At 39.6% G+C, this 144,179-nt stretch overlaps 2 protein-coding genes and 1 long non-coding RNA gene across 5 annotated transcripts; all 3 read right to left on the bottom strand.

The window, feature by feature from the left end:
* Positions 1-23,284: 23,284 nt before the first annotated feature.
* RDH14 (retinol dehydrogenase 14) lies at positions 23,285-28,508 on the bottom strand. Its single transcript, XM_021525361.3, has 2 exons — positions 28,153-28,508; positions 23,285-24,929 (listed from the first exon to the last, which is right to left on the bottom strand). The coding sequence occupies exons 1-2, from the start codon at positions 28,498-28,500 to the stop codon at positions 24,312-24,314; spliced, it is 966 nt and encodes a 321-aa protein (XP_021381036.1). The 5' UTR covers positions 28,501-28,508; the 3' UTR covers positions 23,285-24,311.
* A 4,778-nt stretch (positions 28,509-33,286) lies between these two features.
* Positions 33,287-39,661, bottom strand: NT5C1B (5'-nucleotidase, cytosolic IB). Its single transcript, XM_021525360.3, has 6 exons — positions 39,494-39,661; positions 39,222-39,389; positions 36,627-36,756; positions 36,028-36,150; positions 35,170-35,354; positions 33,287-34,151 (listed from the first exon to the last, which is right to left on the bottom strand). Exons 1-6 carry the CDS (start codon positions 39,623-39,625, stop codon positions 33,813-33,815), a joined length of 1,077 nt encoding a protein of 358 aa, XP_021381035.1. The 5' UTR covers positions 39,626-39,661; the 3' UTR covers positions 33,287-33,812.
* An 18,481-nt stretch (positions 39,662-58,142) lies between these two features.
* On the bottom strand, positions 58,143-121,924 carry LOC110467973 (uncharacterized). 3 transcript variants are annotated; one of them, XR_014953569.1, is made up of 3 exons: positions 120,895-121,924; positions 117,382-117,472; positions 58,143-117,287 (listed from the first exon to the last, which is right to left on the bottom strand). It is a non-coding gene; the product is annotated as an uncharacterized LOC110467973 (long non-coding RNA). The 3 variants fall into 3 exon arrangements; XR_014953568.1 differs by having other exon boundaries at positions 58,143-81,651; XR_013339621.2 differs by lacking the exon at positions 120,895-121,924 and adding an exon at positions 119,092-119,416.
* Positions 121,925-144,179: the final 22,255 nt, after the last annotated feature.

Raw genomic sequence — 144,179 nt, 5'->3', positions numbered from 1 at the left:
AACAGAGGATGTGCTGCAGCCCTGCTTAGTCCAAAGATATCTGAACTCTTGTAGTAGCTCTTAACAGGATTCAGTTTAAAGTGAAGGATAATGTGCACAGCACTGCAAACCTGAGCTGTTTCTCTCCACCCAGTGATCAGGAAAGATGTGGCCCAAAGGCTCATACAGAAAAATTTGCAGGAGTGTGAAGCCAGAACAATCCCAGTGATGCCCTGGCCAGCAGATGCCCCTCAGAGCTGGGTGGTTTGAGCTTTCCTTTCGTGTTTTCTGTTCTCTACCTCTGACCACAATCTCACTTGGTTGTCTGGGTTGTACTGAAAGTTAATTTGGTACTGGATAAAAAAAGGAATTTAAATAATGGAATACCAGTACTTCTGTTATATCATCAAAGTATTATGATACTGATCAAAGACAATGACTTGGAACATGCTATGACCCATTACTAGAGTTTTTTAAAGGCCAGTTTATAAACAAAACCATTTTAAAATAATTTTAGAATTTGGCCTGTGTAAATGTTAATACAATTTTGGAGCTAGATCATGAATTTTGTCCTTGCATAAAAGAGTTTGTGGTGCAGTGTATGACTAGGGGTCTTCTGTGGCACATAATGAAAATGACAGTAGTGTCACTGTAGTACAGGGTATTCCTGAAGACAATAGGAATTTTTTTAACAGAGGAAGACAGCCAAGAAAAAGGTGGACATGTGCTCTGTTATGCAGAGGAGTTTCTCACCTCATGGCAGCAATTAAAAAAAAATAGCCCTAAAAATAAAAGCACCCCAACAAAACCCACCCAAAACCTCAAGCCAAACTGGTAGGCACTGGAAGCATTGAGAACTAAAACATGCAGTAGACTGAGGAATAAAATACCATTATCCAAAGCATCCCTTTGTAGCACTTCAGCACCTCTGAGGTGCAGGAGAAGTAAAATAAAGTAAACCAATCATGTTTTTCAATGAGATTTCTGGTATTGTAATTTAGATTGCAATTTAGTTCAGAATTCCAGGGAAAAAGAAATAATTTGTGGAATTACTTGGGTTGTTATGTCATCTGTATGTACTTTTTTTATTATTAGTAAGGAGCAAGATATCAATAGCAATTCTTATAAATATGTGAATCCAGTCAATGCCCAGATAAAAGCTATCAGAGAAAACAATATAGTAATGTTTTTCATCATAATAACAAGAGGACTACAGAGGGATATAAATTTTCCCTTAGTGATACTCCAGCATGGAGATTGTGAGCAGGTTGGTGGCACCTCACAGGAAAGCCAGAGTGCTGCTGTCTGGTGTGCAGCAGGGGCACAGCAGAAGGACAAGGATGAGTCAGAGGGAAGGACATCAGTGTGACATCCATCCACAGCTGCTTTACTTTTCTTCACTGCTGGCCAGAACACTACACAATTTCCATATCTGGGGAGATATAGCCTTGAAATGATTATGTATTTTATAATATAGTGTATAGATCAGGTTGAGGACTAATGATGGAGGAAAAAATGCACCTATAGAAAAGTCTCTTTTGGAAAGTTTTCAGGATCCTCTGCTTACTCTGTTCTAGACACCAATCTCTTAGAAACTCTAGACTGGCAGTTTGCCTCACGTGGATGTGAGGACATTGGGCATCCTTGTGGCAATGAAGATGCCAGAGCCCACTGCTTTATGAGATGTTGCCACAATAAGATTAGTAAGAGATGATAATAAAATTATTGTGACTATAAAACAATCCTTTCTTTACATCATGCCCATATGAAGGCTCCAGCCATGATGTTAGCATCCCTCTGTGGGTGCACAACTTTTATCATCTCAGTGTAAAAATGGAAGACAGGTCAAGCAACAGATATCCTAGCTTGTCCAACATCACAAATGGAGAAAATATTCCTAAAATAAAAACTTAAATCAGCTAGGTTCATACTGAATTACATCTCAGAATTTATAAATGCTTCACTTTTGTGTTAATGAAGTTAAGTCTGTATTAATGTTCTCCAGGTGCCTCAGCTTTGGTCCTCAGCTCCCAGCTCTCAGTTTTGGCAGCACTGAAACACCCAGTGGTGCAATCATCCCTGTGCCCTGAAAGCAGGCACAAGTTAAACACTCTTCCTCTCAGCCCCCTCCCATCCTAGACCCTACAGAATGGACATGACAATTCCCTGTCTTTTATCCCACACCATTGTCTGTCCTGCAAGGGGCCTCTCATCCTTAGCTCGGCTGTGGCTCTGTGTAGGACCTGTGTGGGAGGGTGGATGGAGAGGCAGGAAGGATGGCTACCTCTACTCAGACAGCATACAGGCAAAACCAGCTACACCAGCTGAAAAGTGAGCACAAAGGGGTTGTTCTGGCAGGGCTATTTTTAGCTTCATCTGGATCATATTAAATACTCACTGGTGTCCAAGATGCCCTTTCTCCCATTCAGTGATGCTGTGGGGCCAGATTTGATCCTTCCAAAAGACCTATGAAGAAGAAAGAGCAGTGACAGCCTTGATCCAAAACAATTGCTGTAATGTGTTGTCAGTAGTGACGAATGAGGAGGAAATGTTATTTTTTTCAGCTGTGAAAAAAAGGAATGGTCTAGATTAATTGCTGAGTTGATCCCTGGCTCCTGATCTCCACAGCAGCATTTAGAAATGTGAATCCTAAGAAGGAGGATTGCTTTGGTCCCAGAGGAGCAGGATTTTAGCCACATGCTTCCTTGTTCCATCTTCTATCATCTGTATTGGTCAGTTTTCTACTAAGTAACTTGGATTTGACAAAACATTCTGAGACCATGCTTCAGAGTTGGAACAGAACTGCCTTTTCCAATAGTGCAGGTCACTGATTTTCTGCAAACCCATCTTCTTTCACTGAGCAGGAATACTTCCTGTCTCTCTCTAAAGACTTTTTGCCACCCTACTAGATTATATTAAGAATTCTGTATGATCCTGGTTAGAACTTGGGAGGATGAAAATGGATTTAGCATAAAAAATGACTACTGAGTAAACCAGAGAGAAAACAACTTTTTCTTGTACTGTCAGACATCACTTGTTTCCCCATGACAAGGTAATATGCTACTTACTACCAGTAATGCAGGAGAAAAAAAGGAGCAGAAAGAAAGCACTGAACAGAAGAAATTGTTTAAAAAAATGCTAAGCTAAACCCAAAACCTCTTGCTCACTAGGCATTGGCAGGTCACACAGTTTACAACATTGCTGCTCTGATATCTGATAAAGTGCAAATGGATTGAAGCACAGGAAGGTGTTCCATACTATAAATATTTTCTGAAGCAGGAACTCTAGATGCTGCTAACAGACTGAGACTTCTATAACTCTCCTGCAAGTTTCTAGAAACTTGGATACTCTATAACTTTTTTGTAATACACCATATTTCCATAATGCAAAGTGCTCAAAAATAGTGATTAATGCTATGATTTGTATTTACATAGCAGAGAGTATTAGGAATATGAGTGAGGTTGACAAAGATTGGTAGGTGAACTGCTTTTCCAGTATCTATAAAGCTAGGGTATTTGGCACTTGGTAGGAATGAATATTCCATATTGAGGATTTAGAACTTTCCGTAATTCTTACATATATAAGTTGCAATTTTGACACCTGCCCTGTAAAGTGCAAGTGTGAGGAATGGACTCACAGGCATAATCATCTTCCATATACTTTTTTAAACATTCATATGACTTTTCCAAATAATTACTCTTTGAATTTTATACATTGTTATACCAGGTGGCAAACTGCAGTGGAATAAACTGCACAGTGCCTTGTTATGTAATGGGAAAACACGCAATGCCAGGCGACATATCCAATAAAATCTGCACCTATCACCTCCTCCATATGAGTGGGTTGTTTACTACACTGTGGGTTGGATTTGTGTTTTCTGTCTGCAGGTTTCATGGGCTCTGTCTTCATCGTGCAAACCAATTTGCAGCATTCCCTCATGCCAAGACACTTGTATATGGTTTTATCAGGGGTGACAGTGATTTATTCAAAGAAAAATTTCTGTCACATTTCATGGTGAGTTTGGCAATCATTTCATTTCCAAACTTGCCATATCCTTCAAGAAAGAGGAATTAGGTTTAAGAGGCTCTGCAGCTGTTTGGCATCTGATATTCAGAGCTTATTATTATTAGTGATTTGTAATCTCTAACCAGTCAGATCATTCCTTTCTCTAAACATTTTTTACTTTATTTTTTTTCACAGGGAATGTAAAACTTTCCTTCTTTAAAGTCCAATGAAGGGAGGTGAAGACATTTACTTTTCAAATGTAATAAAATGAACTTTATATTATTATTTCAATGACTGAATAAAAATATTATTTATACCATACCAATGCTTCCATGCCTATTATAGGGTGTTTCATTTGTGATCCAGCTGAGATAGAACAGTTCCCTTTTACTTAATAGTCCTAGAGAATGACCCCAAATTATTCACAACCTTGTACAATGTAAACAGAAGTGCCTCTGAGTAACATATATGTTTATGGTTATATACATTCATTCTACAGAAAAAAGAGATTTGTGTTTGCAAAGATTTTGTGAAGTTCTGTGGCTTGTTTTAAGCAGGAGGTCAAGTACAGTGATCTTGTTGGTGTTACACTCTGTGAACCTATAAAGAGCTACACTATGCACAACAATCCAGACCCATTCCACTGGCTCTGAATGGCTTCCAATGGCTTCCAATGGCAGCAAACCCACTTGAACTGGGAGGGATTTAGCCCAACATCCCCTCTTTCTCTCCATTCACCAGAACGGGCTACTAAATTTTGCTAATTGAATTGTCCTGGGCAGGTTCTGAATAAGCCTCCCCATGGATTTTGTGAGAGCAAATCAATGAGTTTATCCTGGTTTTGCAGAACAAGCCTCATGTGCTGAGCTGTGCCAGGCTTGGCACTGGCTGTGAGCCACAATGGGAAATGTGGTCATGGCTGAAGGTCAACAAAAGTCAGCAAGCTCTGCTTTCTAAGGAAACCTTTGACACGATTGGTCAATGCCATCAGCTGTGTTTCCTGAAATCACATCTCATTCAAACAGTTTTTTTTCCTTAATATAGATCTGAAGTAATGTTTCCCTTGTCTTGTGTTTCCTTGGAACGGGCTTATGCTGGAGCCTTGAGTTGTTGCTGGGGCCATGTACTTGGGCCAGCAGTTTGCTACAGTTTGCATATGGGTGATAATAATTGCTGCAGAAAATAGCTTATTTTGTCCTTTAATACACCCTTCATCTGGAAATCCTTCAAGAACTATAGCATTGTTGCTGAAGTATGAAAAGGCTCTTGAAGAGCATTAATTTAATTATTCTGCAGGTGAATAAATGTGACAGACCCTAGGGTTATGAAGCAGTCTCGAATCCTAGTTGCTTACCATAGCTACTAGAAAATATTATGTAAAAGACACCAGGTTAAACTTTAAAAATATTATTAAAAAGTATTTTCATTCCATTTACATCATTCTTCTGAGTACAGTAAGCTTTCACTGAAGACATTTGTTTTGTTGTTTCAGTATGTCCAAACCAATTATTGTTGTGTTAAAAATCCTCATGGAAATCGATGCTAAAAATGTGATTTTTCTATCTCATTGTTTGGCTTTTTCCCTTCTTTTCCAGGACTCTGTAAAATGCAGAGGTGCTTCCAAGATGACTCTCTCACTCAGAGATACTCATGGTACTCCCAGGTTGCCACCAGTGGGTTTTTGGCCAGTTATCCCAGCCCACAGAACTGGCAGAGTATACTCAGAGCTCTTGGCCAGGAACCCAGAGCCATTCCCAAAGCAGAAAATTAGTCCTTAAAAATACTGGTCTGGCCACTACAGCTGAGGAACAGTTTCAGTGCTATACTTGCAAGATGCAATTCTCATTTCCATCAAAAAGTTTTCTGGCTATTAGATTACGGCAGGAATAGGGTTTGTACCAAGTGTTCAAAGACAGCCTAGAGTGACTATTAGATATGGTCTGGGAATCCAGCAAACCAATTTCTAATACTGGCACATGAGTATTCATAGAAAATAATCTGAGTTTTCTCTTCTTTCAGTTCCTGTGCTTGTTCAAAGTGAGTGATTACATGGATGACATTTATAAAGCACCTTGAGACCTGCAGAGAACTAGCCTAACAGCTGGGTGTTATTATTACTCTGTTCAGTTGATGTTTTATACTATAACCATAGCAATGCTACATCTGAATGACTTCCAAAGGTAAAAATAAACAATGTGGTTATTTAACATAATTTTTCCCATAAAGGGAGATGTGTATTTCTTTTTAGCTCAGGCCTAAAAACTATTAGCAAAATCCAGATTGGAAGTATAAGCAGAAAGGAAAGTACAAGCAAAAAGGTTGTATTTGGACTGAAAAGTGAGATTCACTTATCTCCCATTGGAATCAATTTTAGTATTCTGACTTATAAATATTACTTTATGTAAATGAGTTTCACTGATTGAAAGGATTCCAGAGAAAGGAGGTCCTAACAGTGGTTAATATCTTGATGGGGGGGTAGTCCTTTACGTACATTAATCTCTGTAGACAAAAAGAAACATTGGGGTTTATCTTTTATGCATCATGGGTGACTGTTTAACACTGTGGGGAAGGTTTCTAAAGCCAAAAGAAGTAGTTGGTAGGAAGGCTTGACATTTGACCAAAGACAGCTGCAAAATTTTTTACCTCCTGTATGCTGAAAAACAGTTAGAAATATTTACTTGAGCCTACAAACCAGTGCTTTGGCAGTTTTTTAACATTATTTCAGAGAAAGTAAGTTATAGTTCTATGTTTATTCTATTGTCCTGTATTTCCTTGGTGTCAGTTTTAAATATTCTTAGAATTATGGCACAGAGTAATACCCACTTGTAGATCCATCAGGCTTACCAAAAGCGCAGTGATGTCCCCAGTGATTTCTCTTGCTGTTGTAACTTCATAGGTCCCTTGCCCATCCTATCCTATGAGAATTCATGATGTAACAAGCACAGCTCTGCAAAAACCCTTTGAAAGAAGGATGAGGAACTAAGCCACAGAAACTACTAGCCACTAGCTGCTTCAATTGCTATTCTATATGCTAAAAGTATTTGCCCCAGGAGCTCTTTGAGCTCAGGGGTGCAGCATGGTCACACCCAGGCTGTCCAGAGCACACTGACCATACACACACAGGCAGCACTTCCCTGTGGATCTCCTCTGTCCCTGTGCAGTATCTCTGTGGCCATGAAACTTGATTATTTTATAAAATTTATCAGTTTATGGTGTTAAAAATAATTTCTGTGCTGTGCTGCATCCCACTGGAATAGCATTTTCATGTCATGAGACAGACATTATGTGCTGCATACCTTGGCATATCACAGTGTAGGGGAGTCTCCAAGCACCCTGCCTGGAGAGGGTTACAGGGCTGTGTGGAGATCGAAGCCAGTTACATTTATCTCTTCTAACTACTGGTAGCATTCTGGAAGTGAAATTTCCCCAAGAAAAACACCTGATGGTTTCTAATGGAATTAACTAACCCATTCCAGAAGGAAGCCCAGATATGAACTGCACTGCATCTGTGCAGGGTAGATTGCTATGGGTCCATGATGGATGAAGGGAGTGGGGACATAGTCATTTGAGAGTACAGGCACATCCAGATGAAAAAAGATGTGTACTCATGAGCTGACTGAACTTACAAATGCATTTAACAGTTGGGTTTGGCAGAGAAGTCCATAGAGGCAGAACAAAAATAGTGCCCTAAAGTAGCCAGTGAGACTGTCCCAAAGAGTCTGTGGAAACACAGGAAATACAGCTAAAAGAGAGAATGATGCCAAGCACCTACTCCTTTTTTCCTTCTTCTACATATGTGATTGTTTTTTGCTTATTATCGCTGGTGTCAAGCATCAAACACCAAGAACTGAGTCTCCATAAACAGTTGTTTTGGAAGATGAACTATATGTGGTCAGTTCTGTCTATGAAAAGTTCTCTTGATTTGCCACTACAGCAGCGAGCAAGAATCTGCAGCTGCAAGAAGAGGAGCAGGAAGGGAAAATCCAAATTTTATAGATTTATTTATTTAATGCAAATTCCTTGATTAAGCATTGCAGTCAGCTCTGTCAGATGTGCAAGTCACACTGTGTATGTGAAGGCTGAAGTGCTGATTCTTGCTTGGAGTTATTCTAAAGCCAATTGTCACTTCCATCACTTTAGTACACTAGCTTCTCTCATCTGTCCCACATGGGCAGTGAGGTAAATCTAACAAGATTCATCCAATCCAAGGCAAAACAAATGGATCAGTGGGCTGAGGCCAAGAGCACAGGGTTTAACAAGTTGAGCCCTGAGCCTGGGTCACAAAAACCCCTGCAGTGCTACAGTCTGGGGAAGAGTGGCTGGAAAGCAGCCCAGAGGAGAAGGACCTGGGGGTGCTGGTCAACAGCAGCTGAACAAGAGCCAGAATGTGCCCAGATGGCCAAGAAGGCCAATGGCATCCTGGCTTGTAACAGCAATAGTGTGGCCAGCAGGACCAGTGACCATTGTCCTGCCTGTAAATCTCATCTCCACAATAGACAGAGCCTCCATCTGAATGGACTATTTATTTGGGCATCATAAGGGGTTATCCTTTACAGGTTTTGATACCCAAGGTTGTCCTGGCTAAGACATCTAATTCCAAAAAATATTTAATAGTCATTAAAACAGCACACATGATGGACTACGTTCTCGAGGGTCAGCAGAAATTCAGCTCAGTCTCTTCAGCATTTCCTTCTGAAAGAAAAGGTGTTTTACTGCTTTGGGAGATCACTCTTCCATGCTCAGATTTTGTGAGTGATTGTGTGGAGAAACTGGACAGATAATTTTTGTCTTCTTATTCTTGTAGCCTGGGACATATCTGAACGTAGACTTGCAGCACTGGCATTTGTCCATGCAGCTGAGAATAGCACCCTGACATGCACTCCAGTCACAGGTTATCAGTCCAGGGGGCATCTAACTGTGAAGTTGTGGCAGGCTGGCTTGGCTGGCCACCAGGTGTCCTGTAACTCACTCTATAATTCAAAGAGAATTTAAGGAAATACCACCTTCACGTTGGCTCTAGCAATATCTTTAGTCTTAGCATACAGCATCACACTGAATATGGCAAGACAGAAATGAAAGTGAGCTGGTGCTGGGATATGTAGACCTTGACTGGTTATTCTACAGGGCTGATGCCCAAAAACCTCTTGAGATATAGCCCTGATTACTGTGTTGTTGGATTGCATTAATTTTTTTCACTATGCCCAACATGCAGCCAAATGTGACTATCAGGACAAATCAGTCACCCAGAGACCTTGCCTGGCTCACTTTTTTTTTCTTTACATCAAGAAATCTGAATCAGGCATTTGACTATAAATGTATTTTATATTCCTAGAGTTTCAAGGAAACGTGAGAGTACAACATACACACAGCTAAACTTTCTTTACTCTAATGAATAAGGAAAACAATATTTCCCAATGTAGCCTAGGAAGGTCTCTGCTCAGCCAGTTTAGCAGAATTGTACTTGACGAGTAAAATTGTAAAGCAGCAATCTAAGCAGCAGCTTCTTCCAAACAGTAATGCCACAATTAACAGAAGTGTTTCTCCATTCCCCTACAACATAGCTGCTCGTGAAGCCCACTTATAATAATGACATCTGATGACTTGCAGGCCAAACACAAAACAGTTATTCCATACTTTCACATGAAGTAGAAGATAATTATTTTTGGAAATTTTATTAAAGAGACCCAGAAGCTGCAGTAGTTTATGCTTCTACTGACGCAGATATATCTGAGGTATCAAAAATGGTGGATAAAGGAGCAGCTCAGTTTACATTTTGTTTCACTCTGCTACTGCACCAGAGCTGGAGAGAGCTGAGTCCCACTGTTCCTATAAAGTGATATTATCCTTACAGCTATTTGTGTCAGCCGAGCCATATGGACCATGCATTTTGAAGAATGACCTTGGTTTGGGTTATATTTTCACAAAATTTTAAAAACAACAGGATCATTTCCTTTTGTTTATCTATTCCCTTGTTCAAATAAAAGAAGTTGAAATAATATGAAACATGTCGAATTTTGTTATCAGTTGGACTAACTTACACAGGCATAGAACTATTCTAAGTATTTAGAGCCTTTAATTAGTATGTTTTCAGGAATGGACATTTCTAATCTCCTTGGACTTTCAAGCAGATGTTTCTGAATTAAAATAATTCTGTTTCAAAAGACATCACTGAGCTTATTATAATATTTAAATAATAGAATCCTTTTGATCATGGTATTGTGACATACCTCAGACATCTTCATTGTTTGTGCTATTTCTTCAGAACCCCAATGAAATATGATATTTTGTTGGCACTGAATCAAGTGATTGTGCTAGGCATTGCTCTACGTTATGCAGTGTTTATTAAAATCTACCCTATAAACAATTTAAATCTATTATTATTGCACAAGAGGCCTTGAAATTAATTTGTGCTGACAGAGAAACTACAAACTCTGACCTGCTTCAGCAGCTTGCCTGTGAAAGCAAGAGCAATTTTTCAAATATTATATGTAAAAGATAAGAATCTATATTTTATACTACCTGTTCCAGAAATTACACTTAACTGTGGAAAATATTTAACCAGAATAGCATGTGTGACCAGAAAGAGTCTACCAGGTACATGGCAAAGGGACTGGCCAGTTCACCTTGGTTTTACTTCAGCTCACATCTAATCTATACATACAATATTACAAACTATTACAGATCTGAGATTCATCCTCACTGCTGATATCAATGTTTAAAAGGATTGTTGCCACCACTCTGCTAAAAAGGAAGTGCCAATCCTGAGCTGCCATTTGGATGCCTCCATTTTCCAGAAGAAGCAAATCTATTTTCTGAGGAGAGGAGAGACAAAACTTTTAAAAAGAAAAATGTTTATGTTTATTAGCTACTAGCTCTTGATATGAGTCAAAATTCTTATGTGGTAACAAATACATGTGAGAAAAAGTTTCATCTGAAATAAGCTTCTTTCTGTCCCAGGTAGTCTGCGTCCTAATTCAATAAATACTTATGTTTTGGTCAGCCTCAGAGGAATTTAGACATATGTGTCAGGACCCTGCTGATAAAAGTTGCTATCCCAAATCATTAGGATACTTTTTATTCTGTCTTATTTAGCAGCATTACCAAAGATGCAGAATTCAGATCTTAAGGCTAGAATGGGCAGAATGTGCACATATTAAATTTAGTGAGAGGGAGAATTTCATTGCAATGGTATAGACACCAGCTTGAAAATAGAAAAATATATTCTAGGATATGAAAGCATCAGTAATATCTGTCCTCTGTCACATGCATTTGTGTCTGCCATTGAATTTTATACCAAATGCATAATTAGCCCTTCAAAGCACATGGAACGTTAAATTTTTAATTTCTCCCTGCCTTCTTAAAATGCAAAAGAAAAGTATGAACATATTCTTTTTGCTATTTCTAAAATTTAGAAACACAAGAAAGAGGAAATTTTACTGGAAAATGACTTAGGTATATCTGTCTACCAAGAAGTTAAACAGAAAGCTTCCTTTACTCAAAATGCTTATTGATTCAGTCTTTAATAACAACATATTTTAAGAAGTCTGATAAACATCCTTTACTTTGAAAATCTCCCAGCCACCAGTTATTCTTCCAGACCATTCATTTATCAATTTTTCTAGGCAACAGAAGGCCCACATTTCTTGTCAGTGAACAGGGTAAAAACATAGCTTGAGCAACATTTATAAAAATCCCAAAATCACAGACAAATCTGCAGGCTGGGGTTTTTAGCTGGTTACCATCATAGGCTGATTATCATTATCAATAAACTTGGCAAAATTATCTGAAATTATTTAATTTCTTCCTTGAAATCTCACTGGGTCCTTTGCTAACATCAAACTCAGGATGAATTTGTAGGGAGTAATTAAAAGAAATTTTTAAATTTATGAACAGGGAGCAGATGCATCCTCGAAACATATGTACAAACACATGGCCATGCCCCAGTGCGAATTTCAAGCAAGCAGTATGTTTCATAAGAAACAGCCAGTTTGCTCATTTCTAGAGAACTGGCAGCCACTCTGACTTGCTGAAAGATCCAAAAAACATAATTTAAGAAGTACTGTATTTAAAGTTAATCTAGCTAACAAAAAACAGGGACAAACTTTCCTAGACTAAAATTGTAAATTAGATGCAAATTGATAATAGGAGTGGAACTTTAATGAAGTACAGTATTCCTCACTGCTGAGGAAGTTAAGTTGATGGTTAGTGACATTCATTTACACATGGGTTCATTTGTTGACTTCCTCCAATGCAATGGCACTAGCTACCCTGTTGGCAGTTAGCAATCAGGAAGGAGATTTTTTAAAAAAAACTCATCTAAGAGAATTAGGAACAAACAAAGTGGGGAGAAAAAAAGGAAAATCAATGGGACTGACACTTTTAAATCTGCCCCAGTGAACAGTGGAAAGTTTTGAGCAGAAAGACTGACACTTGAGTAAGTATTTCTGTGATTCACTGCTCTAAAGGATGGTTTCTGGGATGCTCTAAGGGTACCCAATGGCCTGCCTGGTGGGATGCCAGTGGGCACATGGGGTCTGAAAATGAAGCATCCTCAACCCTTTGAAGAACTCTCAGCAACTTGTAGGAGTGGAGGAACAAAGAGAGGAATCCAGCTTTTAGAGTAAAAATTTCCCAGGCTTTTCCAAATTAGCCCAATCAGGACCCGCCCATTACAATTTTCTTCCAGCCATTCTATATAAGCCCTAAATGCATTCAGCAAAGCTGTGAGCAAGTCCTTAGTCTCTCTTGGCAGAGATCAAATCAATGGCACACCACATAAATTAGTCAACAATGCAAATGGGTTTCTCACTATTAGTGGCTTCACTATTGACTGTGCCCTACTTTATGCTGCTTCAATCATCTTCAGCACTGGAGCTCCAATTTCCTCAGCTGCTTGGCTTCCCTACTAGAAAAGAAATATTGAATTTATTAATATCTCTGTGAAATACATTGGATTTTGGACTGTTTTCCATGCTATATTATTTATTGTACATAGGGTGAAAAGGAACCTACTGGAACAGAGTTCACAGCTGAGGAGAATTTAGTTTTTTACAGATGGTAACATCCATGTTTTGTAATTTTTTTATTTGAAGAAAACAAAGGGAAGATTGAGAGAGAGAAAAAAAAAACCAAAAATGTGAAAGAGAAACACTTTTATTAGTGTATTATGAAAACATTTGCCATGCATATTTTGCTTCAAAATTTATTAACTGTAGTCTACCAAGATCAGATAAACTACAGCATAAAAAGGGCACATTTGTTTTCTCTGTACTCAGCAGGATTATTCACATTTGTTGTTTCATCAGATATTATTAATATAATAAATTGCACATGTTACATGTTTGCCAACATTTCTAAATTAGTCTTCAAAGAAACATCTAAATGATCTTCCACTATAAAAGGAGGAAAATACTGAATGTACAGCACATTAAAAATAACAGAGTGGCATAATAAATATCTACATGCACATTCATTTTTCCTAACCCAATCTGCCCAGAGTTCTTTCAATGCCAGGGATCTCTAAATCCAAACTAGACCAATGGTGATATATTTCCTTAGGAAGCCCTTATTTTAAGTAATCTCATCTCTTTGATCAGCTGTGAAAGCTCAAATCTAAAATCAACGGTGGCAGAACAAACTTCAGAAAAGAAAGACTTGCCAGGTGGGCAGGTGCTGAGAAATACTAGACTGTAGTTCTAGTGTTTAACTCCCTTACAGTGTGGTGAAAGAAACACTGTATGTGTCACTGAAGGTGATGATAATAAAGGTAATGAAAGTAATAATGAATCCCCACTGTATGTCTGCAACAGGCTTTGCCCTGGTTCATGCTCTATCAGCTATTACTTCAAATTATTCCTGAACACAGGTGTTTCTGAGGTAACAACAATTTGTACTTTTTCAATACTCACAGAAATGAATATTAAAACTGTTTTCTAAGTGAGAAGAAAGTCAAGACCCCTATTCATGTTTGTCAATAGATATATCTCAAGTGGCTGAGAGTTATGGCATCTGAGATCCCTTCCACTCTCCACAAAGAGTAATTGTCCTGCATAAAGTATGACTGACCAGAGCAGGATTTTGGTCCCAAACTATCACAATCCACAGTACACTCTACAGCCCAAACTGGTGACAGTCTCTAAATATGAGAGTCTCATATTGACAGTTTGAATATGCTGTGCTCAGCACCCCATGCTTCACTGGCACTTGTCTTGGAGACAATGAAAGCAGGTGCAGGGACCTTCCATGGCTTTCACCCAGCCAGGTGCATGCATGAACACACTACTGTTTGAATTTTGAAAACTCAGGATAGAAGGTTCTATTTCATGTACAGTTCTTACTGCAAGAGTCAGAGAAAATGAATTAAAAGTCTGTTTATCATATCCATGCAAATATATTATATTCATGGGTAATTTAACCAAAAAAGCCTTTCAGTAATTTAGACACATAACTCTCACACATAGGAGTTATCTCCATAGGATTAGGAGTCGTGCACAAAAGTGAAGTTGAGCAGGAGTTATTTTATCTAAGAGCTGTCATGAGAAGTTGGACTTGGGCTCTTAATTGTCCAAGTACCCTTGTCAGCTGTGAAGTGGGGAGAGGCAAATCCCACCAAACAAAGAAACTGTTCAAAACCAGGCATCTGAGGAAAGTGGGGTGAATGAAAATCAGGACATCTCTAACTTGACAATATCTCCATCTAGCCGAGGTGGCCAGTTGAGTCTATATATCTGTCTTAAAGCAAAAATGAAAAATGTGTCTCTTTTTAATCCTTTCACTGAAGCTAAAAATATAAGTGATGCCTTGAGAGTAACTGGACCATTTTAGGCTACCACACTGAACAAAAAAATTCCAGGAAATGTTCCTAGAGATGAGCCCTTAAGCATACACACCATAGAATGACTATTTTTCATCCCTGGAATGGTTTTGGCCTCTGACAACATTTTCCCAGATGATTTCCAAACACCAACTCAGTACCAGAAATTGACAGGAAGCAATACCAAAAAGTAGTTTGGATGTCGACATCCTGTTGTGAAAGATAAAAAGCATTCAAGAGTAGTGATGCAAACTGTAATATTCCAGCTGGCCTCAGTGCCAGGGGGCTGCCCAAGGCACATCTAAATTAGTGATAGCTTTAGAGCAACTGAAGGAAAGCACTGAGAAGCACTAGGATTGCCTATAAATGGACACACACTTGAGGATTACATCCAGTTCTTGTTTCCTTGTGTCACAAAAGAGGTGAAATATTGGCTGGGATGTGGAGGAGAGCCACAGATAGTATTGGAAATCTTGGAAAAGGGCCTTGCAATAAGAGAAGAAAAGGGTTCAGTCTGTTGAATTTAATAAAAACATCCATCAGTGATTTCAGTGATTACAGTGTGCAAGTATCAGCACAGGGAGAAAATACTGAGCAGTAACAGCAGCACCCTCATCTCACACAGAACAGCATAATCAGAGGTGATTGCTGGAAGTGAAAGCCAGACAAATTCAGGCAAAACTCAAACCACACATTTTTAAGAGGGTGGGCTGCATTCCCAAAGGAAGCAATAGATTCTCCCAACTACTGATGGCTTTAGATCTTGACTGCACATCGTTCTAGAAGATAAGCCTTAGCCAAACACAGATTGCTGGACTAACTGGGTTAAATTAAATGTCTTGTGTCATTCAGGAAGCCAGACTAAATAATCTAAGGGCCTTTTCTGGCTTTAAAAAAATCTATGGATCTATAAAATGAAATGGCATAACTCTGCATTCTAGTCCAAGAATAACACATTTTGATAAAATAAGGTTTCCATAGTCCAATGCTGTGATAGCAGATACAATTCCAAGAGATCAGACTATCGTTACAAAATTGGAAACGAATAAAGCATGATGACATAGTGATGTTAATAATACCAATTTCCCATGTGTTTACAGGGTCAGTCCATAGAAATTGCAGCAAAGTCAGTGGAATTTTCACACTATAAAATTATTAAGAGAAAATATGGTTTAGTTTTTAGACCAGTCTCTGAATGTCATGGATATAAACTGAAAAAAATCACTTTTTTTATTAACATTTGAAAGAAGAAGGGCATTTTTTGGCTATGCTTATTGCACTCCATTAAGGAGTTACAGGGCACCAGCCCAAGCACTGAAATTCAATCATCAGTGCTGTTCAACGGTTCTGGCAGTTCCTGGCACAATTTTGGCTCTGGCCAACTAATACTTTTTAAAATAACTCCTTGCATCATTCAGGAGTCAGCATGGGCCAAGGACACTCCCAGCAAGCAGTCTGGATGCACCTACACATCTTCTGGGAGAGAACAGGATATGGTAACATGAACATTGCCCAACTATCCCTGTCAACCTGTGATTAAGGAAACAATTTATTCTGGCAATAAATGGCCAGTAATACAGATACAGCCAGTGAGTTCAAAGTGTCAACTGCTTTGCAGGAAAAGATCTGAGCTCTCAATTATTTCCCTATCTTCTACAAAAATATTTACACTATGTGTATTTTAACTTTACATATGAGTTATATTGATTGATTTCTGAGGAAAATCAGCAATTAACAAACTGTTCAACTGCAAATGGAACCACAGAATTAACTATTTGAAGTGACCTATCAATGCCAGATCCAATTAAAAGCCAGAAGTGACTAAAAATAAGGTACACTCAATACTTATATTTTAGAACTTCAGACCAGAGAGCAGAATTTCAATACAAAATAAGAAACCTATTATGCACATAGAGTTAGGCACTGTGGAAAACCCAGTCAGAATACATTGAGAAGACATTACAATATCTAGAGCATAGAAGAGCATCAGAAAACCCATCTCACCTTAGAATTTAAACAAAAGATATAAGGGAATGCTTTTATTCTTTCACAGCTTGGGATTTGCTTCTCAAGGCATAATCCCCGGTTATTTTACTTCCAGATATAGCCATTCAAGGCTCTTTATTTTGTATTACAGCAAGAGGAAGCAGACTAATATTAATATAATAATGAGGTAGCTATATCTGTTGCTGGATAAATGGAAATATCCTGATCTGGAGAAAATTTTGGGTCAGGTTAAGAACTCAGAGAATTCCTTAACAACAAAACTACTGGTTACATCATACAGCTGTCCTGCTAAAAAAAAAAAAAAAAAGGTTTGTTTCCCAGCAGAAATAAAAGTTTCATGAGGCTGAGAAAGGACCTTACAGGATAAAATACAATTACCATCAGGACAAGGACACCATCCTAGGGCTGGATGCTCACCACTCTGGTCCCATCTGAGCTATATGTAAGTGTTGAAATAAATGGGCTAAAGCCCAAGTAGATCTGGAGTGAATAAAACCATGAAAAGAATGAAAAGGAAACATCAAACTCCAGGAAAATGCTTAATATAGGTAAAGGCACAATGAATTTGGCACATCCCTTTCCATAATGCTGTTCTAATTTTAAACAACCTATTGTACTGTGCTGTTGATAGCCTTGTGTGAGCCATGTAGGGTTCAGCCAACTCAGCTGCATGATCAGTACAGAGACAATGCTACCACACACAGGGTTATTTGGATTAGTGAATACCATACGCAAGTAAATCATCTGCCAGATGGCACTGGAAGAAAGCTGCAACTCTCTCACTTTCATTTCCACAGCAGCAAACAATGTTCTGTGTTTAAAATAAACTCTTCCAGATGAGTAAAAGATAAACTTTGCGGTGCTTTTTTCTTGGTCTTCTCTTCGACTTCAGCTTTTTCCTAAAAAAAATTAAAAAAAAAAAAAACAAACCAGAAAAAAACCCCATCTACTCTGATTGAGTTACATTAATGAAAAAATCCCAGTTTAGACCACCGTAGTACAAAGCTGTCCCTCTAGGCAGCATCAAAATTCCATGCTATTTACTGAACAAAAGGCAAAAATGAAATACTATATTTTCATTCATCAACTTCTGTCAACAGAACCCCTAAAAATGAACACCTACCACATTTCCTGTCATTTTATGGGTTTTCCACAGTGAAGAACTGTGCCTCTTTGTTGAAACATGGATGTTTTCATATTTTATACAGTTTTAACCCTTTTAATAAAAATGGCATGTATCTAGAATCAAACAAACAGAACCCCCCAAAAACCCAAATTCAGAAACTACATAACTGTAATCAAAGTTTTTCCAATTATTCCTTTTGAGTATTCAAGTTGCCTCTTTTGTGACTACAGATGAGCTTGCTATCTCTTAGTCTGTTCTACTGGCCCAAGACCAACTTGCTATATAAAATAGGATTTTTTTTTAATTTTCTGCAGACAACAAAATTTTATGGACAAAAAGCCTCCACAAAGCAATCTTATTTTTATTTCCCTATCTGTGGTGGTTCTTTTGAGACACATCTAGGACTCTGCAGATTTTGAGGAGGGCAGACTGAAGGAAAATGAAGCTCTAGTCTCTTTGCAAATATTAAGTACTTTCAAAGTCAGGTGAGGTGTCAACTAGAACTATCAATCATTTTTACTGGACCTGTAGGCTATCAGCCCTGCAGAGTAGCAAATGGGTTGGTTGTACTGAAGCAATTTTCTATTTACTATGCTTTACACATGGGATACAGCTACAGAGCTGCATATAGAGGCCTTCAGGGAAGCCTGAAGCCTAAAACACCTATCCATGTACACTGGAGAAGGCATTTCTGTCTGTAAATAAATATATAAAATGATACCAAAACTACTTGTTGCAGTGCGTGTTGGTTCTGTGCCTCCAGGCGTATCACCTGTCATTTTGCAGATGCTGTTCATGACCCCTTTCTTGAAGCATCTAGAAAGACCCTGGCATTGTTTGTCTCCAAGGCAGATGGCATTTGGAGAGCTCATGGTCATGCTGGGAATCAGGAGGGCCCAGGACACAGACCTCCTGTTGGGGAAAGTTGCAATAGGACTTAGCTAAACTCAAGTAACATCACCCATCATCAGACTGCAGTCCAGGTAACTCTGGCAGCCATTCCAACAACTGCAACAATGAGCTGAAATTTATTTGGGGAAAAAATGCACCTTTCTGTAGAATGTTGCAGGATATTTAATATATGCATAGCACTGCTACTGCCACCACCATCCCACCGTCCTAATTTCACAATTTATGAAATATTTCTTCAAAAATGCCATACATCCACAGGAGCGTATAAGGCCTCATTCATCAAGGTTAAAATAATCATCATCCATCTGGCTGTAAGGGTCCTACTGCCCAAACTTAAAGCCAGGAGATCAAGATCAGCAAAAATATTTAATGTCTGACTCCCAGTGCTTCTAGTGGGATCATGATTCCAGATTGCTTGTTTTGTCCAAGAAGCAGATAGCAAGAAAAGCTGTCACTTTCTCAGGACCCTGATAAAGTGATTGAAGCACCTGATGGCCTCCTGAGTCTTTCATGGCAAATAAGTTATCAATATTTTCCTTACGCAGATTAACTAAGTTTCATCCACATTACCTGAAGAAATCATTCTTAAATGTGGAAAGAAAGAGCTCTAAACCTACTTTGGTAGTCATTGTGCCAGGCTTCCCTCAAAAAGGGTGATTAGGAAAGCATTCCTTTCCCCATGTTAGACAGGACATTTGGAATTAATTAACTTTTCTAATTAATTTCTCTGATCTGAATCCAGTTACAACAGGTGTGAGGCTGCTAGTGGAAGCTAAAGCTGTAAGTAAATAGTCTAGAGGGAGCCTGTCATTTTCTGTTATGAGAAATAGCAGCACCATTCTGGGACAGATCAAAAATAATAATTCAACTGTGGAGGCCTCCTGGATCGTTTTGCAAGTCAATTACTCTCTAAATGATTAGTTTGGAAAAAGTTATGTGAAAAAGGGAACAGGCCTTCCATTTTAAAGTTATTTGTATGACTCTTGCAAGTTGTTTATTTTGTTTATAGCCTTAGGTGAAAAGAAATTAAGTCTGTTTGAAGTGGGAGTTATCCACATTTTTCAGCAAAAGCATAATCATGCCACACATTCACACGGCTCAGGCTTTGGAGCCTGTGAAGCATTCACTTAGTAGCAAGCTTAGGCAAACCAGGCAACTACTGAAAAGAGGAGAGTTTTAATACTTCTGGTTTTATTGCATCATGGAAAAACTGAACGTTTATCTCATTAAGATGGAGAATTTTTACTGGAGAACCCCCTCTGGGTTTATAAGCTTGCCTACTGTGTTGACTGGAGCAACTGAAAGAGCAGAGTTATCCCTTTGCCTGGGGATGGATGTTGGCCTTGGTGGTAAGGTAAGGAAGGTAAATTGGTGGCAGATTCAGAGTGCTTTTTAAAAAGCAAGTAGGTCTCCCTTGGCTTAAACAGATGGGGCATATAAAATGAATACATGCAACTTCAATTTAGTTTGCTTGCAGAAACCTCAGCTATAATACATACATGTGTGCACAGAGAGCTGGCTCATAGCTAGGGCCTGCAATTTAGAATCAAAATAAAGAAGTTTAAAAAAATAAAAAGTAATTTTTTTCAATTTTTCTTTCTTAAATTCTTGGTTGGTCCATGAGGGAAGTTGGTTATTAGACGTACTTTCAAAAGCACCACAGCCAAAGGTGAATAGATTACAGTGAAACAGTTAGAAATAAGATGCCTGAAGTCTTTTTCTTTTGACAATTGCACAGAGATGTTTCCCACGCTCACCTCTGAGTGTTCTCCAGACTGTATACCTGGATGTGGCTCCAAGCAGTTGAGCTCAACACTGAGCCCCAAGCCCCCCTTCTCTGTCTCCAGCCCAATGCCTCATCACATACCAGAGCAGCACAGTGGCAGGTGACATTCCTGTGCTAACAACCCACTGTCCTTGATATACCTCAGCTCCTTGGTACATCACTGACAGCTCTTCCTGTCTCTTTTAAACTGAGAGATTAAATTGCACCTACACATGTGTCTGCACACACACACCACCCCTCAAAATGCCAGTTCTGATCCCAGCCTTTTAGAATGCAGCCAGTGTGCAATGATGTTGCCATACAAAATGTGATGACTGTGGAATGGGGCCACTTGGATACCTTGATGGTGCTGGCCAAAACTTCACTGGGGAAAGTCTGCATTTAGGCAGTTAAGCTCTGCTGTGGCTCTCCACCTCTCAGCACTCTCCCTGGAAAAGCAAAAAGGGCAGGGAATATGTTCTCAGGAGTCACTGTGCCCTAGACATGTCCCAGCCTGTTTTCAAATCCCCTGGGCACAGATATGGAGTGCTGGCTCAACACTGCTCATGGACTAAAAAATCAACATTCAAATTTAACCACTGACCAAAGAAAGTTGAAGGTACATTTTGTGTTTGAAAAAGCTTTTTAACATTTATGTTTATCAGAAACTTCAGTAAGATCTTAAACTCAGCTGTGGCTTTCTTAACTGTATCTACATATCTGCAGGTGATTAGATATTTGTAATTCCATACCTATAATGTACTTGCCAGCTATGTTGTCAGTGTCCTGTCAATGAAAGCTGCACTTCCACAGGCTTTGCCTGATACCCCTGGTCACTGCCTTCCTCTTTCACCCTTCTTTTAAAGACTTTAATTCTTCACAGGAACCAAGTTTAATTTGAGGATAGGAATGACCAAATAGTGGTGACGGTGAAAGAAGGCAATTGGAATGCAAGTTTCAGCTGCATGCTCTCGATACAAATTGCTTATACAACATCAATAAAGAGAGCTTGCCACCTCATTCTGGAGGCACTGCTACACTGGGGGCAAATGAGAAGGTGCTGATCTCTTTGTGTACTACCAGCTCCAAGAAGAGACATTTAGCCCACAGTCCTCAAATCACACACAGACACCTGAGTTTACTGGAGGGGAGGGGAGGGGAGGGGGATGCTTCCTTAGCCAAAATATTTGATTCTTACCTAGACTGAGCATTACTGTTTGCTGAAATAAGGGCTCTTTGGTTTTGCACTTAGCTTTTGTAGATCTGTTGACCTGTGAGGTCTCTAGCTCCTGGATGCTACTAGAATAAAGGCATCCTATACAGAAACATTCATGGTAGCCTCAAGAGAGTAATCAAAGCTTTCTAGTCCACAGCAGTTAAATGACATTCAACCTTGAAAGCAATAAATTTTACATATATCAATATGTTGAAAAAAGCCCACTTTTTCAAAAATCCATCCTTTCAAATTGTTTTCAGGTAATCATCCTCCATTAAGGGTCCATTAAGGATTAGTCTACTCTGGAATGAGGCTGTAATCTAGCTATGATTACAGGAATGTAATCTGTTTCTGACAATGGCTCTTATTTAAAAAATGTTTCGAAATAACAAAAATAAGTACATGGTAGATGTATGAAGTATGGCCTGCTACACACAACTAGGACTTCCTATTCTGCATCTCCTATTTCAGTATGAATCCACCTTTGCTGTCTTGAAAGCAAGTGCACATCCTATGTAGGTCAGTCAGTCTGAAAATTACATATATTTCTGTTCTTCAGGCAGTTTCAGTGCAGTTCCTTACTGCAGTATTTTGAGGATAATCACCCTCTCCATTGCCCACCTTGGCATCCAAGGCTTTCCTTGCAAAAGGTGTACCAACACATTTCAGCACAGGAACAGTGCAGTAGTGTTTCTTTAGAATTGCTACAGTAGTATTGAAACACAAACCAAACTTTGGCTCAGCTTCTCTCTTTAACTCTTTACAGAGAAGTTAATGAAGTCTTTATTCTTCAGCTGCCTGCTAAAGGCACTGCTTGCAGTCATTTACAAGTGTTTAAAATTCACATGAAATGCATCACTGAAGATCAAAGCTGGACTTCTTTAAGTGTGCAGCACAACTCCCTCTGCATCATTTAGAGAACTCTGTTCAACACTCACAGTGTGCTTTGACAACACATTCACCTCTAAACCTTGCCTTACAGTGAGTAGTGCAAAGTTCAACCTGTTACATGATTTTACAAACCTGCTCTGCTTTGTAGCTTGCCTTCTGATTTTCTGGAATGCTGCTTTCTGCCCCACCCATGTCACTCACCCAGTATAGACTCTTGCTGGGAAACAGGAAGGCAAGATCAAATCCACTCCACTGTGCAAAAGCTAAAGTATGCTGAGAGTCCGAGTATACAATCAGAGAAAGAATTTAAAAAATTTAGTAGGTCACCACCTGAAGTGCAGAACTGATGTATTTATAACTAAGGAATTATTGAATATATCATTTATTATTGATTCTCCTTCCTTTGAGTAAGAGAGATCATTCTAAACCATTCTTCCATAATTATACTATATATCCTAATTACTAGAACTTTTTAATAATGTAGACCAAAACAAAAAGGCATACATGTCAATATGAAATCATAAATTGAATGAATTAAAAAAAAAAAATCAATACAGATTCACACAATACTCATGTATTTAATTGAAGCCCATTTTATTTCTACCAACGCCACAGCACAGGCTCCCTAAACCAACACATAGGTTCATCTTCTGCTTTGAAACAAGGCTACTCTACGAAGGCTGCTGGCTTCTGATACATCTCCCACAATAAAAGAATGAATGCTATGTCTTCTTTTTGAAAGATTTTATTAAAGAATATTCAGTCAGCTGTATGAGACATTTATGGAACCTCATTACTGAGTTAAAGTGCCATCAGTCAAGCCAAACACACTGAGAAGCTCATTCTCTTCAGTCTAATTTGCATGAGTTCTTACACAGTTCATGCCATGCAAAGCCCTATCAAGACCATTTTACATTTTGCAACTACCCTTTTAATGAAACCCAAGGTTTCAAGAAACAGCAAGTTCCACACATGTGAAAATAAAAATACAACTTGCACAACCAAGTGTACTTACACACTGAACAGCAGCAACATCACAAAATAGCTGACTTTGTGCTTCACAGCAAAACTGCACATGGCTCAATGATTTTGTTCACTGAACCATGCAGCTGACAAGCCTTTGAAAGGCACTCAGAGGCCTCAACAATTACAGTGCAAGATATCAGGAAAATTCTTAATTCCATTTGTCATTGTGATGGCTCAAAAAACGATTACTAAGACTTATTTTCAAATATTTTTTTTACAGAAGTGTTTCACCATCAGTACCCGGCATTGTCCAGCAAGACATGTATTGACAAATAAGCTTATATATTGCAAAACAAACTTCTGCTTAATTTTTATTTGTAAAATATGAGTTTCTAAGCAGATTTAACTATAAATTCTATTCACACCCACAAATTTTTTTGAAATTTTTCTGAATGCCTCTGTCTCTTGAAGATTGTCTTTCATTTCAAAACCGAGTTCCAAAATAAATCACCCTCTTATTTCATACTTACTTAGCAAAATTCTGTATTCCCACAGAACAGTGAGAATTTCACTGCTGCCAAAATGCACTGCATAGCTATCTGCATTCTTTTTTGCAGACACTCCCTGGCACTTACTTCAGTAAGCCAACCATGACTTCACTGATATCCCACAATTTTCTTGCAACCAAGTCATCCATGGCTTTGGGCAGAAGTTCTTCCTCTTTGCAGTCTCCAAAATACTTTCCTGACACGCCTTCGACGTCAGGAGAAGAGGCCAAATAAATAGATGTCTGGGCTCCTTCCAGAGGCGTTTTGAAGAAAGCCCACGATACCAAGTTGAAGAGAGGTTTGGCCAGCAAAGGAATATTCACATGTCTGCCCAGATTTGTTCTGACAATTCCAGGATGAAGGGAGTTCACGGTGACTCCGGTCCCCTCCAACCGACGGGCCAGCTCCCTGGCAAACAATATGTTAGCCAGTTTACTTCGGCTGTAACAAAAGCTTTTATTGTAGCTTATTTCACTGTTCAAGTCTTCAAAGTTGATTTCTCCATATTTGTAAAGCTTTGAGGACACTACAACGATTCTGCTTGGGGCAGAATTTTTGAGGAGGCCCAGAAGAAGGTTGGTGAGCAAGAAGTGGCCCAAGTGGTTTACACCAAATTGCATCTCAAAACCATCCTCTGTCTTCATATAAGGACACTGAAATATCCCTGCATTATTTATCAGAACATCCAGCCTTGACTCTTCCTTTAAAGAGGAAAGAAAAAAAAATCATTCAGGTTTAGAAGTACCATGTATAACATTATGCTTCAATTTCTCACTGGGCATTGTTAAAAAAGAAATAATTTCATTTCTAGTTTTCTGAATTATAACTTTTTGACAATCTTTTAAAGCATTGCTGGAAAAAAAAAAACACCTTTAAGTTGAACTACTGCCAAACTGTGCACATGACCCCAGTAGGATGCAAATACCTGAGAGTAGGTCTGTATCAACTTCTAATGCAGGCGAAGAACACAACTACTGGCTTCTCCAAGAGGTTTTTCTACAGCAATTCAGTGATAAATTACCTTTGTGATTAATTCTTTCCTCTTTAAAAAGCAACCTGTATTTTGCACTGCAAGAGGACACGCATCAATTTATGGCAAATCTTTGCTACAGCAGAGGGATCTATTGTGCAAAAGACACGCGAGCATGGAACACAAGGTGTTGGCACAAGGAATTCACCTCAGGGATGAAGAGGAACCATTATACTGTAGACCTATCATCTCACTGGGATTATGTGAAAAACTCTGCCAAATAATGTTTTCATGATTTTGAACTTGTCTTACTTTAAAACCAGTACACATCACTCTGCTGCTGGGTGAGAACTGTGGAGCAGTGCTCATAGAACAGTAACACTCATGTTTCATGTAATTCAAGTCCAATAGGTCTACTCAGGAACTAAGGAACAGAGGTTCTATGGTGCTTGGCACTTGAGATTTGATGGATCACTACTCTGGTTCAGGTTAGTAAAAATCAGACTCAAGGGTGTATGTTACACCCTCCAGGATCAGAAGATACAAGTAATTAACAGAGAGACTGCATTGATGATTAAGATATATGCATCATACACTTCATGCTCCAGAATCAACTCAAAAATTAGGAGCTCTCCAATTTATCCCAAACTGTTATTAAAAAAAACCAAACCAAATTAAAGGATGCTGCATAAATAAGCTCCGAATTCAACACTCTTACCCACCTCTAACAAAAGACTTTGAAAGCACAATTTATGCTTGCATGAATCAGAGGCAAAGGTATTCATTCTAAGAGCACTGGGAGTTTCCTTTGCTTTTAATTCTTTAGAGCCAATGAAGGGACTGGAAGACAAGCTGAGACAATCTTGGACCATTTTGATGATAAAAATAGAGAGCCTCATAAATGAATTCTGCATCATTTCTCTTTTACTTCACTGCCATTAGCAGCAAAGATACAAAGAGCAAACCCCAAATCTGCACTTGGCATTCAGTTAAAGGCGCTGGCATCTGATCACTCAAAACTTCAAGTACTTCAATCTCAGACTGATTTCTGTGGAACTTGTGGCTGCTCAGTGTTTCATATAACTGGGTCCCAAAGACATGATCCAAAGAGCACCAAACTCACTTCTCCACCCAAAGTGGCACAAGGGTCAGTCACTATCACTGAATCAGGACAGGAGTGAAGAAGTACTGACTGCAGATCTGCTCACTGAAGTGATCATTCTTTCTTCTTTAGAGAAAAATATCTGATGGGAGGATTTATTTTGAAAGACTTAACACTTCAAGAAGCAAGACCTCCACATGTGCTATTCTGTGAAATTCCTACATGTAATAACCTACAGGTATGTGATCAATGCCAAGAAGGCAGCTACTACGACCGAGGGCAGCAGAGTGCACAAAATATTGCATTGATGGGCAGTGCTATTCCCTGCAGCCCCTAAGCTTTCACTTTCTCCATTTTCCCATGGAACCCTTCAATACTTCAGCCTTTTATTTTTTTTCAGTGAGACTAAGGAGTGAGAGATAGCATCACTTTCAGTCATGCAAAGTAAAGCTCCCACAAATAAGGCTAAGCAGTGGGAGTGCACTTGTCTCTCCATCCTGATGATGTTTATATCGTCTTTATGTCAAACAAAAAACCACAAGAACCTCCAAACAAATCCCTAAATAACAGCTCCAAAAAGGACTCAAAAATAGGGATGGTAAATCACATAACCTTGGGTGGAAAAGTTCATTAAATATCTCTTGAGCTTGCATCCCTTGTCATTCAAGTTATAATGAAGGCATCAGCAGTTCTCTGAAGACAGCACACTCTCTTTTCCTTTATCTATTTCTCACTGAAGAGCCACTCTGATTAATTTGTGCTTATTACACAAATTGTATATCCTTTCATTAATGCAGGTTTTCCCACAGCACTAAAACATGATTAGACTTTATCACCGGATTCACATATATATATATATATATATATATATAGACTACGAAGTGTCCCACTAGAGGACTTAAAACTTGACACTTGACTTTTAGAAAAGCAGTTTTAAAATTAATATAATACAGTCCCTGTTTTCTTCCCCTCTTACAACAGGGTCTGAGTATCTTTTAAATACTTAACAAACCCCTGAGCAGCAGCAGAATTTATTAAGCCTGGCTTCCCATGACTTCATGTCTCATGACTTGAGTAGCTAGATGTGGTGAGATCAAAGTCCCAAAACATGCTTTTGGTGGGAATGAAATATTGCCTCCAACAGTACTTCTCTCTGCTCTACGAATTTAGTGGCATTTTCATCAGGCAAAGCAACTGGATGTCCCCATTCTCCTTAAACTCAAGTTTTCAGGAAATCTGAAAAAAATTTATACATTCAAAAATGCCTATTGACTAGATTCTACTGGTGGTGGGTGAGAGATTTAAATCCTTGTGGGGATAAAACCTAAGAAGGATGTCTGGAGCGTATCAGCAGCGCATCTGTCAACTTTTATTTTTCTGCTGGCAAAGCTGAGCTGTAACACTAATTTAAACCACCAAAAGTTAAGCTAGTTAATTCAGAAAGAAATGAAGAAATTCATTTATCTCACGCAGAAACAACCATTTCCTTCCCAGAAAGGATCTAGAATATTTTAAACCAAACCAGACCAAACTATCACGAAACCGATGCTTCCAGGAGCTAATTCTCGGCCAGTGCTTCCATCCTCTTCCCAAGCCCTGCAGTGACCGCAGCGACCTCCCCAGCCCCCGGAGCGCGCTGCCGGCGGCAGGAGCTGCCCGTGCAGCCCACGGGGACGCGCGGCGGCCGGCGGGGCTCGGGGGCGGCCGGCAGGGCGCAGCGCGCCGTGCCCCCGGGCCGGGCCGCGCCGTGCCCCGGGCCGGGCCGCGCCGTGCCCCCGGGCCGGGCCGCGCCGTGCCCCCGGGCCGGGCCGCGCCGTGCCCCCGGGCCGGGCCGGGCCGGGCCGGGCCGTACCTGCAGCACGCGGTGGCAGAAGGCGCGCACGGAGCGCAGCGAGGCCAGGTCCAGCTCGCGCACCACCAGCTCGCCCGCGCCGTCCGCCCGCTCGCCCACCTCGGCCCGGATCTCGCGGGCCGCCCGCTCGGCCCGCGCCCGGTCGCGGCAGCCCATGATGACGCGGGCCCGCATCCGCAGCAGCTCGGCCGCCGCCGCCCGGCCCAGCCCGCTGTTGGCGCCGGTGATGATGACGGTCTTGCCCCGCATGGAGCCCCCGCGCCCGGGCCGCGCCGCGCCGCGCAGCCAGCGCCAGGCGGCCACCAGCAGCCCCGCGCCCAGCGCCAGCGCCGGCAGCGCCGCGGCCATGCCGGGGCTGCCCGGGCCGCGCGGGGCCTGCTGGGGCTTGTGGTCCCGGAGCGCCTCGAGAGCCCGCGCGCCGCCCGGGCCGCGCGGGGCCTGCTGGGGCTTGTGGTCCCGGAGCGCCTCGGGAGCCCGCGCGCCGCCCGGGCCGCGCGGGGCCTGCTGGGGCTTGTGGTCCCGGAGCGCCTCGGGAGCCCGCGCGCGGCCGGACGGGGCCGCCGCCCCTGAGGGCTCCGCTGCCCGCCCGCGGCGCCGCCCGCGCTGCGGAGCTGGGCAGAGAAGCCTAAATAATAACCCCAAGTACCGGCGCAGGTTGGTGGCTGATTGAACCGCTTTAGTTGTTGGCGCTGAAGCTCTTGGGCGGTCCCTCAGCTCTGCCAACTTTGTATTGAAACCTTAACCCAAAATCTGTTTTCAGCTATCGACTTCATATAATGTTTCTAGACACTTACTAATCCCAGACCTTGATGATCCCAGCCAGGGCATCATGAGCCCATCCAGGGAGGCAGGAGTGGCCCCTGCAGCTCCCCCACTCAAAGTCCTTTTCACCCTAGCCAGGGAAGAGTCAGTAGTAGAAATGTACAGAGAGAGAATTAAAAGGTAAACAAATTTTGATCAAGAGCAAGGTAGGTTTAAAAAGAAAAAAAAAAAAAAACTAAAACAAAAAACCAAACCAAACAAACAAAAAACAACACACACAAAAAAACAAACAAAACAAACAAACAAAAAAACCACAACAGCCCAAACAAACAAACAACAAAAATCCCCCAAAACCACACTACTGGAGTTCATTGTAGATTTAGGAACAAGGTAGAGTCAAAGAGGACAGAACAACACAGATTAAGAGAAGTTTGTAATGAGGAACTAGAGGGCAGCAAGCAGGAGAATACAGGGAGACAAGAAACAAGCTTGACTTGGCTGATAAGGAACATGTTTGTCCTGAGTCAAGGCCTGGCACATTTGGATGATTAAGATGACTAAGATGACTAAGAAACCCAGGAAGAAACCCATGAGCCTTAATCAGGTTTCTTGTGGCTTGTCTGGACATGACAACCATTTGCAATAACAAGCTCCCCTTAACTGTCATATGTTGGTGCTACCTGCAGGCTGTCACACAGCTGCAGTCACTTCTGAGGCTGATCTCAGCCCGTGTTACAACAGCAGAAACAGCAGATTCTTCTGGAAGTACCCTTACAGTGTCTTTTCTGACTGTCTCACACTTCTCAGGCAGTTTAAGGGCTGTATAGGCAGCACCACATCTAAACACTGCAGATTTTTTTACAGATGTCTTCTGTCTTTGTCTTCACCACAGAAGACATGTTCTTCATTCTTGGCCATTCACTCCATTTTGAGCTTTATGGTTACACCAAAGGGTATTTTAGCCAGGCCACACCACTGCATCTGTGTATGAAATATGGACTTTTACATCCTAACATGGTGTAAGAGCCATGTTGGGGTGTTCTTCCATATGTTCTTCTCATAGTAAACACGTACTGGGAGGCGTTGCAGCCACACCCAGTCAAGGAACGTGAGGAAGGAAAAGTAGTTGCCAAAGACATGTCAAAATAGGAGAATTAGGAAACACCCTGCTAGAGGAGCAGAGTAATTCTGTAAGAAACCATCCTGGTGAGAGCTAAAGAATCTGCTGTTCATCACTTGGCTGTGAGTACACTCCAGTCATCTCTGATGCTCCTACTTAGAAGGCTGCAGATGTGTTGTAGAGGGCACTGCCTCGAGAGTGCTGCCTGTGTTTGTTGATGTCAGTCCAGCCTTCAGTGCAAGGAGCACTGTGCTCAGGAACTCGTGGTGATCAGAAGCTGCTCATGTAGGCAGAAATGATGTGTGCATCCAGATGTTGGTCCCAGATACTGAGCATGATAACTGGAAATTATTTCTTCTGACATTGACCTGCTCCACAGATTTCTGTATTCCTCTATTGCACTCAAGGTTGTGTTTAGCAGTACTGCAGGCCAGTGCAGGTTACAGGATTTGGCAGAGGAGCCTGAGAGGGTACCTGAGGATCCTCCTCAGAATGTAGGAGCCCTCTGAATCCCACATCCTTAGAAAAGACCACAGTTCAAAAGGCATGTTGGAAGACATGTGATGATGACTATCTCCAACTTTTTTAATCTGAAATACTTTATATTTTGGCTCCTCCAGATAACATGCTAGCCTGGAAATTAAAAGTGTGTCTTAAAGATGGGAGGAACTGGGAACATTGGTTTATGCTGTCTTGGTAGCTGGTGGGAAATATCTAACACACTCTGAGAATATGTTCTGTAAAGCAAAAATCTGTAGACACCTTCAGAATCCTATTTATAACATTTTTCTCCACAGGGATTGGTAGCAGTTGGAGACATTCCCATTTGTCTTACTGTCTTTCCTGGACTCTTAAGCAGTGCAGGAACCTGGATACTAAGGGAACAAGAACTGGATTCCCCTGACGGAGTTCTGTTTCCACACAATTCATCTGTGTTATTACTAATCCTCCTCCAGATTTTCTCTAAGATGACAGTTTCCTTTTCATGAGTCTGTCTTCCAGTGTTGTAAACAGACTGATAAAAGACAGTTCTTTATATTCCCTTACTGAAAAAAAAAATTCTGTTGTTTTAACTGTGACTGGCTTAGGGTTACGAGGGCATAAACTCATGGTAGCATGATGAGCGTGACAAGCAAGACATTTTTTATTGAGTTTTGTGGTTGTTGTTGTTGTTTGCTTGTTTTGTTTTGTGGATTGGAATGCTATTAAGAGACAATTCTCTTCTATGTCTACAAAAATAGAAAACACTTTCCCTCAGCTCCCGCCCCACTTCACAGAATTTTCTTGAAAAAGATTGTTTCGGTCCACTAGCCAAGCTGTGCCTTGGAGCAGAAGAAAATAATTTTAACAGGCAGAGGCTGCTTGGCAAGCCTGATTCTCCCCAAACATCCAGATTAGTCTGGAAGGTACTTGCATGAACTAGTAGGCTCCACTCCCCCACCATGCTGCCAGCTGGATATGCAGAGAAGCAGCCATCGAGCCCGGGGACTGTTGCCTGACAATTAAAAGACAGTGTATGATCTGAAACATTTAAGAGCATTTTGCTCAACTAATTTAGGAAAAGTGATTGTGGGCCTTAGCATCAGCTCCTGAACTTTAATGTCAATTTGAATTCTGTCACTAAGAATGTAAATTCTACTATGTAGATTTGTGAACACTTTTTACATGTGCTTTAGTGCTGTCAGGAAGCCACTGCAAGAGGGAATCCCCAAGTACTGTGTGCACGATCAAAAAAGACTCGGAAGCTCTGGTGTCCTGGCCAGTAGGTTTCATTCTTGCTGTACGTGGATGGTTCACTGGAAATAAAGGTAAACATAACAGACCACATGACTTGGCTTCCAGTTTATTCACTGATTTGCATGCTTGGCCTGTCAGGTATGAGGCTCACCTCTGCACTCTGATAGGGATTAAGGATTCCATTAACCTTTTAATTATCAAGATGTAGTTGTTCAGTGAGAGTCAAATGCCAGTTTTATTTCCTGCACCCAGTCTCTACAGCTCTAACAATGTATGGATGAAAACCAGCTAATACATGCTCTGCTTCAAAAAGGCAGGACTGGTCTTTCTGAAATTTGCAGCCATGCTTTTGTGGTAAAGGTACACACACAATTTATATTCCAAAGCTAAGGAATATTTCTGAATTCCTTGTGGACTCTGATCTCTCACATAAAAACATCTGCTAATAACATTTTTCATAATCTCCATTTGGTAACTCTATCCCATCCTGGCAGACAATGACCAGGCCTCAGTTAATTCATGTCTTCTTCACCTCCTGGCTGGGCTGGGAAATGTGATACGTTTTGGGCACCAAGCCTTTAGCACATATGAAGCTCCAAGTACACCAGAAATCTGCAGTGCATCCCATCAACATCACATACTGGTGTGAACACTTGGAAACCTTTCCAAGAGTCTCTATTTGTGTTTCATGCAGGATCAAGGCTTTTGCCTTTGCTTCCAAAGAACTTTGTGGCTTGGACCCAGAACATTAAAATGATCGCCTATGTTCCTGGGAAGGAAACCATAATTAATACAGTGGAGATTTCTGCAATAACAGGACTGTTCATCTGGACAGAGGAGACCAAACTTTCAGAGGCTAACGTGAGATTCTGGGCCAAATTCCCCCAGGAACCACAGATTATGACAAGCTTGATTCACCATTTCTACTTCCACTGCAAAGTACATTCTTTTGGTTTTGTCTCTTCTGGTATGACTATATGACAATAAATAATAAACCAGGTTAGTTCTTCCACTAGGGAGAGAAAGAGAACAAACACCACCTGACAGATGTTAGTGGTGTCATTTGGATATCGCTTAGTTACATGGATAACAATGAGATACAGGAATTTAGCATAAAAGAGAAAGAATAGATCTATGGTGTAAAGATGAAGTCATGCAGCAACAGGCACCTGTCCTCTGGAAACTCATCAGAAGTTGCCAAACTAAGTTCACGCAGCTCACAGAATGGTTGTTCAAATCCTAATGGAATCTAGTTAAGAAGAAAGTAGTTCTATCAACAACATTATTTCCAGGTAGATTATGTATTATGAAGGCATGCTCTAAAGCTTCAGCCTTTGTCTCAGCCAAGATACTCACAGCGTGTCAGACTTCTGCCCAGTTCTGTGAAGTATGCTGGGTCAAGGTGACACCTCTAGCTCTCAGATTTGACTGAAAGTGGTCACTTCTGGTTCTAAACATCAGGAACACTCTGCCTAAGAAATTATGCTAAAACCTCTACATAGAAAAATGACAATGTTCTGTAAAGCCAGCTTTATTAAGAAAGCAATATAGGAAAATAATGCAAACATGACCAAATGCATCAATATTTTACTAGAAGCCAAAACCATGTGGTGACAGACCTACTGAACACATATTTAACCAGCAAACCACCAACAGGTAAACAGTTATATGTAAACTGTGCTTTTGGGATTGTCAAGAACCAGCATTGCAGAATGAATTTTCTTATAAATAACCCATCAACAGTTTTTTAGATAAAATATAACTGTTCTGTCTCTCAGAATATGTCTCAAGCTATAAAAACAGTACAAATCTAATATCAAAACCATAGTATTAGATACAGACAGGTAAAAAAATCTAAACTCCTTAAGAATTATATTAAAACAACTCTATTAAAAACACTTCCTTTAAAGGCTGTCCTAGCCAAAAGTTAAATCTTTAGACACAGTGCTCACAATACAAAAATGTAGAGGTTTTCAGATGTAACTATTGGTAATTAGAGGCTGGCTGAGTTAAGAACCTCATCTTTAATGGCACCCTCCACTCATGTAGATTTTTGGTACTTCTGAGCAATACCATAGGGAACATGTGCGGCTATTGTGCCTAATTTCTGTGCTCCTTCAATGTGGAACATCTGGTCATCAAAGAAAATGTGAGGGCGGATTTTCGCCAGGATTGGTCCTTTAGGTGCTCCTGCTAGGAAAAGTGCCTCATCAATCTCCAGACCCCAGCTACGGAGAGTCTTCAGCACTCTGGCTCCAGAGCTCGCTGCGCTTCTGGCTGTGACCAGGTAGGTCCTTATAGGACAATTTAATCGTTCATTTTTTGCATAGAACTTCTTCTGGAGTTTCCCCAGGTCTTCCAGAAAACCCTTCAGAGGACCCTGAGTATGAAATACCAGAAGCATATTTAGTATATGCCCACAGTTCCCCAAATAATTCTTTTGCTTTCTTCCCAACTGCCAGTTACACAGAGAATTCCTTTTCCTAATGCTGTGCTATTCCACAAATTTTATATGTAACATCTCCAAATGGGTCTCCACTCTCACTAGGAATTCACACATTGGCAAAAAGTTAAAACCATAACACTACGTGGCAGGATCAGTGGGAAAATAATTCTCACTAAGGTTTACAAGATCTCTTACAATATTATTTTTTAATTACAGTCTTTAATAAAATGTTCATTGAAAACACAGAAGTCTTTTTGCTATGAACCATGAGCTGTAATTTTTTCCTGCACAAAAAACATCAATTAACATCAATTTAAACACAAAGCCATCAATTAACTCTTTTCAGACTAATGACTATATTATACCCCAGTTATTAGAAGCAAATGACAGTTTTGTTCAAATTGCAATATATTGTACTGTCCAGTACTTTCCTAAACAAAGCTTTTACTCTGAATTTACACTATTTTTAACAATAGCAGAATTGTTATTTCAGTTTAAGCGAATGTTAAAATATTTGTGGTTTTAGACAAATGGCATAGCTCTGCTTGGGAATAAGCAGATATTATCCTGTTTTAATAACCAGAATATCTCAGTGCTTGAAATTAACATTACCTACAGTCTGATTAAAAAAAAAAATCAGGGAAATCAGTACTAACATTTCTTTTTCTAATGATACTATTAAAAGACAACTATCAGTGACTGTCTTATATATGGAGTTCTCTCACAGAAATGAGAGAGGACTGCAATGATGGCCTGGTAAAAGGACTGCAATGGTTGCCCCTTTTATGTGAAACATGCATTTTAAAGATTATCTTTGAAGAAGGAAACAAATAGGGGCATCAGCTTTCACAAAAACCACATCCACACTGGGGAAATGGAGAAATACAGCAGCAATAAAGTCATCAGATCTTTTGGAAACTCCCTTTAAACCAGAAATTAAAGAAATACAAACCTGTGCAAGAGGCTTATTTTCATTCAGTTGTTCATGTTCAAAAAATCTATCTAATCCTTGCTCTTTGAAAATCTGTTCTGATTCATCAGAAAAGATAACAGCATCCCCATCAAAAGCCACCCTCAGCTGTGTATCCGAGTAAACAACGTCTTTGTTGGCAGTGAACATCGTAGCTGATGCAATGCCTGAAAATAGATCAGAGACCCTCAGTTAGTATGTCCTGCAAAGTCAGTCAGGAAACCATCAGCAGTTTGCTTCCAACAACTTACTGGTGGTGACCCTTATATATGGTAAACATGACCAATCACAAAAGCTAATTAGAGCTGGCTGTTCTGTAACACAAATGCATGGAAGCTGTCCCACTGCCAAAACATCCCGGACATTCTTCTATCCACTTTTGTGTAAGACTATATAAATTGCTTCCCAAACTGTGCTGCAAATGAGAGAAAAGCAGGAAATCCCAAGGAGACCACTCAATCAAAGTATTTGTTACTTTTTAACAAAAAGGGGGCACAGAAGTTGCTTTTTAAAGTTGTATCAAAGAGATGATGCGATTCAAACAGAAGCTGAATAGAGGTGGGAGTCTTGTTTCTTTTTGAAGGGGAGAAGACAAAGGTGTAGGGTGTTGAAGTTATTGCTATCAGCAAGGCCGAAGGGTCAGAGAGGGACTGTATTACATGATTTTATTTGGTTGAGTAAAAATAAGTGATGAGCCTGCACCATACAAAGTGGTGACTTCCTGCATTTGATGAAGCAGCACTAATTTCTGTGAAAGACACACAATAAATATACTTTTTGAACAAGCTCAACGAGACAACAAAAGATATCAACAGATAGCAAAAGAAAGTCAATTCAAACCTGCTTTTATAGCTTCCTGCACTTTGTCAGAATCTGCTGAGAGGTACAGGTTCGTGAGGTACGCAGTCAGGTAACCAATGGGGCTCTCTCCTCCCGTCATACAGAAACGTTCAATTGTTAAGCCTAAAGTAAGAGAACAGCACAGGGTGCAGCTCTGCCTTGACACTTCAAAGATGTTAAAGGAACCTGCGAAAAGGTACACTAGCCTAGCCTACAGTAAACTTAAGAAAATACGTTCATTGTAATTTCAACAAGTTACACAACTTCAAACAACTACAGTATTTGATCAGCCCATCCTCACTGAGAATTTAGGGGAAAAAATTCCCTCTGTGACAACAGAGTAACTGTTGTGAAGATGTATGTGTAGGGAGCATAGATACCAAATATGAAAAAGTTTAAGGACTTCTCAGAAGTTATGGTTCACACCTGACAAATCTAGACCACTGGATCAAATTCTAATACTATTTCACTTGTGCTGACACCCAAAAATAAAGATCCAAGAAGCTGCTTTTCCCAAAGTCAAAACAGGAAGAATAAAATTAATTCATATTATTATGTAACAGGTGGCAATTCTACACATCACTAATTCTTTTATTTACCATAGTGATTGATGCTGTTTATGAGTCTCACTCCCACTTGGGCATGGTTATTAGTCATCAGGACAATATCAAACCGTTCTTCATCATCAGGGTACAGCTCGAGAAGCCGGACATTAACATGCTCCAGCGCCTGCAGATTGAAAATGTGGAAGTCAACAGTCAAGTATGCCTTCTTTCTTAGTCACTGGAGTTTTAGTGATAGGATTAGCTTGAAGGAGAGTGTAAAATACCTGATAGTTTAACTTGCTGAACTTCTTTTACTCCTTCTGCTTTGCTGCCCCCAGCAACCATTTGACTGGGTTCATTTGAAAGGAAGTGTTTGGGTTTTTTTTTTTTTTTTTTTTTTTTTTTTGAGCTATGGAATTTACTTTTGCTGATTTACTGACACAGTTCAGGTCATCAGGTGTCAAAGACCATCCTTAAGTAATGAATACAAAATCATATCCTGTCAGCATGATTAGCTTGAGTTTCTAATTGCAGCAATAAATGAGACAACTTTTTATTTGAGAGCTCTTCAAAGATAATTGGCTGGCATGTTATACCCACAGTCTGGCATTCTTATTTCCTTGACCTTTCATCTGCTCATTGCTCTCTGTATCCATCTGTTCTCCTCTTTAGAACTTCATTTTGACCTTTGAATGAAATTCTTTGGGATTGCAGCAACAAAATCAATAATGAATCATCAAATGAATGCAAGTTAGAGTGATTTTTATTAAGATGCTTTAAAAAGTCAGGCTAGTTGTTCAGAACTAAACCACAGATTTCATAATTAAATTCTGGAACTCTCACTTTACAAAGCTATGTTATTATGGAACTGTGCTTAGGAAAAATCTAAGTTGGAGCCTAGTGTAAGGCCTAGAAAAATATCTTAGTATGTGGTCATAACTCACTTCTATTATTAATACTCTACTAGACAGGCAATTTCTTAAATTATTAGAGAATAAGGGTGAGTGGAGGAGGGCATTCCATTTTTCATCAAGTGTCTTTATACTTTGCAGTCTAAAGACACCCTGGTCTGTGATAGTTAGTATCTTAAACATTTCAATAAGGGAATAAACAAAAAATTATATTATTTCTTCTAGCCTTATGATTCCTGTGACTAAGTAATATAAAGAATTTAAACAAAAATGGCATAACAGAGATCAAGTTGCATTTACCTGGGCATAGCTAACAGCTCTGATTTCCAAAATATGAGCAGTTAAAGAGTCAAATTGTGCTTATAATCTAAGTAAATTTGACACTGAAATCTAACATTAAAAACTAACTGTGCTAGCAGGACTGCTACATATAGGAAAAGATGCAGTAAATTCCCAAGTCAGTCGGCCCTCACTGGTGTGCACAGTGAATTATTTTATGGCCACACTTTTATGTTACAAACACCTTTACAGTGCTTGTGCCATTAATGCTGCTAATAGCTATATTTACATGCATGGGTATTGACATAAGTATTTTTTCCACTATGTTAATAAAGTGAGTAATGAAGAAAATGTTTTAAATTCCTGAGACCAAAACTGAATTAATGAAAATCTACTTTTAAAACCTGAAATGTTCTGCAACAACTCTGATGTCAGCAAATATGATTTCTAATTATGGTTTCATTAATTTTCTGAAGTCCTTTTGGTAAAGCTTAGCAAACAGTTCTCAATGGACTGTAATAAAAGTAACTATAAACAATCTTTTTTCAAGATGGTCCTACTAAAACCTGTGCTCTTCAAAATTTTATTTTATTTTATTTATTTTTTTTTTTACTTTTCTGTAATTTCACTTGGTTTCCATGCTACAGGGTGTTTTCCTTGGCTATTTCTCTGGGTTTTTTTTGTGCAATGAAAGCAAAATATTCCATTTCAGCTCTTCTTAAACCCTGACTCAGAAGTAGGGACTCCATTTCTTTTGCTGGTCCTCAAGAACAATTTCCAGGGTGACAACAAAAGCAAGGAAAAAATTAAAGCTGAGAAAAATAAATTAAAATCAACATCCACTATTTGGGTTTTGTTTGGGTTTTTTTTTTTTTTTTTTTTTGGTGGGGAGAGGAACTGAGTTGCTTTATTTGTTTTGTTATGGGATGATTTCGGGGAGGAGGAGGATGTGACAAAAAACATTTGGGGCGTATCGTGTCTGAAACAGTCTTAAAAGGAAAGGTGCTTCATACGCTCCATGTCCAGCGGAAAAAGCAGGCTGCTCCTTACCCACACCTGGGATGTGGCGCTGTGAGCCGGGATACAAACCGGGATGCTGAGGGTACCACTCCGGTCCCGGTGACGCGAGCAGTACGTGCTGTGCCGCCCGCGCTCGGCATTAGCGGCGGCGGGAGGGGAGGGCAGGAGAGGAGGAGAGGGAATGGGAGAGGGGAGAGAAGCGGTGGCCGCAGGGCCAGGGCGCGCAGAGATGCGGGGGACGCTCCCGGGCAGCCCCGCCGCGACGAGCTGGGAGAACAACTCTCAAACACATCTCCCCAAGGCGGGATTTTCCCCGCTGCAGGAGGCTTCGTGCTCCTCCTCTTCCCGAAATTTGGCCCCGCGGCATCCCCCACGCCCCGCCGCGCCCACACGCTCTCCTGCCCCGCCGGCCACCCGCTCCGGGCCGCCTCCTGGCTACCTTGACGAAGTAGAATGCCGGTCCGGGCTTCAAGATGTCGTTCTCGTTTTTCTGCTGGTACTCCACGTACTTCTCCACGCCCTGCTCTTCGTAGATCCGCTGCTCCTCCACCAAGTTGAAGAGTGCTCGGGAGGACACGGCCACCGTGATGGCGTTCTGGGGCTTGGGCTGCGGAGCGAGCGCAGGGTAGCGCCGGCCCGCGGCCCTCAGCGCCGGCCCCACCTCCCCCGGAGCCCCGAACCCCCGGCAACCCCCGGCCCGCCCGCACTCACCGGCCGCGGCCTCTGGGTAACCAGACTGTCGTAGAAAGCCTTGGCCGCCGCCCAGTCCTGCTCGGCCTCCAGCTGCCGGTCCTCCTCTGCCGTCCGGCTGGGCGGCGGCTCCTGCGAGCCCGAGCCGCTCATGGCTCCTGCCGCGGCCGTAACGGGCGGCCGGGGAGCGGCGGCAGCGGCCGCGCCCCTGCCCCGCCCCGGCCAGGCGGGCGAGGCAGCGGCGCTGCCTCTCCCCGGCCCCGTGCGCGCCCGGGGTCGCGGCCCGGAGCGGTCCGGCTGTCCTCCGGAGAGGAGCGGCCCCGGCGGCCCCGGCCCTCACAGCCGAGGCGCCGCCCGCCCGCAGCGGCTCCCTCGGCGCGGGCCGCGCGGAGCCGCAGCCGCGGCGCTCCCCGCCGCCCTCGCGGCACCTGCGGCGGCCGCGCCGCGCGCGGCTCCGCGCTGCCCTCACAGCGCTCGGCAGCGATGCCCGCGGCTGCACTCCGGCTACCTGCAGCGTTACAGATGTGTCATTTAACTGCAATGGCTTAAGCGATTTAATGTTAACTGCGACGAATTCCCAGGAGATCTTATATGTTTTAGCAATCACAATGGGCTCGATGTCTGTGGCCTTGGGTCCTTTGTGCCACGTGGAAAATACCTTCAAGAAAGAGCGATTGGGCAGCGTGGCTGAGAGTGTGTTCACACCCACAAAAACTGTTATGCTGGTACGAGGTTGGGGTGGTCCTAAAATCCAGAGTCCCACACAGAGCTATGGGAAGCATCTAATACTCATACAGCTGTGTGAAATGGTCCTTTCTGCCTCTGCAGATCACCATCTGAACCACAGCAAAGGTTCCCACACTGATAAACTGCAGGAGAGAGTGGAAAGTGAAGAAGGAATCGGATTTTCTCCTAAACCAGTACACAATATGGCCCAGCAGACCCATAGTTATATCTGTGTCATAGCACATGTGATCACGATCCAAAGCCCCTTTAACATATTGAATGAAGACTCTAAGTATTGATTCCAACCCTGACCACTACATAATCTGTATCTGATTGCCAGATCTCTCTGCCTCCATCCAGTCTCCAAAAAGAAACAGGATGGTTTTATTACTTTTGCCCCTCTTTTTTTTTTTTTTAAATGTGGCTTCCCAGTGAAAGGATTATGTGATTATACCATCTGTCCGTCTTTCTCCAGTGATGTTCAACTGCAAACAAATTTTATAGAAGGATAAAGATCTCAAAGAGATTTAAATTGTTAAAATGTTTAATGAGAATCAACAAAATACTGCCTGCCTGATCTGCCACCTCCAAATCTGCCACATTGCCTGATGTCCAGCTAACCAGGGAGGGATCTGGAAATGGGGAAGTGATGGAAATGGGGAGGTTAGAGGAAATGGGAGTTGACCGTAGGAGGGGAGCTGGAAAGAGGAGGTCAAAGGAGAGGTACTGAGAGCAGTGCATTGAGAAAACAAATGTAAAAACACAAGTTAGGATCATTGTAGTGGCTGTTGTCATGGGAAGCTGCAAAAGGCATAACTTCAATCTGAACAAACCTAATTTTAGTAGCTCTGCTACTGATAATGTGCTTTTTTCTGTTGAATTTTATCCTGATTATTTCACTCTGAGTGTGTTTCCATGTCTGAGCTCAGACCTGTAGCATGTCATATGCCACATCTGCTCCCCTCCATGCAGTGAGATCAGGCTGAGCAACCAGGCTGACCTGGAAAAAGGGTTCAAGTCACAAAACAGCAGCTCCTAGTCCCAGTCACCACCGCTGTCCTGCTCAGAGGCTTCAGCACTAGTCTAAGAAGATGATCTCCAAGAAGAGACAATTCCTAGTTAAACTGTTGGTTACATTGCCCATGGAGAAGAGGGCAAAAGAACAGGAGGAATCAGGAAGCAATTATTTAGTGGTTACAAAACTGAATTGATCTCTGTGTGAACATGGGACAATACTTTTACAGAGCTCCACCCAGGCTTACTTGTTGTGTGTTCCCCACCACCCTTCATCTACTCAGGAGCAAAATCAAAGATCCTCAGTAGCATTCTTGGTTTTTATTTTTGTTACCCCCTTTCCTTTCCACCCAAGCAAAGAGTCATCACACAGTGAAGACTCCTTTTAATCTATGCAAGACATCTAAAACCGTAAAAGATGATAATCTGGTGCTGGGCCCAAGCAGTGCTGTTGATGCACTGCTGCTGAAAGCAGTGCTATGCTAACAGAAATGCTTTGCCAGACGCACGTGGTATCTCTACACAGCACTCAGCTGTGTGAACATATGCACTGAGCTGCCATGTCTCTGTTCTGTGCTTGGCTGCCTGCTGCTGACATACCCTCCATTTCCTCTTTTGCTAGAGATTGTGAGCTGAGGGCTTGACATGAAAGCCTTCCAGCTTCAGCACCTTATAAATGAAATCTTGACTTTCCAAATGCAGAGTGTAGCAGCCTTATCTACATCTAAAACATGTAGTAATGCCCATGGGGTTCCAGGAAAGAGCTATGTCTTGCTTTCACTAAACCTCCTGGGGAGTCTGAGAAATAGGAATGGATCCAAAACTGAATGACTTTGTGGTTTCTGAGCTAAGCTAAAAAGGAAAGGGAAGGAAAGGAATTTTCTGTTATCTTGCATTAATTTGTAGGGCATTTACATAAAAAAAAAAAGAATTTGTGTTTCTATCTTTGTATATGCATTTTTATAGTTAGTCATGCACATTCTCTGAAGTCTGTTACAAGTATTCAAATAAAAAGAAAGTCCCCCTGCTTGACCTGCTGATATTTTTCCTGTGTTAAGAACAACCACTCAGAATGATTTATATGTTCTTATTCAAGAAGGAGCTCAAATTGCATTACTGAAAATAATAAAAAAGTTGTAGGGTTTTTTTTTTTTTCTTCTCTTGATACCTACTTCCATTTGGAAAGACATTAAATATTTCCAAATATTTTAAATAATGAGAGCAAAATTACAAGATTTTTTTTTTTTATTGGAAGGATGTTATCTCTCTTTAAATATATAGATCCCAGTATGTAGTGTGCCTAGTTATATCACAAACATATAGAATCTAGAAGCCAACTCTCCCAGAGTCATGCCAGGGTCACTTCAGAGAGCAGTTGCACTGAATTTTACTTCATCTATGCATTGTGACTTTTCATGCTGAGAGGCCAAGACCTGTAGCATGAATGTGGTGTTCGCAGAAGGAAGGAACCTGAGAATGATTTTGATCTAGTCAACCTGGCATGACAAAATGTGTAATAACACTGCCACATTACATCTGCCAGCCAGATAAATAATTTGCAAAATCCTTCTGTTTGTAGATAGTATAAACACCTCTAATACAATCCTAGTATTGAGGAACTGATTCTACAAAACAGTTAGCAGCTGATTTTTCTACATGTGTTTCTACATTTCTACATGATTTCTACAAATCCTCAATGTGGATCTCAGGCAGTCTATATTCCTTTGTTTGCCTGCCTGCTGCTATCAAATTTATTCTAAGACAGGCAGAAATAAAAAAGCAGTTCTATTGTGACAAAGATGTGCATATGAAGCCGCATCATGCCTAGAAGACACATTTATTTATGCTGAAGAAACCTTCAGTATTGCATCATAGTATTCACTTTCCTTTTTCATCTCATGACACTTTCTTTTGGTCCCTCTGCAGAATATTTTTCATTTTCTCTCTCTTCTTCTCCCACTTTCCACCCTCCGTGTTGTGCAAGGAAACAAGAATGCAAAAACCTGTGGCATCACATTACAATCTATGGCAACTGCCTTTCATCTTCCCCTGGCATTGCTTTGCTATGGTCTTTAATAATATGCTCATTTGCAACAGCCACATAAATTCCCTAACGATACAGATATTTTGTTCTTAGATGGTCTATTCCACCTCCATCATTCTAAGCATGACTCCTTCCAATATTCATGAGACAGGTGACAAGGAAAGCTGAATCCAGCACAAATTCAGAGGCATGTTCAGTAAGATTTGCTGAGCCGTGATCTCTCTTCCCAAGGAAATCCAGTTTAATCATTGCAATACAAGTTTCACTTGCCTTATTACTAACGTTAATTCTAATCTTTAATCTTCTCAGAAGGAAATCAGCAGCCAAATTTTATCTTTGGCTTTTGGGAGATTTCTTCTCTTTAAAGGACTTAATATATTTTTTCCTAGAAAAATATAACTGTAACCAAACTTTTAGAACTGAAATCTCTTCCAACTGCTCTGAACAATAATTTTTGCACCTATCTTTACCCCCAAGAAAGACTCGTCACATAACTGTGACGTGTTAAACAAATCAAGAAGAATTGTGAGATTCAGATAAAATATTATTTTTACCTAGATGCTAATTAAAAAAGCAGAAAAATGGTGTCTTATCTCCAAAGATGAATATGTCTGCTCCATCTAGTAGTTTGACACAGGGAGAATTGAGAAGCATTCAGTGAGCAAGCAGTCCTAGCCATCTTTTAATGAATGTGGACTATGACAAATAGGACAAAAATGAAGTCTTGTTGAAAATCTGTGGTAAGAAAAGGCAATAAATAAGGCACATATGCTATCAAAATATAGTGGGGCTTTTTTCTGAGTTCGAAACAAATCTCTAGTAAAGTCAAGTCTAGTGAAGTTTTGTATCAATAAAAACAAAGACAAATGACAATAACCATATCAATAATAACAGGTTCAGCTGTTCAGGATTTGACTTTGTTACACTCTGTAGGTATCACCCTGTAGGCACTTAGCACAAAGGGGGAAAAAAATGAGCTGGAGAAAGGTTTGTCCCCATTCCAAGCTTAAACAGAAGAATATTTGCATTGCAAAACAACCACACATGAGACGGAATGTAGATAAATTGTGCATACAAACCCTTTGGGGTTCCAAGATCCTACTGAATAAAAAGTTGAATATCATGAAAAATTTTAGATTCAGTTCTCTATAATAGAGACAGTTGTTTGAACATTTTTCATTATGCACTAATTATCTCTTTATTAATGGAAATTAATGGAGGGTCTAGTCACGCAAACAGTTCCACACAGGGATGTGTTTGTGCAAGACTGAAACCAAAATGTTGAAACCCTATTGATTCATTTTACCATAACAAAAGACATTAAACTATTCTAAGATTCACTCTGGTAATTACATGTCATATTCTGTATTAAATACCCATGGTTTAGTTGTGCTATTGTCTATGAGGGTTCATGTTAAGTATTCAATTAGGTTAAAGTCTTTAATGAGGACATCGTATTAAAAAAGATTCTTAGATTTTTTTTAATGTGGTTGTGCAAAACTACCATAAAGGTATTGCTTAATCTTTATTGCACTGTGCTAGTTATAGTTTTAAAACTGGGGAGAACAAACAAGTCTGTTAGATGTGTTTCTCCTCCTGCTGCTCCAGGGCGTTTAGAGAAACCCGTTCAAGCAAACTGGTTTCCCACCCATTTCCTGAATTGGAGGAAGGTATCAAACAATGTGTGCACCAGAGTGACACTGATGGAGCAGAATCATCCACTGACTGCTACTGCACTGATGCTATTCACACATTGGATAAACAGATCCACTGCATTCCAAAACCAGAACTTCTGCCTTTCCTCTTTTCACACATACCAAGTTTCATTTGAGCCTTAACCCACAGTGTAACTCACCTACAGAGCAGACTGGGCAACAGGAATTTTGTTTACATAGCCAGCCATCCTGCTGCTGTCCTTGAGAACAAGCTTTTGTTTGTCTCTTTATGAATATAAGAAAAAAAAAATACACTTTCTACAATCTCCTAGGTAATGAAGAATAGGATTATAGTCATAAAATGTACCAGTTTCTCCAAGCAAGGGGTGTGGGGTGATGTGATTATACCTACTAATAAAGGAGACAAAGTTTAATTGCAGCAAGATGCTTTTGGCTGCACAGTTACCGCCCAGGTCCAAAAATAGGATTGTAAGTGATTAGTGCAGCACTCCTGATGGGGAAAGAGGAGCCAGAAGTGTAAATGGAAGGGAAGATTTAGGGTTTCTCTAAGCTATGACTTCAAACCTGTCAGCAACCTGTACACAACATCTCTGTTATTTGAGTTACGATGTGATTCTTTTTTTCCAAGGAATGTGTAGCCCATTTCTGGTTCAGGTCCCCTCCCTCCTTTTGGCAAGTAAAGCTTTTGGGAGAAAACAGGTAAGGACTAAAAGCAATGATAATGTGTTATTGTTTGTGTTGTGCTAGTTTCCAAGGGCCTCAGAAAGCATCGGGGAGCTGTTGTGTTTGCTGCTGTAGGAACACACAGGAAGGTGCTCCCCATATGACACCCCTCCTCCCTTCTCAAATCCTCTCAGTAGAAGGAAGATTATTTTTGCAGACCTTTCCAAGCTCAAGCATTAAGTGTGAGGCTCCCACAGTTGCCATTCCCCACATGCTTTCCCACAGCTGTGCTGCTGTGTCGTGCATTTGCAGTGCAGTGTTTCAGTCCCGCTCCTGCACTTGGCCCCCACAGAGCCAAGAAATCTGGGCTGACCTAGTTGGTGTGATTGCTAGTGGGAATTTCCTGGTGCAGGGGTTATGAGCTGAGGTTGTGGGACTCAGCTGCAACTGAAGGTGAGACCCACACTCAAAATCTCCTCCTGCTAAGGTTTCTTCTTTTGTTTTAGCAACTTGAACATTCCTCAGACACGTTCATCAATTCCTGCTGTGTTTGCATCATGGTAGAGAGCACTTCAGCAGCCTGTTGTTAATTCCCTTGAAAGTGACTTTCAAGTTGTATTATTTATATTAAAGCAGTGTTTACATTTCTCTGTTTTCAATGTTTTTCTTGAGAGTGTGGAAAAATAACAATAATGACAAGAGCAACACCAGTAAAAATATAAAAGTAATGTTTCCAGTCAGAGGCTTCTACAATTTAGTAGTAAATACCTATATCACAAAATAATTTTAAATGGTGCTATACCTCATTTTAAGTGGTGTTGTAAAATTGCAGAAAAGACACTCAATGAAATTTCAGTAGGTCATAGATGATATAAATATGTTATCAACTTCAGCTCCTGACTTTGAAGAAAAGACATTAACTGTCCAGCTTTCATCCTATTTTCCTTCCTGTACAGAAAATTTCCACGTTGGATGTATTCAATATGTTCTTTCTCTGTAAAGAAAAAAAAAAGTATGTGTAGAAGACTGTTCATTGCAGTGAAGGCTTAACTTGCACCCTCTTCTCTTTCACACAGAGAGCTGAGGTCAATGCCTTTGGCAAATATATGTGTGTGTGTAATGCTGGCACAGTGTGGGGGAATGAATCCAGACCTCTGAATCTGAGACTTTTCAACAAGTTTCTCCAAAGGTACTGTAGGACTTTGCCTGGCAAGCTCTGTGGAGGGCTCCAAAGCTAGAAGCTACAGACTTACCAAAAGATGGAGAGCTTGTGAGAACTACAGTCAAAGATTATCCAAGGAACTTCACCAAAGGGTCTTCAAAGTAGTTATACTGTGTACTGGAGTGCCAATGTGGCAGCAGTAAAGGGCATAGGGCATCTGGCAGATGTTTGTACAGCCTGGGCTGGCCCGGTGCTGCTGTGCCTGCTCCTGGCAGTATCAGTTCAGGTTTACTCATTGGCAGCCTGTTGCTGTGTAAGCACAACTCAACAAGTAGCTTCTGTTCATCTGAAATATACATTTTGTCCTTTTGCTGGGCTTGTATGTATATCACTGTGTGAAATTCGGTGATCTGTGGCATGAGGGAGGTTATACAAGTTGATAGGAAGGGTTGTTAATGCATTTAAACTCAGTGAATCACTGGGGGATTGGATTAAGTGTAGCATTTGGAGAGACCCGGACATGTCCCAGTGGCCTGTTCAGATTTGTCACTTCTCTGGTGACAGTTCTAGCCACTGCCAGCTTTTGCTTTTAATTAAAGTGCATTGAATGTTCTTGTGATGTGCAGTCATGTCCTTTTATTTTGCCCTGTCTGCTCACAGAGACTCAGAGGATTATCGTAAATCAGGATTTGTGTGATGCTGGGATGCAACTGTTTAGTCAGAAGGCTGAGCTGGTCCTGAATTCACCCCCTAGACACATTATTGCAATACACACTGTTAGTAAATAAATGCAATTTTTCTTTCTTTCTATTTTTGACTCAAAACTTTGAATACTACTTTGTATCTTCAATTTCTTTTCAGCTGACTTTATTGCTAATTTTTCGATAAAAAGCCTACCCATATCGATCTCTGTAGATACTGCTTCTCTAGTATCCTTCCAATTTATGCTAATCAAATAAAAATAGCATGTCTTCTTATCCAGGCAGGAGGTATGTGATGAAATCTGTTGTTTAGAAAATCCAGAAGTAAGTAGTGCTTATCACTACTGGTACCATTTGTTCTCGAGTCTGGACCCATTAATTCCTACTGAAGAGATAGTTCCTGTTGATACTTGTTATCTCAAATAATATCACAGATATTTGAACATGGTATTTATCACTGTCTTCTTTAATTGGTTTTAGAATACTTGTCCTTATGCATAACCTTCTTCCACATCTTTTAAATAAGTTCTATGGTCAAAGTCCTATCTTTCCTACCAGTAGTGAGTTATTTTCATCAGGAGAAATCTCAAATGAGCCACAGCAGACCTCCAGTGACAAGGGCTGCATACAGCCCACACCAGAGTTAAATATTTAACACTTAATAGACCATCATAGAAATGGAAAATGGCATAGGAGTAACTGGGTTTGTTTTGTTGGCTGCAAACTCTTTTCAAAGGGAAAAGTTGTTATGTTCTAGCAATAGGTTTCTGTTTGTTTCTTTCTTTTTTCTGTCCTGTAAGAATTGTTTAAGTTAGAAACCCTTTGTAAAGTCCCTTAGATCTCCAGTTCATCTGAATTACATTAATTTATTAATCCTTGTCAGTCATGAATGTCAAAAAAGTACTACTGAGAGCAGGGAAAAATTTAAATCCTGCAGTTCTTATTTACCTCGCTATAACAGCATCTGAATAGCTCAGAAACATTGGCCAAAAGATTCTTGATACATTACAATAAATTTTATCTTTTGTTTTTGTTGATTTTTTTGGTGGCTGTTCTTTTTGTTGATTTTGTTATTGTGGTGGGGTTTTTTGTTTGGGGTGTTTTTTTTTGGTTTTGATTTTGGTTCGGTTTGGTTTTTTGTTTTTTTTTTTTTTTTTTGGTCCTTTTTGTGAATTGCTGCATGTTGCAGGAGGTTTTTGGGCATCTAGGTAAGAAAAAAATATTCTCAGTGCAGGGAAATTTTTGCTAACTCAAGAATATATCTCCAGAGCATGTATAAACAGATTTTCCAAAGCCTCAAAACTTGGCAAATTTCACTTTCTGAAGTATGAAAAAAGTTGCTTTAAATTATTAATGCAACCCAAATGATACATTTTTCCCTAGTTACATTCTAAGAGGAGAAGAGCAAATTTTGCTTAAATAACATTTTACAGTCCAGGTTGAAATAGAGCTATAGCACAGAAACTATATGTATTCTACCAGCAATCTGTTCACTCAAAAATGAGAGAAGTCTTTGCAGCTGAATAAGCTGTAAAATAATTGGTAATCTAATTCTTGTGGGATTTTTTTATTGCCATGAAAAAGCTTCTAAAAGCAGACCACACACTGGTCATGATTCTGATGAAATGAAAAAGAAGGTAAGTAGTCAAATAAGTTATAGCAAAAAACATGGCATAAATTGAATTTTTTAGAGGATTTGAATACCAGTTTTATAGTATTTTAGAATAAAGATGGGCAATAGTGCAAAATATGTGAAAACACCCATAAAGTTTTTCATATTAACCCTCCTTATATAATGAAAAAAGCTTATAATCTATAATAGGCTCAAGTTTTCCTGTAATACACTCTGAGAGAATTTTTTGTGGGTTGGTCTTATGTCATCTTGCATCAGTAGAGAGTTCAAATCTTGTTACCATTTCAAAATACTTCCTGTTTCCATTTGTATAATTGCACTGAGAATCAACATTCTTAATAGATTAAGCTATTAAAGAAAACCAATAGAAAAAAAAAAAGAATAGATAATTCTTATAGCTAACAGACTTTTTCCAGTTTGTTCTAAAAGTTCTCTAAAAAAAAATCTAGCAAACCAAACACAACCACCCCCCTTCCCCCAAAGTAGTTCAGATTCCCCTGAAATGATACAGGTTTGACTCTTGGTGTAGGGCTTCAGGCCAGCGTCAAGTGGAATTCTCCCCAGTAAATAATCAATCCCATTCAGCTGCAGCACGACATGCAGCACGAGCCATGCTACTCCTGATTACATGGACTGGGTGGTAAAGCCCAGGCTGAACAGGTGCTCCATTTTGTGATGCTTCCATATTTTGTTGCTAATGAACATAGGAATACTCATTTGATCCTATTTGCTAAAAACTTACTTGGAATCATCTAGTCAAGCTTGAGGAAAGAAGTTTTTGGTGTTCAGGTGTCTGGAGACATCTTTGTCTGTGTAGCAGTACTTAATGATAACAGGGTTGATATGGAACAGGAGAAATATGAAGCAATATTAATTTATTGCTACTGATATCTCTACCATTTCGGTTAAATAAGACTATTTGGTGTATCTCCCCTTTCCCAACATGTCCACTAACATCTATTCAGTATTGACTCGGAAAAAAAATAAGGCGATAACAAAGTGGTTCTATGTTACTTCTTGCTGTATTTCTTCCTAATCTTCTGATACTGAAATAAATAATGTGAGTTTTCCACTTCAAGAGAAACATTTTTTTCTAACAAGGCTTTTTACTCCTCCATAACAAAGATGATCAGAGCCTTGGCAGGGATGTGATCTGTCCAAGTGCCAGCAGAGAAGCTCCAGCCTGATAGCAGACCCAAAGCTTCTGGTCTGATGGGTGATGGTGGTGCCAGCTGTTGTGTCTTCTCAGAGATAGGAATGTGGATCTCACACCACAGCAGGATTTCTTCCCTTTGCAGCAGTCAGCAGCTGCTGCCAGGAGCAGCAGTGGTGGCATTGATTCTAGCTGCTGCTGCCCAGCTCAATGCCAAGACACATAAACTGTGGGATGTCTCAGCAACTCCTCCATGAGGTAGTAAGATAACATGAGAAACATGAAGAGATATTAAAGAGCAGATGATAAACCATGTTCAGGAAACAGCATTTCTCCAGAAAGAGGCTGAAGTTTATCAAAGGGAAAATGTCTCCTGGAGGACTTGCCAAAGTAAATCTCTTTGATGCAAATGGTTTAAGCAAAGACCTTCACCTTAATCTACCGTGTCGTGACCTGGTCTTCTGATGCAGAGAATTATCATGGGTGTTTTCAGAATTGTAGTGGTGTGCAAGCCCTCCAAACCTAAAATAAGTACTTAGAGCATTCCCACTTCACCACTCTGATCTTAGTCACCTACATTTCTCTTAAATTTAATAATACCTAATACCTTTAAACTTTGCTGCTTGAAAATGATTCAGTGCCTTGTGAAAGACAGATTAAAAAAATTATATTTCTCATAAACAAGTTTCTTTCAGCTTTACAGTTCTATTATTTTGCCTGTGCTAGAAGGGATAATATCTATTATAATGAATGACCCACAAAGAGCTTGCCCAAAGGGTAGTACAAAATGTAGAAGAAAAGATGAGTGTGTAGCTGTTGAAATTAGTATTTTCTTGCAGATTGATCTCTCTGCCAGTTTGTCACCCTGGACATTTTCAGTTTAGTTTATTTGTGTTACAGTAGAAGTGACAATGTAGTTAAATATAGCCTCTGAAAACAATGTATGCCTATTTCATTTGAATTCTACTGTTCTTTCATTAAACATTTCTTCATCTTTGCAGAGCCAAATTCTTAAAATAATAAATCAGAGACACCTAAAGTTCTTGCCAAGTCAAATATCTATAGTTTCTGGCAATTATGTAATTTCCAGATTTGCTGCAATGGCTCTTGCTGATAAGTCAATTGTCATAAAAAGAAATGTTCCAGACCAATCTTTATTAGGGCGTCCTTCACTGATCTGTGTAAAATAATCCCCCTCCTGCCCCACTCTCTTTTAGAAAAGAGAAAACATAATTACAGCTTTTTCCCTTGCTTTGAATGACTCTTCATCATAACAATTTATATCTGGAAAATGTCACAAGAAAATGTGAAAAAGGTAAGTTTAAACCAAAGAAATCAGGCACTGCTGTTATTAATAGAGCAGCTCAAGAATGTTTCCCATGATGTGTTATAAGGGCTCTGTCTTATAATAAAATTTAACAGTGATGTATTTCCCTTGTTCTCAAGTTGATTTTGTATTAGAAGTCCAGACAAAAGTAATTTGTAGCAAAGGTTTCTGATCCAATGTCTGTATATGGAAAAGACTCAAAGGACTTCCATGCCCATTTAAAAGCCCTTTAAAATGATTAATGACTAAATGCATTACAAATTATCAAGTATTTCACACTGACAAAACAGAGGACTTGTCATGAGCTTTGGCCAAATTTTTCCTCCTTAGTATTTAGAGTTAAATATCTCATAAATAGTAATTTTGAGCCCCTATTTAGAGTAGTGATAAAGGGCAGATTAAATAAAGCCCTGCACCTTTTTCCCTTATTTTTTACCTTTCTAAATGTAGTTGTTTTATATTTAAATGGATGTTTGAAACCCTCATTGCCACCTCCAGTGCAAAGCATTCCCTGAGTCCTTCCTTGATGGCAAATGAGGAAGAACAAAATTAAATCCCAGGATTTAGATGCAAGTTCTCGATTTCTTGTCATACCTGGAAATGATTCTGGCACCAGCTCTAAAAAAGAAGGCACTTTCTGCACTTAAAATCAAATTATTTACTTTCCAACTCTCAATAGTTTTTCTCCTTCAGTGAAAAGGCAAAATTAGAATATGTAGAAATGGGACCTATCCTAACTAAAGAAGTTGGTCAGTCTCATTCCCCACACTGTATTTGAAATAAAGTCCTAAAATACTGTTGTTGGTTTTGCACAGGCAGAATTGTCGAGTATTAACACAAAACACGGCAAAGACAATCACAAGCCCTATATTTTTCAGTGGTAGCCAAAAAAGAAAACTCGTTATATTTTCCTTTACTTGTAACAGCCATGTTTGGCTCTGGTGGTGTTTTGGGCTCCTCAGTGCTGCGATGGTGGCACAGGAAAGCAGAGATCCCCTGGCATGGAGGAAGGGCAGGCACAGCAGTTTGTTTCCTTTCTTTGCTCCCGTGGCCCTGCTGGCATCCCCCAAAGGCTCTCTCGGGGCACTGCTCTCTTCACCCTGCACAGCTCCCTGCTCACAGCACGCCCAGAGCTGGCAGTGCCTGCCAGGGTCTGCCAGCTGCCACACAGGAACACCCAGGGCCCAGTCCAAAACCTGCTGACAGCTAAGAATATATCAAATTATAATCGCTATTACACATATTTAATGACGGTGTGTATATTTACACAACCTTATTAGGTCATTTGCTTATGTTATGCTGAGAGCTGCTACCTGTCAACAAATGTGATAAAACTTCTGATCCTATGTTTGAGATCATTGGTACCTTTTTTTGCAGCTGCAAGAGGTTTGAAGCACACATGGGGAGAGCAAGAACAGAGTTATCTATAATCTCAGAAGCATTGTGGGGATCACAACATGGAGGAGACCAATTAATCAAGCACAAGAAACGATCAGCCTGTGTAATATCACAGAGCAAAAATGTGGACCCCTGTATGTCTCTTTATCCATTATCATATTATTTTCCAGTTTCTGTTTCTTTCTACAAAACATTGATTTTTCATCCATGCATGTCGTGCCTCAATACTGTGCATATAATTCAATAACTCTTCTGAAGTTTGGCAGGTTTCCAGCTGCCTTTGTGTCATCTTTATGAAATTTGAAAATATTAGGGTTGTACATATTATCTTTTGAAGTGATGATGTGATTAATTATCCTGCAGCTCTCATTACCCACAAGGGGCTAAGAAATTTATATCATATGCAAACTCAACTGTTTAGTGGTTTGTCCAGGGGCAATGCTAGGGTCAAAATTAAAAATGTTGAACCTCTCTCTTCCATCTTTCATGCTCCCTTGCCCTCTCTTTATTAGCAAGATCTCTATAAGACATAAACAATCAAATCACACACACAAAAATGTAGGTATTTATAGGCTTAAAGGAATATCTCACCCAATAGAAAAAAAAGTCAGCATTCATTCAAATGAGCTTAAATTCATCACAATGCTATTTTAGGAATTGTATGAAATAATTCTTTTCAAGCTTCCATTATAGCAATGCCAAAATAATACCACTTCAGCACCAATATCACTCCACCCTATTGATTCATTTTATCACTCCTAAGTGTTGTAGGTGAGGGCTCAGTGAGCTTTCAAGGTGAGGTTCTCTGACTGATCCCCCACCCTCTGGTCCAGGGTTTGTCTCTGGGGCTTGACCTCCAGGTGGAGGCTATCTATATTCCTGTCAGTAACTCTTTGTCTGCTGGCTGGGGGTCCTGGAAACCTTTGCCAGCAAAGTTTTCTTTCTTCCCAATGTTGTTGGGATGCTGGGCTGGACAGACAGGTCCACAGCAGTAAATAACACCAGGCTGGGGAAGGACTCAGGCCTGAGCCCATGACTGCTGCAGTGCTCTGCTGTCAGGGTGCTCCTGGGCACGATGGAGCTGTGCCACACAGGGCTCTTCCAACCATACCCAGACTGCTGCAGGGATTTAGTGGGACAGGTGTTGCTTCCAGCAAACTATTTTCCATACAGACACTCTGCTTTTGGAAGCAAAAAATGTTACCCTTGTGAACATGAGTTGTGCCCTGCCAGCAGTCCTTAGAATAAAGGAATAGTCCCCAAACTGGTTTTTATTGTAGATATGACATAAAACTCCACTGAAGGCTGCACACCTCTGCTGTAGGTTGTGACTGGAAAACAGAGAGGCACATCCAGGCCAGTGGAAGTAGCACAGTCCATGGTCCCTCTTCATCTTTTCTCACATCCAAGTGCTGGAGCACAGAAGGAATGCAAACAGTCTTACCTGAGCTCACAGACAGCAACTGGAGCAGCAAGAAAGAGGTCAAAAAGAGGAGCAGGACACAAAATTTATAAGAGTGAGTGCAGCAAGTCTATTAACCTCTAATAATCCTGCTTTTTTCTTTTTTCTTTTTTAACAGGGGTATTAGGGGTATTTCCATGGTATTAATGCATCTCCCATCACTATATTCAAGTATTAAAATATGGATTACAGTAACATTAAAATTGCTCATATGGGACCCAAGAGACCCTTTACACTTTGCTGAATTACAGGAATGCTTTCAGTGAAGTAGATTAATTGATGTGACTAGGGGAAAATCAACTCAAATTTATGGCTAAAACAAGCTAGATCTGATGGATGTGTGTGTGTGTGTAAGACTATACAGTTATCCTAGCAAGTAAAAAACTGGGTTTGCACCACAGTTATCTTTTGGGTCTGTGGAAGTGATATAAAATATCTCAGCAAAAGCAGCCTTACGGTTGCAGCAGAGCCAATATCTTACAGCTGTGACTGTGCTAGGAGAACTGCCATCAGTGTGGTAGTAAAAAAGAAACAGGCAGGAAATAGGTTTCACATTCTGGCCAAATGTAACAGTATGGAAAAATGTTTATGTCCTGAATCAAGACAAAGCAGTCAAAAATCTAAAAACATCATGAACTATAAATCCAGAAGATACGGTTTTGGTTCAAATCAGCTGTAACATTTTGTTTTGGCAATTTGGAAATACTTTGGTTGTTTTCAATATGTACTTTGTAATTTAAGTTGCTTACATTTCTTCACTAAATGTAATTTTGAGACATAGAATGGTCATTTTTAGAGACAAAGTCTTCATAACTTCAAAAAACATTTGCAAATGCTTTTTAATCCATTTCCCAAAACCAACATTTCCCCCTGAAAAAATGTTGTATGAAGTAATCAATATGTTCTAATTTGAGAAGTAGAATAAAAATGATCCTGACCAATTCACTGATGTATCCATAATGACAGCAATTTTCTTTGGTAAATGAGGCTTGGAAAAATTCATATAAATTAGACTCACGTATGTGGGTGTTGCAGGACTGGCAATGATAGTTTTACATGTTTTGATAGTTTTGTAAACTCTGTCTTCATTTGCTGCAGTTGATTTTTATTTATTATTTTCTGAAAGTATTGGGGATTCTTTCACCACACTCACAGAAGTCAATGAGCAGAACTATTCCCACCACTTAGTAATGATTTTGGATTGATTTTAGGTTTGAGATGGACAATTACAGCACCCTAAATACTATGAGAAGGTAAGTCAGATTGAAATAAAAACTGGAATGGAAACTGTAAACATTTTTTTCAAAGTTGTATCCTCTTTTTGTGGCCAGTAATATTTGAGAAAAATACATCTGAGGAGGCATTTTGACAGAACTTTCTGATATATGTTCACTTTCCTCCAGAGGATGACATATTCTCTCATTAATGCATGTGCAGAACACTCACAACTGTGCACATAAGACATTCACTGCTGTTCACAGCAGAACTAATATTAGCTAACATAATGCCATGCATTTAACAGAGGATAAATGATTTACAAATGTGATAACAAAGGCTGGCTCCAGACAAAGAGTTCAGTTTCCTCCATGGTCAGTAGGGAGTGGTGGGTTCTCCTAGGGGACAATCCAAAGCAGAAATTTCCCACTGGAACTCTGGCAGGGACAACACGACTGGACTGACAGGTCCTTGCAGGATCCCTGCAGGCTCAGCTCTGCAGCACCATGGCCTCATTCCAGCACAGGGAGGGGGGTAGGTGGGGGTTGTGTTTCTTTCACTTGTACATCAGTATTTTATCCCAAAGGAAGTGCAATCCATGGGTACAGAGGACATCACATACTACTTCAGTTTATACCCTGATGAAAAAAGTTGTGGGGCAAACTGCAGATTATCTTTCCCGCTGTATGGATGCACATGCTGGGATCAGGGCTGCAAGGGGCACAATGAAGTACCCTCATGGTATTGCAGAGTACTGCAGAGTAGCCTCTTGCTCTCCAGGACCTCTAACTCCCTCAGTCAGATACAAATGAAGTATAGCATGGATTACTACTTACTTCTGAAGTTAGCTCTGGATTTTCTGTCCCTCCAAACTCTGAAAAACATCAGCTGTAAACCCAGATATTGTTTCTTTATCATCTGGAATAAAATGCAAGCACCATTGAGCAATATCTTGCGTCTTAATTTTAATAATGCATATCCTTTAAAATATGTTATCTCCTGAAAATAAATGATGGAATTGTTTTTTATAGACCAGCTCTTTACTGCTGACTATGTTAAAATTAAGCTTCTCTGGAGACTGCAGGTATTTATGACCATGACCACATCAGTGCTGATCAAACTGCTTTGGTTGATATGGATGTTTTAGACCTTCCCTTTTGTAACTATCTGGGAAAAGTTCATTTTCATATAGAAGTTAATACTTAAATAGTGTCCTTGTTCAGCTTATTTTACCCCAGCATCATTTTCTCTGTATGGTCTTTTGCTGCTGAGCTATAACAACTAGAAGAAAATGACTTTGCAAAAATGGAGAGAGAATCTTGAGGCCATTATGTTTTCTGATTCCAACTGTTATTTTATATACCTATAGAAATTATATGTTAGCTAAACCATCTGCTAAAGTCATGCACAAGCTGTTGTTTAACAGGGTCTGCAAATGATCAGATAGAGCCTCACAACCAGGTCACTCAGTCATTACAAATGCATTTCAAATAGGATAATTTGACCAGCTGAAAGATATATACATGTATTTTCTGTGGAGAAAAACACTAGAAACTCTTTGCCTGTTAGTAGGTTTTAACCTTGAAAATATCTCTAGAAAGAGACTGGTGTCCAAACCACAAAATACAGAGCTGGATTTTAAAATTCTTCAATTTGGGGGATCCGGTATGTAGTTTTAGTTCTACTCTGTGTTGAGGGGGAACTAATTTGTGAAATTTAGAGCTGCATCTGGGTTTGAGTTGGAAATTAATCCAAGAATGGGGTTATGTACTTCCATAAATTTTGGTTCAGACCCCATTTCTAATTATTGTCACAACTGAGAAAGCACTGATCACTAAATGCACGTCATTCAGGAACTCTGCCTGAGTATACTTGCACAAAAGTTTCACTTTACTCAATTGGAAGCAAATGTAGTTTTTTTGCAGCCAGACCTGGTTTGGCCATGAGTAAAACTGCTTACAACTCTGCAGAATACAAAAATGGATCTTTAAGGTTAACAGGATATGGCTTCCAGGAGCAGTCAAAGGACATCTCTTACCTTGGACTTTGACTAAGAGAAGCTGAGTTTATGTGTTTGTATCTCTGAAAGCTTTTGCTATTTTTGGTTAATTTCAGGAAGAACTACTAAACATACCAGGTTTCTACAGTTTTTATGTAGGGTCTGTGTGAGGGTCCTCTTTGAGGAGAAAGCTGGAATGTGACTGTCAAAGGAGTTGTATTTACGGATAAAAACATGGTATCAGTCATTGTTAACCCTCTCTGAGGAAATGGAGAATCTATCCCTGAAATCCCAAGCCATAGGAAAACAGATTTAATTAGCTTTGTTACTTTGAGGACCTTTGTTTTGTTTTGATTTTGGGTTTCAGGGGTTTTTAATATTTATGTAACAATTATGCTGTGGTTTGAAGCTTATTCTTTGCACCTCTCATGCTTCATATGATATTTTGATTAGAGAAAACATTCCTAAAGCTACAGCTTTAGAGTGAAGTCCACTTCTTAGGACAGTTCATGACAGATCAGTAAAATAAATATTTATGAATATCTTCCTAGGGCCCTGAATTTGTAGCCGAGGATGATGCTGTCAGTTCAGTTATTTAGAGAAATATGAATATATAGAATATAAGCATTTCCAAGAACAGATGCCTTAATTAATTTTGATCTTTGAGAAAGGAGAATTCACTCATGTGGAATTGCAAATGGATTCAACTTGTGTGAGGAAATCTCTGATTTTTGTGAAGTAAGCTATCCTATTTTACCTACTAGAAATACCTTAGGAGATAAAAATGAAGGTGGCATGTTTCAATTAATTGTGAACATAGTTTACCTATTCCCTCTCAGAGGAAAACTGCCTTCTCAATTTGAAAACTTTGCATACTTTGAGAAGAAGGCCATAGGAATTGCTACAGTAGATCAGCTCCATTGTTGATATAATCCAGTAGCCAGTACCCAACAGCAACCAGTGACCAGGAGATGCTTCAAGGGAAATATGGCTCATCTCCTCTTTCCTCAAGGTCTCCCAGGATAATTCTGTTTTAACATAGGAACTAGAGAGGGGTTTGTATCCAGATTAGTGAGATTTAATATGTCACCTTTATAACAATTCTGTGTAAAAGAAGAGAGGATACGGTGTGCTTTTAAAGGGTTAATGCTGACCTGGTGATTGTCCAGCCTGAGTTAAAAGGGTTTATTTTGCTGTTCAGCAATAATGGAGCCACAACAAGATTGGGTTATTTTGAAGGCTTAACTCTGGACAGTCCAACACTCAACATGCCTACTCATTGCTCACTACCAAGATTTCATTAAAGTTCCAGGATTTAAGGTTGGAAAAAACTGCATCATATTCAAGTTCTGATTAAGTGAAATGGCCTTTTTTTTAAAATTTATTAAAGTTGAAAAATAAAGATGACCCAAGTAGAATTTTAGATTTTACCTCTCTGCACTTTATTTTATACATATCTGTGTTTAACATCAAAATAGCAGATGGATCCAATACTGGAAGGGGCCTATTCTCTGGTTTAGACATTCCCGAATTTCATAAAATCAGCCTCAGGATATTGCTGTTAATACGTCTGAGCATTCATCCAATTTGCCCTCAAACCTAAATTACAACCCTAACCTAGATCTGGACACTATCAGCCCATTCCTAATAAAAAAAGTGGACTTTCTTTTACACAATGAATAGTTTTATCAGTTGTGATCCTTTGAGGCCAAATATCCTTACATAATGATTATTCTGTAGTCTTTTATGAGCTCTCTTTTGTAGTTATCTAAATGCACTTTATGAAAATAATTTCTTACATGTCAGCAAAATGCATAGTTGATACCTTATTCTTCATGAATAGTTCAGTGCCCAAAGATATCTGGAACCCAAAACACAAAGCTGTTCTGTTCTTCCTAAGATAAAACCCTGAAATCTAATCACTCTATTTCTGTGATTAAAAAAAAAAAAAAAAGTTGTTTCGCAATAACTGAATTGCTAATATATTGGGCTTTTTTCAATTTTTTTGTTATCCTGTGAGTTTCATAATAGCCACTTGGCAAATGTAAGGTGATGTGAGTTTAAATCAATGAGCCTCTCAATGCAGAATGCACAGTGTAGAAAATAAAGTAGTGTGAGGGTGACACTAGACTAAAACACAGGACACAGAGATTCACCTCATGTATTGATCACAGCTTCCTGGGGTGACCGTGGACATTAACTCCTTGCATGTGGAGTCTCTGATAATTTAGAGGACTAGTGGCACTTCTTTATTTCTTCCCTGTCTGATCTTGAAATCTTTATAGGCAAAGCTGCCATTCATTAGAAATCACTATATTATCACTGATCATCAGGCTTTGAGCTCATCTTGAGCATGTTGATACAACTGGAATACAAATTTGAAAGTAACACTGTAGGAATATTACATATTTATCTTGTATAGTAAACTAATTAATAGGAAGACTTACATTAAAGTTTTGAGGTATTTCCTGTCATCTCATGGAAGCCAAAATATAGTCACTAAAATTTAAAGTGAGTTTGTGTCCTGCACGGTTTCTGCCAGAGCTCTAAGGAGCTTTTCTCTCTCACAGCTTTAAGGAGCAATCCCAGGAAATCCTGCCGGCTCCATGCAGCACTCTCTGTGTAGCTGAGCACTCAGTGACCACTGGATGGCTGCACTTCCCTTCAGCATCTCCTCGCCCTTGCTCCATCCTGTCATCCCAGCATTATGTGCTTATTAAGATGAACAATGGAAGGATACACCCAGAAATCTGGAAGTATTCAAAACCCAGGCTTCACTGTTCTCTTATATGTACACTGTGGCCCATCAGCCTCTACACTGAGAAGTTACAGTGCTGTTGGAAAACACCATCAAAGGGTAATAAATGTGCAGGGGAGAAAGGGAGACACAGAGATGAGTTAGCAATAAGGTGACCATATTCTGCACATTTACCTTGCTAGTCTCCATGTCCTGGCCACTTCCCAGTCTGATCACTTCTGCTGGATATCCTACTAATTCATAACTATTTCAGATTTTGATTGCCTTTCCTATGCTGGTACCCATCAAGAAGTTCCCTGCCATGTTCTTGGAGGATGTCCTGGTTACTGATATGGAGCAGGGATTCTGACCTCTACCACCCAAAATCTCTTCATGCCAGCCCCATTAGAAGATGATCTGTTACATTAGAGAAGTCACATGTGTGAAATCATCAGTGTAGCTTCACAGCATTCTCATTTTCAGAGATTAAAAGTTCCAAGCCAAACTTGTAACTGACGATCTGTTTAAGTTCTCTCCCAAGAACTTTTGACACCAGGAGATTTCTGGTTCAATAGCAAGACAAATAATAAGAAATTACAAACAGCACCAGTGTGACCAGCAGAGTAAGCAGCTCAGCTGCAGCATATCCTGTGGTCCTGAGAACTGGAAGAGCATCTATTACTTTCTTAATAATGAGTGCTGTAGACTGCTATGAAAAACCCACATTGGAAATGGTAGCAGGGAAGCTTTGGGAAGAGAGAAAATATTCTGATTGTTTCTGTGTTTATCCTGAAAAGTAACAGTCATGACTCTTTCTGCCTGATACTAACTAGTCTTTTGTATCATGGGAGGACTTTTTTCTTCTATTAACTGAAACAACATAGGGAAAATGTATGATTTTTTCTTTATGTGAGAAAGAAAAATAAATGCAGGATTAGAGCAAGGCACTGCTGTTAACAGGAGGTGCCGTAAGACAGAACTGGCAGATGCTAAGTTTAAAAAGGAAAAAGAGAAAAAAAAGCCTGTTAGTAAAAGTGGATGTGCCAATAATTATGCAGCAGGAGTGGATAGATGTGTTAAGAAAATACCCATATGCCACAATCCCATTTTAAGTGCAGAAAAGGTCTTTTGTTGTGGCTCACTGAAGTCAGGACATCAGAAGGGAAGGAGAAAGCAGTTGGTGTGTTAGTGGAGCAAATGAAGTCAAGGAGCTAATTCTGGGTCTTGTATGCAATGCAATTTCCAGTCTCTGAATGCAGCTGGAGTGAAAGAAAACTTCTCAGTCTAAATATAGCGTTGGCTGATTGCTATGTGCTGTGCAGTCATGCTGAAAGGTTTCTGTCCTGATAGTCATGTGAGTGGAGGCTCTTTGCAACCAGGCACTAGTGCTGTGCATTGCTGTGTGAGAGGATTTCCTGCTGCACTGAGCAATTTATGCCAAGAGCTTGCAATATTCAAAGGCTTTGATTCAAACTACAGCCTCTGCAGTCTTGGCCATGTCTGCTCATGGAATTTAAAGGACAAAGTTTAGGTGAACATTTTATTTAAAGATTTAAAGCTTTTCTGTAGACTAAGCATTCATCAGTTCACCTGTTGAAGTATTCACCCGTGTCCCAGTTTGTGGGGCATTATTAGCCCACATGCACAGGCACAGCTGGATCTGCATGGCATGAGGGGGTCCTGGAAGGTCCCATGGACTCTTCCTCATCACCTAGTGTAAAATGTGAATAAATGGAAAAACAGGATTCAGCTTCTTGGATTGCCATTTATCTGGTCCTGTCCCTCAGGTGAAAACAAGGGCTATCTTTGGGCAGGTAAATTATTAACTCAATAGAATATTTATTCTTCCATCTTGTCAAGTGGGGATAATGTACCTTATCCACCCCTGTAAATGACTTTAAGATATCTGGATAAAAAGTTCTAGTTAAACACTGAATGTTTGGAGCACTCTGCCATCTGACTATGCCAGATGCAAACATTCACCCCTGTTTGTTCAATAAAATTGAAGAAGACAGAATCAGAAATTTGGGCATTATTTTTTCTTTTATTGAGAACTTCTGCACACAGATATGGAGTAATAGTGCCATTTCTCCTTTGGAATAGCATCTTCTGAACACAGGAGAACTACTATTCCTCTCTCAGTTTCTTCATTCTCATAGTTTTTCTTCATTTATGTAGTGATTAAAACTAGGGCTTGCTAAGAGGAGGTCAGAGTTATTATTTTGTTGTTTTAATTTTGAACTTCTGAGTCTCCCAGGTTTAAACTGTAAGAGCAGTGCCCGTATGATACAGCTGCTTTCCATATGTTCTGGAGGGAGGAACGTGTGATTGTGAGGAATATGATGACATCCAAACCAATAAAACATTCATCCCAAGGTGAATGGGTGTATCAGTTATATATTTAGACATTCACTTTTACTGGCAGATGTAGAGCAATTGAAAAGCACAAAACCATAAGAGGAGGAAAGATCATAAGGGTCTGTGAGGGAGACTGACAGGGATGGAGGAGAGGGCTCATCATGAGCTACAGTGATGAAAACAGTGGGAGGTACAGATGAAGTGGAACCACTCTGAGGTTCTCCTTGCACATACTTTATACTAAGAATGGCTCATTTCCAAAGTTTTTTTGTTTTTGTTTTTGGTTTTTTTTTTTTTTATTGCCAGGAATAACTGTTTCACTATTGATTTGCATTTTCTCCCTTAAACCCCCTGTCTCTGTTCTCAATTTGTTTTTCTATCTCCTATCCCGTGTCTCATTATCAGAGTCCAAAACACCTCTAAAATTGGCACCAAGATAAAATGATACTGACATAGATCAGCCTAGGATATCCAAACAGCCCAGCCCAAGACAATCCTATGATTTTGACATATCATAATGGACCACTGTTAGATGAGTTTGTATCTTTGCTATACGTAAAGAAAGAACTCAGCATAAAACCAACCTATCCCTCTGGTGCTGCTTCCCTTGTGGGGGAAGTTTCTCCCTAGACAGAAAAAATCAAGTCCTGTTTGGAACTTTAAAATAAAGTACCAGTGGATGTGAGCAGTGTAGAAATATCTCTCTGAGGTGCCATAGAACATGCACATCTGGACTTTGGGAGCAAACACATAAGAATTTTCCATAAGAAGTAGTACCATTCTCCTTTCCAACTTTTCTTTTAACAACATCTACTGCTGCAGTTATGCTGAGCCTCTTCTGGTCAGCCTTTGCTGAGCACATCATGCCCAGCTGAATGAGACAGGGCTTTGGTTTCCTGAATTATTAATTCTTTTGGAAGTGTAACACATCTAGATGTTTGAAATATGGAGATATTTTGAGATTCCAGAAGTATTTTTTCACTTGGCACTGTTATTCTAGCATGGTTACAATCACATAACTGTAAATGTCTTTTATTTCTTTTAGGTTAAAGAAAACGTCAATTACTGAGCCAAGTAGTACATTTAGAGGATCAGAAATGAAGAATTGGTAAAATTCCATAAAAGCAACTGATAAATAAGCAAATAAGCACTTGACAATATATGCAATAATAAATAGTACAGGCCTAGGTTTGAGCACAAATATAGTCCTTTAAATTTATTAATCTACATGTGAAGCAAAGTCACTGGTATTTTTGCAGATCATTCAAAAAACGGCATATCCAATTAATTAAAAAAAAAAAAGTCCTTAAATCTGTATCAATACCTGTAAGAAAACTGAAAAGTACTACATGGAGAAATTTCAAACACAATCTGACTGGGTGTAACTGTTGAATGTATCATATAATGCTAATGTTTGATGCAAGGCATGACTGTGTCTCTCTAATCTGCAGTAGCCCCTAGGCACTTTTTCCTTAAAAAACCACAATCTGTAGTTGTGTCTGTTAATTGTAAAGATGGCTCCAGGACTGGCCAATAACTTGTCTATTCCCTGGTCAATGCCTCTCCCACCTTCCTAGGAACCATCTCAGGTAGGCTGATGAAAAGCCTGATGGTGACTTGCTGGCTATACAGTCAAGTATACAAAGGAACTGGTCTCAGCAGGTGGAATCTGAAGGGTCACCCACCACATGTGCCTGGGACAGGCCTGGAAGACATTTATACACTGTATAATTCACATACCAAAATGGAAATGGGTATTTGTCTGAAATTCCTAATACAATCAGACTTTGCTGGTGGTGTTTTCTTCAAGGCAGCAGGTTTAATATCTTCTTGATGCTTGCCAGATGTATGGTCTGATGTAGATCATCAGCTGAGTGCTTTGTGCTTACAAGGCATTGTGGAACACATATATTTACAGTGCCACATTAAAACTCAATTGGCTACTGCTTTCCCTCAGAAGTCACTGTAAGCAACATGCAAGTTTTAAAAGAAAAGGCCATAAGGATGTGTTTATGCTCCAATGCAGAGCTTTAGATTGACTTCTAGTGAAAGACTGAAGGAATTTCAGAGTAATTAATAGTCTTTCTCTGATTGTTGAGGTGATCTCACCTGTGGCTGACTATGGTAAAATACATGCACACGAGAGAGATGTGGATCAGTCATGCAACAGAGCAGATCCAGGATCCAAGTTAAGATATGGAAGGATTACCAGGTGAATCTCTATGGAAAGAGGGGTACTTAAGCAAAGCATGAGGACTTCATGGCATAAAAAGAAGGGTGTGCTGTAAATATAATAGGTTTTATATTTTCTTTCCTGTTTTTAAATAATACCAATTAAACCAACAGAGTTTAATGGCATTATATTTATAATTTGCAATACCAATATATGTGAATTTAGATCTTTGTGTCTCACTACACTCAATACTAGAGGTTATGGTTGCATTATTTCATCCATGCCTTAATCTTCATAAAGAAGGTCCAGCTGGCCAAGGGAATCCTTTTTATCCTCTCAGAGTGCTGTTCTTTCCCAAGGTTTCCAATGTACAATGTCGCAGAGGGAGGAGAAATGCACCAGACCAAACAATCCAAAACAAAAACCCACTACCTAAACAGAAAACAAGCAAATAAACAGAAGAACGCTTGAAGTTATTCATCAGGATGGAAAAAAATATTTATCTGATTTCTTCAAGGAACAATCTGACATTTGAGACTGAAACACATCCGCTCACTAAATCCAGAGCAGTTGATTCTCCTTGCCTACTGCCCCCAAATTCCATAAGAACAGAGATTTTCTGAATCTACATTCATTAGAGAACCATCAATCCTTAACTTAGTGCCTATAAGTTTAATCCTAGCAGCTGTCTGAGAATGCACTCTAAAAAGTTACTGAAGTCTTCCAATTGATGAGGATGTGATCATCTCCCCTTAGCATTTTATCACTGGCTGACCTTCCAGCCCATGAGCTTTTGGCAGCAGGCTGATGTCAGCAGTTCTGCTCACTCTCATCCCTGTGCTTGCATGGTGTGATACTCCCTCACCAGAAAGGAAACCCTCACTCAAGGCCTCATTTAACAGCAAGGGGAGCAGAATACAGAAAAAAATTGAAGCATTTGCTTGTAGTTGTCAGTGAGCTAAGCAAGAGAGAAGTAGAAATTTGCTTTAATTTGGAGCTTTATAACCATCATAATGATGTGGTGAGGGGAGTTCCACAGACATTTTCCTAAGTGCAATTCAGTGGGTGTGAACAGATCCTGTGAATACCTCAGAGAGTCCTGCCAGGGCTCCACCAAGAAACAGTACATCTCCCTAGAGCATGGCAGACTTTTCAAAAGCAGTAAATTGCAGATTTTGTTCCTTACAGGACTTTGTTAAACAAAGCTTTACATCTGCAGATTTAAGCATTTATACAAGTTGAGCTTTTAGCTAATAATATTTAAATAGGGTTTGGAATGTTGTAGGCAGCCAAAATTAGTCTTTCCTCTTAACATATGGTATGATATAACAGAACATCTAAGCCTTTAATCTTGCTAAGTAGGAGAGAGAGGGAGAAATCAAATATTTTTTAAGTCAATAAGCAGCTGATAGCAATATTATATGCATGTGAAATACAGCAGCTAGGGTTGAAGAAGGTGTGTTTTTCAACTGCAAGGAAGAACTTTTATATTATGGATTGCTCAACAAAATCCAGGTATTTAAAAAATCCCCTGGAATAAAAGCTAAACTAACACATATAAGACCAATGATTCCTTTTAGCGTTCTGCAAAAAAAGTACACCTAAGTATGCCAAGCCATAAAAAGTCCCCCAGATCCAGTGTGTGACAAACCATTATAGAGTAAACCCACAGACATCAAAGGTTTTGTTCATAAAGTTAAGCACAGGCATTTAGATTGCAGAGCCAGAACCAGAATTTCATTTTCTGTAAGTTGTTTATTCTTTGCCTAAGACAGAGATTTCATGAAGAAGATTGAAACTGCAAAGTTTCGTATTCAGCTTCAGGCAATTCTGATGTATTTGTTTGAATTCAAGAGGAAGAAAATTTCTACAAAGTTTTCTCTAATTTCTCTGAATTTTTATTTTGGGTACAGTTGATTGCATTCCTGATCTTGCAAATACTTTATGCATGTTCTTAATTTTGTAAAACCCTTTGATCTGTGAAACCATAAAAGTTTACTCTTGTGTGTTAACATTTGAAGGACCAGACACATCAGAGTAGCAATATGTGTTTACTTTGAGAAATAAAAAGGAACAACAATACCAGAAGCTGGAGTATTTCACAATCTAAAACCAGACAAATTCTCCTTTGGGGCACATCTAGCAAATCTCAGTTCCCACGCTTTTCTCCAAAACAGCACTTGAAGTTTAACTACTGAATTAACTAGGTAGCTGCTTTAAATGAGGATGTATGCTTGGAATGTCATTGCTAAATCTCTGCTTTTCTGATGTACAGAACTCCAGGACTCTTCTCCCACAGTGCAAAAGTGGGAAGACACATGGGACTGCCCAGGTGTGCCAGTCCCATGCAAACCTGCCTCTGAGAGGAAGTCTAAGGGAGAAAAAGAAGGAAGAATTAATAGGAATTAACTCCTCAATAACCCAGAAATTGTGATTTGTGTCATGTAAGAAGGGACAATTCTGCAGCTGTTTATCACTGTTGGGGCTAAATCCTGCCTTGCTCTTCCTGCAAGGGGAGAGAGAGTGTACTCTGCCAGAAGGGGGAGAGAGTGGCATTGTGTAATCAGGCTTCTGCTGGTGCCCTGCAATATCAACGCACTCCTATGGAGGAGACAGCCAACAACACAAAGTAAAGCATGCATGTGCCTTGCTACGTCTGTGCAAGACCTATAGATATCACTCAAGGTGTGAATGGACTCTAAACAAACCAAATGGATAGATATCGTCACTCTTCCATGGCTAAAATCTCATTTGTTTAAATATCTGCCACTTGTTACTAAAGCTGTGCCAAATAGAAGATTGCACAAGGTAAAAGATAGAAGTAATGTTCTTAATTAAAGCAGATTCTTAGAATATTTTGTTTGATAAACAAGTCTCAAGATTACTTTGTTCCTTAAAGAGGCAGTCCTGTTGATTTTGTACTAATCTGGAAGATTTTGGTCACTTGAAAAAAAACCCCAACTATAAAGTCTTTTTATCTTTATTCCATTTTCCTCTGGCTTTATTTTAAAAAATAATTTCCTTATCTGCTGTGCAGCCTCTGCTCAGTCCTTATCAGAGATATGTTTCTTCTTCAACACTATCAGCATTAGTACATGTGCTGAAGTTAAGCTATCTCTGTTGTCTAGAAAGCAGTTTCTTTGCTGGCTCTAGGCTTAAAAGAAAAACAAAAAAAAAGCTTGGCAAACTTATTTTTAAACACTGCCTGGTATTAATGAAGCATTCCCAGCTGTAAAGCATGTAACACCACAGGTGAATTGCAAAAGTGACATTAATTCTGAGATGCTCTCAGAAGTCTGTTTTTGCCTTCCTGACACAGTGGTCCCATCCTGACACTGCTGTCTCCTCTCTGCCAAGCAGTAGCAGGCGACGAGCCTTTCGTGCTGATTTCTCTTTGGAAGATCAATCAGTAATGGTGAAACTGGGTTTAATCCAAGAGTAACTGTGCTTCATTTACTGTCTTGGGCCAGAGGCAGTCAATCAACAAGTATAATAAAATTTTCTGTGTTTCCAGAAAGAAACCTGACTGCTTTAAATCAGGGACCAAACCAGAGAGTAAAGCCTTCAGCTTTTCACATAGTACCTAACCCATATCTCTTTTTTCTATACAGAATTTGGCATAATCTAAAAACTAACTGTCCCATGCTTCATCTTAGATATTTTCTGGCATGCAAAGACAAGTGCAACCCTGCCCCACACACAGAGGAATTCAGGAACCCTATTTAATTATCCTCCTGTGTAATGCTGTCTCTGAAATATATTTCTTTATGAAACATGTATGCTACTTCAGCCTTAGATTTCACAGGTCCTGCTGTAAAAGATGTTTAACAGCCTGAGGAACAAAGCAAATTTTCAAACATCAGAAGGGTCTGGCGTGACAACATATTTGTGAGACTTGTGTGATTAAAGGGGGGAATTTCAGCACCATTATAATATTAAAGTACATTGAAAAAAAAAATCTTCCTTTCTCCTCAATGGAACAGTTTCATACTAAGAGGCATGAGGGTGTAAAAATTATTTTGGCAGGAGTACTTTCCTCTGCAAGACATAGCTATTTAAGCCTTACAGGACATGGTGATATTCATATAGCAATTTTCCAATCCTGTCTTGTGTTGCTACCAGATATTTCTCCTCTTCTCTTTTTGTGTTTGTGGAGGGAAGGAATGAAAGAAGGAAGAGGACACAATTATAGAATGAGACAATTTTTTCCCCACTGATTGAAAACAAAAAAGGCTGAGCTGGGTTCTTTGACCCCTCAATCATATCATGGGTGTCAAAAATAAGATGAAGCTGAGAAGAGTAAGAATTAGCCACCTCTGTCAGAATAGAGGAAATAAAAATAACACAGGTTCAAAACACCATTTGGGAGAAAGGCACAGGGGGAAGTGGATATTAATTTATTTTTATTTTCATCTGCCAAATGAAATCAAATTCACTCCCAGAAGGCAGTTTGAAAATAAGTCTTCTAAGGCAACAACTCTCCTGGCTATATAATCAAAAAGGATAAGAAAGATTCAAAGAACTGAGCTTTTCATGTGTGGCTATGTCCATAAAAATGGGTGCAGGCTGTATGTTGAATGGCCCAGACATGAACCATCTGTGACTTGGAAATTACTGAGCTGTCCTAGCACCCAGTTCTAGTGTAAATAGACACTAAAACATACTAATGTGCTGTGTGCTGTCTGAAATGGAGATAGATTGTGTCTGTCTTCTCAGAGAATAGACAGAAAAAGGTCATCCTTTCCATGCAGTCATGTGCAGCATTATCGTTAGCTCATGATGCACATTAGCCAACTAAAAGGAAATGTTTCCAGGAAAGTAATGGATCTGTTAGTTCCTCTGGTTCAGTAGCCAACTTTTCCTTTTGTTCCCATGATGATTAGTTCTCATAACATATGAGAAAAGTAATTCCCTTTGTCTAGAAACATTAAATAACCATATCATTAGTAGTTCAACACTTGGCAATTTGTAAACTAGGTATTAACACTCCAAAGTGAAGAATCAGTGGCTGTCTAAGACATTGCAACAAAACTGCATGGCCAGTTATGACTTTTAAATACTGGAGGAGAAAGAGAGCTTTTTTTTTTTTTCTTTTGCAAATTAAATATTTTTTCTGGCAAGAATTTTAGCAAATTCTTCTCTTTTTAATGACAGTTCTCGATTGTTTTTTCACCATCTTTGCATGCAACTAAGATGCTTCGCCTCCCAAACAAACAATGAAGATTTGGAACTGCAGCCAAATCAGTGTTTGGTGACACGCTCATAAAACCATCAAGGAATTTAGATTCCATCCAGCAGCTCATGTCCACAAGCCAGCTCATTACACCTTTGCTAAGAACCATATACAACTTTTTGATATCCTTTTACTGGAGTGGCCCCAGAAAAGGTGTCAACAGCAAGGCAAGAGAAAAAGGATTAATTTAGGGCTCTCCTTTTGAAGGTGAGGTTACATGATCCTGACTCCACATTAGGTAGTGGGGACAGCAAAAGTATCTAATTTTCTGAGGAAGATGGAAGAGCAGGCCAGCTGGCAGCTCCTGAGGACCACAGAGAGCAGGAAAAGAGCCAACTGGAGCAGATAGGCTGAAGGCTTGGGAAGTGCTTGGAGAGAGACCGTGGGAATGGGCAGAGGGAAGGCTGCAGAGGTAGGGGGGAGCCGTATTCCAGAGCTTTGGTTGACGTGAGTAAGGAGCTTGCTTCTGATTTGATAAGACATATCAGACATGCTGGTGAAAGGATTTGGGAGCAGAGAGACAGGAGGGAAAGGAGAATTTAGTTGTGACTTTAATGAGTGGAAAAGCTAGATTTGAGAAAATCATAGAGCAAGCATAAAGAAGCAGCCAAGAACTGAACCTGAGTTGCACTGGAAGGAATTGGAATTTTGAATAGTAAAAAGGAATAATTGACTGTATTTAATGACAGGGCTCACATCAGAAATAGGTATGTCAATTTTTATATGGAGGCATATATTTGCTGTCTAGCTACACACCAACATACATAGAAGTGGTAATTTCACAAGTTCTGTTTTAAATCATACTCCTCCAAGTTATTATCATGTGAAACTTGATCTTAACTATAATTAATGAAAGTTTATAACAGCTTAGATAAGGAAACATGGAGTTTGAAAGTGTATAATTAGAAATTAATTGCTTTAAAAGCCGGTATATTATTGTAAAATATATTATGAAGACAAATCTAAGTGGTGTATTACACAACAGATTAAATGACCATAGTAATCTCTTCTGGCTTTAGTATACAGAAAATCTATAGAGGAAGATGTAAATTTGATATGCTGAAGATTTTGTTCTGTTCAGGATTGGCTTCTTAGCAGAGCCAAGTTCAAGAATGGATGTAGAAGACTGATGTGTGAAGTGGTTCTCTTTGGTGCCATAGAAAGGCCTCAGATAAAATGAGGTCAGCTTGTCTTTGGTAATGGAAGGTGTGGTCTCTCCTGCCTCAGTAACCTGTGCCTGCTCTAAAGGAAGTCCCATTCACTGCTCTGTTTGCCTAAAACTACAACTAGGGAGATGGAGTTTCAGCAGATGCCTTGGAAGAAACTACATTTTCCCCCAGCAGACTGAACAGAAAATATAGAAACCTTTTTAAAAGTGACTTCCCTGCTAGGAATATACCATTATCTGCATCCTTTGCTGAAGGGTCTGCCATGAAAATCTTGCTCAGCCATCCCACTATCTATCTTCACTCAACCTATCCATGGAGACAACTTGAAGTAGCATTTTGTCTTAGGCCTGGCATTTGTGAAATACTTGTTAAATTACCTCAGATATCACCAGATGAGTGCCAAGGAAATTTAGGAATAATCCCAATTCAATGAAAGTAGCTTTCCAAAAATCTGTACGTTTTGGATACTCACAAGTGAATCAATTAAGGAATCTCATGAGATATATGCAGTGCCAGAAGATGTTGGGGTTTCTTTTGATATTCAGGAGCCCAGCATGCAGGAAATATAATTTTTTTAGAAAAGCAGAATCATATATCCAAGCTGCTGAATTATTAATGTTTTTTAAATGTATAACATTATCTTGTAATGAATCTGGTCTTTGTGTTTTGTAGTCTATATTGAAAAACTCCCCTCCTCCCTTTTTTTTTTAAAAGTTTTGCCCTATCTTTACAAAGTTCACTAATAACCTGAGCACAGTTTGATGGCTGTGCTTTTCCATGAATCACAGCTAGAAGTTCTCTTCTCATGTTTTATGAAACAGAAAGTCAAACCAGAATATTAGAGGGAGTAAAATGTGTAAGGTCAGTCAAGCAACAGGACTAGGAACTGAAGCCAAACAACCTTGTGCTTTCATTGCAAGGTCTTTCTCCTCCTCCAGCCCTTTTAAGCAGAACTGCCTAACACCTTGGTGCTTTCAGCAGGTTTCCACACTGGGCACATCTCTGGAGGTCAGAGGAGGGTGGGAAAATCTCTCTTTGTCAGTGCGTGGGAGGGCCCTGACAGCTGCAGGAGGAGCTGGGGCCCATCGAAACCAATTTGGCAGCCCTTGCTGTTCTCTGGAGATGGGGACCCGGAATGCAAAGCCTCCTGCCTTGTGTGGTCTTGTGCCTACACGTGCTGCACAAGCCTAATGCTAGTCTTGCTAGAAGAGGTAAGTTATAGAAATTATTCAGGTATGTAGAAATCTTAATTGAAACCCATGAGCTCAGCACAGTTAATAAATATCTCAGTCTAATTTCTGGGATGAAAGTTGGAAAACAGGAGAAGAAGCTACAAAGAAGGAAAGAACTACCTTACTACAGCCATTACAGTGAAAAGAGTAAATATGCCTTTGTTGTAACTCTGAAAAATGAAAGTTTTGGCCTGGTCTCTACTGTGGCATTATCTCACACTAAGAAAGAGGGTGATGAATTTGTTGGGATACTCACTGGAGAAACTGCTTGATTGCAATCTGGCCTGCTGCTTAGGGAAAATAAAATTTGAGTTCTCATCAGGCAACAAGCCTGCATAAGTTAATAGGCTTTAATAATAGCACCTCATTACATTTTTATAAAACTTGCCTGGGAAATGAATGCTGGAAATACAAAGGAAAGCTCTAAGGGATCACAGTTATAAAGCAAAGATAACAATATTACAGCATTTGAAAATAATGCATACACTATGCTGGATACCACACAGGATTCAGTGACTGGGATTAAGGCCAAGTAAGCTTTTTTGAATGGATGTCCAAAGCAGATGGGAGACCTGACTCATGCTTTGGAATAGAAAAATGATTTCTGGGACAAGGTGTTTGGGAAGCCTGATAGCAGTAAGAAAATTAGGGGGTACTAGTTTCTGTGAATGCTGATGTATGGTAACAATATTGTGGTCACTATTACAAAAATCACATTTGCCAGCAAATAATACTAATGATAGTCATACTTTTTGTATCCAAGGCACACCGCTTCTTTCCCATGGATTTTTATTACCTCTGTGCAGTAACTGTTGACAAACATTTATATTTTTGAAAAATGATGAGCACTGGGTTTGTGAACTTGGAGACACTGCTGTTCCCAACAACTAGTCATTAATCAAAGCTGTGGTGGAGAAGCCCTTAGACGTGTGGAGGTAAGAGCAACAAGAGGAGAACACTTCTGAATGGATGCATGAGCAAACAGCACACACTGCAGAAAATAATGCCTTTATCAGTGACGTCAGTCACATTGCCTGCAGTAAGGATCAAATTTAGGGGTTTTGTGTGGGAGCCAGGGCTCCCAAGCTTGACTGGTGGAGGAAAGCACCTCTGGAGGATGATGCAGACTATCTGAGTTGTACAGCAATTAGGATAATAACTGAGATATCTCCTTCTTTCTTTTTGCTATGCTTAGAACCTCGGCAGGTACCTAAATTAAGGGATTAAAATTAGTCAAGACAAATTACATTCCCTCTGCTCCAGTGTGTCTAGTGCCTTCCAATGCCTCTGGGGGCTGTGTGTGCTCTGTACTTCATAGAATTTTTTAGTGTATCAGGGGCAGATTTCCTACGATCCTATGTCCTCAGGGGTAATGGTATATTTTAATTACTGTTTCAAATTTGTCAGGTTGTCATGGTCAGTTGCTGACTAGAGATGAAGCTTTCATGTGACACTCACTGACTCTTCTGCAATAGCAAAGTATCTTATATTCATCTCATTTGAGGGGTTTCTTATGGGAGTTTTTGATAACAAGTCTGAACATGTGTGGCTAATTCTTGATAGAGAATTCCTGATAGTGTCTGGCTGTTTTGTCTTTGAGGAATGAAGTCATAAGAGATGGACTCAAATCAGAATGTCACACATTGTTTGGAGGTGGAGAGATGCTTCTTCCACCCCACTAAGGAGACCTGAGGGCAATGCCAGAGCCTCGACATTGAAACATTTCAGAAGGCAAGGTTCACGTCTCTGACTTCAGCCAAGACTGAGTGTGAGTGCTCATTAAAAATTAAATAATAGTACAGTTCAGATCTGAATCCAAACTTCTCATCTTGCACCATTCCAGCTAAGCTGGTTATGAACGGGAACACAGCTCGGAAACCCCTTTGAACTTTGGAGGAATTTTGTTTCTGGATCTAAAAGCTGAGTTCAGTAGTGTGTAGCAAGGGCTTTCAGTCAAAAGGGAAGCATGAAAGGAGATCATTCAGGATTATTTTTGTAACATATTTTGAGTAAACATCACATGAAAAAAAGTCATCTGTGACTTGTATTCTAATTGCCAAAATTATCTAAAAATACAAATTAAAAATATGAAACAGGGTTGTATGAGTACATTTGAACCACTATTTCACAAAAGTTTAAACTGTGGAAAAAAAACTTTATAACACCACCTGCTGTTCAGCTGGTTTTGACCTGACCCCTTTCTCCTTTTCTTGTTATTATAAACAGTGAGCTCTTTAAGTGAGAGCTGTTTAAAGGATAGGGGGCTGTAAGTGTTCCTTCCTAGATCCCAGATGCAGTGGGAGACTGATGGGCTTTTTGATCTTTATTTTATGAGTGTCTGATAAATTGCCTCTGGCACCTGGCAACTGAAATTTCACTATCTGAAAACTAACCCTTATGTCAAACAATGTGGCCAGTCTCATACTCCAAGTTAAAGAGCTGCATGCATTTAAGTACAGGATGTTTTCCAACATTCAGTACAGTATGTGGTGAAGCCCTGCTTCACATATTACTATTAGACAGATCCTCAGCTGATGTAAATTGGCATAACCCCATATGATTAAAGGAGCTGAGCTGTTTTACATCAGCTGGCAACCTGGTCCAAAGTGCAACACACATACTTTTGATTTAAAATAGTATTTTGTATGTGATTCTTCAAAGGTTGGTATGTTTCAGCTTTTTCAATATATTGCTCTGCAACCTCTGCTTTTTGTTTCTGAGGCAAGTAAAAAAAAAAGAAAAGAAAGGATTAAGATAAAGGATCATGGGTAATGTTTTCTGGTTTGCTTGTTTTTTGGCTGCTTTAGATGGAAACTGAGCTATCATGTATTTGAAATCAAAGTCTCAAATGGTGCTCTGAGTAATGACTACCAAACTGTATTACTACTTGTGCCCTGGGGGAAGACACCCGGGTCTCCAATTTGCTTCTCATATGTTCTGGAAAATGATAGGGAGACTCATGCCTTTTTTGTCAGAATTAAAAAGATCAGCAACAGATCTGCCTGAAATACTGGGATTTCTGTCTAGCAGTAATCCAAACATTTGATATTTTTCTCACCCTCTTTTGCAACAAGGATTTGTGAGGGAGAACAACAGAAATGGAGGAGAGGACTTATCACGAGGAGCAGTGATGGAAACAGTGGGAGACATACAGATGAATTGGAACCACTGTAAGGAAATAAGCGTTGAGGCAGGAATTCACATATTTAAATAAACCAGAACATGGTGCAGTCCTACAGAGGTTTTAGGACCTGTTCTGTGCAGGGGCAGCCAAGCGTGGCTCAGAGGTCTCTGCTGGGCTTGCGAGTGGGAGGAAGGTTTTCAGTGCTCCCTTAATCAGGGGAGCCTGGAAATGTCAGCTGGGTGAGACAGAGCATTAAATCTCAAATAAAGCAAAAAACACAAAGTAACTGAAGAGCCTAATCAGCATAGCAAATTGTATATGTCAGTAATAGTAAATAATGTATTTCTTTTCTGCATTCTTGAAATGTAGAAAAGAATACTTGAAATCTGATGGAGCTTAATAGGAACATGGGTATGAATTCACATTAAGTTTATATTTTTTAAGTTCCTATGTCTCCTTCTGCAGGATCCATTTCCTGTGACAGGCATCCAAGTGACAACCAAGTGTGACCGAACCTAGAACCTGTGACCGAAGCCCTGTGCACAGTCATAATTGTTTTCTGTTGACCAACACACATCCAAATATTAGGTTACTCCAGAGGAGAACATGCCATCACCTTTAACATGTGCCTCTTCATTTCTTGCTGCCATCCTCTACCCCCTGAATACCCTGCAGAATGGCTGGACTGACTTTGGAGGATGACAGCATTCAGCACCCAAAACTGGAGTGCAGGTTAGATGGCTCCATGGGAGACATCCTGTTGGAGGATGACATCCCACCCAGAGTGATAATAAGATGGTTCCTTTTACAGGAAAGCTCACGCTGGCAAATTGTCTTTGAAAACAATGCTGTTTGCTTAGAGCAGACCATTCTGTGTTTCCTTGGAGGACAGCAGCGTGGCTGGCAGGGTGCTGTGGGAGGGCTCCACACATCCAGCTCTGGTGCAGGCTTTGCCTCCAGGCTTGTGAGGGGGTACGGGTGAGCACCCCTGGAATTACTTTGCATCTCTTTCTACCCCCAGCCTTGCCTCTTAAAGTGGGATCATATAAAACACAAATTAAGCCTAGAGCTTAGAAGAGGCTGTTAGCTGCTACTGATGCACAAATAATCCATAATTCTTCCATAGAACATTTAAAGCAAACAGTCTGGGAAAGAAACAGCCACATTTTACTTCACTAAAAAATCACATAGGACAAAAGGAAATGCAGATGTTCTGACTGAACTGTCTTATGAGTTGTTGACTAGTTAATTAATCAAAGTTGTCTAGTGATTTATTGATTAACAGAGCTTCTGCAGTCATGAACATGTCAAATTTCACAATGGAAAATTTAGCAATGGAAAAAGTCTGGTCTTTTAGTTCCTTCCTTAATCAAGACAGAGAATGGCATGAGAACTGAGGACATTTCATGTATTAAGCTTATGCCAGGCAATCTAATTATGTGATAGTATTGCTTAGGCAATTTTGATTGTTTTTTCCATGCAGCTTATTTTTAAGTGGAGAGATTTTTTTTCCATATTTAAACAGTGCTAACAGTACCCCCCATATAAGAAGTCCCATAATGTCTTTAAGTACATACAGACAGAAGTATGCAGAATTTCCTGGGATTGTAGTCACATTCGGTAGTCTAATAAAGGATAAATCCCAAAGGAGTTACCTTTCCTGTATTTGGGAATTCACAGAAATAAAATATATTTAAATTTTCTTGGAAGACTGAGACCTACCTTAACTACAATAGTTGCTTTGCTCCGTATTCAACCCTGTCATAAGAAGAATGTGATAAGGGGTATTTTTTGCAAACATCTGCCCCTCTGTAAAGTTTTCTGTAAATTAATGAGTGCAAAAAGATAATCAAATGTGTGCATTTGAATTGTTATTCAGAAGACACTGAGATCTTGTCACTGTGCTCATATGTCCTGGAAGGTTAAGTTTCTCTTTTATAAAGATTATGAGTAGGACGCCAGTCCTGCATAATCATAAGCCTCCCCTTTGTACATGGTGAAGGTCAGCTGTAAATGGGTCTGTTTCTCCAATGTGCCTGTGTATCTCAGAATCATTTGGGCTTTAAGGGCCCTTCAGAATCATCCAGATCCAACCCCCCTGCCATGGGCAGGGACACCTTTCAGTAGATCAGGTTGCTCAAAGCCTCATTCAACCTGGTCTTGAACAATTCTGGGGCTGGAGCATCCACAGTTTCTCTGGACAGCCTGTTCCAGTGCCTCACCACCCTCACAGTAAAGAATTCCTTCCTAACATCTAATCTAAACCTACTTTCTTTCAGTTTTAAGCCAGTACCTCTCGTCATATTCCAAAAGGTCCTTTTAAAAAATCCCTCTCCAGCTCCATTGTAAGCTCCTGTTCTTTAGGCTCAATAGCCTATCTTCATAGTAGAAGTTTTCCAGTTCTCTGATCATCTTTGTGACCTCTTCTGGACTTGCTCCAACAGGTCCATGTCCTTCTTATGTTGGGAGCCTCACAGCTGAGCACAGTATTCCAGGTGGGGTCTCACAAGATTAGAGTAGGGGGGGAAATCCTTTTCCTTTACCTGCTAGACATGTTACTTTTAATGCAGCCCAGGACACAGAATCGCAGAATCACAGAATGGGTCGGGTTGGAAGGGACCACAGTCATCTGGTCCAACCTTCCTGCTCAAGCAGGGTCATCCCAGAGCTCATGGCACAGGATTGTGTCCAGCTGGTTCTTGAGTATCTCCAGTGAGGGAGACTCCACAACCTCTGGGCCATCTGTTCCAGTACTTGGTCACCTTCACAGAGATGCTTTCCAGCAGGTTGGCCCCCAGCCTGTAATGGTGCCTGGGGTTATTCTTCTCCACATGCAGCACCTTGCATTTACCTTTCCTGAATTTCAGATTGCTCTTCTCTGCCCATCTCTTCAACTTGCCACAGTCCCCCTGAAGAGTACCACAGCCGTCTGAGATACTGGCCACTCCTCCTGGCTTTCTGTCATTGGGGAAATTTCTGAGGCAGCCTCTGCCCCTTTATCCAAGCAATTGATGAATGAGCTAAACAATGCTGGGCCAAGTATCGAATCTCCAACTGGACCCTGTGCCACTGATTGTGACCTTCTGGGATCTGCTGTTCAGCCTGTTCTCAATCCATCTTAATCCACCTCACTCCCCTCCTCAGTTTGCCCATAAGGATGTTGTGAGACACAGTACTGAAAGTGTTGCTGAAATTGAGGTAGACAATATCTGTTGTTCTCCCTTCATCCTTTCAGGCACTTGTTTCATCTTAGAAGGCAGTAAGATTGGTCAAGCATGATTCCATGTTTAGTGAATCCATGATGATGACTCCTGATCACCTTCTTATCATCCATGCAGATAGAGCTGGCCTCCAAAATGACGTGTTCCATCACCTTTACAGGGATTGAGGTGAGGCTGGCTGGCAGGCAGTTCCCTGGATTCTCCTCTCTGCTTTTTTTTAAAGGGTGGGGTGACAATTGCTTTCTTTTAGTCTTCAGGCACCTCTCCTGATCTCCACGGCTTTCCGGGCTGTGACTATCCATTGCCAAGTCATACTGAGCTTTTTGTCCACTATCATTCTCAAGTCCTTTTCCCCAGGGCTGCTCTCAATCCATTCTCCACCCAGCCTGTACTTGTCCTTGTGATTGCCTTGACCCAGCTACAGGACGTTGCATTTGGCCTTGTTGAACTTTATGAGGTTCACACGGGCTCAACCCTCAAGCCTGTCAAGGACCCTCTGAATTGTCTCTTATGTATAATAAATATCTCTCAGGACAATTGTGTGGTAGTCTGTTATTTTACAGTTGGTTCTTCTGTAGTATGTTTTGATATTCCTTGTTATAAGTTTGTAATGGTTCCGTCTCTGTACCCCATTTGGCTTCCCTAATGGTTTAGTCCTGAGTTGTTTACCACAGTTTTCCCCGGCAAAATCTATGTCAACCCACATGTCAATCCACCTGCATACCTCCCTTGTTCCCTTGTCTTTCCCCTGTCTGTCAAAGACATCCCACTCCTTTGGTTCTGGATTGTTCCCTGTCTCTCATCCCTTCCTCAAAGCAGAATTGGATTGTAGGGTTTGCTCCCTCCCCATGTTGGCGTCTCTTGGGGAGCCCTTACCCTGCACCCCTCCCCTGATGCCTCCTGTTGCTCAAGGCTTGTGTCCTCCCCGCGTTCTCCCCATCCCCTAAAAGCAGCCCCTTCAGGTTCAGATGTGTCACTTGCTCTGCCTCACTTCGGGATTAACTCTTCGGAGAGTCAGCCGAGTGTCCTTCCCCCATTCCCGTGGCTCGGTTTCCCGTGCTCTGTCCCCGCTGCGCTCCCCAGGCGCAGCGATCCCCGCCCCGCCCCAGGCTGGGCACAGCCTCGGGGCGGCCGCTCCGTGTCTGCCCTGCGGCCGAGCGGGACAGCGCCGGAGCCTCCGCCGGGGCCAGACGCAGCCGGGCTGGCGAGACATTCTGTACCATGCAGGAATGTCCTGCAGGAAAGCATCGAGAGGTCAGGAGGCTCATCAAAGATATGATGACCCTGTCAAAAGAGATTTTCCTAATAGTGTTCCAATATCAGCAACTGGTAAAAAAATTAAATTCTGGGTTTCATAACTCTTCAATAATGCTAGGTCTATTTATTGTATTGCACTCCATCGTTTCATATTTATTGTATAATATTTCACAACATAGTATTTCCCATGTTGTTATTTATACAAGTAAATCTGATTACAGAAGAAGAAAGGTGATTTGAATTTGACTTCATTACATCTTCCTGGCTTCTGGAGCAGCCCATTGGAACAGCCCCCAGCTTCAAAAGTTAGAGTGTTCCTGATGCTACTAATTTTGACACAAGTGGTGAACTAAGCTTTGGCTCAGCAGGTGCTGAGGGAATTCCATCAGATCATTTACACACACCTGCACTTAATGAACTTAAAAAATGAGGTAATACCATTTTAATGACAGAAATTCCCAGATTTTTGATCTGGTAACTTGGTTTGAAAAGGCAGTAACTGTTTTCCCAGTGGGAAGAAAGAAAATATTTTTTTTCTGTTAATAGTAATATCTGGATATTTAATCCACATAATTTTTAATATAACTTTAAATTACCTATGTTAAAAAAAATCTGAAGAGCTTTTTCTAATAAAAAAGTGAAGCATACATAAAAAAAGGAAAGGTATTTTAAATATAAACATTAGACTACTGAAAATACAAGTAATCTGAAAGGACAGGCCTATTTTTAGAAGTATAGGGACATAGTCTTGTGTATATATGTGTCCTGTATTGCAAAGATAAAACTTCCACATAAATTAGTAAGAAAGAATTATTGGAATAAGTCAAGAAAATGTAACTTTATTGAGGAGTTGACTTTTCATGTTCCAACCATGACCATATTGTTGTATTCTTTTAAATGCTTGGACACTAAACACAATTTTTAAAGTGGTTTTTTAGGGACTTCTGCTCAGCTTGCTTTCTCTGAATCTGCATTGCATGTCTTTGCACACAAAATTTTTTCTAATGTCCACAGAAACTCTATGAGAAGTACAAGTGTAGGATGCACATTAATGATCTGAGGATTAAAAACCTGCAGTGAAAAGAAACAAATTTATTCTCTTCCAAAATCATAGGGAGACTTGTAATGGAGATTAGCCTGAAATGTACAAAGAACTACTCCTGTATCTGTATTCTGTTACTGTGACACCTTAAGCCCTCACAGGGTAATAGGGTGACAGGCACTTTCCTCTGGGGACCACAGAGTCCACAATGCTCTCATCTATATTTTAACAACCAGCAAGGAAATTTTATATCTGAATAATAAAATAATGCATGGTCTTCAAAATCCTCTCCTTCTTTATTCCCAGTTTCCCAGGAGTAATTTTCTCCAGTGGACAGTTTGTTTCTGTGTGTGCATTTTGACTTACCCAAGCCTCACGAATCACTGTGGTCTCTCAAGTCACTCATCTTCCTTGGTTGCAGCCTGCTAAAACCAGCCCTTGACACAGGCCTCAGTTAAATCTGCAAAGAGAGGTGGAGTGAATCAGGGTCTTCCAATGCTACAATTAATAATAGTTTGGCTCTTGTTCTGTAAAAGCTTGACATAGTATTTATTACACCTATGGGTTGCAAAGGATCTACTCCAGCAGTAAAGATTACACCCAGAGTTCACAGAATTTGGCTCTGATGTTTCATACATTCTGTAATGCATCTACAAAAAATGGTGGGTTTTTTGGCTCACAAATGGAACATTTCTTAATAGAAATGGGAAACAAATGCAGCAGCCTCTCTTTGACACCATCCTGCAGAACCCTGTCTGGGGGCACACGGCATCAATGTTGTGCAGTGTTTCAGATGTGTGAATGATCTTGGGTTCAGCTGAGTTTTGCAGCCTGAGCTCTGTTCCTGGTCCCAGCACACTCTGGGGAATGGGGAGGAGAGATCCAGCTGTTGTGTTCTCCAGAGGTACCTACCTGCCTACCTACCTGGGCATCCAACTGCTGCTTGGAAAAGCAGCACACAAAGGCCATAGATAAGCAGACTTCTGAGTTGCACAGACATTCTGGTTTTTGTTCCTCAAGGACCTTCCTACCTGTTCTTTCATTATTTTCTCACCTTCATTTTCTTTGTTTATTTCCCTCTTTTCAGGGGGAGCTGAAGAAAACAGAATGAGACTGTGGAGTTCCCTGAGTGCTCCCCTTCCTCTCATCAGCTTTGTGCTGTAAGAGGAGATGTCACCTCAGGTCCTGAGCTGACACTCTGTTGAGCAGTGGCTTTGAAAATCCAGGTCCGGCAAGAGCCCGAGGAAGCCCAACCTTTGATCAGCCACACTGCACCATAGGTGATGTGTCATCACAGAGTCAGGGACTGCACTTTTTAGTCAGGGGTTACCTTTAATCTCTAATTTGGCAAAACAAAACAAAATAAAGCAGAAAATCCCCCTGAAGCATTTAATTTTTGCCTTTAATGCCAGAGAGCTTAAGTGTGGCAGTTTGGTGATGTGCTATGCAAATTAAAGCTGTGAAAAAACAAAGCTAGTTAAACACAGGTTTCTCTTTAGCAGGTTATTATTCTTAGCTGTTTCCACATGCCTCCTCACATCCATGAAACCCTGGTACATTACAATGAAAGACTTATTTCAGAACTCACACATGCACTACTTTGTTAGCAGTGGAAGCACAAGCAGAACATCTGGGTGCCAAGTTCAAGCAAAGTGCAAGATTTTTTTCTGAATTCAATGTTGGTGTGTCCCATCATGTAACTATGATATATGATAAAAGGAAAAATCACAGCCAAACTCAACCTTGTTCAAAGCAAGGTGCTAGTGAAAGGATGGGATGGAAAATAAGTACTAATGGATTAATGTTCCATGATAAATGTTTTATTATAAAAGCTAGCGAGTGATTAGATAATTCTTGCTTCCAAAAGCTGGGTTTAAATATTTCTGCTTGGCTAGAAACCAAAATAAATACATCACTTAACTATCTGGTTTATAGGAACATCTATATGAATAAAAAAGTAATAGAGACTTGGTTCCTTTTCTACAGTAGGTGTAATAAATAGCCAGCTATAGCAATGTGCTGCTTACTGTTTGGAGCTGTTATGATACATAAAAAAAAATTATTACAAGTATTAAAGGTACAGCCAGAATTCTCCTCCATACAACAGAGCTACACTGTTACTAATTAAGTTAGTTTTCAAAGGGTTCAACTGTAAAAGTTCAAATAATGAAATCTTCCTCTTTAAGGAAAATTAAGATACAGACAAAAAAAATTTGAATGCTTAGATTTATAAAATTTATACAAAAACTTGAGCCACAATTTTATTTCCTCCAGTAGAGCATATTTTGAACACAGGTGGACTTGTCAAAAGGATATCATAAAGATTTTAAGTATAATTCCTTATAAAACTTTTTTCTGTAGATATCTTTATTCATTAATGGATCTCAAAATACTTACGGGGGAAATTGATTTTATCCCTGTTCCACTGGTGAAGAAATCAAGGTATTCAGAAATAAACCAGCTTATTCAGCAGCCTCCAACAAACCAGATTGCAAATGTCTCAGGTCCAATTTAATAGCATGTTTAAAGGATCATGATAGCACTGGTTGTCTTGGCAATACTTGATGCAAATGCTTAAATAGACACTTGATATTTTCTTAAGGAAGTGCCTTCAGAGGGGCAGTGTCCTCAAATCATCTACGGTGCCTTTTGTGCAGTTTTCTCAGAATAGCCAATATAATTTCAAATAGTGTCAATAAGAATTCAGTCTGGGAGGCCTGGCTGGACCTTGAGAAGAGTTGGAAGATAAAAGATAGACTCTATCACATGAGGTCTTCTCCTGTGTACAATTGCTGAAACACAGATTAAAAGGTTAGAAAAAAATGATGCAAACTCTAATTCACAGTTCATAAACTTAACAGAGAATGAACAAACATAGGAATGCAGGAATGTGTGAGTGAGCTATCCCCATAGGACAGGAGGACACAGAAATTATTTTAGTAGAACATCACATTAAGAGTAAAGCAGAACAATGCAGAGAAATGTGCCAGCTTAGAATCTAAGTCTGCATTCTGCATGTTGTTGAACAGACTTGATTTTGTTCAGGTCACTCTGTCTTGCCTGGATTATTGAGGGATGCTCCAAGTGCCAAGGGAATATAAATGACATGAACAACAGTCAAAGCAACCATAAATTGATCAGTAGATATTCACACTGAAGTACCCCATTTTAAAGCATGACCTTATGCTTCTTTAACATTACAACTCTCCCAAATACTTATCTTAAGAGCTCAGGCTGATCTCAATATGAAAGGCAAACAGACCATTCTCTTAGTCCAGGCTGCCTAGGGATGAGTGACTGTTTATGCATTTTAATTCTGGCTGTCTAGAATTCAATATTTAATTAATATATTTAGTACATGGTGTCTGCTTGCAGTGGGATGCTTGTGCTTATGCTCTGTGTTCTGCAATCTCACCACCTTGTTCTGTGCACAGGATGAGAGAACACGAGCATGAGTGGACCTACTAACTCCAAGTTCTCCGGACTTAGGAGAGATTGTCCTGGCCAGCAGTTTTGGGCTCAGGCAGACTAGCCCTAAAACTGAGCAAATATGGGGCACCCCAGTGCTGAGGTCTGTGCTATCACAGCTGTGCTGCAAACAATCCTCAGATACTCCTTAAAATGCTTACTAAGGAATGTCTACTCACACTACACTCACTCCAGTGTAAACACACCCTTAAAGCAGATGTAGAACATGCTCCAGGGGGAGATAATGCAACACCCAGGGAAGGCTGGTGAATTAAGCAGCCTACATGCAGTCACTCTGCCCTGCACATTCATACTGAGATGAAGGTCAGACTTCAGCTTGGTGCAAAGCTAGTGGAGCATGACAGCTACATAAAATATGATATAATAAACATATGGGAGTGTTGCTTTCTTCTGCTGCTATCAGTCTTATGGATGTCAGTGGAATAAAGATTTGGCCTGTGTTGCATTGCCCTACAGTAGTTTTACAAACAAGGTAGATTTATATGGCTTTGGAGTTAAGCTACTGCTGCAAAAACAAGTCCTGTAGAAATGTTTGGTGTGAGTGTATATATAGAGAGGCTACACTGGTTTCTATTGTATTAATGCTGAGGCTCTCTTAAAATTATGCAGAGCATATTTCTTTTCCATTTCTGCTAAGGGAGGGGTAGAAAATTATACTTTTATGGAATGGTTCCCAGTCCTAATATCCCTGGCTTAAAATAAACCCCTTTTTGAAAGTACTTGAATTAAGTTGTGCACTAAAAGCCAGTAGAGGAAACTATATTGAATTGTGTTGCATGAAAAATTACTAAGAAATGCATCTGGGGAAGCTGTGCAGCACATCCATGAGTAAAGATACACGGCCACCATTGCAATTCAACACATTGCTCTGAAGTTCAATAAACACCGGAATTTGAGTTTGATGGGTGCTGAAGTCTATTTCAAAAAATTACCTGGTCATGCAACTCACATATAATTGAAATAGGAGGTAGGAGCCAATTTCTAATATTAGAATGTTGTCAAACACTGCAGGAAGAGCTATTCTAATGAATGGTTTACAACATTTAAACATTCTCACTGGAGCATGAAAACAGTGTGCCCATGAGTAACCTGAAGAAGATGCAGGAAAATTCTTTTTCCTATGTGGTACAAAAGTGACTTGAAGGCTCCTGTGTATCACTGTAGCCTTTTATATTGCTGAACTTCTTAAAAAGTAAAGCAGAACTATCACATGTAAATCCAAGAGATGTACATGAAGATGGGGAGGTTTCCTCCCTTCCCATTGATCTGCATAAACAGAGCAATAAGATATTTCTCTGAGTGCAAAGTTTGGGTTCAGAATGTTGATTTTGTCAGAAGAGGGCCTGGGACAGGTTTTCTTTTTAAAATGACCTTTCACCATGAAATGATATTTTTCTAGGGCTTATAGAATCTGGGGCATTGGAGTGTATCCTGCAGCATTTTGAATCAAAACTGACAAACATTGGAGTGTGTGTTACCATCCCTATTTGTCTGAGAGCCTGGGATGTGGTTGATGTGTCCTCAGCCGCAGGGAGGTTTGGATTTTCCAGGCTTGCAGTGGCACAGGTGAAGGGCAGCAGATGGGTGCAGGCCAACTGTGGGCTCCTATCTCAGCTAGGAGGAAGGTTTATGCACCACGGGCAAAGGCAAGCTTTCTTCAAAGCACTGATCACAGTAAGAGCCTAAATAGGGTTTTCTAAACTGCTTTTTGAGGTGCCTATCTCTCCTTAATGGCTATAAAGAGAGTGTAGGGTGACTGGCCTCTGAAATTAGTTGCTTCCACTGATACTGTGAATATCTACTGAGTGCCACCTGGAAAGTATTTGCTTCCTCCTGGCTCTCTGAAGATTGACCCCGTTCACTCAGGCTATGCTCCTGGGTGAGCTTCTGCCCCTGCCTGAACTCATAGAGTGAAGTTTTGTTTATACCCAAACTGAATTAAAATTTCCATGTAGTACAGGCTATGGAGTTGGGAAAACTGCAGCTCTGACTCCAGGGAGTCTCGGTTTACAGTCAACCTCTTGAACAAAGAAACATGGATTTTCTGTTTTTCCCCACTCCTCTGATTCCCCCACGATGAGCCAAAGGAATTCAGCCAGTGAGGGGGTGGCTCAGGCTCTGCTCTTGGGGCTTTTCACTCCAATGAAGATGCTGACTCCTCACGAAGCTACCAGTGGGCTAAGTGTAAATCTGCTTTCCCACCCCAAGGACTTGCTTCTGACTATGCACAGAAATTTATAGTTTGTTTTTTAAAAAAATATTGCTCCCCATTACCCATAAAAGAGAGAGGCTTGTTGGAGCTGCACACCTCCCAGGCACAGTGCTATTGGTTGCCCTGCCAGCCCCATAATGTAAATTACCTTTGCACTTTGTAATAGAGTCAGCACCATGACAGGAACTCACACATCACTCAGTTGGCTAAGGGTAATAAAGAGGAAAATCAAAAGGAGCATGAGTTCATGCTGGAGGTATGTGCAATCAAAGAGAGAGATTTATGACAAAAGCTGAGTTACAATATTATAGAATATAAACAGCTTCTTACTGTTATGTTTTCATACACCCCATGTTCCTTCAGTAAGTACAGTGTTAAGTTTGGGGGATACTTAGCTGTGAATTTTTGCCTTCTTAAAAAGGTCTGGAAAAACAAACTTGCATTTATGTGGCATAAAAATCATTGCTGAGGTTCAGCCTGCTGGTGTGAACAAGTACAAGGTAGCAGTCTCTGGCTAACTGGCATCAAAAGCATATTTCAAAAGTCTGGTGTGATGATTCTCATTTGTTGAAAGAGGTTTAGCTTCTGCAAAACTCACTTGGTCTATTCACCACTCTGCAGTAACATCTATCATCAGTAGCCACTCAGTATTTACCAGAAGCAGTGCCAAGTGCCTGACACAGGGATGGCCTCACTACAGACTGTACCCAATTCATTCTCCTAAGAATATCCTGACTATAACTTTATCTGGGCATCCTCTGGTACAGAGGAGGAATGGCTGTGCAGTCTTGGGCCAAAGCTTTACCAATTTCTGTTGCAGATGCTGAGGGAGCACCACTCTCTCAGGAGATGGCACACTGATGTCCTTGGTTCCATGCTGGCATCTCCCCACAGAGCTGCTTCATCACCATCAGAGCTCCTGGGCATCGTCTGCAGTCCCAGGGATGTGGGCCAGCCCTGCATCCTCTTTCCCTTTCACTCGCACTAACCCCTGCCTCCTAGGTGAACAAGAGGTTGGTGTGCAAAAGAATAAAGAAAATAAAGAATAAAGAAAAGCAGAATGAACAACAAAAGACCCAATTGTAACTTGGAATTAGCTCAGAACGGAATTTTAGGAGAACTGAAATGCTGCATAACCATATAACAAAAATTAGACAATTTCAATGTGCTTTTTTTGTCCCTGTCTTTGTAACAAAGAGCAGCTCTTTGCACTTGCTAGCATTATGTGATCTGAGTTTCCCTGTAAAACTGCAAAAAGAAAAATTCTGGTGTCTGTGTTTCTTCTAGTGATCTTTGTGCTGCTTTTATTCTCATCTGGGAAACCAACAACAGGCCCAGGCACCGCGATCGCCTGCCCACCCTTTGCTCACACCAAGCTGTAGCTACAACCTCAGTCAAAGGGACTGGTGTACACTACTGTGGCACGCCAGCCCTTCCTCTGCGTGCCCATTTTTCACCCCATCTCACCCCAGACCTGCACTGGCTGTGGTGAGATAGAGGGGGAGCCAGGTTTAGCCCCAATGAAACGGTCTCATAGTTTGAGAAGAGGGCAGAATTCCAGAATCATAGAATCAATTAGGTGGCAAAAGACTCTGAATGTATTGAGTCCAATCTTTGACTGAGCACCACCATGTCAACTAGACCATACCGCCGATTGCTGCATCCAGTCTTTCCTTAAACACCTCCAGGGACAGTCAATGGAAAATGTGGAAAACATCAGCTTTTTATATTAACGCAAAAAGGATGAAGCAGATGTTTTTAAGTAAACATGGACTCTTGGTATGCATATCTGAGAAATCAAGAGAAGCTTTTTCAGAAGCAGGAGTAGCCCATGAATTTAAAGGAGTTTTAAATACTGTACTTTCCCATAAAGCTATAAAATCCTGGCAGAAAGCTCAGCAGCCAATCAAGAAGGAATGAACCTGAGCATGTTATAACTCAGATTACCAATAAAAATGTCAGTCTGAAATCAGAAGTGGGGAGTTTTATAATCTTGAACTGAAAGTATTTTTTTAATTGCTTTCAAATGGGGAACTTAACAATATAATTAAATATATATATAAAAAGCCCCAAAGTGCTACAATCTGCTTTACTATCTGACTTTGTCAAGCTGATTATTATTACAATAGGGGAAATGGTGGATTTGAATGTCTTTTCTCTGGCACTGCAATTTCCCAGCTGTTTTATTTGGATTGTATTAAAAATGGACAAAATGCACTCTGCTGCTTCCATAAAAACTAGTTGAGCATTAAGAGTTAATACCAGCATTTTAAAATCATTAAAACCAGCCTATAGCTTTAGATTAGTGTGGGGTGAGATGTGTTATTTGAAGCAGGTGTGATCTGTCAGGAGCTGTGTTTTGGCATTTTACAACCAGTGGGGCTAGGTGCACAGCTGTAGACTGAAGAAAAATGGACCAGCGTGGGTACAATGGGCGGCTTTGTATATATGTTGCTATTTTGCTAATGCACTTTTAGCGTATATATAGATAAACAGTCCAAATATTGATTGGTATTTTGTGGTATTAATAGTCTCACTTTAATCTGGTTTAGTCTCTAAAGTATATTACATTGATCAGTGACCACTGATATATTTTCTTAGTGAGACTAAATTATGCTCTTTCCCAAAGGATATGTCTGTAAACAAAGCGCCTGGAGGAATAGTTTGGATAGTGAAAGAGAGCTGAGTATGTGTCAGTCAGGTGTAAACTGCTGGAAATAACCTGTTACTGTTTATGGGCCAGCTTGTACAGATCGCTTCAGAACAGAGTTGGTTGGGAGCCAGCAATCAAACACTCCTTTTGTTGGAAAATGCCAGTGTGGGGAAACAGAAGTATTTCATAGGAATGTGTCAGTCTGATGAAGTTTTGATGAAATACAAACAGGGTCCTGCTGGAAGCCTACTATGTTCCTGCCAACCCGCACAGGTTGTTGTTGGACCAGAAACTGTTTATTCTTCTAAGGCTCATGTTGATAGGGCTGCCCCAGCCTCCACAGGTCCTGAACCTCCCTGGTGCTGGTGGGGTTGGGCAGTGTGGAAACCTTGTCTGAGGCTAGGAGAGTGATCTTCCAAGAATTATTTGGTCATGCAAATTTCAAACCTCAAATTTCAATATCTTCATTATGGCAAAACAATTTTTTTTACGTTAATTTTCTTTTCCATGAAGTGTCTCTATATTTCTAATTTTCCAAAAGACAGTGAAGTTTTCAATTATTTTAAGTTAAGGTATCTTCCCAACAGAAGAAAATTTCAACTTAATCTCATATAGTCGATGGCACAGAAATGCTACTGAGATCATGCACATGGATTACCCAAACTTTCATATAAGCTCCTCAGGTCTTGATAGCAACATGTTATTTGGGACAGGAAAATGTAGTGGTCTTCCACTATTTAAAGTAGTAATATCCTTAATTTCATAATAGAAAACTTCCCTGATATGACTGCTTTAAAGAATGTTATTTATTATACTACAGGACTGCTGAAAAGTATTTTTTAGCTATGTAGTAGAAACAAATATAATTGAAATATGTAAACTCTGTAAGTTTTTGGAAAAACCACAAAGACTGATAAGTAGATTTTAAGAACAAATAGATTTCTGTGAGACCGACAGATTGTAGGTAACATACAGATAGTGCTCATTCCTTTGCTATAAATATAGCAAAGAGAGTCTGTTTTTCTTCCCACCTATACTGATTTTTTTTTCCATTGTAACTCATCTTCTTGCAGTGGAGCTACTAGTGATTTATTCTAGTGCAAATAAGAATTAGAATTGGAAGCATTACTTTCAACCCAGCAGTGTCCATTTAACTGTCACAATGGGTAAAGACAAGAGCTCTCAGAGAAGGTTGTTTATCCTTATGGGAAGGGACAATAAAAACCACAGGGGATTTCCCTTCTGGCCTGGGTGGAATTTTAAGGGATGGAAAAGGGTAATTTTTATTCTGTACTTTAATAATCCAAGACCTTTGATGTTAGTGGTAGATATCAGTATAAATCTCAAGGGCATGAAGTTAATGGAATTACATTAAGGGTGAATTTTCCTCAAGGAGCAATTCACACACTCTGCTTTGCAGCTAAGAGTGCTATAGGTCAACAAGGCTTTGCTAATTATTACAGATTATGTGAAACATGACTACTTAGACCACAGAAAAATGTACTGTTCAATTACACATATATAACCAAAAAGACAATATTATTCTGAATATTTCCTGTTGAACTAAATACTAGAATTTTTTACTACTAGACTCCAGCCACAAGCACTGGTATGTAAGCTGGAGGACTGTGAGTATAAAGCAAGGTCTAAAGAGTTTAAGCCTTATTTTTGTACTTAAATCTTGTACTATTTGCATTCTCTGTTACTGGGACATTCACACAATCCCTGGTGACTCCTGGGACACAAAATGTGTATCCTTTGCAGCTAAAGGAGCAAAGCCAGCACTGTCACATAATAAATAAAAATGTGGAAGATTAAATGTTATAACATCCTGAAGGGTGTAGTAAGTAAAGTCAAGCTAAGGAAGAATGTATCCAGAAAGGCTGTGAGGCCAGACCAAGTATTTTCAGCTCAAAATATCACAATGGGAGTATGGCATTATTTCCATCATCTCTGGTGGTGGGGAGGAACAAGGGCAGAGATTAAGGAGGAGAGCTGCCACCAGCACTTTCAATGTCTCCAGTGTGTAAGAATCATTAATCAGCCAGCAATGGTCACATGAGGTTACATGATATTATAACCTCCCTTTTGGAAAGAGAAGCTATTCTGTGGCAAGGCTTGGAAACTACTTTTGATGAAGACTGGTCTCTATAGAAATTTCCCACATCTGTGGGAGAGGCCTGTAGTTTTCTCTTATTGATGGTGAAGTTATGGTAGAAATTATTTAGAGGGAAAATTGTGTTCTAAAAGGGCAGTGGCAGGAAGAAAAATGTTTCTATGTACACAGTGGCTCACTCTGCAAAAGCATTAATTTAAAGACTTCCTATGCTTTACTATCATTAACACATTGTAAACACATGAAGCTAACTATTCATAAAATAGCATCTATTTCATGGTCCACATCACTCATCTCTTGTGGGAAACCATGCAGGAAGAGTAGGGTGAGCCTCTGGGGAATAGGAAAAATTTTAGTATCGTTCCTTAAGGGAAGATGATATTTCTCTGTCCTGTAAACAAACAGCTCATTTGAATGTGAAAATTGGTATAGTTGCAAGACTGCCGTAGGATCCAAAATTCAATCCCCCTCCATGATTCTGCATCCCATCAGTAGAGTAGAAGGTAATTCTGGGTCTACAGTGAATCTTGTGCTTCTTAATCCTCAGCCTGATGCTTTTGCAGGCCTCACTTCAGAAGAAGTTAAGCAGAAAGTCCTACAACCTGTGGCAGATAATTGAAAATTATAAGGTCTCAGATAAAGTAATGTGATGAGGTCTGAATTTCAAGGAGGACACAGATATGCACAAGATGAAGAAAGTTACATATTGTGAGAGAAGATTTGAAAATGAATAAAGAGATTTGTAATGAAAAGTTGAAGAATTGAGTTTATTTTCTCTATCACAGAAAAAAATTGCAGTGTACATCTGTCACTCCAATGTGACATGGATTACCCTTGTTACTTTTTCCAGGCCAGTGGATATATTAGGTCATATGTGCATGGAAAATGACAGATTTTAAGTCAACAGTGATGGAAATGTCAAGTTGAGGACAGATACTGCCTCACCTCTCTAAAGACAGCATCTCTTGGTTACCACTGTATTCCCAAGTGGCACTGTCATGAGCTAAGCAACAGCTCTGCCCTGTTTCTCATTCTGCATTTCTCTGCATTTCTAGAAACCTGGTTCTAGTCACTGCTGCAGCTCCTCCACCTGCTTTTTTGCTCCCATGGATGTGAGCTCAGCCAAAACTTTGCTGAAAGCATGCGAAAGGTACTTTCACAACTCGGCTGAATTCTGGGGCAGGAGGGTGGGAGGGAAGAGGGTCCATCTCCCAGCCCTGCATTCTCACACTCACACTTCACACAAGCCATGGAGCCAGGTTGGAAGGCAGAGGATGGTGTCATTGTCAGCCTTTCATTTCCAGTTAAAGTCATATGTGTGTCTGTGCTATTGAGGACAGTCTAGTCCTCTGTAATGAGATATAAGCTTACAGAAGAACTAGACTAATTGTCCCAGCAAAGTTCTGAAAAAAATCATGTGGCAGTGAGTATAAATAAAAGATCCAACAGTCTCTTTCAATTAATATTACTTGTATTACATTTGAAATGTATACAGTGCTACATGAAGAAAAGCACATACCACCAGTGCAAGCAACAACTTCCAGCTCTATAAGAAGTGGGAAACATATTTTTTTCTCAAATGAGGTCTGACTTAAACCTGTGGCACTTTGGGCAGCTGTTAAATTATATTTTGAACTAGCATTTGCAGACATCTTATCACATCCAGATTGAGGCAGAAATTGGACAAAGATGTGAATGGCCATTGTTCATCTGAAAGCTATTCCTGTATTCTCGGTAGAACTATTGATATTTGAATTGGGGAAACACCCTTCTCTCTGTTAAATTGTTTCACTCCTCCACCAGTGGCAGTTTAGTTTTCTTGTAGTGAGCCCATCCTTTGGACTGCCTGTACTGAGGCAGCAAGGGCTAGGTAGAGGGGGACACACTTTTACCTGTCATCTTCTCCAGAAAAAGGCTGACAGTCTCAGAAAACCAGCAACCATTGCAGTACACAGAAAGATAACCTACAGAACTTTGTTAAATGGTTGCACGAGATATAGGTGTGTACTTAGGTATATGTATAAATTTCTCTTGACAAAGAAATGGCAAAGTGCAGTGGGGAAGAACAACCATCTTAGCCTTTCCTTCTTGCAGAAGTTTTACCAGCAAGAGAACCCACTGCTCCACTGAGCAGTGATGGAGCAGAAGCTTTGGGCTGTGTTTTTTCCTCTGACTGATGGACTCTCAGACTTGAAACTGGCATGCAGCTTCCCTGAGACCCAGTTGCTGTGCCAATAACACAGGCTGGTGAAAGATACCTCCCGAGGGTGTGGTGAGGATGAATAAAGTTGAAAAGAGAATTGAGGTGCTCAGCTGAAACGTGCTTGGTACTGTCAGATAATTGTTGTATTCTTTATTCATTTGTAAATAGCTATTTGAACAGTCCTTGGGAAAATGTGGACATTTGAAAAGAGGCCAATAATATTCTTTACAGGAAAAGCAATGACCATAAATTTGAACATGCTTTATAAAGGTTACATCTGAAGAATGAAGATATATCTGTAGATTAAATTACTACATTTGTAACATATAAAAATAGGATATAGTCATAATCCCCCTTTGAGTAAAGGAGGCAAAAAAACCCCAATAAAACAGCTGCTTTCCAAAGTTTCTAGATGCAGAGTTCAATAAAACCTTGATGTATGTAGTATGTATAAGCAGAACTGAGCTTGGATATATTAATCTCCAAAACTCTTTATTTTGCAGCCAAAATATGCCTACATGGAGTAGATTAAAAATATTTATACAAGGCAAAATTCCAAGGCTAGTGAACATCCTGTTGCCAAAGACATTTTGCGGACAACAATATATCATTTTACCACATACAGTAGTTACTGCTTTCACAGTGAAAGAATATGATAACATAGATATATACACATGAAATTCTGAAATTATGTTTGTGCCCACAAGTTGACTGAAGTTTCTCATATGGCCATTCAGGAGACCAAATCCTGCAAGTGACTGCAGATGCCCTCTTTCCAAGCTGTGAATAATTGTTTGAACTCCAGGAAAAAGCTGTGTAAGTTAAAAAATGTTGTTTAGACATGATGGATGTCTTTGGTTGCTAGCTATAGACTTGGAGTGAGTTGTCCTGCTGCACCACAGATTTTCTAAGTGAGGCAAGGCAGTGCTTTAAGACTTCATCACCTTTAGAAACATTACTGAACATTACAGAGTCAAAGCTTCCTATACCCTTCCCTTGTGGGCCACAGAAACCTATTCAGAAAATACAAATCAAGGAGGATAAGAGTAAGTCAGACCAAACATCCACAAAGTCCAGAGCCCCAAATCTGAGAGCAGGCTTTGAATTATTTTGATGCCAGAGTGTGTCTGATCTCCTTAAGCCTGCTCCTGCATCACATTGCAATGAGTTCTTACATTTTATTTCTTACTGCTACATATCCCCACATTTTTTTTCAAGTCTGCCATGGGTTTATCTCATCTGCTAAAATTCCCTCTTGAAAAAAATGAAGCACAGTGACCATCTCCCCCAAGTTCAACTTCTTTGAGGGACATAATATACATACATATTTCTGTAAGATCTTCCTCAGGCTGAAGACTCTAAGCCAAATTTCATGTTTCTTTGGTGGAATTATTTCCAGTTCAGTGCCCATATATATCTTCCTTTTCTCTCTCTAACTAGGTTGCAATAATCTCTTGGAGATGAGGGGATGAGGACACAATCATCAAACAGTACATGAACCAAAGATTTATATCACAAAACAATGCCATTTTTTGGTGTGTTTATTTTTTCTTTTTTCCTTTCTTTTTTCTTTTTTCTTCTTTTTTCTTTTTTTTATTTTTTTTCTTCCTCCTTCTTTTTTTCTTCTATATTCCCTTTTGTTAACACTTCTGTTTTATACGCTACTTTGGTATATGGCTTCTGTGGGTTCAGCCTTCCTCTGGTGGGTCCTGTCTATCTTCTTTTACTATAGACAGAACTCAAGAGAAACTGTGATCCTAAAGCACACATAAGTACTCCTTGTTATATTTCTAAAATGAGGAGGAATTAATACGGACGTCTATTTCTAGTTTGTTTCGCTCTAAAAACCCCAAAGAATACTGTGAAAATTAGCTTTAGAGACACACAAACAATATTGCAATAGAACATGTGATTACTTACATTATTTAAAAATACTCAGACTTAGTTAATTTAATGAAGTGTGGTTATCTCCAGTTTTGGCAAAATAATCCTGTTGTTCAGCCAATTTTATTGAGAAAAATAAAAACAAGATATATGGAAAATGCCAACAATGGATAGAGATGTTAAACATGCTCGAAAACCAGGTATCTTAACATTCTGCTTCACAAAAATAAGTCTGAAATAAAAATTAAACAAAACACTATAAAAACTGTCTTTTCTAGATGATGCTGGGGAATAAAAAAAACCAACTACTTTTGCTGGGCATTTAGTGAACCAATTTTCATCCTGGTTATGAGAAAGTTAACATCATTTTTTTGTTTTCACAGCACATTTTGTAAAAAAAAAAATTATTTGTCTTGGTTTGATGTTCACTTTGAGTTTTTGAAGAGGTTAGAGGTCTATGAAAAGAATGTAAGGAAATTCCTCTTCTTGGATATTTTTCAATCTGAAAATGGAATATTTCTTTGTTTAAAAGAAAATTAAATAAAGATTCTTTAATATTTATTTTTGAACACATTAGTTGTATAAAACTGAATACTCATTCAGATCTTGAATTTTGGACTATTTGAAAAATGGCTTAAGAAGTAATTTCAATACAAAGATACTTAAAATGTAAAAATTATCATTTCAAAGAGTGTACTTTCTTCGTACTGCTTAGAACTTTCAACACAAAATTGCAAAAAACAATTTGTTGTCTAACCGCTTGCACTTTGTCAGGATTTATTTGTTTACTGTTTTGTTGTTTGTTTGTTTTAAAACTCTTGGGCAAGCAGTTGTTATCTGCACTAATTATAATGCTCTATTGTACAGTAATTAGTCCAATTTTTTACTCTACACACTCTGAACATGAACCTCATATTGAAGAAACCAGAGCTAAAAAACTGACTTTATAAAATAAATGAGTATCAGGGATTATGCTGTTTTGTCACACAGAATCATAAACTAGATAAATAAACTTTATTAGAGTCAATATCCAAAATTATTTAAGCTGTTCCATGGTACACATCACTGTCAATTTTTTTTTAGATGATTGCACATTCCAAAACCACTTAATTTACAGTGAAGGAAGGCTGGACTCTGCTTTTTATCTTTACCATGCTTTCAAGCAGAAACAAATACCCAGGCCTCCCAAAACTTAAAACAGAAGCAATAAAGTACCAAAGAAAAGATGGGAACTTCCCCATTCCAAAACAAAACTGCTATTGGCAGCTACATTCCGGGACATCCTGTTTTGATTTTTCTATTTCATTTATTCTTCATCTCAACTGTTTTTCAAACATTTTCAGTAAAGATCTTTCAACAATTGTGGAAATGTTTTCTCTTAATTGGAATAAAAAAATCCAACAAAGGAGACATTTCAGCTACAGAAGCCCTTTAGGATTGTTCAGAGTGTTTTGAACCCAGTGCCACTGAGGTACCACCCTCACACAGGTGTACAGGAACCATGGGTTTGTAGAAGTGATGTCCTGCATTGTGCTTGAGCCATCAGGGATTTCCCTGCTCCCATACTTTAAGCATCCTCTACATAGACAAGATGTGGTCCTGCAAACACTTACAGATGTTAATTGGTAGTTCTGGTAGACACAAAGTGACTTTGACTCAAATTTGTTTAAATGCATGAAGTCAGAGGCATGGAAGTGTAACACGGAATTAAATGCAACCTCGCTTTGTATTTTCCATCCAACTCTTTTCTTCCCTGAGCTACACATTGTAGCAAATACTTGCTTACTTCTGCATTTCCCAAGACTTTTTCTCCCTTACTATTGTTTGGTAATGACACTGTTCTATGGTAATGATAAAAATATTTTGAATGCAGTATATATTAAAGCTGTTTTTGGTTGAAAATTACTTCAAGATATATATAAATTGCTTTTAGTTTTGTTTTACCTCCTTTTGTGCTCTATATTCTATTAGAAAAACATTTGGCTTTCCCCCCTTTTTTTTTTTTTTTTTTTTAATAAAACAAGCCCATTCTTTTCCAATCTGGTGAATAAAACTTAATAAAATTATATTCTTTGATCTCTACCTAACAAAGAACTGTATATTGTTAAATGAAGTGGAACTGCAGCTACACAGTTTGCTGTGGACTCATATTCCTGGAATCAATTATCTATAGATTTTAGAGGAGGACAGAATTTACAGACTTTTCAAATGGGAATTGATGGAGAGCTGAAGGAAAAACAGAGACATTTCATAGTGGTGCAGTGACAAGAAAGAGATCAATAAAACACTATGAAGGAAAATTTTAAGGGAAATAATATTTCCAGATTTATATATAACATTTCATTTGGCACCACTGGAGGAAATAATTATTTGCAGAGATAAATATGTACATATTTTAAAATGGTTTCTTGAGAGTTACTCAATAGTATGGAAATTTAATTGCAGTTTTAATACCTAAGTATTAAGTAACTTTTATGTATCACAAATTGTTAATAAAGTGGTGATATAATGTCCATTCACCTCACAGAAAGAAGAGTGCACTGTTAAAAAGTTTACCATAACCAGCAAAATGCACTGAGTACTATGGTGAAGGAAATGCTTGGATATTTTCTAACTTGCCATCAACAGACAACTGCTCTGAGCAAAAGGTTTATAAATGGAGGTCCACCTGTGTAACCATTTGATGCCAGATGCATTCATATCCTCATCCAAGAACTGTTACCTGAGCCTGGAAAATTGGACATAGAATTGCACAGGCTTCCTTTGCAGTCAGTTCAGAAAGACAGGGTCTCCAAAGGGAGATTCTATTCTATTCTATTCTATTCTATTCTATTCTATTCTATTCTATTCTATTCTATTCTATTCTATTCTATTCTATTCTATTCTATTCTATTCTATTCTATTCATCTCCTCAGTGATTCTAAAAACAGTGCAGAAGTTGATTCAGATACTGACAGTAATGCTGTGGATACCTACAAGCAGGCCAAACAAGTGTCACAGGTGCCTCTGCGGGTGATTCAAGCCAGCTGAACAGTTCAATTCAGCTCCAAATCAGCAGCACCAATTATAGTTGCATGCTGAATCTGCATCTCCTTCACTTGGGGCTGGTATAGGTGTCAGGCAGAATGAGTCCACAATTTACCTCAAAGCCCTCCTAGGTGCATCCCTGGGATACATGGAGAAAGCATTGTAACAAATCCTAGAGCTTTGATAAACCTAACATATGTGAATCATGTGCTGTAAGAAAACTGAAACCCAAACAACAGTAAAGATCTATTTACCTTTCAGCTTCACCTCTAGTTTGTATATAAATTGTCTGGAATTTTGGCTTAAAACAGTGTTGCTCTTTGGTAAGGCATCCAGATGGAGACAAAACAAGACATGAAGTAAGCTGTGAAGGTATGTCCAAGGTACAATCATGAGCTGATATGAAGAAAGAGAACCACTGGTCATAGAGTTTAATGTGGAGAAAAGTAAAACAAATAAATTATTTATCAAGGAAAAAAGAACAGATATGGATTTAGGACAATGATCAGGAGGATGTTTCTAGCTGTATCACTTTGAAGATTCTGTAGGGAAGTCAAGAGGTTTTTGTCTACTTCTCCTTTTCTTATACTCCTTTTTGCTAACTATTAATCTTTATATTTTTAGATAGAAAAATGAAAGTGAAGACCTTTCCTATTGATAGATTTGCTGTTCACAGTGCTCTGTATTAAAAATGTGGATTGTAATACCTGCTGTCCTACATAATTCTTTTTTATTTGCTTCTTGCATTTTCTCTTTTCATGTTAATATTTCAGATTACTCTTGATCACATAGTTAAATTTGGCAAAACTAAAAGAGTATCAAAGGGCAGGACAAATAGAAAATACAAATTACTTCATTCTAGGTGTGATTGCTTTCTTCCTACAATGCACGCCTCTTGGAACTGGAGGATCTAGTTCCAGTTGTCACCTTTTCCATATTACCCTGAAATCCAAGAAATAGGAGTCTTGCAGTCATGAATTATTTAGCTTATAGATAATGGAACTGCAGCTCTGGCAAGTGCCCTGACCATGAGACCATCATGCCATCTTAGGAAATAATCATATCCACTTCCTAACTGGAGTGTAGGCTGCTGCAAAAATTGGATTTTTTCATTTCCATGAAGAACATGAAAAGCCCAGCTCTGTCTGTGGTTGGCCACCAATGAAGAAACTTCTGAGAGTCTAAGCATAACAAAAATTAAGGACTTGTAATTCTTTCAACTGGTATAGATGAATTAATGAATTTAGGTGCCTACAAGGCCAAGCAGCTCTAGGAGCTAATTTGTTCTCTGGGTTTGAATAAAGTTCAGGATTCCACCTGGGCACCACTCTTGAGGAAGCAGAAGCAGCAATTATCAGGAATAGAAAAATCAGAATGATGTTAAAGCCATGGCTCATGTTTACAGCCTAAGCACAGCTGCACTGAACATTTGTCAGTGAAAGAGGCCTCCAGCTGTCTTGTTGACAGGTAGTAACCTTGAATTGCTCTGCCACAATAATAGGTTGTACTTATGATCAAAAATAAAGTATTCTGTTATACCCCTGTAGCCACATACCCTTTCTGCCCTGTACTCAACAGAATTTACATACACAGTCAGTAATTCAGTGTTTGTGCAACTGTGCAAACAATAACACTAGATAGAACTGTTTCTTTTAAGATCTTTACACATCTCTGGTTGAAACATAATCCTGACCTAACCATGCCCTCCTCTTCTAGAAATGGGATGGTATTTGAAAGTATGATGGTACTACAAAAGTCTGTGGAGCTGAGAATGGGGACATTTAAGCTGAAGTGTTTGATCTTTGCACTTAGAGTTAAGCATCATTTAGACAGCCAAGTGGCTTAATTTTCAGAAGGGCAGACTGACTGCAAATGTGCTGGGTAATTAACATCCCAACAGTCCATTTAAGTAACTTAATAATGTTATTCCTGATTTACTGAGTAGGCCTCTGGCTCACAATCAATAGCACAGCCAGAACAAGATCCCAGAGCATGTAACTCCCCCTCCAGTGCTTCTCTTCATTAAGCAATGAGTCAAGTTTAAACCTCTACAGATATTTTGTGGATAGAACGGGTAACTTCTCACAGCAGGTGGGGTCAAAACACAGGCATGCCCTCACCAGGGACTTCCTAAGTAATATCAGATCTGCCCACACCTTCATTCCCTGAGCAACTTCCCAGGTTTTGACTGTCTCACAGAGAGAGTAAAATCCAGCCTCAACCCAGTAGTGGCAGTAACATGAGCTCCCTCCAGGGCCAAAATTTTTGATCACACACTCAGAAATATCTATGTGAACAATCCCCCTTTTAATGTTATTTCTGTATAAATTATGCACTGCTCCTTTCCAGCCAACATTTTTTTTATCAGCAAAAGTTATTTGGTAAGGTTTTTGTTTTCATACTGAGTTTTGATTAAGAAGGAAAAAAAGAGCTTCCCTTCACTTTCACAGTATCTCTCGGCAGAGCAAGCACTCCTGTTTCTAGAGTGGGATTTGGATTTTGTTTTTCTCTACAGTATGTCTTGACAAATAGCCCTCTCTGATTACTGTGCTTGCACAAGATTTCGTTATGGTTTTGATAACATGCCACAATCTTTAAGTTTCTGTTTGATATAAAGAGTCAGTCCCTGAACAGTAATCATAAGAGAGTAGGGAATATTGAGTGTTAGAGTTTCCATATTTTATGAGCTGCCAAAATAAATGATTTAGGGCAGAGAAGCCTCTATTAGTAGCAGATCTCCAGCTTCACTAAGGCAAGATACAGCGCTGACAAGTGGGCCAGTTTGTGGGAACTTATTTTTAGTTCCATTGTTATGACTTCAGTCTTCAGAGCCCAGATTCCCAGGTGGTATGAGTTGATCTGGTTGCATTGTCTTCTGTGCAACTGTGAGTTCTACACTCATTTGTGATTCTCTCCATAGCCCATGTCTGTCTAAGCATCTGGTGCTGATGAGACAAGTCTCTTCCGGACATATCCAAAATTTTCATTTTTCCATTGCCCAACATGAGCAGTGTTTTGATTATTTGCAGTGCTTCTTGGGGTCTTTCTGATCCCTGCTATACATAATTCTGTATCTGACTGTAAAACTGGTATCAGTCAAAGGGGAGTCAAGTTAGTTTTAAACTTTGGCTGGCTGCAAAAGAGAAGTAATACACCAGAGATCAAAGGGAAATATTTTCTAAGGGTCTCATCCAAGGGAACTCCTCTTGGATGAAAATATTCCAAGGGCCACACAGACTGTAAAAAGTCTCTCCAGAGGCCAGAACTGCCCATTTTCAGAATCTCTGTGTTAACAACTTCCAATTCTCTGTTTGAGCAAACTTCTCTGGTGGTTCCTGTTTCACTGTGTTTATTATCTGTCTACTTGGGAAATCATATGTAGGTAGTGTTTCCCACCACGTTAATTTTATCTTGCATGTATCTTAAAAAGTAATGCTGAACTGCTCCCAGGGCTGTGGGAAATTGTGTTTCTGGGAAATTACTGATTTAGGGTAAATATCCTGGTGACATTTGTCCCATCAGTGGAGTTTCACTAGTAGTGAGTTGAAATTATATGATATCCCCTCAGCAGACTCTCATGTTTGGGTTTTTTCTCCCCCTTAACAGAGAATTTCAATACATCTATAATCAAAGAAAAGAACAGTGTAGGTTGTAGTCATGCCCAAATTCTGAATAAGATGGGATCAAGCCAATATATTGGACCTAAATTCCAGATTGTGGCCAGACTTGTACTCTGCTACCTTCTCCCACAAAACAGAGTGCCTGAAGGACTTCAGTTTGCTGAAATCATTCCAGTCATGGTGATTCCCATTCTTTGCATACTGAACTGATGAGTAAAGATCTTGCCTGGAAGGAAGGGGGGAAGGGAGGAAGAGATTTAGATTGCTCATTGTCATTGCTGTAAAGGATACAGGACAAGTGTATCACAGCAGCAAGTGAAATCTATTGTCTGCTGTGTATTGTCTTAAGCAATAAAGGTTTAACAAGTCACATTATCTTGGCGATCCACTTCACACACCTATGTCCTCCTGTTATTTTCAAATTACACTTTAAGATGTTTGTGCCTATATTAAAAGAGTACACTGAGGGATTTTTACATGTCTTCATATTCTGAAGAGATTTTTTTTTTTGAACTTTCATTTGACCCTCCTAATAGATTGAAGGGGAGGGGAGGAAAAATAGTGAATCAGAGGATCAAGAAAATAAGGGAACCTCTCTGAAGGTCACCTACTATAATATCTTGATTAAAGCAAGACTACTACAACAGTAGATCTGGCCAGATGAGGTCAAGTCTAGGTGGTTCTTGAAACCCTCTGAGGACAGACCTTCCAGTGGATGTGGGTTCCAGTGTTACACTACTATCCAACTGAAGAAATCCTGATGTTCGAGGTGAACCTACCAAGCTGCAACACTTTGGTATTGTCCTTTGTTAAATCATCTCCTACTCCTGCAAGCAGTTTGGTCCTATTGCCTTTACAAGTGTCCTTCAAAGAGTTATAGTCTGCTGTTAAATTGCCCCTTTGCCTCCATACCACTGCTTAAAGGCAGGACAACTTAATCTTGCCTTCCTCTGGTCACATTTCTCCTAATGTGATCTATTATGCAGTTTCCTGTGCTTGTGATTAGAACACCCTTATATCCATTGGTCTGGGATTCCCTAAATGCCAAATGTCCTTTTCAAAGAGGCTGCTGTTCAGATAGCTTACTCACTGACTTGTGCTTGCCCCAGGTATAAACCTTTGCATTTATCCTGGCTGAATTTTGTGAGATTTCTCTGAGATTAATCTCCAAATTTGTCAGGGTCCCTTTGGTTTCAAAGTTTTAGAGTGTGTCAAACCCTGCCTTTTCTGCTTGATTACTACACATTTGACAAGGGTGGCTTCTGTCTTTCTCTCAGGTCATGGCAAAAGATGATGAAGACCACCAGTCTGACTATCAGCTCCCAGGCTGCTCTGCTTGTTGCTGGCTGCCAAATTGATACTGAGACACTAATTAGAATGAGGTGTCTTGGCCAGTATTCAACCCATCTTGAAGACAGTTTGTCTAGCTGGTATTTCCTCAGCCTACACATGAAAACACTATGTGGGATGGTGTCAACAGTTTTACAGAAGTCAGAGTGTATTACATGTTATCTGCACAAACACTAATTTCTTCAACAAAAGCACTTGGGCTGGTGGTGTGTGGTCTGCTGATGTTAACTGTTCCTGATTACCTTCCTATCCTTCAAGCTGGTGAAGCAATAATGCTGTTGTCATGGTGATGGAGAGGATAGAAAGCTCCTCTGATGTAACAGGTTTCAGTCAAATGATACACCAAAATATTTTGCCACTCAGTGCAAGTGGCTGTGCATTAAACCAGTGCAGGTTTTGGTGGCACCAAAAAATTTGTCTCCTGAGATTCTTCTTCCCCTTAGCAGAGCTTCACTGCTGCTGGAGATTTTGTGTGTCTTGATTTGGAAAGCACATAAGCATATAAGGATATAAGAACATTTATAACTTTATAAAAATATAGTTTTAGCAAATATAGTTTGTTCTTGGCACCAAATTAAGCTGTCTCTTACAATACCTGGTCTTTCCTGTATCATGCCCTTTTCTCCTATTCTGTTTGTCATGTTCCTTGATAAACTATTTTAAATATCATTGTTATTAAGTATTACTCCTGGACACAAGTCAAGATGAATAGCTCATTTCACATCTCCCACAGTTGTTGTTTTAGGGTTTCCATAAACTCAGCTAGACATCAATGTATCAGTTACATTTGGGCCATATGTTCAAGACTTTCTTTAAAGCATTAGGAATAGCATCTCATATTTTATGCTGCTCGGTATATTATAATGTAAAAAATAAATACGAAAGACAAAATTAAAAGGATTTTGGGTTTGGTCAGACTGAAACCTTTCAATTGACCCCAAATTAATTTCATCTAGCCATTTCCCTTCAGAGAATTTGGAAATTTTCTAGTGGGGAAAAAAGCCAAGGTTTTAAATCCTTTGTGAAAAAGATTTTCATTCCCTATAGAGTTGTAAAACTCAAGTAACAAACATGTATATGTTTTATCCCCTCCTAAATCATATGTTAGCTTCCTGCAGGCGAATGCCAGCAGTTCCTGTCAAAGGTATAAGGTATAAAACTATACTGGTAGGAGCTGAGCTTCAGAGACTTCCTGGCTAACATGGGGATTGTAAAAAACCCCAAAATAGATTGGGAAGGAAGGCTGCATTCATGTGAAACATGGAAGCTCTGCTCCAAGATCAGAGGTAATTTTTAAAGGGTCAGGACCCTCTGGATTGTTAGAATGACCTTAGGCTTTTCTTTGCAGAGATAAAGCTTGAAGAAGAGAGTGTTAAGGCAATAAAAATTATTCCAGTTACAGGATTCTTCAGCTAGAGCTTTCTGAAAACTTTGAGAAGAAAAATGTGTCCTCCCTGGAGCTCACACAAAAACTATGAGTGGATAACAAATAAAGTGAGAAATGATAATTTTTCAGGAAAACAGTCCAAGACATTTCAGAGAAGAAACTGAAGCCACAATGATAATAAATAACTAAATAATATTTGGTTATCTGTGCCAAGCTGTGTGAATATATCCCTAGTTTAGATGAGTGTAAGTCAGAAGATGTGCAGAATGAAAATATTTGCCTTAGAATTAGTCCTTAAAATAGACAAAAAAAATCTTAAAGTAAGTAAATGAAGGTTATATTCAGTGTTTTGCTCACAGTTACAGCAGATGCAAATAACAGGTAAACACAGATAAACACTACCCTCTCTGGTGCATCTTCTGGCCTGAGCTAGATTTTTCTCTGCAGATAAGCCTCTTATTATTTTGATTTTTAGGAAGTTAAAAGTTCCAAAGTGTACACAGTGATTAATATCTTTTGGAGACTATTCTATAAATAGTCTATAAAATATTTTAATCAGTGAAGGAGCTTTTCTGATCTTAATCCTAAGGACTTTTTTTAACCTAAAATATAGCATCTACAGTAAATATAAACTGATTTTGTCTAATACTTTAAAATCCTCTGTAACTTTATATTTTTTTTAGCCTGTAGACCTGGATTTACATTCATTTCATATGACATACAAATGTCCAGCCTTGGCAGCAAAGGTCAAGTAAGTTACCTATGCTGGCTGTGGAACAAGGTCATCCATGGGTGAAGTGGCTGAGCTTCCAGAAATGTGCACCCTGGCTTACCTCACTGCAGCTTCACCAGTGACTTGAGCCCATTTCTGTGAGAAATTAATGGAAGTCACTGAAATCAAAGGAAGAAATTAAATGCTTGTGTACATTCCTGCTTAACTCACAGACTTAAAAATTATTTTAATAATTTTAATATAACTTGCCTTCTTAGCCATATCTTATTTTTCCTTTTATGTAACGACAATATTTAATAATTAATATTTAATGGCAATTACGTAAGTGTTATTTTTTAATATACACTTCTATACACCTTTTTTATCTGGATATTCCTTCTCTTCACCTAGATCCTTAAAAAATCTTGCAGACTTCTTTGTGTCCCCAGCATAGGGGACTATGAGCCTGATTAAACTCTAGCACTTGATGGTTTGCTGCTGCTTGGTAGTGCAATCCTATTACTAACATCTAATTGTTTAAAATCAGTTACATGAAGCTGATACTGGTAATTCCTGGAGTTGCATTAATGAAACAATCTTTTCCAGAACTGCTGAAATTTTTGGAGTAGAAAAACTTTAAAGAATCTTCAGAGTTGCAGAAGGTTGGTTCTCACACTATGAAATTACCAGAGGTGTTAATAGTTTGATAGTAATAAGCTGGCAGATATAATTGATAAATGAACAATCATAAATCTACAGAAAGCAGTGTTCGTAACACCTATGAGATCAAATAATGTCTACTCCTCTCAGACTTGCAATGCAAGTTTAGGTCTTTCTCTTAGAACCAGTAACTTGTCATTTAGTAATTTTCAAATAAAGACAAGATTACATGAAATCTAGTTTAAATAGGAACTATGGCCTGTAGGTGGTCATGGCCATCAAGATGATCAGACTGTTTAGAAAATGTTCATCAGTCAGCAAATGTAAGGTCTGAACACGAAGATATTCGTGGCCAATTAAAATACACATCTGTCACATTTAATTCCAACATAATCAAGAAAAAAGATTATTATCTTCCCAACAGAGGTGTTTTTAACATATTTTGGACACATGCAGTATTTTCAATTAATTTCAAACTCATGTTGTATCTAATCTACATGATCTTCCATAGGTTTCTGTCAGAATTGTTAAATTTTTGGTTAACTATCAAAATTTATATGATTTTCTTCTCTGTGTTATGACTTTTTTCTTTTTCAGTTTTCTTGTCTTTTATTCTATCAAGTCTGTCTATACATTCTCTGTCCTTAAAAAAATTGCAAATCTTCCCAAATAGCCCCTGGAGTGCATACCCATTTTAACAGCATGAGAAAACCCACTGACATTTATGTGTCTTGCTTACTCTCAGCTGGACATGTGCTTAACAGTGGTGCTGAACTGTGGTTTTAGGGCTAATCTCTAGACAAATCCTTCTTCTTGGAGCCTGCTGTGCTGGAAAAAGACATTTCTGCCACCAAGTGCACCTCACCCCTCCTTCCTTGGTTCTGGCCAGAGGTTGCTCTCTCTGCAGTCTTGCTAACGGAGCTGATGCTCCTGTCCCCACATGGGGCAGTGGCTTTAGGAACAGTCCAGCCCAACACCAAATTCTGCTGATGCTGAGGGTGGCAAACATCTCCACCAGAGCCACTGCCTGGACAGGGGCTGCCTGCAGCATCCCAGCTCCCTTTCCTCAGGAACCAGCGTAGAGGTGAAACTGGGAAAAAGACTTCCAGAGCTCAATATAAAAGTGATTTAAGGTACAGCATGTGGCGTGCCAAGAAACACTTCATTATGATTGTAGGTGTTATCCAAAGAGCACTAGTGTGTTTAGAATTTTAAATTTTCTACCCTATAACACATGACATGAGGCTTATGCTGCACATGGTTAAGTCAGAAAAGGTGTTATGAGTAGGAAAATGGGGAAGGAATTAAAGAACAAACAGATTTCTAGGCATGTTTGAGTTCATAAATAGCTTCTCCAAGCAATATCTTTCTAGCAGATGAATCAGAAAAATATTATTTGCTTCTCTGTAGGCCACCAGAGCAAATGTGATTCATTCAGCATGACTGAAATATTAGGTATCTTTTTAGGATGGTCAGCAAACATCCTGCTCCTATGTACTCAGGATCACATGGCACTTGGCAGAACCAAAATGGAAACGTAAGGTTTATTTATTTTGGGGACAACTCAGTGTATTTCTTCCAACAGTTCTTCCTACTGTAAGGGAACCTGCACTTATTTAGGGCCAGATACATCACTGTAAATTATCTCCCACAATGCAGGAGATGGAGCACATTACTATGGAAATCTTTTACTTTTAAAACAACAACAAATGGCCACAATAAACAACAGAAAGATCTAATTATAAACTGGAATGATGAATAAGTTGCACACACATAAGATCCCCTTCCAAGAAAGGAAGATCAAATAGTTAAAAGAATTTTGAAACTTTGACTGTGATCTATGTGATTACTCAATATTTCTCTCATCAGTTGTTATAAACATATATATAAGGATGAAAAGCTCATTTAAGGCAGGAAGGATAGGCTGCTGGAAATGGCATAACCTTTGAATTTAGGAGTAGTGCTGTCTAAATAACTAATCTTTCCACTCTCTGTCTAAACTTAGGAAAAAATCATTTCAGGTCAACCAAAAATGACTTTTTTGTTAGTTTTGCCAGAACAAAAATGAAAGAAAAGTTATTTCAATTCTGATCAAATTAAACATATTACTTGATTTAAAATACCTCATTGATCTTGCAAATTTTTTTTCTGCATTTCAATTTTACATTAGATTCAACTAGGCTTATTCCCAAATTGTGTCAAAGTGAAAAATCTGAACATTCTTATTTTTTTTTCTAAAATGGGGTGAAAAAAATTCTTATTTCTACCTCCAATTTTATTATCAATTTATGTAATATTTTAGTTTTATATCAAAAATTGTCTTCATCAGGAAAGACTTTTAGAACCTTTAGATTTCCTAGGAACATAGCAAAAATTAAATCTAATGACTGAAATAGCAACTTGTATTGATTTGAAATGTGAATTCTCCAAAGTCACCAGCCTTTGGATGTCTGGAGCGTATTGCAGCCACAACAAATGGAACACATTTATAACTGCAGAGGATGAAGTCTCCTTTCTTTTTTAGGGCTACCTCTGTTAAGTGAGCTCCTTACATATATTTGATGTCACGTCTACCTTTCTGCCATTTTCATGCTGAAAATAATTGGCAAATACAATAAATGTGTCTGGGGAACAGGCAGAGCTGCCCTGCCAACATGGTACTAATTTGTTTCCAATCCAGTGGCAAATTATTCTCTTCTAAACAAAAAGGGAGAGGAGGAACATTTCTCTTAGAGAAAGAGAAAAAAAACTTAATAACTATTTTGCAGAAGGTGAACTCAGAGGTCCTGGTGCAAATCCTGAACAAATTACAGGGAAGCAGAAGCAGCTGGTGGAGGAATACTGCTGCACTAAGCGCAGCTCGTGGCCTGGCTGGCCAGCACTCTGCAGTTCCCAGCTTTACTCTTGCAAAATACCTTGGCCAAATAACAGGCAGAATGTGTTGCATTTATTCAAGAAAAACAAGAGATGATCCAAGTTACTTTATGAGGGAATCTGAAGTGGACCCTGGGGTTTCTATGCCAAGTCACTCTGTGTGCTCAGAAAAGCTCAGCACAAGAGAGTTGCTAAAGGGAAGCTTATGAGGGGGTGTGGAAGGAAGAGTGGTCTGCAAGAAAGGGAGGCTATGATACAAACCTTATGGATACAGGAAGAACAGTGGTGTGGGTAGAGGTCTTGCCTGCTACAACACCAAAATCCAGTGATTCCATTTGTGGTGTAGCATGGGTGATGTTATCTTGTTATTTTATCTTAGTTTTGGTTTTAATTCACTATTTCAAATTACTCATAGCAAGCAGCTTGACCATCATCTTCCTCTGAGGGAGACCTTTTCCAGAGGGCTCTCCCGAGGGATACAACTCTGCAGGTACAGCTCTGGGGAGAAAACTTACCATGGTATGAAAGTGGCAAGGAGCTGCACCTATGCATTACTTATTCACTCTGTTCTCTGTGGCTAACCTCAGAGCCTTTAAACTTTTTCTCTATCCATTAGATGTTGCCTATGTAATTTTTGAAAGTATGGGTTAGCATTTGATCACAATAACATCAGTATGACTGATCCCTAGCTTTGAGAGAGGACAGATTTTACCAAAGCCTAATTCTTAAGTAACAATTTCTACTTTTATATATAACAAAGAATGTAAATGAAGTGAAAGAAGGCAAGTGAGAGACAAGTGGGAAGATTGTAGTAGTGGAAGAATCTTTGCTGTAGCAGACTATTCAATATCTGAAATCTGGAACCACATGAGTAACTGCCTTTTTCAAGCTTAAATATTGAGTTATTAAGGATTCTTGAGAACTTCAGGTTTAAAAGAGATGGTTTTCTATGAAAGATGAAGTAGCTTATCCAGAAACTGCTGTCTCAGTGTAGAACTTCTCTAGCAAGATGTTGTGACCTGTAATCAGTGGGAAACAAGATTCAATGCTCCAAATGGTCCCTCATGTTCCTCAAATGTATTTGTCTGCATAGAAAGTTAATGAGTAGTTAGCAATTTTCTCACAGGGTGTCAATAAAATGCTAATCAGTCCTTGCAGTAAGGGATTCTATAACAGCTTCTATTGATGGACTGTCTCTACGATGGCTTGTAAATCCTTTGTTTAAGGAGTCTTAGTATAAAGTGTTGCAATGACAGCAATAATCTAAATGTGCAACCAATTCTGCCTCCTCCACTGCCAGCAATGTTGATAATGAGCTAACAGAAGCACTGCTATTATTGCAATGAGGCCTGCAGGGAGAAAAACCCAAAAGGCTTTTATTAGCAGCACCATGACATGCTGCTGTTTCATTCCAAACCAAAATGAATCACCTTTTCTATTTCTGGATTGGAACAGCCATTGCCTACACTGCAATACATTGCACAGTATGGCATAAAAGTGCTGCCCTTATTATGAGTAAACTTCAAGTATTCCTGGAGTTTTATCCAGACAGTTTGCATATTCTATTTTATTTTTACAAAATGGGATATATAAACTTGGGGACTTGGCAACTTGGTATACTCTTGCCTTTCTAAACATGTGCAATGCTTTGGAAAATTTGCGTATTTACAGCACTGGAAAATAAAATCCAGTGTGCCAGGTAAAACAATGGTGCCATGACAGCACCACTGACAACCTCACCTCTACTTTGGAGTAACTATTTCTTAAGAAAAGGAGATTCTTATTCGGTGTTTGACCTATATGTTGAGGTAGCAAGAAAGAAACTCAAGTAGAAGGGTAAGGTTGAGAAGTCTTGAATTTTCTTTCTGGAATATATTACTGATGTTAAATATTTGATTGGATCCTTTACTCATTTCATAAATGCCATAAATAACACAGAGTTAATTCAAGTCTCTATTTGCTGTAAGTTTAGATTCAGAATGAAGATACGAGTTAAACACTTTTTAAATGGTGTCTTGTGCATGTGCTCTTCAAAAAACTAGAAGCCATATTTAGCACAGTACCTCATGGTCACAGCTCCCCTTGGCTCACATGGAAGCTATTAATTGCCCAACACCTCTGAAAACCAGGTCTGAATTGTCTCCATCTGGGACCCAACAGATGAATAAATACATACAGTACCAAATGAGAAGTGACCATGAAAACCCTGGCCTTCCAAAGAGAAAATCACAGTAGTTTATCCCCATGCTTTGGCTACACATCTTAAAAACAAACTAAAGAAGCCTTAAAAACAAGATTGGGGTGGGCAGAGACCTTGCTGCTGGCTTTTTAGGTGGTGTTGAAATAGGGCCAACAGAGCAGCACAAGAAATCTTCAAGAAGCCAAAGTGTTATTAATTACTATTATATTTACATGCTAATGCTGGTAATCTTAAGTAACTGTTTGTGAGAATGTTTCAGCCTGGCTGAATGCAGAAGTATTGTGTAGATGCAGTAACTGTCAGGAATATGAGCTGTGGAACAACAAAAGCCACCTGCATTGCTCATGAAGGTCTGGAACCAAAGTACCGGAAAGACGGGGTTACATGCCAAGAAAAGAAAAATCCATTCTGTATGTTCTACATATGGACCGAGGCATGAGGCCCATAAAGATGAAAAGCTGCCGCTAATTTTAGTGGGATGTTTCTATGACTAATGGGCCATGTCAGTTATAAGTCCTCTGGACACACCACAGTGCCTGCTCAGAACTGAAGGAGAGTTGTTTGATTCCCAGATGGATACCCTGGAAAACTGGCATTCCCACGAACCATTGTGTACCTTTAAAATGATGCTGTAGCAATGGTGATGAAAATAAAACACAGTCAGATCCTGTGCTTTCATGGCTGGAGGCAGCAATCAGCAGATCGTCACATTGCCAGAGCTGACTTCATTTGCTCTTTGGCAAATCTGTGCAGCAAATCTTAAATCCAGGTATTATTATTTGCAGTCAAAATTCCAGCAACTGACATCTCTTGCTACTTTTCAAGTAGCCCCTAGTGACTTGCCAACACTAAAGGACTTTGCCATATTTTCAGGAGCACAGCCACTAAAAATAGTCAAGCATGTGCCTACAAGATGGCTTAGTCTGTGCAGGGTTATAAAACACACACTGGACATGTGATTTGCTTTGCTGTCGTATTTTCTGAGTTGTGAGCAGCAAGCTGCCAAAATAGAATTCATTTAGTGATTTCTTCAGAGATGTAAGCTTAAAACTGGTTTTTCTGTTCTTAATTTATGTCATGGAGTCTCAACAGCAATTTAATTTGAAGCCTCAGAGTGGGGGAAAGCCAGCTACTGATGTCTGCAGGCTGGTTGAAAGTGTGCTGGCAGAGGGCTGGAGTCAGAAGCTGTGCTGGTAACTGCTTCAAAGAAGTGGTTGCTCAATCCTCAGACAGTCTGAGCATTTTCCTTCGGCAGGTGACATAAGAACTGGAGCAGAAGTCATGCAGATGTTGTACCTGAGAGTTATGTGGCCAACTTGGCATAAATGAACAACAAAATACTGCAGTGATCAAAAAAGCCACAATAACATTTTCTCCTTCAGAGAAATAGTTCATTTCTTTTCAGGTTTATACTTGAAATTGTGGAAAGGGACTCACTTTAAAATTTAGAAAATAAGCAGCAGAAGTTTAGTTTGAAAGAAGGTGACAGCTAAGAAATTATTTATGTCCTCCCTCCTCCCCTCCCTCCCTCCCTTCCTTCTTCCCTTCCTCCCTCCCTTCCTTCCTTCCTTCCTTCCTTCCTTCCTGTTATAATCATATGTGCTGGTGTTTTTTTTTTTAAACATACCAAATCATGAGCAAAAGGAGAAAATGACATTGTCACAGATGTACTCACATACTTCTAAAAACTGAGACGTCTCTCTAAAGAGTGTTAAACCTTGTATCTGACTGTTCTCCAGCCTTTATCCACTGAAACAGAAGCAATTTGTACTCCTGTGTATAGTGTTTGGAAATGGCTGCTTCTAAATCCACAAAATTTATTGACAAGAGAACACTGTGATAATATGGTTCCTATGATTCCAGGAATAAATGCACCCTTTCTTATATATAATAAATTAGCAAGGCACACCAGAGTTTATTTTTAATGTTAAGTTTTATCGTACAAATCAGTTTTGACAGGAACTTTTCACAAAAAATCTCTGCCACTTGATCATTTTAATTCAAACACCACTGTGGAAATCCTAGGGACAAAGAGAAGTGAAACCTCAAAAAAAAAAAAAATCAAGAAACCCATATCCTATATGCTAATTTGAATTAATATATTAGGTCTGGATTTTTCTGCTGCTTGCAAAAGTTTCTGGTGAAGCCCCTGTCCCTGCTCTAGAGCAGCTCTGGCAGTGCCACCTGGTGCTGGCTGCACCGCAGTCACTGCCACTGGGGCAGAAATTGCCCTCAGAAGCAGCACTAGTGTCAGCGGAGGCAAATTCCTGTGTTACTCTGGAAGTCAAGAAAAAATACCAGTAAAAGATAGCTGGTGAACTAACTTACATTTTTGAGCATCTAAAGGTTTTCTTCTTATGGTTATGTGTGCAGTGTGTATTAGTTTACTTTTTCTCAGTATTTTCATTCCAGTTCTTTTCTTCCACTTCACAAAACTTTCCAACAGGACAGAAAATCCTCAAAATGGCTCTTCCACATTAAAATCATAACCCTTGTTCTTTCTGCAAGTATGTCAGAACACCACAGTGTATTCTATCTGAATTTTTCATGGTAGTGGTTCTGGAAAAAAATTAAAACTAATAAGTAAGAGGTTGATTTCAAACATCTGCTAGTTCCAATGCCACTGTGGCAGGGGGAATCCTATCAAGCCCCATAGACTTAGGGGTACAGCTGGAGCAGCAGATCCCACACAAGTTCAGTTTCCACTGGGAATTTAAAATTCCCACAACCATGTTCCTTCCTTTTTTGCCTTAGCTGCAAAAGATCCCTCCTCAGCAAAGCCAGTCTTCTGCCTCATTTCCTTCCCTTCCAACATTTAGGAATTGCCTTCTCCTGTGCCCTTAGGAGGTGGTTCTTACCATCTATCAGCACTGATGGACCCCAGGAGACCTTACCCACTAATTCCCTGCACAGTCTGAAGCCTGTCTCCTTGTGTCCAGGGTAGAAGTTTTGCTGGCACTCCTCCTCCTGTCAACAGATATTGAACACAATCACTTCATAGTTGCTGTGGCCAAAATGGCCACGAATCACCACTTCACTAATGAGACCTTCTCTGTTAACAAGCAACAAATCAAGGAGGGCATATTTTCTAGTCTCTTCCAACCAAAAGCATTCCATGATTCCATGGCCTTTAAAGAAAAAAACCCAAGCTCACTTGCTAGTTTGCATTTCCTAGTTGGGGTGGAAGGACTCTTTCCTAATTTTCTGTTTACTGAGTAGGTACCTAAACCTGCGGGAGTCATTCTGGACTCAATGGAGATTAAATAGGTGCAGTTCTGAAGGGAACAATCACATCTGCTTGTCAGCTGAGTCACCTGGTACCCTAGAATTACTTACTCCCACCCACTGGGCACAAAGGGAGTGCAGAGTGACCAGCCTTGTAAACCTTCAGGCCACAGGTGGCTGGCTGCCTGAAGCTTGATGGATGCTGGTACCTCACACCACACCAAATTGTGACAAGTGGGGCACAGACAACATGGAAACCTCTGCTTTAGTCTCTGCTTACAAAACTTCGCTCTTGCTGCTATTTCCTACTCTGTGAAATATTTTTTGCCCGATGTATCATGGGGATGAAATGCAGCCAGTTCTTTACTTTGAGGACAGACACAGGGAAACCTAAGGAGCTATTGCTAAAGTCCCAGAGGTGGCCTGTGGTAGGCACATCCTTCTTTAGGATCTTTCATAGAGGATCACAGAGGAAAGAAAGAGAAAACAATTTCTATTTCTGCTCCTTGTTTTTCCGATGTGGAATGTGTTTAGAGAATTGTTTACCTGGGGTGATTGCTTGATTGGATTCTAGTGAGGATTGTTTGAGCCTGATGGCCAATCCAATCCACCTGTGTCTACAATCTGGCGAGAAAGTCACGAGTTGTGACCTGGTAGTTAGAAAAAGTAGGTATGTAGTTTTAGTATCTCCTTTAAATAGTATATTAATGTATTATAATATAGTTATGATAAAGAAATCATTCAGCCTTCTGAACTGGAATCAGACATCACCATTTCTTCCCACTGGGTTCACTTGTGATTACAATAGTGGCCCATAGTTATTGTTTAATTTTCATTTGGAGCCTTCACATATGCAAGCACATACAGGGTGCAGGTGGTTCACACAATGCCATTTTTAGCATGTTGTGAGAAGACAAGAATGATATGATAGCTATTACTTGCTTCTACTTCTTATTTATTAATGTGCCTGATCCACGGGCTCTCTTCCTCCCACCATGCCTAATTTATGTGCATATAACATATCCATGAAAACCCAAAGTGTAGCATTTGCTGCCAGCCAGCCTACATTGAGTAAGTACAAAAAGGAGACTACATTACAGTGTGGGAAGTGTGGTATCACAAATGTGTACAAAAGTAAGGGCTCACCTCATAATTCATATGTGAGGGAACAAATATGACACAGCTAAGATTTTATTGTTAATTTTTTGCAAGCATATTCTAATTGTTAACAGGCAGGAGTGGTGGCTATGTGTGGTCCCTCTCCCATCTTCCACTTTTGGTGGTTGGAGGGTGTTGGTGAGGAATTTGAGCAGATCTTGATGTTCTTGAATCACCCCCATAAGCAGTCACAGAGATGGAGCTGTTAAATGAGCTAAACTTGCCAGCTCCCTTCCAGCTGCAACCACAGACCTGATGTCTCTCAAGACAGCATCCCTGCCTCCTCAGAGCCAACATATAATGTCTGATCAGAGCACAGCCCACTTCTCTGGAGTGCTATGACAAATCTCATGGCTTACCAGCTACAAACCTGGTCCCACTGCTGTCAGCCAGGGAGTTGCCCACATTATCTTTGACGAAGAAGATTGAAATAGATGTTGCTGATTAAAAAAGCCTGCTTTGATTCTGTTTTAAGTGTCTTGTATAGTGAGTTTTCCAATTAAACGTCAGAATCATAATGTACCATAAGCATTGTAATTGTAGTTACATATGTTTCTGCCTTTCAGAAAAGATTTCCTTATGTCTTGTAATATTGCATACTCAGTTTGAAAAACAAATCCTTTACTTTTTTTTTTTCTGTGCATGGGGGGCAAAAATATCCTTCAGTTTCAGCTTAAGACTTTTTTGTTTGTTTTGCATTGAGGTCAAAACCTTTCAAGATTAATTTTTTTTTTAGTAGAAAAATATAGAATTATAAAGGCAAGGCATCATAAGCCAGTACTAATGACCAAGAAATTTAATGGTATTTTCTAGCCTGGAGATAAAGCTAAAAGCCAAAAAAGAGGTTTTCTCTTCAGTGGTTACCTTTGATTTTTAAAGAGCCCAATTAGTTCTAGCCTGACCAATAAGCACATGAATAGCTTTGAGAAAGCTGGTGAAGCTTTGGCTGTCACATTGAAATACACTTATGAACATATTCCTGCCTCTTGTGGTTTTATGGTTTTCAGCAATAAGCCTCTTAAATTCTGTTATATTTTTGCAAATTATACAAAAAAAATGTGCAGAATACTTTTCTTTCTTAATGTCAAAAAGATATAATAATCAGAATGTAATCTGATGTGGTGTGGCAGTATGAAACCAGTCTTCCAGAAAATTGATTCCAGCAAGCAGTAGTCCTGGAAAGAGGTTCTAACCACCCCTCCATTCTCTAGCTGATGTCAAAGCCTTTTCAAGATTTAAATGGAGAAATTATCAAACACAGTACTTTTTTTCCTTTTCACTTCCACTTCTTTATTTTCCTAAATGAAAATGAAACTAATTGCATCACTGAAAAAAAAATAAGAAAAGCAAAAGTAAGTAATATTTGGTGTCCCTGTTGTACATATTAGAAACTTTAATTGAAACTCAGAAAAACATTTACCTTTTCAATTTTTGGTCATGAGAGCAGTGAATACATTACAGGTCCTGAACAGCAGCAGTCTGGCTGTAGGCCACACGCCCACAGGACTTCTCTGAATGAAAAGAAAGAACAAAAAAATAGTTAAAAGAAGAGGTAAGTATTGTCTGAAATGCAAATGCCAGTGCACAAGCTGACTTCACACCTGAATTATCCTGACAGACATCCTCTGTCTGTGAAATCCAGAAACAGGATGTGACAAATGCATGGCATGCATTGAAGTGACTCAGAAACAACACTTTGGCCAGAGTTTCATGTTCCTAACCTGAAAGATGGGCTATGGAGGTATCGTTGTTGAGAATCAGGTATCTTCTTCCACCTTGAAGGGAAAGCCTCCAGTTAAATTACATTTAGTACATGGTCTGTGGTTTTTTATAGCTCTGAAGGAAGAGCTTGAGAGAGAACAACTGTCTCTTGAAAGGCTGCAGATGTATAGTCACCACAGATATAACTGCTTTAAGCTGAGTTTCTTCCTTCACTAAAGAGAAAATAAGGGCAAAGGTGTGTAAAGGGAAAGTTTACACATTCTTCCTTGAGTTCATCGTGTTTATAAAAGAAAGGCAGAGCTTTGTGGACTGCGAGTCTTGGAGATTCTGAGAACATTTGTTTTATATGCTGATCCAAACGCTTGCAGTTATGGTATATCTATGCATTTCAATTCCATCAGCATTCATAAAGCAGCTAGACATCATCCAGAGGACTGAAAAACATAGCTGAGTGGAACCAGGACTGTTCTTTGACATAGCTCAGGGGTGTTTTGAAAGACTGAAGTGCTATCATCTTCTTCACAGCTGAAATGCACAGGTGGTTCACTATATGTATATATACATGTATGTATATGATGGGCAGACAGCTCAGTACATTTAGATGTGAATATTAAAATGTCTGTTTCAGTGTTAAAGTTATTTCAACATCCACTTGAAGGTATTGCCATGAGAAATTATGTGAGGAAATCAGCACAAGCAACTTATATCTCATGTTTAAAACCACATATAGAAGCCTTAATTATATTTGCAATATTTACACTTCATATCATGCTTACTGTGAATATTAGACATTTAATTGACAAGAAAAAACATTTTACAATGGGAAAATCAGAAATTTACACAGTTAAGTATGGCAGACCAGAATCTACATGCTTAATATTTTCTGTCTTATTTGGCCTGAGTTTTGGTTGAGCCACATTGACATGTAGTGAAAAAAATGAAGCAATTGTAGTTAGACATGAAGGAAGATCCCCTTACACATATTAACAAATAACAGTACCAAAATATATGCTAGAGAAGTCTTATTATTCTCTGAAAAACCACTCCTTTAAAACTAATTTTGTTTTTACTGTACTGAACCTGTGTGCAACAGAATCAGAATGGCATGAATGACATCATCATTGCCTGACTTTCCCTTTCTTCTTCTGTGGTCACTATCTGTGGAAAACTGCCTTGCTGCCAATTTGTGGACTTGTCCATGCTCCATAGACAACAAACAGTGCTGAAGCTCAAAAATTGCCAGATGCTAGCCACAGGCCAGTGACCAAGGTGGCAGCTGTTACCTGTGCCAGGGGTTTTCTTTGGTCTGCAGGCAGGGAGCAGAAGGTGATAACCCAAGAGGAGGCAGAGCCCTTGCAAAGAGCGTCTACCCACCTTAAAGCGGGCCTGCAAACGGAGTTCAGCTCACCTGGCATCTCCACTGAGCTCTGGATCTCTGCAAAGTGTCTGCAATGTACAGTGGGGAGAACAGGGTGTGCTTCCCCTGCTCTTTTGCGTTCTGAGGGTCCTGTCCATCCTCCTCCACGGCCTGAGCGAGCTCATGCGGGGCTCTCAGGGGCGCGCCCGGTGCGGAGCAGGGCTGGAGCCCGCGGCCTCGGTGGTGCGGGGCAGGGCCGGAGCCCCCCGGCCGTCCCTGGCTTGGGGCAGGGCCGGAGCCCGCCGCCCGTAGTGCGGTGCGGGGCAGGGCCGGAGCCTCCGGCCGTCCGTGGTGTGGGGCAGGGCCGGAGCCCCCCGGCCGTAGTGCGGTGCGGGGCAGGGCCGGAGCCCCCCGGCCGTCCCCGGTGCGGGGCAGGGCCGGAGCCCCCCGGCCGTCCCCGGTGCGGGGCAGGGCCGGAGCCCGCCGCCCGTAGTGCGGTGTGGGGCAGGGCCGGAGCCCCCCGGCCGTCCCTGGCTTGGGGCAGGGCCGGAGCCTCCGGCCGTCCCTGGCTTGGGGCAGGGCCGGAGCCCCCCGGTCGTCCCCGGTGCGGGGCAGGGCCGGAGCCCGCGGCCGTCCGTGGTGCGGGGCAGGGCCGGAGCCCCCCGGCCGCCCCGCTACTGCTGCTGTCCCGCGGGGACGCGGCGCTGGAAGGAGCTCGGCGGGTAAGGGAAAAGCTCGTCGGCCGAGCCAACAGAGGCAGCTTCCCTGCGCCGGTAGGCAGGAGGCGCCATCACACAGCTTGTGAGGGGGAAGCTCGTGAGCGAGCCGGCGAGCGGGGCCGGGGGCCCGCGGCCCGGCCCAGGGCAGCAGCGCCGGCAGCTCGCAGGCTCCGGGCAGCAGCCCCGCTCCAAGCAGCAGCTGCCGCGGCTCCAGCCGCGGGGCCAGGACGAGGCCGCGGCCGCAGCAGCGCAGCCTCGCCCGCCAGGTGCGCCCGGCCGCGGCTCCCTCAGCCCCCGGCCCGCTCCGCCCGCCGGGAGCCAACGCCGCGGCGAAGGATCCGATCAGCAGCCTGCTGGTCGTGAGAAACGCTTCTGAAAGCATCGCTTGTGCTTCCTAATGCGCGCTTTAAGTGTTCGAAGTCCTTTAGCGCGGGGGATAATTCTGTTACTAGCACAGGCACTGCCCCCGGCAAAGCGCAACCGAACGCGGCACAGCTGAGTGCGGTGGGATTCTGCAGCGCTCCAGGGCTCCACTGCTTGTCTGCCCCCTGGAAAACTCTTTCCTATTCTTTTCATTTCCCAGGTAAATTAATTAAATAGAAATTTGCCCTTCTCGAAATAACAGCAGCAGCAAAAAAAAAAAAAAAAAACAAAAAAAAAAAAAAAAACAAACAAAAAAAAAAACAAACCAAAAAGCTCTAACAAAAATAACAACGAAACACCACCACCACAACAAAACAAACACCACAACAACAAGGAAAACGAAACAAATACTCAAAATCTGTGATGTTTTCATTAAAACGTCAAAACCTTTTGGTTAGAAAACTTTGCAAAGTATGTTGGACATGTTCTTTTTTTTTAAAAATTCATATAGTATGTCTCAGGGAGGGGAAAGGAAGGACAGACAAAAAAAATAAAGAAAAAGAAAAAAATATGGGGGTGGGAAAGGTTGAATGAAGAGGGGGAAAAAAAGAGGAAAAAGAGAAAAAAAAGAAAAGAGAAAATAAAAGATATGGGTATTTCCTGCAAAACTTTGTTTAAAAAGAGAAGTAATGTTCAGCTGAAAATACTTCAACAGCAGCAATAAAAAAGTAACTTTAGCAAGTAGTTAAACCACACAAATAAATTTACTCACCTGCATGGCATGATTTCCTTGTCTGAGCAAAGTTTATGAACTGCTCATGGGTTAGTAGGATGGATTCCTGGTAAAGAACTGATTTATCTCAGTGAGTAATCCTAACACAAATTTGGTATAAGATCGGAATAGGTGTCTGGCTTCAGTGGTTCCTGATTTACATCATTAGTCAGCAGAACTGAACTCTGACATTTATCCTTAAACATGCTTAGTATTAAATGAAACTGGCTTGTTTGACCTAATGTTATTCGCTGCTCCACGGAGATAATACCAAACTCTGTCCGAACACGTATATACATTAACCCTGATGATCCTAAAGGGAAGCTGAACTTGTGCATGTATCAGAGGGCAGAACTGACCCCTGTACTTACAATAACTAGAAATTTCAATTGTATGTCTCGCACATGACGAATTTTAGATTGATTTCTGAATAAAAGCAAACACTTTAGTGGCTTTAGCACTCAGCCAAGCCAATTGGAAAGAATGTGTAAACTTTACCTTTTGCCTACTCCATCTGCCTGTGCCTTGAGAGTTGCCTTTGCATAAACGTGTCTTGGGTATTTGTTATCTACTCTATAGGCACACTGTGATCTTTATTTTCGTTTCAACCCCAGCCACCATCGAGCCTAATAAGAACTGGCATTATGTTGAGTTTTTCTAAAGTAATGCTGGGGTTGAGGCTTGTGTTCTGGGATGACAGTAAAACCCAGCCAAAGCTATGCTCTGAAGAAGCTCAGGAAGGCACAGCATGGATGAGAGGAGTTCGGGGCTGCAGGGCAAGTCACCCCTTCGGCTGCCTGGTAGCAAAACTCTTTGGTGTGAAGGAGTCGGGGACTTGCAGGGGGTATGTTTTGCTCAGTGAAGTTTCTCCCGGGCCGATGGCTCAGAGCTCCTCGGGGGTTTCGGAGGCTGCGGGCTCTCCGCTGGCCCCCGGAGGGAGCTGCAGGCTGCCGCAAGCTCCGCTCGCCGGGCCAGGCACCGGGCACGGGATGGGGATGGGGACGGTGCGGGTAAACCACCGCTGTGGCTAAACAGCCCGCGGTGGGAAAACAGCAGTCCAAAAGCCGACGAGGAATTCAAGGTCTTTTTCCACCTACAGCTGAGAGTGTGTTTGATAAGCAACACCTAAAACATGTTAGGAAGGAGACAGTTTGTTTGCTTGAGTGTGACTTTCTTGGCAGCAGGATTTCTCTCTAATTTATAACCATTATGTAAACTTCTGACTTCCAGATTCACACTGTGAAAATATTCAAGATGAACTAATCAGGGTGGAAATCTGAAATTGTTTCTGCATGGTTTATATCCCCCATCTGGCAGCACAGAACAAACAGTACGGCCCTGATGGTGTTTACATGAGTTACCTTGTTGAAGGAAATGATTGTACTTAGAAAATTGTCCTTGCTCAAGAAATGTAACAACTTGTTGGCCTAAACAGGGCTTTATAGCTTTATAGCTTTTAAATATCTTTTTTTTTTTTTTTTTTTTTTAATTGTATGTGTTTGAGGAGGGGGAAGTTATTAACTGTGAATTTGAGCTTTCACACCACATCTGTCTTTTAACTACAAGAAGAATTTTGGTTAAATGTTCAAAAGTTACAGTTGGTCCCTTTGATTAAACTCTATTGAGAGCAGTGCTGGGGAGTATTCTCAGAAATCCTGATTATTATTCATATTACCTATTAAGACATTCTGTGTGACTCTTTCCCTCTCTAAAAAACTTGGCTGTCAGCAGTTTCAAGTGGCTGTGTAAATGCAGTTTGCTTGGTGAAAAAGCATAAACGTGCTCCGTGATTTTCATTTTGCTGCACCCTTAAGTGGAGTTTCGCTATAACAAAGTTTATTACGGCCAGTTTTCATGATGTTTGATTGGATTTGCAGTTCTGTCACTCACCAAGGTTTTCTTTCAGGAAGAGTTAGAGAATAGAGTATTCTATATATATAGAAAGAATATATATAGTATAGCTTGACAAACACTAATAATGATAATAAGACAATTTGTCTTTGTGAGCTATGGAGTTTTCAGCAACTTTGGAAGAGAAATTTTGTTTCAGTCATTGCCTTGCAGTGCAGAATATTTTACATGTTTGTAGCAGAATCTGAATCTGCATCCAGAAGTGTTTCAGAAAAAACATAAATGCATAACATTATACCGTGAGTATTCATAACCCTAAAAGGTAATTTTTTTCATTACAGAATGGTCATTTGAGTTAGAGTTGTTGCACAGAGTTATCATGGGGAAGACAACATGTCTTTTTTTTTTAACCTAAAATAAATGAGGTCTTGTGTAGTGAACCGTTTAAATTTTTTGGCTCTAGTTTGTATTATTCTGTAGTTTTCAGTTGGCCTTCTAGTGATCACTGTGAATTAATGGGATATGACTCTGTCATGTGAGCTTTCCAAAAAAATGATGGAATTACATTAAATTTATTTTACTATGAATTCCATCTATGTTCTCCCAGAAAAATTCCTGGACACAAATAATTTAAAAAACAACAAAACTGGCTTGTCTTTCAGGCTGAAAATTATTTTTCAAACACTTAAATTCATAATTAAAAAGTGGGTTTTCTTTCATCCTAATATAAGGAGCCAAGAAAATGAATACTTTGCATTAAAATTTTGGCAGTTTTTATACTGTTATTTCTTAGTCCAAATCAAATTTATATGCTAAATGATTTACATTGAAATTGTTTTATGTTTCTTAGCTTGAAGGTTTAAGATGATTTGAAGGAAAACAACATATCCAATATCCCAAAGTGACTTTGCGTAAAGACCTGGTTACTAAATAAATTATATATTTAATTAGGAATTTTTTTTTTACTTTGTTTTTTTTTTTAATGAAAGAAATGTTCTGTGTGGGAAGGAGCTGCTGCTATATAAGGCAGTAAAATAAGTGGATCCTATAGCAAAGCAAAAGTACCATTGACTCTTAAGGAAACAGAATTAAGGTAAAATTATAAAAGAAAAAAGGGGAGATTTTAGGCATACGAAAGAAAAAGTTTATTTCCTGAATGCATTGTCGTGCTAGAGAGATCCTAAGGGTGTTTGAACATGATAAACTTTAGGAACTGGGAGACGTGCAAGGACATTGTAAGCATTTAAAAAAACCATATCCAGTTAATTTAAAAGATCGAATTACGTATTACTTAATAGAATGCAAGGAACTAAAAAGAAAAGAATTTTTTTTGGAAGTACCTTTCATCTTGTTCATAGGTTGAATGTGAAAAGTGTACATTTTTCTTTTTAATCACTTTTTTTTTTTTTTTTTTTTTTACAGACAGCTGAACGGCAACTTATTTTGAAATTTCAAGGACTATTTTAAAGTGCATAGTTACCAAATAGATTTTAGATTTGTTGACATGAATGCTCTTATCATTACTTACAGGAAATATAAATTCAATCTAGAGAGAAAATCTGGAGAATGTTGAATAATATCTAAAATAATATGGCAGAATGTGTGTTAATTTCAAATCCTTTACATGATGAAAAAAAAAGAAAAAAGTGAAGGTAAACTGCTGTTTAACAGCTTCCCACTGTTATATAAACTTTCAAACAACCATGAAATGTAGGTCTCTGGACATCACTTAAAAGAACCACAAATAAACAGAGGGTCGTACCACACTTCTGTTCCCTAATGTGTAACTAAAAGGTTTAGCTAAGAACAGAAAGTGTCTAAAACTCCTTTTTGTTTATCTACTGCCTTGTGTACCATAAACACAAATAAGCAAAGCCAGGCTGGAGAGGGGAGGGAGGATGCTGCCTGCCTGTGAATAAGGCACAGAGGATGTAAAAAGCCTGTTAATGTCTCTGGAGGGTCATCTTACCTTTGTGCATGCAGCAGGCTGGGACATTTATGTAGCAAAGAATCACCTACTTAAAATATAAGGATGCTGCACTTAACACTCCTGTACCAGAACATCTCTGGGGACTTATATATCTTTCATGGAAATTTTCTGAAGTGTAACTGTTTAGCAATTACTTGGGACTTAGAATAAGGGCGTCCTTTTACTGGAGCAAAACACAAGCAGGGCTGTTGTATCTAATGTACCTCCAGCCTTCAAGGCTGTATCCACTTCTTGCTGTGATCAGGACCAGAAATTTTTAGTGGTTCTAAATCATACAAAATGCCTCTGAAATTGAGGGTGGCCCTGTAAAAGCTGGAATTTCCTCCTGTGAGGAAGTGTTGGTACCTCTGTTGTTACTGGTGGTGCATAATTGATCTGGGGAGAAGGGTCTGCTCCTGTGGAGAACCCCAGCTCTGGGTGATGGCACAAACCCACTACCAGGAAAAAATAATCATCTCTTACCTGCACTGGTGTAAACTAAGAGTTATGCAAATTATCCAGAAGTATACCTGGGCAGAAGGATTTCTTTTCTCCAATGATAATACTTGCAATACTCTTAATCCTTTGACACAAAAACAGTTTAAATAAAACAATGCAAATGAAACCTGAAAAGGTATTTTCTTTGAGTCTTTTTCCAAAACTATCCAATCTTTTCCATATCCCTCATAAAAATAAATCCTCCTTTGAGGGTTTCATTTTTGCTTTTGTTTTAGCAAATAATATATTTAGGCCAGCACAGTGATGAGCGACAGCATAAATACAATAGCCCACTGAATGTAGCATGTTTAGGAGAAAAGTGGGGCCTCTAGTTCAGACAGAGTAATTAATATCTATTGGGGTATAGGCTTCCTTTAAGTATTCATTATGTGAAATCAGGTACTTACATGTGCAGCAATTAAGTTGATATATATGTGTGTATTATTTATTTATTTGTGTAATGTGTGTGTGATAAATTACCAGTATGTGGACATACTTTGAAACCTGTTCCTAATCGCAGTGCTGGTCATGTAACCTAAGAAGGAATGAAGACGTAGGCTGGAGCGATGATGGTTATATAACACCCGAACACGATCAAGATAGAGCACAAATGTCATTACAGCCCAGGGCTGCACACAAAATGTTGGGACCGCTCCTGAGTTTCATTCGAGTGGTAAAAAAATGTGTGTGTGTGTGTGTGTGTGTGTGTGTGTATAGCATGGATGAATCAAAGGATCCATATGCTGCCTTTGTTCCCATTTACAGGAACATTTCATGGCAGGAGCTCACTGGTGGCATTTCCAGAGCAATGTGGTAGGTGGGAGACTCTGCAAAGGGTTACAAGCTGTAGAGTGAAGTCAACAGCCTGCAAGCGACCCAATAATAACGCAATCTGCAGAAGGAGTATGTACAGGAACAGAAAGGAAACAATATATTCCCCATCTGGGCAGTTATTGAACATTTTTGACTGTGGAACACGCAAAGTGGGGTGGAGCAGAGATTTTCCTGGCTTGCCTTCCACATCAATCAGTTTGTTGGGAATTGTGCACAGCAAACATAGTTGTGCCACTCTGAAAAAGACAATGGATCAGAGAAACAGCAACAACATTTTTCCAAAATGACTGGTGGTTCTAGGGTCTCATTGGACATACTTTGAAGCTGTCACACTTTCAGGAAGCGTTGAAGCCCTATTCTCTGAAACTCAGGCCCTCTCAGTCAAATGAGGGCAAAACACATTGTGTTTAGGGAAGGCTTTGAGTGAGGGACATGAAAATCTTCATCGGAGATAATTGTGTTCAGGGGATTTCTGTCACTGCGGTAAACAACTGTGAGAATTCAAATCCGCTGTTCTTATTATTGATGTGATTTTCAACCAAAATGGAGAAATAGCACAGCATTGCAAAACATAAAATAAAAATTAAATTATAGATACCCTCTACAAATTAAAAGCATTTCAAAGAATGTACTGATCTCATGCCTTTTCTGTAAGAACTAATAACACACAGAGCCAATTTTAGTCATGAAGATGATTTTCAAATAACATATACAGGCTATACAGTATAGGAGATCTGCCATTTAAATAACTTTTTCACTGTTGAATGGCATGTGAAAGGCTTAAGGCCCAAAATGGCACCATTCACTTCTCAGATGCCCTACAAAGGTTTTTGTGAGTTCTCAAGACAATAATGGAGTTTCACTTTCTGAAATTCAAGCTATTTTTTCTGATCAAAAACTGAGAAAAAAAAAGAAAGCCAGACCTAACTAAATCAAAAGACCAAAAACTGGTGTAAAAATGTTCATGTCTAATTTAGAAGACTATATTAGCACTGAAGGTTCTTCAATTTTCAGTTGAAGGTTTTTTTTTAAGGAAAAGTCCATTTTGTCAACATTTTTTAATTGTTAAAAAAGAAGCCAGGAAAAAAAAGAAATTATTCTAAGTATCAAGGTTTCTTTTAAAAAAGAAAAGTCCCAGTTGTCTGCATTTGTTTTTTCTTCCTTTTTTTTAGAAACTGAAAGCAGTCAAACCCCAGTTTTATGATCAACAAAAAACTGAGAAAAAGGGAGAAATAGTTTATCTTTCAAAAATGTCATCAATGCATTTAATTATTACTGGAGCTAAAGTCTCTGAGTGCTTGAATATTTTTCTTTTCCTTTCTTTCCTTTTGCATACTTTTGTGTGTGTGTGTGCGTATCTGCCTTCACAAGGCTGTAAATTGTGATTAATCTCCCCGTCTATCACCAGGATTGAATTACACTTTGTACTGTGCTGCAAGACTAATTAATTTAATAGTCTTATGTAAGTGTAGTCTAGATGTGGTAGTTTTGAGCCTCCTCACACATTCTGAGACTCTGAACTGAATCTGAAACTTTTTAGGTTCATGTTCTGGACAAGCCCGAGACCGTGCCAGCTCTGGCTGCTGTGGGCTGTGCACATTCAGCTCTGCCAGACATTATTTGGGTTAGTTGAGCAGAAGTAGAAGCACACATGTTCCTTCCTCACCCATCCTCTCAATCCCAAATAAATGCCCCATTACTAAGAGATCCTTTCTTGACTATATTGCTATAACTAACCTAAATGGACTTTCCAGCTTACTTTCTTCTCCTCACGGTACAGACACCTTCAGTTCTTTGCACTTTGAGAATGGTTGGGCCAGAAGCAGTAACAGCTCCTCTGGTCTATTATATCACTGTAGTTGTTTTATGTGCCAAAATTTAAAGGAGCTTAAAATAGCACAGTGACTTGTGAAAGGTTCTTCCTCATCAACTCGGAGAAGTCACCAGAGAGGTAGAGGTAGGAATGTATTGAGCCCAGAGTAAATTTTACTGTACTGTTCCTATGCAAGCAATGAAAAGTCATAATATTGGAAGAGTAAAGTTCTTTACTCAGGGAAGGAATTAAATTCCTCTTTCCACGTAAAAACGTGCACATGCACATCTGACCTTATTTTTCGTAACACAGATGTGTATTTTCTCCATGTCCATTTCCAAAATGACAGAGCTGCTTTTTTACATATTCTGTTCTGTATTTTCTAGCATTGCTGTTGGCTTCCTGCCCATCATGGATGTCTATTTTCACTGCTGGTTTTGACTATATGACATTTTTTTTTAATTTATTTTTTTTTTCTTCTTCTTCTAATTTACATAGCATGAGTTTTTACCCAGCTAGAAATTGGGGCCTGGGTTTTTCTACAGCCCGCAAAATCCTGAAGCAAAGAGGACATTCCTGAAGAGAAAAGCAGAGCTTCCAGACCAGACCAATGGACTTCTTCACCTACTGTACATAGCTAGAAGGTCAAGAGAATTAGGTGGATTCTGAAGGTATCCTAAGCCAGTTTGGAAGGATTCCTAATTTCTCTGAAAGCTAAATTAGCTCCCTTGCACTGTCATGGTGAGACCACTGTCACCTAAAGCACTGGGATACTACTGCCTGGGTTATCTCAGCTGCATCAGTCAACAGCTTTACAATTTTGACATTTGGGAGAAGCAGTTTTAAGATTTTAATGAGACCAGACACTTACCACCCCCAAGTAGCCAAATTGGCTAAAAATATCCCTTGTTTTGATATCCCTAGGTTCCCTGAGGTTAGTGATATGTTTAATTTGCTGTCCATTTGAATACAGGAACTCCCTTGACAGATTCTTGACAGTGGAGAGTTTGTTAATGGTAAGGTTTGAATCAAGTAACATTCCCACTCAATCTCCTTCTTTAGCTGTCCTCAACAGTATATTGCTCATGTTTTGTTCATAAAATGAGGGGCAACAAAGATTCCAAGATCTGACAGGTTTTCTGTTCTTTATTTTTAAAATAGATCCATTCCCCCATAGTTTTTTCCTATTAAATTCTTCTGCTTAAGGCAAAAAAAACCCCAAGCAAACAACCCCCCTCAAAACAAAACACCAACAAAACCCCACAAAAAACTCCTACGAATTGAATACTTTATAGCACTCATAAAGTTTTCTTTTTAAGATTCTCTAATTTTCTTACATTCCTTCCTTCCTGATTATGGCTTCATGCCCTTTGCTTAGTGAAATATTCAGAAGCCCATGATGAATGACAATGGTCTGACTGTGGGAATTATGGCAGAATACAGGCCTTCATTATTGTTCCATGTTAGGAGTTGTACTGGCAGCAGCCACACTGCTGAAGATTTAATTGGTTCTGAGACCAGCAGCTTCTGGAAGGTGAATGTAGGTTGTTTGCATATCAGCTTTTTTCTAGTAGATCATGTATTGAACATCTAGAGGAAGGGTTACATGGGAAACAAAAAGGTACTATTTTAATTTACATTAAACTTGCTTCCTCTGCATGAGATGCATCTTACTTTCTTTATGGAAAGTATCTACCCCAAACATTCTTTTCTCATTCCAGAGGCACATTTCCTACTAATGGTCCAACTAATTAACCTTGTGAGTTAGTTAAAATCTCTCTGTTTACCTTAGCAAAATGAAAGCTTACTTTGTCAGTGAACTAAATATCCAGGAAAGTGTCCTCAACATTGGTCTACAGGTACAATTTCTTTTGAGGAGGTTCAACAGCAGAGAAGCTGGGTGGAGACCAGGAGTCCCCAGGTGGAGAAACACTTGCTTGAGAGGAAATGTGGACAACAGATAGAGCCCAGTCTTTTCAAGCTAAACAGTTCTATGATTCCATACAGGAGAGAATTAGCACAGAACAATGAAGATCTGAAGAGCAAAGGCCTATACAGTCCCTGAACTGAAAGCAAGGTTCAGCACTCTGACAAGTCCCATCATGTCTGTACCAGGCGCTTTCACAGCACTGCCCTATGCAGTGTGCATGCACTTCACAGGGGTTTCTGCACCCCATCCACTGCCTAGCCTGTGTAAGCCCTAGAGAGAGGGTCTGCACTTGGTTTGGGAATTCCTGGATGTACCCCAAACAATTGTGCAGCGCTGAAGGATATTTGTGTAGAAGCCATATGATGTCTACAGGTCAACTACTATTTGCAGTCAGGAATTTATGCACAAGGTTTTGGTATTCCCACTGTTACTCTTATCCCCCAGTCAGCTACAAAACATTCTGGAATTTTAAGTGCTTTTAAAAAGTCACATCTTTCTAAGTTTTTAAAGTGGAGTTTTATGTGGGGGCAAAACTCCTTCTGGATATTTCTGTTACTCTTTTCTTTCACAGATTTCCTTTCACTTGGTAGGGTTTCTGGGATGAGGCATCCAGAAATACAGTGTTCCTGTGCTGAGGTGTCTTAGTCATACAGGCTAAGTTTATACTACAGAGCAAACAGTCCAAGTGCCTGTTCTCCAACCATAGGGCCAGCTGGCATTGTCATGACATTTACATATTACTAAGTTTTCTTTATTTCCAAAATGTGGACTATTTCAATCTGCCTGTTCTGATTGGTCATTCTCCCATATTAACTTCTGCACCGTGCCAGGAAATTGTTTGGGAAATGCTGGGTGATTTTAACAAAACCATGTCAGGGACCATTCTTACATGTTAACCATGTAAGTGATAACATTTCAGTGCCCAGAATATTCCCTGGCATAGTCATAAAACAGGACTGTTGTGTCCATAACTGGCAATATGATGCCTTCTTGCTTTCAAGCCAGAACTTATTTTTGGCAGTTCAGTTTCTGTGTATTAGAATTACATTTGAGATAAAGACTTAAACAAGAAGGCAAATTAACAGACTGTTTATCCCTCTTCAGTATTCACATATTTTGGGTAAGAAATTAGAATCTGCCCTTTCGATTACTTGTGGTTTGATTTATGTTCTGAAGTTATTTGATCTGCACTATTTCATTTTTCATTTTAAAATAGACCCAAAGACCCTGACCCTCTTAAAAAGAAAGAACATTAGCTTGTGGTATTGCAGTACAAAAAGTAAACAACCGGTTTTATGAGGAAAACGTCTTTGGGATGCATAACTTTTGCATGCCAAAGACTGAATGTGGGATACAGTATGTGACAAAGACGCAAAATGAGGGACACACATAAATTATTCATCCAGTAAATTTAAAATGTGGTGGGATCCAGTCCTGTAGTATAAATAAGTCTTGTTTAACCTCAAAATGATGATTCTTTATTTCTGGTATAAATGGTTTTCAACAAAAAAATAGTGGTATAACCACATTTGTGTGGAAAGCAGGAATCTGAGTCTAAAACTAGATGCTGTAAAGGAATGTCTAAATATATGAGATCTATATATAGATATATATATTTATATATCATACCTATTTAGTTCTTGTTCATGAAAGTTTAGCAGTGGCAACTGATTCTTTTACTTATTATATCACATATTTTCATTGATTCCTCACTAATATAAACTGGATGTCAATCTGAAATCAACCTATGAAAAAGGAAATGAGAGACATATGAGGCCATTCTGATTTCTACCAGTTGAGAGCTTGGACTTTCCTAATTCCTGTTTGTCTTTTTTTTTTTCCTCTTTTTTTCTGTCTTTATTTTTCCCCTACTTCTCATTTTAATATAAGATAGCACTTTAAATTCCCAGCAGCAAAATGCAAATAAAAACTAGTAAACAAGTTATTTTATATAAAGATTGTTTAATGGTGTTATTCAATGTTATGAATGCTACTGTACCTAGTTGATTGGCTAAAGGAAGTCAATCAACTGGAAGACTTATTTATGTTCCTGAAACCTTGATGCAAATTGGAGCTTGTAAGGAAGTGTTAATGCAGCCTCTGTTGTGAGATAAGAGTGAAAGTGTGGTTAGTCATGTAGCTAATAAGCAATTTCTGTTGCTGTTTTTACTAAATTTATGGATTAAAATCCACTAGATGTGATAGTAATGACCTGCTTCTAATCCAGACGGATTTTATAGTTGTTAGCACCTCTGACTTTAGTGAAATAGTTCTAGGATCAATCTGATGCAAATGAGAAGAAAATCAGGCTGCAATTCTAATGAAACCCTTTTCCCTGATCCTGTCTCTGACCTCCCATACTTTATCTTCCAAGGATCAGCTTTGTGGTGTTAATTATGGGGTAAGTAAGCAGTTACTTCCTAGAGCAAATCAGCAAAAGTCCAGGTTTGCTCTAGAGGTCCCAAAGATCAGAGCTCTGTGTTTCTTCAGGTTTCAATTTACCAGGCTCAAAACACTTAAAAGCACAAGGAGGAGAGGCTGGGGAGTGATCGGTTTACAAGTGACCTGGGAGTTCACAGTCTCCATCCCGTGAAATTACAGCCCATATAATAGGTCTTGTGCAGACAAAACCGCAACAAATTAACTCTAGCATCTTTGCTGGGAGGAGAAAAACACCTCTGCTTTATCAGCAATTCCCAGGTTGCCCTTCACTGCAGCCCCAAACTCTTTCTTTCCAGGAGAAATGTTTTGGACATGACACACACTTTGCTATTCTGCTGAGAAGGTGAACAGCATTTGCCAATGTGCCTTGGTTTGGGTCAAAACTCAAACCCCAGCCCTTCAAGAAGTGACGAGCATCAAGGACTTGTCTTACATGTGTAGTTAACACCAAACCTCATCACTCTCCATCTGTTACCACTCATCTGAGTTCCCACCAAGTTTTCATGGTCAGAAAATTCTTCTGTGACCAGTATGAATTTAATTACATGTAGAAGTGTTTGAAAAACTTAGTGTAGGGTAAGCAGTGTGTTTTGTCATCACACATCATTCAGTGTGCTTGATGCCATCTTATAGGTGGGTCTGGGAACGTATACATGTCTACATGCTGTTAACCTACACCAAAACCAAAAGTGTAATGACTGAACATATCTAGAGGAAATTGACAGAGAAAAGTCAGAAGCATTGGCCTGTAACAAAATTAATGTGCTTAGAAATGAAAGAGTTTTAGCTGCAAGAGTGGCAACACTTTTGCTAAGACTTTCAGAAAACATTTTCTCAAGTCATGTTCTTTTTTTTTCTGCCCCACATTTATTTTTGCATATTTTAAGCCTGAAAAATATTTTATGATTTTACTGTTAAATCTGTCAGCTTTGCAAAACCAGACAGTTTTAATTCTGGGGTTGAAAATTTACTGCTAGTTCCAGCACTGAATCCCATTACTTCTTTTCAATAAACTTGTATTTGTAGCTAGGGTGTGCTGCAGCAATCCTGAAGTTAGACTGCAAGCCAAGATTCAAGGTGGTTAAATTCATCACTCTAAGAAAAGTACATTCAGAGGTGTATATAATCTATAACAAGGAATTTAAACAAAGACCCTGGAGATGAAAGTATGTTGCCATCTCTGAGATTAGCAGTTGTTTCTAGGCCCTTGCCTACTTGTGCAATATCTTTGGCAGGGTTCCAGAGGATAACTTCTCTCCATATAAAAATACCATATAAATAACCTTAGGAATATATTTTGGTGGGGCTTTGTGCTGAAGATGAAATGTTGTCTGGTGCTTCTATGTGTTTGGGGAGCAAAAATGAAACTAATTCTATTTAGAAAATCATTAAGGCCCAAAAGGACTCAGAAGAACCTGATTATTGCTGCATTTATCTGGAGGTACACCAGTCTGTAGAAACAGAAAGGTGAGCAGAAGGCAGAGATGCACAAAGGAAAAATAAGTTTCTGTTTTATGCAGGTGTTGAGAACGAGAAATATCTCAGAAATATTGACCACAACTGTGTAGATGCAGTGAATGTGCTTATCTCAATCAATTATTACAACTAGATGATATTTTGCACTCCAGACATTTGAGCAGAGTGGTTTGACAGTCAGTTATATAGGTTTTGTGATTTCTTAATATCTATACATGTAGACACTAAGGAATATGCATTCTGTCAAAAATCCCAAAGCCACCGGAGGAAAGGTTTTGGTCATACTTTGGCATATAAAACAGCCATCTGCTTCTGTAGAGACAGCCTTTGTCTGCCTGTAGGAGAAATTTAGATATGGGGTAGGGGAGAGGCACTTTGCTAATGAAACCAGAACAGAATACCTCTGGCATGACAGTCATGCTTTGCCTGAGATAACTGGGTATAGGGCATGGATGGCAGAGTTCTCTTTTGGACAGAGAGGATGATCAAGGTTGCTTGGGAAATGAGTCTAGTGGATGACACACCTGATATGTTGCAAACAAATGGAACAGTCAGAAAACTTTACAGATTATATTCTCACTCTGCAATAGTCGCAACACAGGCTTAAATTTATGTCCTAGTGGATACTGTAAGACCTGGTAAGCAGATAATGGTGAACAGTCCTCCTGCCAGTGAGGCACAGCCCTGCAGGACTCCCTCCTGCTCCTTGGTGCCTTGAGAGGGCATTTCTGCAAACTCTGGCTTGTGCCCAGATGTTGGGAAAAAGTTAGAGATATTTCCTCAAATTGTGCTTGATCATTTCAGCCTGCAAAATAGACCTGAACATCATGTGCTAGCTCACCTTGGACCTTAGGAACCAGAAGGACTTAAACCCCTGCCATTGAGGGAATTGCAACCTTGTTTTAGGGCTGTAAATTTTTGCAATGTCTGTAAGTTAGAGTTCAGATCCAGAATGCTGACCTGAGCTTGACATGCAATATAAATGTATCCTATGATGGGTTTATAACATCCTGAAGTCTGTTGTGGTTGTGGACCCAGACTGCAGACTTTTTAGCTGTATCCTAAGGTTTCATTTTTACCAGCAAATTAAACAGGGCACAGGCACAGACACTAAAACTCCATTATCTGTAATGTTAAATGGTGCCTTGCCTGATTCTGACTCGAGATAACTAGCACTCTCCCTGATGATTCCCAGGTGTGGTTTGAGGATAATGTATGGGATAAAGATATTTCCCATGCTGAGTCTGAGTGTGGCCACCTTATTTTGGAGGTACAGCCAGATTACCATATCATGCTAAGTTACCTTCAGGGTCACACTATCATTTCTTTTACTAGTATAGATTCTCTCAGAGGCTCTAAGAGGAACCCATTCTTACATGGCCTGGACCCCAAGCTGGTAGAGAAGCTGTTGTGTTGCTTGGGAGAAGATAGAAAGCCTCTCCATGGGAAGGGTGCAAGGAGTGTTTCCACACTTGCATGTTGTAAGGAAGACTTTACACTGAAAATACAGAGCAGCAATATGATGAGGCTGTTTGCATGGGAAAGTCTAGTCAAGGCAAATTCTCTGAGGCATTACCAGAAGCTGATTGCAAGGGTAGGTGTGTATTAACTCTTAGTTTCTAATTAGTTGCAGAGCACATGCTCTTGATGGTACACTTCTTCTGGTAAAATCTCGAAAAGACTGAGCTGTGGTCTTTGCTTCAGCAACAAAATACACCAAGGTACATGAAGAGAAAAAGAGTGAAGAGAAAAAAAGTGAATGAAAGTGAATGAGTACCCCATAATCCATTATAAAACATCATATTTCTGCTTAATGGGGCCTGCAGTTATTATCACAGTTCTGGATCCCCTAGCTGTCACTACTAGAAACTCATCTGTCTCATTAAAATAGAAAAGAACAAAAATAATCTCCTTCAGAGAAATTATTATGATCAAAAAACAGACTGAGAATAAAGTCTTCTGTTACTGCTGCTGTTCCTTCTCTAGCACCTCTAATTCCATACAACAGTGTGACTCTAAACCAGGACAGAAAATCTACAAAAATCTGAATATAGGCTTAGGTTGAGAGAAAGAATTTGAATGTACTGATTCTTCAAAGACAAGCTCACTTTTTTCAAATTTTTCCATGACTTCAATTTTCATAATTTTTAACAAACCACTGCTATAATGATTTACGCAACCAGTTTGACAATTTTTTTGTCTGTTTTACAGTTCTTCTTGACTTGTCCTTACAGTGTAATAATGAGAATTCTTTGTCACAAACATGCAGAAGAGAAAGTTAAAGCATTTTCTGTAAAATGTCCTTTCTTCAGTTTAGCAATATTACTTTTTCTTTATATTGTATGAACATTCTCATTTGGCTGTGGAAAAAAGTCTTCTATATCTGTATTTTGACATGCAAATATTTAAAATAAAAATTTTTCAAGGCAGCTGTCAGATATTTAATAATAATATTAGTTCAGGTTACACATATTTAGAGCACTGAAAACATTGGATATGAGAACTGAATTGAGAAAGAACGTTTTAATTGTAAACTAGTGGTATAGAAATTTTAAACAATAGTAATGAGACCCAGGATATAGACATCTTGAATTCTGCAACCTCTATTAAGCAAAGTACAGCCAGACGCAACAGTTAAAAATATGTAACCACACAAGTTCTCCATTTGCCCTCTTTTATTTGCCCTGTGTTTTCAATTTGTAATGACAATTTTGTATCAGAACAATAAACCAAGAGGATCATCTTTCTTTTGCCAGCTGTGACCCAAATGACTGGATTTGACTGTCCCACGAATGGAAACTGACAAATGAGACTTCAAAAGACTTCCCATTGCCAAGTTTAACAAAATTCTGCTATCTTTTAACCAAATATTTATGTATTACATGACTGTGCTTTATTATATTTGTGTATTACATGGCTGTGTCCTATTAAATTTAAGTTTCCTCTGATCAGTGATACTCTCTTTCAGTGTCATTTGTAATATTTGGTTTCAATTAATATACATGGGACTGAAAGAAATGCACAAAAGCTTGTTTATTTTCCAGCAGTTGATGGTAACTGATTAAATCATTGCACATGGCATGGTCTCCATCCCCTGTTTGCTGTACAAGGCAGCTGGCAAGCCGCACCTGTCAGCCTAGGAGAGAATCTCATAAAGCTGCCAGTAAAACAGTGTAGCTGAATACACATCTGCTAATAAATTCTTTTCATCATATCCTAATCAAACAGCATATGTAGTTTATAGCCTTGCTAATAAATGGTTTGAAATATCTGCCTGTGAACTTGATTTTATCGATGTCAGCCAGCATGACCAGTTTTTATTTACTCCGCTGCTCAGTGGAAAAGTGTGTGGTGAAACAGCCGATGCACAGGAAAAGCGGAATGAACATAGGTTGTTACCATAAACAATGGGTAAATCCAGCCTTTTATTAATCCTCTTTGTCCATTAATAGGACTGCTTCACTGCCTGCTTTGCCAGTCATTCTGTTCCTGACTCCAGCTGCCATGTGTAGATACTTCCCCAGTGGTTCACACAGGCAATATTCTAATGGTGTCTACTGTAATACAAAAAATGTGAGTGACAACTTGAATTTAAAGGTCGCCATGTCCAGCTGTCTGTTTGGGTGATTGAAACTTAAATTATCAGACAAATAATGATTTACCTTTTTTAGTTAGTATGCAGAACCGGATGTTAACATGGTGTATTGGCTTATGGCTTGAAGATATTGAACAACATAATGTCTTTTCACAGGACTGTCCATTGATAGTAATCAAAAGTGTCTGTGACTAAAATAATTATATTAAAAGTTGAAATGAGCATTTGTGAGACAGATTTTGCCACTCAGATTGGAACAGACCTCACCCAATGTGGCTCTTCTGACTGATTTTCCTACTGGAATAGTGCTTTTTTCTCCACATAAGCCATTGCTGTTTTAATGTGTCAGCTCAGTTTGCCACCCAACATTCTTCTTCCTTGGTGTCAGTGAGCATACAGCAAAAGTATATTTCACAGGGAAAATCTTTCTGTGGAGTTGCTTACCCCACTGCACTAACTTCTGGAGTTCCTCAGAAGCTGTACAAAAAGTAGTGACTTCTTTTCCTTACCAGTCCCAATGATCTCCTGCAAGCATCCAGTACAGTTTGTTCTTTGCTGTGGTTATTCATGCTATCCTACAGTTCAGCCAAATGTTTCACCATCAGATTTTATCTTCCAGGCTGATATGGCAAAGTATCTCCCTTAACATAGCTCCATGCATTTTTAGGATTTCTGAAGATATATGTTGTGCAGTTAGCTATTGCATTTATCTGTTGTTAACTACAGACACGCACTACTTTTAGTTTTACTCTATGTGTCTTGTACTACTATTCTATTGCTTTGTGTAAGAGCAATGCTACTTTTATGTTTTCACATTGATATTCCTCTTCAGTGTTTTCCTAATCCTTCTGAAAGACCTTCTAAAATGTGTGGTGAATTTTGGAGGCGGGAGTTGGAGGTAAGGCACCTTGCTGTTTTAGGAGCCCCACTGCTCCTTTGCACTGAAGTCCACACACACCTGATGTCTTCTTTGTTACCTTTTCTTTGGCACCACTGACCACTGAGTTGTGCAATATGGTGATATCCAATCTGGGTTATTTTCTTTTCCTGGATGTCCAACACTGTCCCGGCCTGCACATCTTGCTTCTCTTGTGTGGATCTGGTATCCATGTGAACTACAATAAGTGGAAATTCCTCGGTATTCTTCAGGATATCCTTTGCTTTTTTAGTCACACAAATTTTTAAAAACTTTTTAAATATAAAAGGCAATCACACAGATGATTCAAATCTGACTATAATTTTTTAGTGTCACCTTCCCTTCTTTTTTTGTTTCTTTCTCTTTATGGTACATTGTCATCAGCAGGAAGTTTCATTCACCTTGCCTCATTGTTTCTGAGTCTCTGGACTATAGATATACCATAGGACTGTTATCTTCTGTGTATCTAGCTCTAAAGAACCTAAAGAGGAAGGAAAGAAACAAAAAAATCAAGACATTGGTAATGTCACAACACATCCTCTCTGAACTAGAAAACACCACTTTCCTGACTTTGGAAAAAAACTTTGTGTGGGAGTAAAATTGGAAAAGATGAAGTTCATAAATGTTATTACTGCTTCAAACGAAAAGACACCCCCACCTCTCCCACTATCATAGTATTACATCTTGAGTGTACATATTTTTAATGCAATTTCCACATGAAAGATTTTGCAATATTCTTAGAAATAAATGTATTTAATATACAGTATCAATATCTAGTTATTCTTTGGAAAAAAACCTGGAGTGCTTTACATGTCAGAGCCACTTACCACCCCTTTGTATTTACATTAAGACTGACAGAGGATGTCAGCGGAGAGTTACTTAGTTTTCTGTAGTCGCAGCAAATTTTCCTAGAAAATCAGCCTTTGTCAACAAGAATAATTCAGACCCTCATAATAGTATCTCATAGATCCTAAAAAATGTTTTTGTTTATTGATGATTATAACACTGGCAGTTTTTATTTTCACATTTCTTTGAGCAAGGAAAGCACTGTTTCCTGAGGTGGTTTGCAGCACTCCAAAAGGACACATGCCTGAAGCACCTGATAGAAGAGAGCTTCCATTAATAGAAAGAGGATCAATTTTTGGTGCACAAGCAGCTGACTTAGGCAGAGACACATAGAAATAACCTTTTAAAGATGTAACTGGCCCATTGCAATCTCTCTGCCTCATCGGGTTTCTCCTGATTCTGTTTTTTAAGCTCAGACAGATGTTTAACATGTGATTTCCCAGTAGAAAAAGCACCCACCTGACTGTTTAGAATTTAAGATTAAATCTGCACATCCTGGGTCCAAGAAGGACAATTGTATCACTATGTCAGATGAGCATCTTGTTCAGGCAAATGTATATCCCATAATCACCTCTCAGGTTCAAAACAAGTTGTCCCCTCACATTTTAGTAGCTTAAATTAGAGATGCTTTGGACAGACCTAGAGGATTACATTTGACTAGTGAGATAGAGTTTCCTAGAAAAGCTTGAACATAAACTGTGAAGCCTTTGACTGTAGTCTGAGCACAATCTCTAAGCAGTTTGTGGCATGTAGAGCATGCTTATGGCTTAAACATATCGACTGCAAAGACCTGGATATTCATGGAGAAGGTGACATCAGAGACACAATTCTGGGAATGACTACTTACACCCCAGTAGGTGTCTATAGAGATGGGGAGATGCTTCACCAATCTTTATATGAGGCTTATCTTAAAACTGGGAATGAAGGCCTGTGAATTCAGGCAATGTAATATTAGTGATTTCCAACCAGCAATCAAAGGATTTCCACACAGGTTATAAGCAGTCAGCAAAGAACTGAGGAAAATATTGTGTGGATTGTTTGGACAGAAGCCGAAGGAATAAATTTCAGCAATAATCTCTGAACGGGGAAAAGTTCTACTGGATAGCTATAGCTTATTTCTTTTATACATCCTTGTAGAGTCATAAAACAGATTGCAGATTCCTAGCTGATACAGGATAAATTCTCATTTTAGTACTACATTTTGGTGCAGAGACCATTTCTAGGCAGCACTGCATTACAAAAATCTACTCAATGGGTATGGGATTGAAACAGACCTTTTTAATTATTTAGGCTGTCACATAAAACGGCCAGTGGCCACTATTTAGAATGCTTTTAAATTTCATGACCAGGAGCTGTACAATGCATTAATCTCAAAACTGGGAATATAATCCCTCCTGGGCCAATATTTGGCTGTAATACTTTAAGCAGATATCTGTAATTTTGTAATCAAAGTCAAACAAATATGAACTCTGACCAGGGGTATTCTGAACTGGTTTCTATTTACAACTTCTGAAAAGAGATTTTTGCCATAACACTCATTTTACTTTTCAGCTTGTGAAATAATCAGCAGATAAAAGGCAGAGACTTCCATAGAAGGTGGTAAATATATTTAATGAGTAAATATTGTATTATTAAAAGAAATGTGTCATACTTAGTTTCTGCACACAAAGCAAAACTGGCAGAACTGGATGGAGATCCTTTATTTAACTGTGGGGTTTCTGACATTTATAAGCACAGAATCTGTTTTCGTGTCTGTTAGAATTTTTTTGGCATATACAACAAGCTACTCTTTGCACTAGTGAAAAAAAATGTAGAAAAAGAATCCATTTTTATCTGTAGAAATCTGGGAGGAAAAATTATAATATTGTAGCAGGTGAGTCTGGGAAGAACAGAAGAAATGATCTTATCTCTCCATTTGACCCAAGAAAAGATCAAGTAGACCTAAACTATTCCTGGCATGTTTGTCTAACCTGTTCTTACAACCTGTCAACAAGAAAAACAGCACCAGTTGCCAGGAGAGCTATTCCAGGGCTTAATTCTTCTCACCGTCAGAAAGTTCTTTCCACTGTCTAACCTAATTGTCCCTTCCTGCAATTTAAACATGCTGTTTTTCTTCCTCTTGTCAGGGGATCTGGAGAACAGACTATTCTGTTCCTCTTTGTAGCAACCTTTTAATTGCTTCATTCCTCAGCCCTCTTCCCCAGACTGTCTATGCCATGGATTGGGTCATCTCCAGGATCCGTTCTGGAGCTGAGAAATTAGGCATAATCTTGAACAATCTGTGATTTATCTTTTAGGTAATCTGAGGACTGATCCAGTGAATCAGTCAAGCATCCAACATCTATCCACAAAACCTGGTTTTTCAACTTATACTCGCTCCATTGGGTGTTGCACACTTTTTTCCTCCCACTGCATCCTTCTGCCTACAATCTACACATATGTTGTCACTGTGAATAAAATAATAAATATAGCAGATGGCAAAGCATGCACTCTTCACATCTAGGGCAAGCAGAAAAGATATGCCCTCTTAAAGAATACCAAAATTTCAGTCCTAAAGTTAGGCCACTTGGGGGCAGGAGGAGATTTAGCCCTTGTGGCAGGATAGCTCAGGCTACCCTGGGCTGAGGTGAGGAAGGACATGAGCGGAAAGAAAAAGGACTGTGAGAATATTCCGAGCTGCTGACAGGGATGTGGCAGGGCAGCCACAGCTGTGAGCTTCCAGTGGGAAGAGTGCGATAGACAAACTGCTCAGATCATGTGAGGTCAGTGCATTGGTTTGTGCCAAATTCATGGGGCAAGTACTAAGCCAGGCTTTGCTCCAAGGGCTTCAGTGTATGAACACAATCAGTTCACATTACCAGGAGTGCACAAAACCATAAGGCAATTGTTAGAAATTAGGAATGAAATACAGGATTTTAAAATGAGAGTTTGGTGGGCTACTCTATAAATTCACAAAAACTGGAATAGTTGTTCTTGCTTTTGCAATCACTCAAATATAACAGCAGCACTGAAAAAAGTTTAGGCAAAGGCAGGGGTATGGATAAGCTTCTTTCTGAAGGCTGAAGAAATGGGGACTCCAGTCTGGTAAAGCAGTGATGGGGGGGCAGTCATGGAAAAGTTGATCCAGGCTAAAGTGATGCTGAGGAGGCCATAAGGCTTGATTGTTTAGCAGGAGCTAGAAGGAAAGCATAAAACCAGGCAGGAAGCTCATTCACTTGAGGTGCAGTTAAGTGGTGGAGTTCCTTGGCATAGGATGCTGTATATGGCAAAACTTAAGAGGAGAAATAGTCAAATTAAAGCAAGAGAAACCTGCTGAGCTTAGAAAACCCCTGAATTATGAGCAGTTGGAGGTAATGCCGTTTTACTAGCTGCTTACCTTGTTATTATGCTCTTGCCTTGGCAGTTGCCTTTTGTATTTGTGTTTGGGTCTAGGTGGGCTTTTTGTAAGATGCAGTACAGCCTCTTCAAGGTAGGAACACTGTGGACGTGAGTCATTCTGGGCCAGTGACCTTTCCAGCAAGGAGATCAGCTCAGAAAGGCTCTAGGGACACTGCCACAAAGTTGTTGTTCCAATATTTGTCTCTTCCTGCCACCCATTCAACCCTGCCATCCTGCTGTCCTCACCGTAGCCACCTGTGTCCCCAGCAGCACACTCTGCTAACTGTTGGCATTGCTCTTTGTCCTTGCTCAGCAACAGCTGTTTGAAGGTACCCTTATTCTTTTGACTGGCAAGTTTTTGTGGTCCTTCATCTTTTCCAGAGACATTCTTAGGATTTCCCACATCCTCCCAAGGGCAGAGTTCATGATTTCCATATTACTGTATTATTTCTTGTACACAAAGACTAAAACTGTGCTGTCAGTAAAATGGTTCAGGGTCTGATTTCTGGACCTGACGGCAGATGACACATGGATCACATCCATACACCTAACCCCTTTCTCTGTAACCCATGTTAGTCATATCCAAAGAACCTATTGGGATTTAGATTCTCACCTTGAATTGAGCTCAGCTGCCATCTGGGGAAATGGTAGCTGGCACAGACCAAAGGTGTGTTAACACTTTAAGCATATTGATAGTCACATTCCAGAGCTTGGGTTTTCTCTAGGGCAATATCATGACAGCATTTTTAACCCCGAACTGGATTTCAGAAAAGAAAACTCTTCTTAAGTCTGATCATGATTCAGAAGAGAGTGCCACATTCTTATGAGAAATCTCCAGTGATGTCCCATTGTAGACAATTTAGTAGACACAATTGCTCCAGATGAAAATTTTCTCATTGGCCATGGATAGTTTACAGTTCATAGATAGGATCTTAGGTAATTTTTCATCTTGGACTGTAAGGTCATCCTCTAGCAATACACTAATTTATGTAGCGCTCTGTCCATTTTCTGCTTCATGTCTCTCTCAAGGGGAAAGAAAATATATGTGAAAAATTTTATCTGCTCAATAAGACTGCAAGTATGGTTTTAGAGTTTGCCATAATATTTTTATACTTTCTTTGATCTACATAAACAAAACCAAATGGCAACACATAGATATGTATTTTGAACTTTGAGAGATATTAAAGTGTGTGCTAGCTCATTAATTAAATGTTAACCAATAAATTTCCAAATTTTCATTAATTTTACAATTGTACTCTGAGCAATCTTTAAAATGTGACCTAAAAAAGACCCAATTTTTCCTAATTGTCTCATAGCAAGGAAGTCAACAAATGAAGTGATTTTTTAGGGAGAAAAGTTTATTTTTATTTTCAGTATATTAATATTTTCATTATTTTCAGTAAGGCTAAATTGATTCTACAAGTTACATAGATATATATTTATAATATTAATCATTGCACATGGTTGAGGTGTAATGTCCAAGCTGAATCTTACTCTTTTCAGACGTTCCACAAGTGCCTCTTCTAAGTGTTTCATCATTTACATTCTTTGTCTAATTTTTTCATTTAAGTTAATAGTCTAGCTAGAAGTGTTATATGCTTTAAAGTGTGTATAAGTTAAATGTACTTTGGTATTAAAAGATTTCTTAGCAAAAATAACAACTTCAGTAATAACTATTTAATGAGAAAGGTTGGTCCAACCATTATACATGTTAGCTGTTCTTAAATCACTACAGAA

This window comes from Lonchura striata, chromosome 3 (assembly GCF_050655825.1).
Source record: "Lonchura striata isolate lonStrDom1 chromosome 3, ASM5065582v1, whole genome shotgun sequence".
Lineage (NCBI taxonomy): Eukaryota > Metazoa > Chordata > Aves > Passeriformes > Estrildidae > Lonchura > Lonchura striata.
This window is presented reverse-complemented; position numbering and strand designations above follow the sequence as displayed.

Bases quoted from the DNA above. Each gene is read 5' to 3' on its own strand.
- NT5C1B (XM_021525360.3), bottom strand. From the start codon at position 39,625: ATGAGCGGCTCGGGCTCGCAGGAGCCGCCGCCCAGCCGGACGGCAGAG. The intron at 36,757-39,221 runs GTAGCCAGGAGG...TTCAATCTGCAG, and splicing joins CGGCATTCTACTTCGTCAAG to GCGCTGGAGCATGTTAATGT. The intron at 34,152-35,169 runs GTTTGTATTTCT...TTTCATACTCAG, and splicing joins AAAATAAGCCTCTTGCACAG to GGTCCTCTGAAGGGTTTTCT.
- RDH14 (XM_021525361.3), bottom strand. From the start codon at position 28,500: ATGGCCGCGGCGCTGCCGGCGCTGGCGCTGGGCGCGGGGCTGCTGGTG. The intron at 24,930-28,152 runs GTACGGCCCGGC...TCCTCTTTAAAG, and splicing joins TCTGCCACCGCGTGCTGCAG to GAAGAGTCAAGGCTGGATGT.